Here is a 144179-nt window from a genome sequence, read left to right on the forward strand (position 1 = left end):
CACTTCACCAACTCTCCAGTCATTCTCCTCTGACCATGCATTTATTTGTCTTTGATTGCCATCGGCTCTCGGTATTTCCTCATTCGCCCTGTCACGTCTAAACGGTTCGAAATTATATGGCTGTGGGTCTTTCCACCTCTTCCTCATCCCAGTTAGACGCCATAATCACTGAGTGCTAGAACTAGTTCTAGTAGCTGCTGAGCTGCAAGGCTGGGGCTACCTTCCAGCACGTCTACCTCATGTGACGTCATCGCCGATTTGCGTAAAAAATAACCGTTACTAACCAAAAACTACAAAAACTGGACTTTAACACCATTTTGGAGACATTTCTAACTTTATATACATATCTTGACTGCTTTACGTACCCATTAATCGAAAGTAGTGTTTAACCTGCACCATAGCCTTTAAATGCCAATGAAACAAACCACTGCAACTGGTTCAATCGGTTACGAGGTGCGATCCTCAGAGGGTGATCTGCTCTTTCACTGAGCACTAGTGTGGGAGGAAAGTCAGCCTTTGACCTTCATAATTAACTTCACAGTTGTAAAAATGCAAATATGTCTACTGCAGTGCACAGGGTGTCAGCAAAGACTCAAACCAAATGAACTGTAATGGTTGTACTGAAGTCAATGTGCATCTAGTAAAGTGTGGGGTTTCCCATAGCTTTCCACTAATGAACATCCTTGGTTTTCCATTCACTCGTGATGCCTTTATGGATATTTAAAGCATTTTGTAGAGTTCTCAATATGCAATTTGTAGCCAAAAATGTTAAAATATGAGCTAAAAATGTATATTAACTCCTGACATGTCAAGCCATTGATATTTGGATTCATACATATGAATGCACATGCAAAAATTCATTACAGGTGCAATTACGTTGCAGATATACACACATACAATGTACAGTGTTACTGTACACAATAAGTGCATTATATTAAATTATAAAAGCTACACTTCAACACTTCATGCGTCCACATAAGTAACATTATCTTATATTGTCCTTGTCACACATCACATGTACTTACTATAGCAATAACAGTAAATTATACATAATTACATGCAAGATACAACTAAACCTAACCCTAACCATAAGTAGATATTATCAATTAATATCACTCCGTACTTAAATGTATAATTACACTGCAACCACGACACCTTAAAATAAAGTATAACCAAGTTTTATAATATGTTTGCAGGAAACCACTATGTCAGAATCATATTTCTTGGTTTTGGAAACCTGGCTGAATGTGAATACACACCAGAATAGCCAACTAATGCAAGTGACACTTCACGATGTATTAGTCAAGCCAACTTTATTTCTATAACTCTTTCTAAGATGATACAGATTGTGTCAAAGCAGTGATAATCAGCAGAATCGATTATGGAAACCATTCAGATTCAGCTGTGAAGCAGCTCTGTCATTATTTAGTTCAAGTCAGTTTACGTGCAATTACATAGATATTCTCAAATCAGTTGTTTCGCAGTAGAGCAAAGTGTATACGTTCTTTCTGAAAATCAGTTTGAAGTGTGTATCAGTGTATGAAGATGAAATTAATGTGTAAATAAGAGAGCTCGTGATCAATCTGTCACAGTGCTGGAGTGAGGACGAGCAGTTAACAGACCTGTTTTTATACAGTCATGAAACAGACTCACAACAGCTGATTAGTCCGACTGAAGACCCGCTGAGCGATGACCACAAACAAACAGTGTGTGTGTGTGTGTGTGTGTGTCATAGTAACACGCCCAGCCTTCGACCCATAGTAAAAGCCGCCTGAATGTCTGTTGACTAAACTGACAGAAACAAACGCACCAAGCTTTCAAAACAATCAACTTTCGCTTGTCATATCAGTGGTTCCGTCAAACTTTTTTTCTTTTCTAGAGGTTGTTTGAAATGTAAAAGCCTCTGTCCTGACTTAGGGTCACCGTGTTACCGTTATCGCGCTCGGGTCATCGGCGGCGCGGATGAGTCCGGTTCTCCAGCTCCAGCGCGAGATCCCCGCGAGCTCCAACCGCTCTCCGGCGCTCACGCACAGGCAGCGCTTCCCCACCAGCTCCACCGCCATAGTCCCGCGAAAAGTGCGAGAAATGTCCACGGAGAACGAACAAACTTCCTCCTACTGTGGGCTACGATATTGACACATTATTAAAATATGGTGATTAAAAGAGGGTTCGGGTGAGTTTGAGTACAAGGGGTTAAATTCCCCGCATTAGTCCTCTGGCGAACTGATGCCTCTGTGCGCCGAGAAACTGATTTACACTGCGAGTAGTAACAGTCATTATGACTCTCTCTCTCTCTCTCTCTCTCTCTCTCTCTCACACACACTCACTCACTCACTCACTCACTCACACGTGGTATTCATCCGCTACAGTCAAAGCACACAGGACTATCAGACCGCAGCGGGCAGATTTGTCCGTCCGTCGCCAGAGCTCACTCCACAGACTACAGAAAACTAGTCCCTCGTCTGAGCTTATTTTCTGAACTTACCTCTTCTCAAACACGTTTTAAAATGACAGTATATTAATTACAGGTTATCAATGACTGGTTTTATATGAAACTGTAACTTTATCACGAAATAAAGCCTAACTACACCTGAATTATTGTAACTCAGGGGTGTCAAACTCAATTCCTGGAGGGCCGTACCCCTGCAGAGTGTTATACCAAACCTGCTTCAGCCCACTGCATACCATCTAGTTTTCAAATAAGCCTAAAGGACTTGATTAGTTGGATCAGGTGGGTTTAATTAGGGTTGAATCTAAAGGGTTCTTGCCCTCTAAAAAGTTTCTGAAAGTTTCTTACTTCGTTTATCTTATTTTCTCTTAAAAATACCAGGGTATGTCACATAACCTGTTTTATTGAATACCCCCTGCTTTGCTTGGAGAATGCACACATTCTCAATACAACTACACTTGAATTGTTTTAAATTATTTATTATGTTATTATTATTTGTTCCTGTGGCTCAATGGTAGAGCATTGTGTTAGTAGCACAAAAGGTTGTGGGTTCAATTCCCAGGGAACATGTTGGGTAAAAAATGTTAACCTGGATGCACTGTAAATCGCTTTGGATAAAAGTGTCTGCTAAATGCATAAATTTAAATTACCTGATTATTTTATTAACCTTATAGGTGTCTGCATCGAGATCAAAAGTTTGGTAAATGGTGATAAATAAATGAATAAATAAATAGAGATCACATCGCAGCAATATATGTTCATTTATTTATTGTTTCTTGGAGAATGAACTCATTCTCAATAAAGGTACTGAGGCCAAATGCTTTGTTCTGTTATTTCTAATTTGATCTGTCATCAGCTGGGTAGGGTCCATACCACCAAAAGTGGTGTTAGTGGTTAATTCTGTATCAGATGACTAAATGAGTGGTTGATGTCATGGGGCATGTCTTGTTGTCATGTGAATGGTAAAAATAAACTGACTTATGCAAGCGTAATCATAGTTGTGTTCTAACAATGAGGAACTTTTATTTCTAATGTCTACATTCCGGGAACATCTCAAATCTTATGCCATATAACTTTCTCAGGTGTTTTTTTTTTTATGTTTAGGAATAAAAGTCCATTCACAAAGAGGAAATTACATTATGAATTTAAAATACTATTTGACTGCCCTCATGTGTCGTGTACTGCAAATGCAGCAGGCCACATGGAACTGTGTTTTACAAAAAGGACGAGACCTTTTCTGAATATTTAAATATATGAATATTCTAAACATTTAATAAACGTCAAAAAAAAAAAAGAAAAGTAAGTGCCCTGTCCTCAGTTTGCACCAGACAAGAGCAGTATGACTTGCTGCAAATATTTTAAACCGCTGGGGTTACTCTGCCATCTGCTGGTCATATGTTTTTTGTTTTTTTTTTCACTGCACAACATAAAACATTAAACAAACTGGGATCTTTTACTGTCTATGGATCTGGCATCTGATAAAAATTCACTCAAAACCCTAAACATTTTTGCAGGTCTACAAACAGAGTTAATATCTAAAACTTAAACAATAATAATCGCTACTGTAAATAAAATTAACTTTAATTTAAATAAAATGTTTAAAAAATAAATTCAGGCATGCTGATCGGATAAGAAGCGCGTTTACACTCGTCTTTTCGATGTGAACGTGGACAACATCCGGATTCAGGTCGCATGTGTGACAGACAAAACAGAGCAGGTTACTTTTGATAATAGGAAACAAAGTCTCATCATTCAAATTCTGTTATTTTTATAAAACATTTCAAACGATAATTACCGTTTTGAAGCTCTTTGTTGGGGTGACGGTTCATCTGAGCTCCTGCTTTGCCTCAGTTTATGAGAAGCAAGAGTGCATTATTTATGATACACTACTGTACATCTTACTGAATGATTAGTGTCTGTCTCATGTAATCACTCAATGAGTGTTTTGTGTTTTATTTTTAAATTTGTATACCCTTTTTAAATGTAGTTAATACAATAGATATAACATAAGAATTGCATGAACTTGAATACAAATCAATTACCTTTAACTTTAACAACAGGGTTCCCTGTATTAGTTTAGAAAAAATAACATGTATGTTTAATCACAAGCTTGTTAATTATTCTTGAACAATTCTCACTCCAGTCTTAACTCAAAAGTTGGTAGCTTCGCAGTTAGTTGAGGTTTTAGGTTTCCTGAACAACATTTACAATATTCACTGTATGAATAAATGTTAGATCTTTTGCTCCAACCGCTGGTTAATCAGATGATAAAAAATAAGAGAAATAAATTCCTGTTGACTAACATTTGAACTCTAGGTCCGCCACTGCCTTCTCCTCCTGCACAGACACAACATGCAGTGAAAAAGAGGCAATATGTGATAATGTCCCATAACTCAACCACTTTTATGCACAGTTTGAAATGCAGATGACACACCTGCACAAAAACTGTCCATACCTCCCAAAGACCAGGTGCTCTGTCTGTCTCCAGCCGATGTAAGGAAGACCCTATCAAGGATTAACCCATGCAAGGCTGCGGGTCCTGACGACATACCTGGACGTGTACTGAAAGACTGTGCTGCACAGCTGACAGAAGTCCTAACAGATATCTTCAACACCTCGCTGAGCCAGGAAGTCATCCCTGCATGTTTCAGATCCACAACAATCATAACGGTACCAAAAACCTGTGTCCTGTCTAAACGAGTACCGTCCTATAGCACTGACTCCAATCATGATGAAGTGCTTTGAGAGTTTAGTCATGCACAACATTAAAACAAGCCTCCCCAACACACTCCATCCGCTCCAGTTTGCATATCATCCAAACCGATCTACAGATGCAGTTTCCTCCACCCAACACCTGGCTCTTACCCACCTAGAAAATAAAGACTCCTGTGTTAGAATGATGTTCCTCGACTTCAGCTCAGCATTCAACACAACAATCCCACAACAGCTCATTAAGAATCTAAACCTGCTGGGCCTTAACAATTCCCTCTGTAACTGGATCCTGGACTTTCTAACTGGAAGACCTCAAGTCAGTCCGTGTCGGCCACAACACCTCGTACAACATGAAACGCACTAGAGAGAGGAAGTGGGACAGCTGGCTGAATGGTGTGGCACTAACAATCTGTCCCTCAATGTGGAGAAGACAATGAAGGTTGTGATGGACTTTAGTAGAAACTCCATTGACCACCCCCCACTGACCATCAACAGCTCGACTGTAGAGAGAGTCAGCAGCACTAAATTCCTGGCGGTGTACATCACAGAGGATCTCACCTGGACCACCAACACAATGTCACTCTCCAAGAAGGAACAACAGCACCTACACTTTCTCCCTCCACCCATCCGCACCACTTTCTACAGAGGAACCACTGAGAGCGTGCTGAACAGCTGCATCACTGTCTGGTACAGGAACTGTAGTGCAGCAGACCACAAGACCCTCCAGCAGACAGTGAATACAGCTGCAAAGATCATCGGTGCCCCTCTCCCCTCCATCCTGGACATTTTCCTCACACGATGATTCATCAAAGCCAACAGTATCATGACCATCACCCATCCCTCCCACAGTCTCTTCCAGCTCCTACCATCAGGAAGACAGTACAGGAGCATCAGAGCCCGATCTGTCAGACTGCTCAACAGCTTTTCCCTCAGGCTGTGAGAGCCCTGAATTCACCCACCCTCCTCTGAAACCCCACACAACGCACACACACACTCTACTCTATGTGCACTAGATACTTTTCACACACATGTTTGTGTGTACACAATCCCAAAAAGACTCAGTAATATGTGAATGTTTACATGCTCATGCACTATAAATCATCTTGCACTATTCCCCAGCCAGCTGCTTGACTTTGTTTCTCTTTGCATGTGTACAGTATTATGTGAAGCATTCATATAGTCTATAATTTTTAGTCTCTTTATAGGTAAACATTTGTATATAGTATATACATAGTCAAAATCTGTCAGTGGGTTAGTTGTGTATAGGTACAGTATTTATGTGAAGCATTCGTACAGTTTGTATTCTTTTAGTTTATTTATAGATAAACATATATATATATATATATATAGTATATTTATAGTCCAAATCTGTCAGTAGGTTAGTTGTGTAAAGGTTTATACAGTTTTATTTAATTGTTGTATGTCTGTATTTATGTAGCACCGTGGTCCTGTGAGGTACGACATTTTGTTTCACTTTATGTCCACACATGTAGCTCAATGACAATAAAGCTCAGCTTGACTTGATATCCAGTCAACCTTGCGAAAGTGTTCAGGGATGATCAGACCATTGCAAGAATCAGTGGGTATAGAACAGACCCCCCCCCACACCCCTTTAAGAAATAACACCAATGAGAGAAAAAAAAATCAGTTGGAGTTGGAAAAAGTATAGCCTCTTTGTGTCAGTATTTTGTTGAACAGCCTCTCTGTTGGGATATATCACTTTCACTAACTTTGCTTTTTTTGCCCGTTCATCAAGTTCAGTTAAATTTGATGCTGACCGTCTGTGGACAGATTTTTAGTGGAGTTTAAGTCTGGGCTCTGAATAAGCCATGCAAGGATATTCACCCTTCTCTCCTTCAACCACTGTGTGCTTTGATTTATTGTCATGTTGGAAAGTTAACCTTCTTCCCACTGACAACTTTGACGAGTGAGCGACTACAATGTCCTGAACTCTGCACACGGCTAACCATTGCTTTGAGGCAAGGGGCTCCTGCTGTTGAGTGAATAAGTAAGTGATTGGGACTTCTGTGTTCTGTACATGCTTGGCAACTGCACAAAGGCAAGGGGCTTCTGATATCCTGCGAATTAGTGAGCGATTGAAACCCCTCCATGCTCTTCACAAACGGCTTGCTACCAAAGTCCTTAGTGCCTTGCATACTGGAGGGTAGATAAACTCAGGTAGCACTGCCTCTGTGTGGAGAAAGCCACTGAATATTCATTCTGAAGGAGACACTGGAGGTTTAGGTGAACAAGGGGGACACAGGAATTGAGACGTCGCAAACCCATCACCTAAATTTCTGTCCCAAGCTGCCATGCCTCCCGTCTCCACGTCTTAGTGGCACAGGTGAAGAAGTGAACGGACAGCTTATCAATACAATATGAAAATGTTATACTCACTGGAACTCTTCAGGGGATGGGAATCTAGACACCTTCCACAGAAGAGTGTACCTACGACAGTGAATGATAAGAGGCTTCTTGAAAACAGCATCTCTAAGTGAAGGAGAACGATTCTGAGGTAAACTGGCACCCAACATCACATATAGCGGCTGAGGCCAAAATCAGGCTAATGCTCAAACACTACTGTTGGCTATTGCAGAGCAACAGAGTGATTCAGTCAGGCTTCAGCATCTCGGAGAGAAAGGGTTTCCACCCATACATGATGTTGAGAAACCAACTCTATAAGGGAACCCCTGATACAGAGGCGCTTGATACTTTACTGATGATTTGCATGCATTAGAAGTGAGAATTAAGCATCCAGACTACATTTAAGGTCAGATTCATCAGATCGGCAATTCAGTAATAAAATGAACACGTGGATGAAAAATGGAAGTGGAATGTTTACAAATTTCCCGCCGCACGTGACAGGGGCGTAACCTTTGTGGAGCTCGACCCCACGTTCGCTCCTTCCCCATTCATTTCTCATTCAATACTTCCTGTGAAAAGTAAACAAATGGCGCTCCGCACTCTAAACTGTAAAATGATTAAAAATGTAAGCCGAATACGCTTATATGAGAGTTCAAAATGCCCGGACAGAAGAGAAAATATAATGTTCGCTTTCCACCCGTGAGTATTTCTTCGTTTTCGTAGTTAAATGAGCATTGTGTGAAGCTCCGACCCTGCTGCTCGAATGAGCGCCACTGACACCCTCCTTTTCGCCTTATGGCCAGGGACGCGTCAAGAAAATTATGCAGAAGGATACAGAGGTTGGACGAATCGCTACAGCTGTGCCAGTCATCATATGTATCCTTTCAAAACACTCAGTGGTGAAGGCTGGGGGAGAGTCATGTGTAGTCAAGAGTCATTTACGAGTCGATTCTTATGAAGCGTGTCAACAAGTCCCTCGGGGCTTCATTATAAAATGTCTAGCCTGTTTTTGCACCACCAGGATCATCAACATATATAGATTTTAGCATTAAAACATTATATTTATAATATTTAAATAGAAGAGAGAAGTCGATTTCAAAAGAGTCGTTTCCTCGACTCTTCGATTCTTTTGTTCTAACGATTCCTTAGTTCATATCTACAGAGCGAGGTGATTGGTTGAAATCAGTGAAATAGCATTCCAAGGACCAATCACATTGCTTAGTTTAACCTTAATTCAACCTTATCTATCTATCCATCCATCATATTGAAAAAAGTATTAATTTAGTACTTTACACTGCTGTTATCTTCCTGAACTGCAGTGTTAGCTAAAGCTTTAGAGATATTCCTCAGATCCCTCCTCACCATGACCTGTAAAATAACCCAATCCAGGAACAGCAGGGTGATGTCCATCAATCACATGTGAGCTTCAAAACACTATTCCTGTGCATTGTCCAGCGTGAGTTATGTGAGGTTGTGTCCTGTTCATCTATTTCTGTGGTCTTTGTAGGAAACAGTGCATTCATTCAGAGAAGCTGTTTGACTTCCTGAAGGATTTGGCAGATCAGGCCTCCACTGCGTCAACATCAGAGTGCAAAACTAAGGGGAAATGGCAGTCACACAGGTACAGTATAATTGATCAAAATGCACAGGTGCACTGCAAATAGGGTTTTATTTTTTTTCCATACAAGGAATGATTGTAATGAAATGATCTTCCTTTAGGAAACGGTGGCAAAGTGTGTCTATCAAAGCCAGGTCCCCGGAGAGAGAGGAGCCGCCTCAGAAAGCCACCAATGATGTGGTCATCAACAGCGATTCATCCAGTGTAAGTTACTGAAGATTTCACTGACACAGAGCTATTTGTATTTTCTAATCCTGACAATATTGTTGATGTTGTTTCTTTCTCAGGAGTCTGAGCTGTTCATCTGCTTGGAAACTCATTCACCTTGACCAGGCATTGGAAAAGGTGAGATCTCTGCTGATTTATTCCTGTGTAAAACTAACGTATTATCTACATCAATCGAGTATTCTTTGAATTTAATTGTTTTCCTTTTATTCTTATTGAAGTTTGACAAGATCGAACAATCTCTCGCTGAAAACTGCAGTATTGTTTGTGAAGACCCAACATTTTTTTTGTGTGTGTGTGTTGGGTGTTATTGTTATTCTTAGCATCTGATATATTTGATTTTTAATTTGTGAAATTGCTCTGTTGTGGTATTAAGATTGACCATGAAATTAATTATATCATTTTTGTTTTCTAGTTTTCCAGGGAGTTTTAAAATCCGATAAAGAGGAATATCATTTGTTTATTATATTAGAGATTTTGTGATTTTGAGCAGCTCCACTAATTTTCTTTCAGTTGGATTCATAATTAAAACTGTAGATTGAACTGTCTGTTTGTAATCTAACATGATTTTCTAAGATGTGATTATATATTAGTTATGGTTAAATGTAAATAGTTTTTTTTTTGTGTGTGTCATCTTTAAATGCAGGTCACAGGTTTTGTTATTATTATCATTCACAGTAGATTACAGGGTTCTTTAAGCTGCATATTGTATGACAAGATCATTTGGTATATTTTAAGATGTCAGTATTACATAATATTGTATAAATATGCATTTTCTACTCCTAACCTTACTACCGTGATACAAGATGTAGTAAAAATGTTTAAAATAACCAAGCATCTATTATAGGGTAATGCAAAATAATGGCTGAATAAAACAAACCGAGGATGATGTTTCAAAGGTACTTTTATTTTAAGTAAATGATGCTCTTTGTCTGGTGACAAAGTGTGATGCAAAAAAATATACAACAAAATAAATAAAACTCAAACCTTTTTTGGGATCGTATTTTGGGACAATACAAACAACGGTTTCCTCTGTTACTGAGTGACTTAAAAATGGTCTGTGCTTCCCTTTTCAGGCATTTCAAACATTTCAGCAGCTAATACCAGGCAAACCCCATAACGGCTGAAGTACAGTAAAACAAAGCAAATAGAAAAGCAGTGATCTAAAAATGACCAGCTGTGCATTCAACATGATTTTCTTTTTAATACAGTCTGTCCGAGACAAAAGAAACAGGCTTCCTGCAGCTTGTAATGAGGCAATGAGTAAAAATCACATATGTTCAAAATACTATTAGATGTGATGACAAAAATGTACATGAATGATTATTTCCATCAGAAAGAAACAATTAATTAATTGGTCTGAAATATCTCTTTATTGTTCTTTCTCCAAACCATTTTCAAGAAGATCCGAAGTTTTCTCAACTCTGAGAAAAGGCTCTTAACTTATTAAAAACCACCTGATGCATAAAGGCACCGTTCAACCCTGTGACCCTTTCACAGAACAGGACAGGAGTGCCGTCAGATAGTTACCATGCTGAAATAAGTACACTATATTACACACATAAACATATTTCATATCACCACTCATCTTTCCATCTTACTTTTCTCATTGTTCAATCTTTTTTTATTTACTGTAAACATCAAAATCTTCCAAATAAAGGAACGTGATAATGGAGCAGTGTGATGCCTGCTGTTCAGTAGAGTCGCATTCGGATCCCCTGTCCTGTAGGTGGAGCAAAATGAACAAAAATAAAAACAATAAAACAAACAAAAGAAGAGGCCGCTTCGTCCTGGGCTCAGCAGAGTCGTGCGCCGTAGCCAAAAGTCTGTTTAATGGCGTGGCAGTAGTACCTCTGCCAGCCGTCTCGTGTTCGTTCCTCTTCATTCTCAGGAACCGCCCGACACTCGATCTTTAACTCCGTCTCATTACCCTTGTCTGTGAAAGTCAATGTCACAGCTGCATAGTGCTCTGAAATAAAAAGGAAGGACAGACAGTGAGGGAAACAATGAGCAGAGACAATCGGCTAGATGTCTCTCAAAGTCAGCGGTCACAAAAAGAGAGCTTGTAAATATATATATATATATATATATATATATATAAAATGGGACATGCATAAATTATTATCAGAATTTTTTTTAAACCACAGTGATCTTCGGCCATATATTGAACTAGAATTCAAAGTTTGGGGTCAGTACAATTTTATGTTTTTGTGCTTATGCTCACACTAATTTTGACAGCCTTGTGTATTCTTTCCACAAGGATAGCTTAGTTGTTGTCTTTTAGCATCCAACGCTTACATCATTTCTATAGCAGACAATGTAGATATATAACGGACACTGGCTAAACTTGTCTGAACAAATGTATCTGGTCGTAAAACTTGTCGAATGTCAGTGTGGACTGTCAGCTGTCGGCAGTTTGAGCCAATTTGGTTTTCTCTTACCACAAGGCCATGAGTTGAACCTCCATTTCATGACTATCTTCTGCTCAGGAACCTGTCAAATCAACCCAGTTTAAAAAATCAAATCATAACTCACGTACGTATTTTAGCTGAGCTGTTTATTTAAAGGACAGTGTCTCCTGTCATCATGCTTTATATGATTTGAAACCAAAATCTCACCAGCTCCTGGAACTCTCCGTTCACGTTTCCGTCCAGAAGGCGAAACTTTCCACCCTTTTCAGCCTCAACCACAGCACTGCTGCGTGTGAAAGCCTGCACCATCTGTAACACACAATTTGTCATCCCTCTCAAACAAATGTAATCACTAATGAGAAATGATCTGCTCATTAAATAATAAGAGCCCAGACTATAGTTAACAAATAATGGGTTGTCAGCAGCAAGAAGACTCACATCCTGATTGAGAAAGACCCTGTAAAGGTCTTCTGGTGAGGTGAGGAAGGTGTCTTTTATTGAGAACTTGCAGGTGGGGATTTTTACCCCTGTGTTAGGAGGAGGAGCAGCGCTACATGAGCCAATCTGAAAAAAAAAAAAACACCACAAGCAAATGATAAGTTTGAACTGATGCTGACCTGCAGGACTTTGGTCTCTCTATTGCCATCTGTTGTTAAAAATAAAACTGCTTGTTACTTGCAGAGTAGCTCATTTGTCAGTTGCTGTTAAGGGTGTGTGATAATGTCAAAAAATGATCTCAATATTTTCTATAATTTTGTCGATAACGATAACTAGAGGATATTTTGCAGAGCGTGTTATTGTGCTGGTACTTCGACAGGTTTCGGAAAAATTACATAGGAGTTGCAATATTGATGTTGTAATACTGGTAGCACTATTAAAACAATTTATTAAATATGTTACAATAAAGTAACAATTTTGAAGTACGTTGATGGCTTTATTTAGCATCTTTTATTTCAGTATTCCAATCGCTGTTGTATAAGGGTTTTTATGCTTAATAGTAACCCTAGAATGTGTTGAAACAGAGTTTAAAATAGCTGGTCTGAGATATATAAGAATTTTGATGACTGAAGAAATCCCACCAGTCAAAAATGTTCACACACTTTTCCAACAAATTATTAGTGATTGTTTCAAACGTTACCAATGACAAAAAAAAAAACAGTGGCTCTGAAACATATCTGGACACTTAAGGATGTATAAATTATTTAATACATTTTCACACTGGGTTATACAACAGAATATAACCAAATATCAAAGCAAATGCCATTTATTTTAATGAAAGACGGTACAAAGACAGCATTGGTAATGATGACAATAGATTTAATGTTAAAATTAGAGCAAACTAGAATCATCACTTGTTTGCAGATGCTTTAAGCTTTGATAATGTATTTAAAACAAACTTATCTATGTGGCGCAAGTGTTCAAATATATCTTTGGGATCACGATTGATTCATAGTAACATTTAGAAGTACAATTTGAGGCTCACCTTGGTTACGTTTGACTTTGTTGTTGCCTGGGCCGTCTGCTGTTGCGTCACACCATTGGCTGTTGGCAGGATCATGCCCTGTGTGAACTCTACAACACATAACAACAGATTATAACAATCCACATCCAACAGACAATGCAGTAGCAGCAATGCTTCTTCAACTCTTATGCATGGCGAAGTGAGATTTACCTGTTTTAAGGAAGTCCACGTAGCTGGCTAGCGCCGTACGGATTTTTTTGACTCCCTCACTCCTCATCAGAGAAAGCAGCGCTGTCTCAGGCTCATCTTTACAAAGACTTACACTGATCTGTGAATGTCCCCAAAAAACAGTAGATATTACATAGTAGATATACTCACTCAGCATGGCTCTTGAACTAATCACATCTAACAAACAAATCACTTTTGTTCCAGATGCTGTTTAGATCAATGGTTCTTAACCTTTTTGACCCAAAGGCCCCATGACTTTTCCAGTTGTTTGTGATTTGCCAGAAAAGGATTTAAAGAAAAATATTCATGATTTCTACCCGATAAAACATTCCAAAGCTTGTAATAACTACAAACGTGTATATTCGTTATAACAATGCTCAAGATGTAAAGTTGAAAGATAAAACATTAATTTTCCAGGTCCAGGAATCACACTTTTAAAATGATGCTTCCTCATATTTCCAGGATTCAATATTCAGTAATAGCAGTTAAGAGATCAAATGAATTAAAATAAGAAACACTGCTTTAGGTTCTCCAATACTATAGTGTTTAAATGAAGTGACAATATACACTGCAGAGTAGTAATCTTCTGTAAAGCCTTGAGTCTGCTGATGCCACAGCTTGTAAAAATATATAAATTAGTTGTGTAACTTACATCAAGGTCGTCCATGTCATTTTCATCTGAAAGGTTTGGAACTTCAATATTCCCCTTGTATTGGATTCCTGATTTTGATGTCCCTATACAAACAGACAGACACAATCATGTAAATAGTTAAGTCACACCAAAGCTAAATAACTGATTTAGTTACATAATTAATTGGCCATATTCATTCCCTGATCCAAATCATTTTCCTCACCTCTCCAGTCGGCCTTCAGATCCCACTCATAGAAGAATATAAGCTTCCCTTTGCGGTTATTGATGGATGCTTCTCCCTCCACCTTGCTGACCTCTGTGATCTCACACTTGCCTTCTTCACCCTCCACCCACAACCCCATGAGCAGCTCCTTCAGCTTCTCTGATGACCAGTTTGTGGCGTCCCTCTCGGTCCTAATAAACCAAGGCATATATGCATTGATATTGATTTTGTAATTTGTTGAAATTTGGTGAATTGGTGGGTTTTTGTTAAATGTGAGCCAGAATTAAAAGAACCAATGATTTAAACTACTTCAGTCTGTGTGCACTGAATGTATTTAATACACGAGTTTCACAATTTGAGCTGAATTACTGGAATAAATAAATAAACTTTTCCACGACATTCTAATTTTTTGAGATGCTCCTGTAAATTGTCAAGATTTGAAAAGAAGCGTAAATGTATTTGAACTTTTGTGACAATGCAACAATGTAAACTGTATAAACAATAAAAAAGTTCTATACAGATAGAAGATTTAGATTTCTATTTGTCAGGCATCATTCCTTAGAGAGAACAGACTAAATTATTAGGCAATAATTACGATCCAAATGTCTTCAAGAAAACAAATGTTTAATAGCCCTTAAATGGTTTCAATCATATTTGACAGATATACATTTTTCGGTTCACCTTGGTGAATTTTCGTCATCTGCTGCCCCTCTTTTTTGTGGTGTCCCCCAAGGTTCAGTATTGGGCCCTATGTTGTTTTCTTTGTATATGCTCCCCTTGGGGTATATTTTTAGAAAGCACAATATCACCTTCCACTGTTATGCAGATAATGTACAAATTTATTTGCCTGTCAAAACAAATGACAAAGCATCATTTCTGTCATTACTTAATTGCCTGAGAGATTTAAAAATATGGCTGGATCAGAACTTTGTCTTAATGAAAATAAGACTGAGATGGTTGTGTTTGGTCGTCCTGGGGATTTAAGTGCTTGTGTAGATGCTCTTGGTAATTTAGGTTTATATGTTCGTCCATTTACCAAGAATCTTGGTGTGATTTTTGACAGTGCTTTTAAATTTAAAAAACAGATTAATTCTGTTGTAAAAGCCAGTTTCTTTCAACTGAGACTGCCACGTAAAAAGTTTGAAAGTGTAATTCATGCTTTTATAACATGTAGACTAGACTACTGTAACTCTTTATATGTTGGTTTGGTTCAGTCATCTCTTCAACAATTACAGTTAGTCCAAAATGCAGCAGCTCTGCTTTTAACTGGGATTAAAAAGTATGAGCACATTACCCCTGTCTTAGCTGCACTACACTGGCTTCCTGTCCGCTTCAGGATTGATTTCAAGATTTTAGTTTGTCTCTGAGATTTTAAATGGTTTGTCGCCTGTGTATTTATCAGAGCATTTACATGTCCACGCTCCTGTTAAAACACTGAGGTCGTCCAATCGGGTGCTCATCAATGTACCAAGAACTAGGTTGAAAAATAAAGGTCACCGAGCTTTTTCAGTGGTGGCACCTAATTTGTGGAATAGTTTACCTGTACACATAAGAACTGCTCAGACTGTTGGAATTTTTAAGTCATTACTTAAGACACACCTGTATTCCTTGGCTTTTATTTCGTGCTGAGTTGAGACAATGTGATGTTTTTACTGTATTTTTCTTATTTGTGTGTGACTTTTTGGACATTGTTAAGCACTTTGGTCAACCATGGTTGTTTTTTAATGTGCTATATAAATAAAATTGAACTGAACTGAAATGTCCTGAGATTTCAACGCAGTTCATTTGCAAAACGGTTTAAATGAGGAACACCTTGTTCATGACATTTAGTAAAGAAAAAGCTTTTACATGACGTAAACCCTAAAAACTGACAAACCATAGATTTGTGTGACTGTCTTGCTGGTCATGGTTTAAACTAGATCCTGTAGTATTTGACAACTCTAAAACACATTTAATTTTGGATGGAGATGCTGCCGAGCAAACACATAATAGTTTAAATGCTTCAGCTTCCCCATGAACTGTTGTTCCTTCAGATTCACCTGATACAATTACCTTCAAAATCCTCGACAACACAATAAACCAACATGTGACTTGCTCTAAGAAAGCAGATGAACTCTTTCTCGGCAGTATTCAATGTCCATGCTGCTGAAGCCGAGACAGAACGAGCGGAAATGATGTCAACTGTCCGACGACGACAACTGACAGCCCAAGTGAGTTAATAACATGGTTAATAAACGAACAAAACCCAGACTTCCGTCAAGTGATAGAAACAGTCGCATGAATAAACTTGCGCTGACGCTAACAGACCACTAGCCAGACATCAGCATTTTACTCTATAGATATAAAACAGACCAACCACCAAAACAACATCAACTTTAGCTGTCTCGGTTGCCGCGAGCTGTCTGTAGCGTTAGTCCTAGCTCTTATTTTCTCCGGTCGACAGCTGGTTGAAAGAGGACAGCTCGGGTCAGAGGCGGGTGTGCTGTAGCATGTTAGCATCACGATGTGTCGAGTGAGAGAGTGATGAGCCGGTGAATCTCACCAGTGCCAGTTGTTGACGTTTGTAGCATCCGCTCTCTCCTCCACGATCCAGCGAGGGTCTCCTTCTCCCCACTTCGCCATGATGATTTAATACAGATATTCTGCTGAAAATGAACGAAGCCGTGGGTTCTGCCGCCTCGAGTGAGCTCTCGCTTCTGGAAGCCTCAGTCTCGACTGCTGCCTCTGGTTTCGTTGCCCGTGGAAATTACTGGAAACGGAAGTGAGTCGCGCGCTGAGCTCTCCGTGTGAGACACGAGCCGTTGGAGAAGATTCCGCACGAGCTTGTTACACGTGAGATACCAGGCGATTCTGTGTGGCTCCTTATTAGAGAAATGGGTGGTAAATGTAGTGATGGTCGCTTTTGAAACACTGCTTCGTGAAGCTATGAAACCTTAGCGAATCATTTGTTTTGAAACGGAGCGCGTATCAAAATGCCAAAGTCACGTCATTTCAGTAAACGTCAAACGAGGCTTCGTTACGTCATAACTGCTTCGTAACTACCCAGCGGATCTGATCTCGGATCAGCTTTATCAATTTGTAGACATTTTTAACAAGACATTTGTGTAATAACAGAATTAGTAGTAGTCAATAGTCTCCTTACTGGCCTGTTTTAAACAAGCGCTCCATAAAACAAACAAAATAAGCACTTGTAAATTGATGATAATTAGCCTATTTAAAGAGGCACATCATACAAAATCATATTTTATTATTTTGATTGCTTTTAATATATTATACTTTCAACAAAGCATTTGCATTGGTTTTGTAAGAATCTGTCATGGTTTGGCATGCGTTTGCTGCATTTACAAAGTTTTGACCAGCAGGCGTCACCAGCGCGTGGTGTTTCCAGCTTCGAAATGGTTCGTTTCTCCCATCATCACTAAGTAGGCTAAATGTAATTCTATTTGTTGATATTATACTAACAGTTTTTTTTTTTTACTTTTTATTTCAAAATTGCCATAAAAAATTCATGTATTATGTGGCAGTCAGATTGTCTAAAATCACTTATATTAATGCAGTCGTAGAGACTCGTTCTTATGCAATGAATGGTGACATGAAAATGCGAAAACATTAACTGCATTACCACACGAGCACACTGAAATTAGCTTAATTCATCATGCAGTATTAATAATGATGCGAATACAATTAAAAAATGTTTAAATGCATTTAGGGAAAATTCAATTGAAACTATCATTTTATTATGCTTATTGCATTTAACGCTGCATGCAATAAATAAATAAAAAACCGGTCGATTCCTGTTAATACCTGCTTTAACATTTAATTTAAATATTAACTTTATTGTGGGCAAGGACAAATGGCACTTTGGAATAAAAAAATTGATTTCAAGTGAATTCAGCTTAGACAGAAAGTTTTTTTTATTATTATTGATTTGTTACTACTATCAGTCATATTAACATATAAAACAGCTTTTACAAATCAGACAATTCATTTTAATCTCCAAATTAAATGAATTTGAATTGAAATCCAAATTCATTATAAAATGATTTAATTACAATTACAAATAATTATAATGATGCTTTTTTATAATAATTATAATAATAATAATTAAAAAAAATCATACACAACTTCACTTAATTGTTGCGTTGTAATAAATAACCAGTTCTGGCAGTAAACTGTTATTGGCAGCACACAGTTTTATAGATGACAGTTTGGCACAATTTCAGAAAAGCCAAGGACAAGAACTACTAATATTGCGAAACAAAAATAAACAACAGCTAGTGGAAATCACGTCAGTTTCTGTGTAACAAGATTTCGAATAGAAGAGATTCTTCAGCAATAATTTAATCTTATTTTTGAAGGAAGTACATTTCAAATAAAATTTACATTATTTATCATGTGAAGTTTCTCTCTCTCTCTGTGTGTGTGTGTGTTTGTGTTTTAGAGAAACAAAAGACATTACATGCTCATTTAGTACACATTTGCCTTTACCATTTACAAAAATTAATAATTACCAATGCTTTACAATTTGAACATTGTGAGTCAGTTCAAGATTGCCTGTTGGTTCAAGCACTGCACAAACAACAACACTTTCCATGCAATGTAGTCTCTGTAGATGATCTGTAGATGGCTTTTCAGCATGCAATTGGATGGTGTCTATGACACTGAGATCACTCACCCTAAACTCTTTTCATTTGGACACAGGCACAATGAAGCTCCTGATTGTGGCTGCATTGGTTGGACTGTGTCTTGCCCAGCACAACCCAAACACGAAACATAACAGGACCTCTATTGTTCATCTGTTTGAGTGGCGGTGGGCAGATATAGCAGAAGAATGTGAGAGATACCTGGCACCAAATGGCTACGGAGGAGTTCAGGTATGTTTCCAATGCTTCTCGAATCCAGCACAAAATCGCCTGCACTATTTTTAAGTACGAGGATGATTAATGTAAAGTTTGGAGTTTTCAGATTAGATATGTACAGAAGGTTTTGAATTATGAAGTGTTGTTAAAATGTAAGAAAACAAGAACGACTGTAAAATAACAGTTGTCTGATTTTATAGATCTCTCCTCCCAGTGAGAGTATTGTATTGTCCAGTCCTTGGCATCCTTGGTGGCAGAGGTATCAACCGATCAGCTACAACCTGTGCTCCAGATCAGGAACTGAGGAAGAGCTGAAGGACATGGTCACACGCTGTAATAATGTTGGGGTGATGCAAAACTTAGGCTTATAGTATTGTACCTTAACGAAAGCCAAATGATGACAATAAAAATGAAGTGGCTTAATAATTATGGAGCATCTCCTGTGTGCTATTTTTCCTTCCTGTAGGTGAACATATATGTGGATGCAGTGATTAATCACATGTGTGGAGCCTCTGGTGGAGAGGGCACTCACTCCAGCTGTGGGACATACTTCAACGCCAACAAGAAGGACTTCCCTTCTGTTCCCTACTCATCGTGGGACTTCAATGATGACAAATGCAAAACTGCCAATGAAGAGATTGAAAACTACAATGAGATTTTCCAGGTTCTTGTTTGCAGCCGTGCTTTTAACACTGTTTTGTGTAAACACTTCATGACCCGTTCTTGTTGTTGACACCATCTTGTTGATTTCATGTTGACAGGTCAGGGACTGTCGCTTGGTGAGTCTCCTGGATTTGACTCTGGAGAAAGACTATGTTAGAGGGAAGGTAGCTGAATATCTGAACAAACTGATTGATCTGGGTGTGGCTGGATTCAGGGTCGATGCTTGTAAGCACATGTGGCCCGGTGATCTTTCTAACATCTACGGCAGACTCAAGACCCTCAATACCACTTGGTTTTCTCCTGGCACCAAGCCCTTCATTTATCAAGAGGTCTCACCTTCCTGACAAGACAAGAGTTACCTAAAATGGTTGTTGAAAGCATTAACACGAATGCCCTTTTTTCAGGTGATCGACTTGGGTGGAGAATCCATTAAAGCCAGTGAATATTTTGAACTTGGAAGAGTGACAGAGTTCAAATACAGTACGAAACTGGGCACAGTCGTCCGTAAATGGAACAAAGAAAAGCTAAGCTATCTCAAGTATGCAGCATTGAGCGGTCATATATTTTTGTATAAATGGTCAATAGTACTGCAAAGATTGTTTTTAAGTTAAGCTAATCTACACTTTTGTACTTGGTGTAGTTGATTGGATATTATCAATAACGAAGTGTCACTTGGGCCTAAAATCATGTTCAATAAGGTTACTGAAAGGGTTGTAAAAGGTGTATTGTTTTAGGACTTGGGGAGAGGGCTGGGCTTTCATGCCTTCTGATAGAGCTGTGGTGTTTGTGGACAATCATGATAATCAGAGAGGACACGGCACTGATGGAGCTTCTGTTCTCACATTCTGGGACTCTAGGTAAAATATTTTACTATGACTATTCCTACTGTGAGTGGGGTTTTACATTGTGAACTTTGCAGGCTTTACAAGATCGCTACAGGGCTCATGTTGGCTCATCCATACGGTGTGACCAGAGTCATGTCTAGCTACCTTTGGGATCGACATTTTGTTAATGGAAAGGTAAATGTTTTTCCTTTTTTAATAATTACTTTTAAAAAATTTTAAGCTTTGTTTTGTTCAAGGTAATTAAATCAACAGTTTAATATTAATAATACAAACTTAAGAATATGTAAATGTTTGGTATTTGGGGAAGAATACACCCCTATTGTTGGCGCTAAAGGCACAATAATAGCATCAACAAATGCAACCTGAATCTCTGTTACTCTAGATGAAAGCTATACATCAGCAGTGAGGCCACGGGGTCCTCTCTGCCCGAGCTCATCTCAGATGAAAATCTGAAAAAAAGATGACCTCTTTCATGGAAAGACCATGGATATTGTCAAGACAATGGCAGGTCGCATTCTGCATGTGCTACAACAGCGTGGTTGTGGTGTAGACACATTGTGAATGTGCTCGAACAGTCCAGATCTGTCTGCTATTTAAAATCTATGACCAGCCATGAAAAGGAGAATGAGTCAATGACGATCAGAGACCGCTGAGCATCTGAAGTCTGAAATCTGTTTCGCTCAATTTTGCCAACCAGAAGATAAAGATAAAGCAGTGACTGTTCTTCTCCGAGCAACCCACAGGGATATTACATTTCTTAATTCATGTTTTGAACGAATTTGGTGAACGAATTTGGTGAACCATTTGGTGCGTTGAACCACAGACCGATCGGTATTTGACATCAAAGTACCTCGAGAGCAATTCAGAAGCACAAGGAGTCGTCTGCTCTCTAAGCTCTTGTGATACTCGATGTCACACACCGATCGTTCTGATGGCGATGATGATGTCACATACCGATCGGTCTGATGGCAATGATGATGTCACATACCGATCGGTCTGATGGCAATGATGATGTCACATACCGATCGGTCTGATGGCAATGATGATGTCACACACCGATCGGTCTGATGGTGATGACCTGCTTCAAGTCAAACAAACCTAATGATTCAATGAACCATTCATAAAGAACCATTAACTTCAATCCTGAATGAATCAGCCATTTGAACGAATCAAACGAATGAATAAATTACTTGATGACTTAATCATTAAGACATTACCACCACCTACTAGCAGTTTTAGTTTATTATTTAGAGTATAATTTCATTAAATAAATAATGTAATATTTTCATAGTAATAATAATAAAATTAAGAAAATAAATGATTAAAGTTATAGTTCACCCAACCAAAAATGACAATTCTGTCATCATTTACTCACATGGTCCTAAAGGGTAGGCTATATGTAATAAATTTGATCAAACTAAATATTTCTTGCTGAACCTACTTTTTGAAATGCCTGTTTGATGCTTTACACAACAAGGACTTAATGATTAATTTGATTCATTAACCACATCATGTAATTAATTCGATTAAAAAAATTATTGTTTACCAGCCCTAAATTAAATTTAACATTTATACACGATCCATCTATGAATTTTGAGGATAGTGATTTCATTTTATCGTTTAGAGCCAGCGTGTCTTTTCATTTGATACATTTTTTTTTAACAAAACAAACTATCCAACAAAATGTGTTGCTTTATCAATGTTCAATATTATTTTTTCTGCAGTCATGCACTATTGGAATAAAGACAAGCACATTTTCCTGAAGTTATGCGTGTGCTAAATGTTCAGGAAACCTGAATAAATAATGTTTTGCTCAAATAAACACACAGGATCAGAATGACTGGATGGGCCCCCCAAGCAATGCCAATGGATCCACTAAACCAGTCCCCATCAACCCAGACTCCACTTGTGGGGACAAGTGGATATGTGAGCACAGATGGCGTCAAATCAGGTAGGAGTGAGTTTAAGGTCTGCTGGACACATCTTTCTTTAGTCGGTGTCAAATCCCAGCAATTCTCTTGCTCTATTCCCCACCACAGGAATATGGTGATTTACCGTAATGTTGTCAGTGGCCAGCCTCTCTCCAACTGGTGGGACAACGGTAATAATCAGATCGCCTTCAGCCGCGGCAGCAAAGGATTCATTGTCATCAACAATGATGATTGGTGAGAAACTTACAACTCTAATCCATGAATAATGCACATGTTATAATGCAAATTAGCCATCATTAACTAATTTGACTAATATGCCAGGGCTCTGAATGTGAGGCTGAACACTGGCCTGCCCAAGGGTACATACTGTGACGTGATCTCTGGAGATAAAAGTGCGGGCAGTTGCACAGGGAAAGAGGTGTCAGTGGATGCTGATGGACACGCCACCTTCAGCATCAGCAACACAGATGAGGATCCATTCATCGCCATTCATGCTGACTCCAGACTGTAGATTCAGTGAGAATAATATTATAATAAAGTAGGATCACTTAACTTAACAGTGTGGTTGTCAAGCTTTTGTTTACGATCACATCATGAAAAAAAACCCACAGCCAGTGTTGTACACAGAACCAATCAGTCTCCTGATTCAGTGGACAAGTTTTGCGTCTTTGTCGCCATCTCAGTTTGAAACCTGCAACTGCAGTTATTTGAGGTATTATTTTCTTTATGTGGTTTGTGCATCGGGATTTGGCACAGCGTTTTGAAAGTATGTCCAAAATAAGAAGTTTCACAGAAATGAATGTCTGAACAAGCAAGTTACATGACTTGCAATTTTGATCTGACCACCTGAATTAGTTTTTACAACTCACACTACCAATGGTGAATAGATACCGAATAGATCGCAAAGTTCAGGTCAAACCGTGCTAATCATGATTATTGTTATACTTTGTTCTCAAATTGTTCATGTTAACAACTGCAACATTGCATTACTACGTGCGAGTTATATTTAGTGTGTTTAACATTATCTGCAGATTTCAATTTCTGTACAGTCATATATGCGATCGAAAGAAATATTTTTTTTTTGTTAATGTTGTTGTTGTTCTTCTTTTAACTTCAAACAGTAATTTAATGTAACTTAGAACTTGTTCTCTTAGAAAAACAAATCTACATGCATCTGGTATCATCAAATGCACATTTAAAACTGAAATAGGCTATAATCTAATTTCAGTCACTTACATATATCTTATTAACATCACGCACCGTTTAAGACCTTGTTTTCAAAATGACAAGTTTAATTATTCCAGCTGCTGTAACAAGAGGCTATGATCCTCCAGTTGAGGAACTCCATCTTTAGGTTTACAGACGCAAAGATGAGCCACCAGAGCCACTCAAATTAGAAAACATTACTATAAGATCACGGTTTTGAATCCTGATAAGGTAATGAGATAGTTTTAAAAGATGAACACCGAGCCGAGCAAGATAATGAATGAAACATTGACTCGTTCACGAGTCAAGAACCGGTTGCATTGGTTCTCGGATCACCAGTAGTTCTTTCGGACAGTTCGTTTCAATAAACCGGTTGAAGAAAATGGTATCAGTATCATCAGCTCCTCGGTTCTTGAATCAGACGGGTCTGACAGAAATGGTTCTTGACTCATTATCTGGCTCGGCTCGGTGTTCATCTTCAGTTCTCTCTTCACAGCAGTTCAGTCAGTGTACTGTCTGAGTGCATGCATTACTCCGGGATATTGGTTTGTTTGAACTCAGAGGGAGGGTCAGCCACATTAAAAAAGTTAACAGCTTAAGTCATTTGTGGATTAATGATTATTAGAGATGCGAACCGTTTAAAACGATTCAGTTCGATTTGGTGAACTGGTTCAAGAAGATCCGGTTACATCGAATGATTCATTCACGAACCGGATATCACAAACTGCTTTGTTTTTAACTCTCTCACACAACAGACACGGCAGAGAAGACAATGCTGAATAAAGTCGTCGTTTTTTCTATTTTTGGACCAAAATGATTTTCGATGCTTCAAAAAAATCCTAACTGACCCTCTGATGTCACATGGACTACTTTGATGATGTTTTTCTTACCTTTCTGGACATGGACAGTATACAGTGCACACAGTTTCAATGGAGGGACTGAGAGCTCTCAGACTAAATCTAAAATATCTTAAACTGTGTTCTGAAGATAAACGGAGGTCTTACATGTTTGGAACGACATGAGGGTGAGTCATTAATGACATCATTTTGTTTATTGAGTGAACTAACCATTTAACATACTCAGAGTTTTCACTTAACCTCCTTTGTGAAATGGGCCCCTGGTCTGTGAGCATAAATCCGTTCAGGGGGCGAGGTTTTGGACAGAGATTGCAGGGAGGGTGGGACATTCACTTTCAGTGCTATCAGGCTAATGATAGACTTTTCCAAGATCTCCTATTGCACCTTTAATCTGATTGCACATGAGGGGAGTAGACGTACCAAAATACTTAAATGCGTTAAAAACGGTTGTATAATCAAACACTGAACACATTATAGTTATATTCCAAAAGAAATGCAAAAGTTTATCGAGTAAAAGTGCACGTTTGTGCACGCTACGTTTTATGAACAATCAGCTTGGCTTTGAATAACTTAAACATTATCGGAAAAGCACTATAAATAAACAATTTATGTACCTAATGTTTGTTTAATATTAACTATTAGAGTAAACGAAGTATAATTTGACATAAAGGAGTCGAATTCGCTTCCCAAGTGAATGTTCATTTGCTGCAGTATCTACATATAACCACTAGATGGCACAACAGCAAATGTTGACAGCAAATTAGTAATCTCAACTAAATGATAGACTAATTGTTATTTTAGGATTTTGATAACGATATTTTAGGATAATATATCTTAGATTTATCTGTGAAATAGAAAATCTGTAGCACAGTGAAAAGTGTGAATGTTCAAAAGGTGTTTTAAACTACCGTATAATGTCTTACAATTTGTGTTGTTATAATTTTATACATATCAATTTAGGATTTTGAGTAAATAAATAAATAAACTCAACATGATAACTGAAACAAGATCTGACAACAGTTTTATCAACAGATAATACACATTTCAGTTTTTTTTTTTTTTTTTTTTTTTTTTGAAATAGATAAAATAGTGTTCAGCAAATAGTGGTTAACTTAAAGATAATGTGTTTTTACCCAGAGAAAGTGTCGTGCAGTAGGGGACTACATTCTTTGTAAAACACATTCAAAATGGTGCTGAATTTTAATACAGGTAATTACCAAGCTGCATAACATGATGACAAATCTAATGTGAAAGGACAAGGAGCTGAACTCTACACACTTATCACAGAGACTTTCCCGGTATCATACATGTTTACTGCATCTATCCTGGCTATAAATCAGGGCTGGGTGACTTACAAAGTACAGTCTGTAAGTTAAAACTATTGCTAGAGATTGTGCACACAACTTGATCTGATTTAATTCAGAATAACAGCTGCTTCTTTCCACTGAGCCATGTGCAGTCAGTCACATTGACTGCAGTTCTGAGGAAGTACTTCAACGAGACGAAGGGCCTGGAGCACATACAGCAGCTCTGTGTCCCAGAGTTCAGCGCTGTCCTGATGGAGGTGTTCTTTTTCAAGTTTTAGTTTTAGATTCAGGATTCTGGATGTACGAGAGAAGTCACATTAGAAGTAGTAGTATAGGAACTACACCTAAATGTGCTCATAAAAATACTCAAGAAAGACATTATCTCAGAGGCTATTTTTGTCAGTGTGAATCATTTGCCTTTCTCAGTTCCGTTTCAGATGAGTGATATGAATGTATATTTATAAATACAATAATTACACCTACTATACATGTAAGACGTATATTATAACTGTGACTGAGCAATATCAAATTAAATGTTCTCTGTGTGTAGATACTATTGCCTGGCTTCTGCATCTGCCCTACTAAAGTACTTTCCCAGCTAGACATTTTTCATGTTCTGGGAATGTTTTCAGCGGCAAGTTTTATTTTAGTTCCCAGAATGTTCTTTTAAAAGGCAGGATAACATTCTCCAAAAACATTAAAAAAATGTGTTTTGATAACATTGTTAGAACGTTATCCTCTAACATTCTTATAACGCTTCCCACCATACTAGATGGGGCTCAGAAGTCAAATGTTGGTTGAAAGTGAAAACCCAACCTTTGTTTGATGTCAAACTCCAGCGTAAATAACTTCAAAAACAGTATTACCAATTTCACTTATTATAAACAAGATTGACTATTTCTGTCATAAATATAAAAAAGTTCTTATACAGATTAACAGAGGTGTTGATGGTTAATAGTTTAGTTTGACGTCACCGTTATGGTGATCAGTACATAGACAGTATGACTCTTTTCAATGTTACTTTTTGTTCAACTGCTGTAACTATATTTGTTACGGCGAAAAAGGTGAGAATTTAAAAACATCATCAGGTAATGTGGGTTACTTGCTGATGTTAAATATTTTGTCATGTAACAATCTGTTAAACTGGTTTTATCTGGAGTATAGTCTATGCTATTAATTAACTGCAAGTGACTATAGCAAATGTGTTGCAACACATAGGATCCTGCAGATTTACATCATATATATTTTTGTCTATTCTTTTTAAATTACTTTTTTCATGAACCTCTTTATAACCCAGAATGCTTAGCTACACAAAGACCTCAAGAATTAGTGTATGAATCTCATGCCGCAATGCATTCTGGGTGCCATGGATGAGTTTTGTATGATGTACCCAGAATACATTGCTGCATGAAGCATGTCACCATTGTTGAGAGTCATACACTGAAACTTGATGTTTGTGTGACAAAGACAAAAAAATTGTTCTCGAATTCTTGAAATTATCTGCTTTAAATTTAGCTGGGTCTCAGGCTGTTGACCCATTGAGTCACTTTAATAAACAATACCAACTAACACCATACATTAGACTGGGTGAAACCATGTAACCAGACCACATATGTGGTGATGTCTTATCCATCAGCAAGCAATCAGCGTCATCCACATGTCCTATTGCTGTTTTTGCTACAATAAAAATACAGCAGCTAAAGATCAACACTGCCAAGTCAAGTGTCAAATTACACAACTAAAGCCAACACTTATCACCATTATGGTGACATCAAATCAAACTATTACTTTGAAACAGACATCAACATCTAAACCTCTGCTTAAATCTTAGAATGTTAGGGGATAATGTTCTAATACTGTTATTAATAAACACTTTTAGAATGTTTTTAGAGAACGTTATCCTATCTTTTGAGAGAATGTTCTGGGAACAAAAATAAAACTACCCGCTAAAAACATTGTTAGAACAATGGTAATGTTCTTAGAACATTTTTAGAACAACATAATTCTAGCTGGGTTGAGTTTGTTCAGAACTCAATATATATTCTTAAAGCCTAAGTCACTGAACGTGATCTTCACAAGCAGCGATGATTGATGCAATATCAGCAAGCAACTTGGAGCTAGTGGTAAACCACAGAGATCACAGATTAGAGGACATGACTTTTCTTAAGTTATCCGCCACATATTTATATGATAAGAATTCAACTCAAAGCTCCACAGAGAATTTGAACACCTGCCAGATCTACACATCCCCTTCCCCAAGTTCACCCCTGTTACACCTTATCATATTTAAGTACTTACCAAAGAATGTAAAAAAGCACAGATTTTTATGGTTTTTTGCCCATAAAGCTATGCCTAAATTTTGTAATAAACTATGTTGACTCTATACTCATAATTTGTATGTATCTGAATTTCAGTAACCCTATTCTGTTGTAAACAGAAGTGAGCACAATATGTTTGGGGTCTTTAACTTCACTAAGAGGGAGCGGCGGTTACGCTCTACTTGAACCTCTGCTGGATGTGTTCACTATCAACAAATATCTGGACACCATACAGGTGATTACCTGTTATCTGTCTGACTTCTCTCATTCTGTTGTTCTGTCATAAATTAAATAATCTTCTCTTTGAACTGTTCCCAGGAGCTGCTGCAAAATGAGGGGCTCTTCTTTGGTCTGAAAAATGGCAATATACAGTACAGTATATGAGACATACGACTCAGTTTATATTATACCTCACTTGAAAACAGCAGGTAATAACTTTTAGATGCTCAGCTCTGTGAACTATATTTGCATGTATATGCTAAAATCTTACACTGACCATCTTTGTTAAACATGAAACATGAACCTGTTCTTTTATACCGACTATTTAACCATAGAGGTATTTATGTACACTGCAGGGTGGTGTCCAGGTTACTGAGTGAGATCTATGAACACATCCACCGCCTGCACAGACTGTCTGATGCAGAGAGGGTGTCTACACATGCCAGCTTAGCCAAGGCCACTCAGAGGACTCAGTTTTATAAACTACATTTGTTAAATGTGTGGCATAAGTGAAGATGTTTGGGAAGGTATAAGAGCAGCAGAGATGACCACTTTACCATCAGTTTACCATTACTCCGGAAGCCAAAACTGTCGCAGCTAAAATCAGCCAAAAGCTGTGGGTATGTTTCTTTCTGAATCTTTTTGACTCATGAATAATATTGTAGAGTTGTTGTCACTGTCTCTATTGTCCTGTCCACCAGCCAAGTATTATAGTGACCCCGCCACTGTCAAACAGAGGGCAGTCTATCACCTAGCCACCAGACTGCTGCAGACAGCCTACGTCTGGGGCGAGGAATGGGGTGAGCTGGAATAATGGGGATGGACTTCAATTGTTTAAAGAGGTGGTTGATTGCGATTTCACTTTTTTAAAGTTAGTTAGTGTGTTGTGTTGCTGTTTGAGCATAAACAATATCTGCAAAGTTGCAGCGCTGAAAGTTCAATGCAAACGGAGATATCATCTTTTAAAATCCTGGCAGTTTAATGCCTACAAAAACAGCTGGTAAGAGACTACAACGAGCTTCTTCCTGGGTCAAAGGGGGCGGGGCCATGTTGTGCTGCTTTAGTTTAGAGAAGAGAAAGAGAAAACTAGAGGTGCGCGTAAAAATCTGTTCATATATGAATCAGGATTCTGTCTTCGAACGATTGTAATGGATTCCAAAGTTTCAAAACCAATGTTCTAAAGCAGCGGTTCTCAATCCTGGTCCTCGCATCGCCCTGCTCTGCATCTCTCTCTCTCTCTCTCTCTCTCTCATTCAGATCGTCAGATCAGCTCCAACAAAATGGTACATTCATACAATTATTCTCACAAAACAATGAGAAGCGTTATACAACAAACAACAAACAAACAAACATACCACTAAGAGCCGTGCTTCATTAATATTCTGTGCGTCTCAATTGTGCTCAAATTGATAAGAAATATAGAGAACGTCCTTGTTTACAAAACAACCGGAGCACATTTTGAGCTTGAGAGGGGCGAGATGTTCAGAGAAGGGACAGATCGGTGTGGAATAAAGGTCAATTATGTACAAAAAATAATGTGTTTTTTAAAAAAAAACTAAGCATGAGCAAACTTTAGACTGCACCCCTTAAACACAATCAAGCCTAGAAAGAACCCATTTCATTCATTGAGCTAATGTTTTTAATGTAAACGTCTTACAATCAGGCGACTACTGTACATGTAATCGTCTATGAGATTTTGACATGTCGTATTTGTGGGTTGTATATTAAAGCAATAGCACATAAGAAAGAGTGCTGATGTTCCAAATATTGGCACACCTCAGGCTTGACAGCTGGTGATCATAGATGTGCTGATATTTGGTACAACAACACCAGAAGGTCTTTTTGAGTGAGTCTTGAACCTTTTCCTCCAACCAACTCATTAAAAACACAGATTCGTTTAAGAACAACACAAGTTATGAGTGAAGCAGTGAATCATTCACTCAACGAGTCTATGAGCCTGAATAGTGTAGCCTGCAGAGGAGTGACCAGTCATACCTCATAACTAATGCACAGACGAGTGGAGGGACACAAACTCAAGGTCTGAAGTAAAGTAAACAACCCAGCTTTACAGTTTGATATTTAGCTTGAGTCAGAACATGTTCAGTCAGTATCAGAAATCATAGTCAGTCTAGCTTGCTAGGCCAGTGAGACTTGAACTGCCAAATTCACCCTTTTATATTTAGAGTATTCATATCTCCACTTAACCCTTTAAAGCCTTCTGTAACACATAATATAATCTACCGCTTGCATTCTGTCATCTGACTTATAGTTCATACTTTGTAGCAACTAGCAGTAAAAGGACTTTTAGTTTCATTTCAAGTGGTGGTACATGTGTCTTTATTCTGTGAAATCTATAGGTTTTTATAAAGTTAACAAAATAATGACATTCAAACTGATATTAATATTTCAATTGGAAGATTTACTGAATTGAAGCCAAGTAGCTTTACTGTATTGTACTTTTTAACTTTTTGAAAATCAGGTAAAAAAAATAATCTTCTTACTGAGACATGTTATTAAATAAGTCTCAGTAATCAGGAATCAGTTCGTTTTTTCTTTCATCAAGGCTGCATTTATTTGATCAAAAATATACTCATACACTTATAGATATACTGATACAAAAATATACTAATATACTTACAGTAACTGAATTTTCAACATTATTACTCCAGACTTCCTTTAGAAATCAATCTAATATGCTGATTTGATTTATAATCATTGTTGCAAACATTTTGCTGCTTCATATTTTTTGGGACCTGTGGTACTTTTTCATTCATTGATGAATAGAAGTTAAAAGGAACAGTGTTTATTCAAAATATACATTTTGATTATACATTACTATTCAGAAGTTTGGGGTCAGTTGTTTCTTTTTTTCATTTTTTTTTTAAAGAAATTAATACTTTTATCCAGCAAGGATGTGTTGAATGGATAAAAAGTGATAGTAAAGACATATTGTTAGAAAATATTTGGGTACAACGGGGCTAAAGGTGCCTTTGATATTACTTTCATCTTAAAACATTAGATTGCACAAAAACGTGACGTAGCTCTTTCCAGAACACTTGCTTTTCAAGATGCATGTGTGTATTTGTCTGATCCTTGACGCGGTCGCACGCAGCAGTGCAAAGATGATTCTGTGCTTACTTGATCTGATAATATGTGTTATTATCATCTGATAATATGTTTTTTTTATGTTGTAAATTCAAGCAGAAAAAGGGAATCGTTCAAATGAATGCATATATTTTGAGACAAAGGTCTTTATGATTTTCTTTTTTTTTTTTTTTTAAGATAATTAAAGCAATGTTTTTTTAAATAATGAAAGAATGTGTATGAGTATGGTATCTGGGGTAAAAAGCTCCCCTGCTGTTGGGGCTAAAGGCGCAGTAATTAACATGATAATTAATAGATGGCAGATTTTTCCATTTGTTGACATTCAGATGGTAAATATCATATATTATGTTGGGTGTCAATATTAGAGATAATCATGTTTAGAATGAAAACTATCATATTTAAAAACATATTAATCATATCATATAATAAAATAAATGTTGTACTGTAAATATATATTAAATTGTCTCCTTCTGTACCATCAGAATCTTTATTTAATAAAATGATTTTGTTTCTCTATTTAAAAAAAATATTTTTATATTAGTATATTTTAATTGACAGTGCATTTACTGAACAAAAATTAGTTCTTTTATTTTTCAAAATAAGCAGAAAATAGAACAAACTTTGCTAAAGTGATTGTTTTGAACAAGTATTAACTTAACATTAAAAAACAACAACAACAACAACAACACTATTTTAGCTGAAGAATTTGTATCACTACTGATGGACTAAAAGGCCACTCTCGCCACCGCATACATTTATACGATTTTTAAACAAAAATAAACTTGAATGATTTATTTTCACACAAAATACGTTGCTCCATTAATGTTCAATACAACGAATATTTTTTTTCTGCAATTATACATTATATACAATATACAAACATACAATTATACGCAGGGAATAGCACATTTAGCCCCGTTGTTTTGGATAAATACAACTTTCATCCTTTTATTCATTAAAGATTTAAATATAAAAAAGTAGTATCACAGGTTAGAAGAAGATTTCTGCAGGATCATGTGACACTGTATGGAGTAATGATGCTGTAAATTCTGCACTGCGTCTCAGAAATTAATTATATTTTAAACTATATTAAAATAAGAAACCAATATATTTTTTTTTTGGATCAAATACAGTCTTGATGAGCATAAGAGACTTTGGTAAAATCATTAAAAATATCATTGAATTTAAACGAAAGCTTTTGGCACTTGACTCATGTGCGCGCGCATACACATATCAGAGCACAGATGCATTAATTTTCGTTTCTAATACCTATATAAAAATATTTGATTAACATTACAAACTATCAGAATTTCGTGTCACATTTTGGTAAATACAATTTGCACAAAATTGCATAATTTTGCTCAGTTTGGGCCACAGAATTTTTCTTTCTTTAGTAGGAGCTCCGTGTTTTCACGAAATCATACTATTTGGGTTTTAAAATGCTGACTTATCAAATATGATACAAAGCATAAAATATTTTATATTTTGTCTAAAGATTCAATAAATTCTTCAATTAAAAAAAATCTATTATTTCATATGTCAGGCTTTACAGGGTTAAAAACATCGTGAGTAAAACCAACTCATGCAGTTCTGTTTTAGTCGTGCTGTTCTTCTGAGCTCGTGAACTCCAGCCCATTCATCGAGACTTAGGTCTCTGCAGAGCAAAAGTGGGCGTTTATCACCATATGGGTGTTTTGAAACTGCTGGGTGTTTCTGAATCATGCAATCTAAATTATCCCCCTTACCCAACCCCACCCCTAAACCTAACGTCACTATTACATCAACTAATCAGGTATCATGGTGTAAAAACACCTTGATCTCGTAACTCCCATTACTTTCCTGCAGAGACCTATACTTGCATTCATCAAGAGCAAGAACTCCAGTGCTCGCGAGATTTCCGGAGCTCGTCATCCCTGGGCTCCCTGGCAGAGTTCCGTCTTCCTCTCTCTCGCTGCGCTTCAGCCCACACTGACCTGACCCTGCCGGAGCGAAACAAGTCGACGTGCCGCCTACAACCGGCCCGGAGCCACAGTCCGCAGCGCGTCCACTTAAGGAACGCCTTCACATCCCGACAATAACAGTAATATCGAGGACACACCACGCAGGTACGTGAAGCAGTGGCTTTATATCCAGACGGTGGAAGTGAAGTGGAGCGTGAGTGGATGGAGCAGATCATACGGGGCCTAGCGCGTTGTGCGCTCCGCTATATGGAAGGCCAAATGGGTCAAAAACACGTGAATTTTAACGCATCAACAGCACCGCTGGGACACAGGACAGGGGTTTAAATGCTGAAACCATGAGATCCAGGCTGTCGGTAGACCGAGAGGACGCGAGCTCACGATGCTAGTTTATTTGTGCTCTGCTTGCGGGTTTTAAGCCTGATGAACAAGCTGATGATGTCCGATCAATCCACGCCTCTTTCTTTAAAAGCTAAAGCTAAGCTAGTGATACTAATAAGTGCGATAGAGCTGAAGACTTTATGATATTTTGATATTTTCACCACCTTCCGCTGACTGTGCTTGTGCTGCTGGTTAACGTTAGTTGGTCAGTCATGAGTTATGGCTAGTGAAGTGTCAGTCAGTTTCTTAGTGAACAGATCGACCTAACGTTACTTTAAATCCCGACTGTCATGCAGTCATTTCAGCGAGGGACAGGCTCTCTGTAAAGACTTTGCTCCTTGTCCTGACCTACTGTTATCTTATCTCGAAGGAGGGAGCTTTATTGTAGACCTGTTAGTGTAAATATCCTCCTCACAAGTGAATTTTTTTTTTTGTTTGGTCTGGAGTTTTCACAGAAACACTGCCACTGGAGCCTGTTTTGACTTTAGTGGTCCTGGTTCTTCGCACGTTCTTCTCGATGCAGGTAACTGTAAGGATTGTCTGTCTTCTGTAGTAGTTGGGTGGCTTTTAATAGTCACTTTAAGTGTGCGCATGCGCACTGACCTACCATTCAAAGAAATGAGAGGAAGCCTTCATGACAGGGACACATGCGTCTCGACCTCATGAAATCAGGATTGTGTTGTGGCTTTTAATCCATGCCTGGTGTAGCACACTTCTAAGGGTTTACTACTTCTAGCAGGTATATTTAAAATATACAGTCATTTCTAATGGGAAGATAAATCTACAATTTAGATGACTCATAGATTGCAGCAATTGGATTTCAGGAAGTAAAAATGCCAGTCATTTTGACCATGAAAAATAGTAAAAAAATAAATAAAATGTGTGTCTGTGTGTGTGTATACTATGTATTTATTGCTCTCCCTCTCACTTATATATATATATATATATATATATATATATATATATAATGCGTAATCAATTAGTTTGATATTTATGCATAATTTTTTTTATCAGATTTTGCCATACACAGTCCTTTTCCCTGTGTCTTTTTGTCTTCTGCACATTTTTTTTTCAAAATTTGTAATGTTGTGATTCACCTTGTGACATCAAGTAGCTTATCATGGTCATCCCTTGTGATGTTAATTCAAACATTGGCTTTTTATTAAAACACAAAGCATATGTCCAGTCCCTAAAACATCTTTCAACAGAAAATGTTATTACAGAGAATTGTATTATTGAAGCATTTTGTGAAGTCTGTAAGTTTGTTTATATTGGTGAAGAGCTGCTCTTTTAACACAGTGCTGTCAATACGGACCCTGATTTTCACCTCTTTGTCTGAACCATTTATCTGAGAAGTCTGTATTTAAATAAACACAGAGAGGTTTACGTGATTAAGACAAGTAGATGACTTCATTTTCACTTCCTGTGCCTCCTGATCTGAAACTCACAATACAACAAAGAAAGGCTTTCCTATCCTTATCCTCCATGTTTCTGAGGGTCCTGAGGGTTTCTGAATGTTTTAAACAGTCCTGTACAAATAATAGAATATTTCAGTTCAGGGACTCAAAAGTCATGTGAGTAGTATTCGATCATGGGAATAGCTTTGTTTCCATCACCTGTTTTTATGCACGTTGCATCAGAAACGAGTGATGGTAATACATTTAAAAAAAAAAAAAATCCCTTAAACCCTAAACCCCCCCCACCCCCCCCCAAATAAAATAAAATATTATTCCAATTTTGCACACAAGAAATGGAGCCCAGCTATTGATTGGCTGTGTTTGAATTGGAATATGTACTGCCTCCAATTTGGTAAAAATAGAAATTGAAACTGTTTGCAATATGTAGCGAAAAACATTTAGTTAAAATATTTTAATACATTTAAATTCTACAAATAAAATTTTTTAGAAAGTATTTATATTGTTAAATTTAAATTCATAAAAGTAAATGATTAATAAATTCTGCCAAATTTTGGTTGCCTGATCAATGAGATATTTAAAATAAGGGTTGGTATTACATCTGGTTTATGACATTGAAAATGGTAGACCACATTTCATTGTGGGATACAATACCCATCCTAGTAACCTCTGTGATATACATATTGGAAAATATAAGCCAGATGGGTATTCCATGCATGCAGTTTGCATACTGTGCTCTACGCTACAGAAATAGAAATAGTAGTATAGCAGTATGGTATTCTGAACATAGCCATGCAAAGTGTTTACTAATCCAGATGGCAGTGTGGCATTGTGTTGTTGAGTAGATCGGTCCACTTTGCTTGGCACCAGCTACATAAATCAACAGTCTCTGACAGATTCGCCATCGCTAAACATCTCAGCCCATGGCAGTGTTTACAGACACACTGCTTCTAAGTGATTCACATCTTTGTTTTTCATTTTCATCTTAGCAGGGCACAGAAAAGCACACGTAGTTTAAAGCAAGTGATCGCACCACACCCATCTCCACTTTGTTCTCTGTGCACAGGGCTGTGTGAATCTAACACACGTGAAGCCTAAGAAATGTGTTTCCACTTACTTAACAAGGAATATGCAAGTAAGGGCAATGAGCAGATCTAGCTTACACCTCAACAGCTGCTTGTCCTGTCTTGTATGTTTTCAAAATTCCTTTGCTTGATTTGCAGTAATCTAGTATGCTTTCACATAAGTATTTTCTCACTAGTATTATATTGTAGGCTTTTTTTGTTTAACATTTACGTCAACATTTAACTGACTAATTAGGGCTGTAGTCATTTTAATAAAAAATGACATTTTTTGTTAAACATTTAATTATTTACAAGAACTGTTTTCTATTTTAGTATATTTAAAACAAATATTTTATGTAAGAGGATATGATTGTTTATTGCTAATTATTAATGAAAACTTTAATACTTACGCCCATACCGAATATGCATTATTATTATCTTTGTATGAATGAAACTAATTATTTTTAAGTGTCTGATAATGGATGGATTTAATCTTTAGTTTTAATTCTGCTTTTTTGACACAATTAATGCATGATTATTAGACTACGCCAATAAAACATTCATTATGAATACTTTGCTATTAATAATGAATTTCATTCATTATTAATGTAAACTGTATTGCGTACTTACTATATGGTACCATTTATTGGTAGACCCTATATAATCAATAACCAATAAAAAAATGTATAATAGTGGAAAATATTGCTCAAACATTGTTTAGTCTGTTTAAACAAGGCAGAATCTTTTAAGCAGAGCTAATAGTACTACACTTTTTTTTCTTCTTCTTCTGGTAACTGAAAGCACAATCAGATCAGACAAAATATTTATTAAATGACTCACACAGATTTTTGTAAATGGCATGCCTTCCAGTTCCACCCTGATTCCATCTCTGCCTTTAATGGGACTATTCGCTTGTTAAGAACATCACATACTATAAATGAAGAGTTCATGGAAATGGTTTCTTTTGGCTAAGTAACACTGTGAGATGTGACCGGAAATTGGAGCCTGTTAGACTGATGGCCTCTTTAAGGACTCCTGGGAAATTGCAGTAGAATGGTGATCCTTAATGTATTCTTAATGTAATCGGCTTATCCATATTCCCAACACAGTGAATCTCTCGGACATGCTGAACTGAACAGACCCCAGTCAGGACCTGGTGCTCTTGTCACTGGTTTTCCTCACCTTCCTGAAGGCAGAATTCAGCCAGACATCCAGTACAATAGTGTACGGTTTCTGTTTTGTACGAAACCACTCAACCAAACATCCACTTTTATGGCTTCCATTAAGAGGCCGTCTTTTCCTTTTTGCCTCGTCGTAATTAAACATCAGACAAGATATAGATTTTTTTTCTTTCTTTTTTTTATTGGTAGTAAAACATTTAATTCTGTCCAACTCAGGGTTTTTCATGATCATCAAACTAAAACTGAAAAAAAAACATTATCTGATTTAAAAATAAATCAGCTAATTCCCAAGGCATAATTTCTTATTTTAAATATAAAATTACAAAAAATGAATAACATTTTAAAATTAATAAAACTTTACCTAAAAAAAAAAAAAAGATATCTAAATCAAAATATTAACAAAAACTATAATAGTTATATTGAAACTAAAATAACACTGATCAGACAGTCTTTTTCTTTTCAATGGCTTGAATGTCAACCAAATGCAAAACTGACTTTTCTCCTGATTTTTTTCTTATAAGGTCACTCTGAGGCTTTTTAGTGGCTAAGCTTTGTATAGATTATCATTAGCCCCTTTCACACTGCCATTCCGGCAAATACAGGGGTAAAGTGTTCCTGCAATTGTTCCCTGGTCGCTAGATTTGGCACTTTCACACTGCCAGTGATGACCCGGTATATGTGCATGCTTTCACACACAACCCTTGAAGATCCCGTAACGACACGTGACATCAGCGCGTGACGTGTAATGTACGAGTCGAAAACATTTGGCACGTTATACTTTCACTGAAGCAAGCAAACGATCTCGGCGTCAGCGCGGAAAGTGAGGAACAAACTGATCTTTGCTTCATTACAGTTTGCACATATTTTTTCGTCGCGAACGTTGATCTTCGTTCAAAACAGCCGGTAAAAGAGTAGCGCGATAACCTGGTCATCACTTCGACACGGGATTAGATCTGGCTTTTGTTCACACAGCGCTTGTCCCGGGTTGAACCCGACAATGTTACTATGTCCCCGACCCGGGTTCAATGCGGGAATCAATCCCGGGACGTGGTTGCTTTCACACAGAAGGCGACCCGGCAATGTTCCGGCAATATACCGGGTCCGACGTGCAGTGTGAAAGGGGCTATTGAAGGGGGAGTGGGTGCTGTTTTTAGATCTGCGACCACTCCGCATCAGCGTACTCCAGTGATATTTTTGTTGCTTGCAAAGCCCCTCTGCGCTTGAGTTTAGGATGTCAGTTGAGTTAGTGAAGGGTGTCTTGAATGACCGCTCTGGCTTTGCATATCTCCACAGTGTCATCTGTTCAACAAACAAATGCTGTTTGTTTTATATTATATAGTCTGTTTAAGCTTTTTGTTATTTAGCTCAATGATCATTATGCTCATTTACAGTCTGTGTCCTCACTGAAAAAGTGGACGTGTGAGAGTGAGTGTCGCTCGCTCATGGGTGCTTAGCTTGATGTCAGTAAACCCAGATTGCTGCCCTCAGCACACATACTAATTGGATCATACCACTGTGAAAGGGTGGAGGTGGAACGGACAAGCCAGAAATATAGAGGCCGCGATTAGGTGTGAATTTCTTTTTTTAGAGTAAGAAAAGCAAGTAAAAGTCAACCACAGAGCAGTCTGTGAATGCTGTTGGTTGGCCATATTTGAACATCCTATGCAATTTGCTGAATAAGTGTGCCAAAGTGTGATGACTTTGCTCTGCCTGAGGCATTCTGTAATGCATTGCCTGTTGAAAGTACAAATGGATAGCAACTGACAATACACAACTTTGTCTCAAGATGTTTAAGATGATAATGAGAAAACCGGGTCCTAGAGCGGATATATCTGAGTGGATGATATTTGACCGTTTAGTTTTGCTGGTGTCCCATTAATTTATTTACATTTACATACAGTTAATGAGAGACCATCTGGTGTGGTTAAGTAGTCTTGATATTATGCCTTTTTTCATGTTACTATTTTGGCCAATTTTGATTCTTTGTAGATTGCATTTGTCAAGTGGCTGTTTGGCCCAATTATCATGCATCCTGCTGGACTGAACATTTGTGCTCAATTCTGTCTTTCTGTTCTTTATTGCGTTCTTCAAGAATGGCGCTGGACATGGCTGACTCACAGTACCTTCTCATCCTGGCACCGTCGCTGGTCATTGCTCTCATGTTCCTCTTTTTCTGGCTCTTCATGAAAGAGACTTCCTACGAGGAGGTTCTGGCCCACCAAAAACGAGACCTCAAATTGCCTCCCGCCAAGCCCGATACCCGTAAAAAGAACGAGAAAAAGAAGAACAAGAAGAAGGAGACCGGTGGAAGTGGATTGGGAGGAGGTGGGGGCGGCGAGTCAGAGGAAGACCTGAGGGATTTCGATATATCTGATGCCACTAGCCCTACCTCGAATGATGAGGATTCTGAGGTGGTGCCCGTGAATCCACCTGTTGCTGCTCCGGTCCTGGCAGAACCTCTGTCTGGGATAAGAGAGAGGAAAAAGAAAGAGAAAAAGCCAAAAGCTTCTCCAACTGCTGCTCCAGCTGCTGCCCCAACGGTGGTACCCCTTTCCCGTAAAACCCCAACTACTCCTCCAACTTCAGAAGAACCAGAAGTCAATGGATCCAAACCTTCTGTCCGTAAGGAGCCGCCCCTCCCTCTGACCAAACAGTCCAGCCCACTGCAGCGTCAGGCCACGCCCCCTGGCCCCACTGAGACTACCAACAAAAAGAAAGCCAAGAAGCAGAAGAGTGAGTCTGGTGAGTGCACTATCTACAAATAAGAATATGTATTATGCAATTGCTCCTTAAAAATATGCAATGTTCTCATTCACAAGTGCAATCCAGTTTCTGAACCGTAAAGCCCAAAAGTACACTTCAGTTATGAACCAAGCACTTTGCATGCATGTACAGCTGGTTTTTCTGTTCTGCCAAATATTTCCAGATGCTGAAAGTCCAGTGCATCACTACTAAAAATCTTTCAGAACCATTCAAAGCATCCTGACAACCACCCAGAACACTTCTTCTCATGTTCCTCTCTGAAGATGCCTGACTCTTTATTTCTCACAGAAGAGCATCCACCTGAGGTCAAGCCTGATCTGTCTCCTCCTGTGGTGAAGAAGGTGGAGCCTCTGATCATCGAGGTGGAGTTAAAGGCAAAGGACGGAGCCGTCCCTGTTGCCACAGCAGCACCACCACCACCCTTGAGCGGCAGTGGGCGTAGGAAGAAGAAGCAGAAGGTGGATCCTGTCATCACAGGTAAGAATAAGCCAAAATCAGACAAACTAGAGAGGTTAAAATTCTCTGAGTCAACGATGAGAGCATAAGGAAATGTCAGTGAATCAATAAAGTGGGCATCTGGTCTGTTAGATATATGGCAAGGTTCCGTAAAGCCCATAAATGTAATGACCTACTAGTTGATTAATCTTTGACAAATTTCCATGACATTTTGCGTTATACAGCAAATTCAGTTTTTATGACTGGATTTAGCGATTCCACTTGTTTTCGGCATCATGGAAATCATAGGGCACTATGTTATGTTGATGCAAATTGTAACAATTTCACTTACATTATAACAGACAGCAAGGGAAAAGTACTTGTTGCAATAATAAGGTATTGGGCGGATCAAATACCTACTGGGGTAATTAAAGCCAGTAGCAGCTTACTTTCATTAAACAACCACTAAAGGAAAAAAATATACAATCGATATGCACATATGTAGACTTGAATTAATTGTATCTTAACGAAAAATCAATAAGACAAGTTCAACAAAATGTATTGAAAGTTATATCACATTAATACCCCGTCGGGCAACATGCAGATATTTCAGCGCTGGAGACACAGCCGCACTCCGATACATCAAATGAGCAGTTGCAAACTTTATCACAATTTCCCCACACACATTTAACCCTCAGAACCCCAATGTCTTGGCCGACAGACCGAATGATCATTCAAACCCCATAAATTGTCCGTCGTAGTGAGAAGGAAAAAAAAAAAACACCAAACAAAAATACCAGGCCAATCGTGGCGAGAAGCCGTAGTCAATATATTCCCCGTAAACGTACGCAGTCTCGCCACAGTCTGTATAGCCGATGAGAAGCTGTAGTAGTCCAGGAAAAAAATCGTCATGTAATCCACCAAAAAATAGTTTTTTTTTTTTTTTTTTTTTTAGTTCCTTTGATGAATTCCTCCAGCAACTATTACACGGAGCCTGCTAAACTCAGGCCGCTTCCCTGATTCAACTCCAGTGTTCCCTCTCCCCGTACGTCACTTCCCATTCTCCTTAAAACATATTGCGTGACAAAAAAATTATCTGAGGACCAAATAAAACCCAAATAAAAGTCCTTCTAACAGTCCGTGATTACGCCACAGATACCTGATATACAGTTCTCTTATTTTACCCCTGAAGACAAAAACCAGTACCACAAATCATGTTTATCATCACCTCAAAAAACTGTACAATGAAGGCAAAATAGATGACTATTACAAAATTACAATCAATGAAGCTTCTAATAGGGAAAGTTGATCTCTAACTTGCATCATATCTGCAGTTTTTGTTTATATAATGAGAGAATTCAGTCAGTGAGCGCATACAAGAATTGATGCTTTTCCTTCAGTGTAACATTTCATTTTAATCGTGACAGCCGTAATATATAAAGTTTAGTTGTGCAGGGGCATTTTTTTCCCGTTATCTTGAATTTGTGGGGCGTTTTTGTTCATTTTTGTAGCATTTTTGCCACACACCCGTTAATTCCCTGCTGCATTTTTAACTTTCATTTGGAAGTTTTCTTCCTCATTCACTGTTATTTATGGAAAAGAGCAGCATGGACATTCTTCTAAACGTCTCCTTTTGTGTTCTAGTGAAGAAACCAAGTTAATCAGATTTGGAACATGATGAGTAATGGTTTTAGTTTTGTATTGCTTTAATAATTGCTGTGGTCATATATGTTTCAGTGGATGAGGCACATGTCCAGTCCTCAGCCCCAGTCACTCAGACGGACTCCACCACCTCGACGAACCACCAGAACAACCAAAACAATGAGGCTCCGCCCCCTGCTCCTGCACCCGCTAAACATGGCAAGAAACAGAAGAGCGAAACTAACAAAGGTACTTTGTTGCTAATTATTTTGAACATTTTTATTGATGCTTTTCCATGTTGAATGAGTTATAAGTATATTCATAATCAGCATTTCTCCCTGTATTCCCCACCATCTTGAAATTAAAAAAGATGTCCTAAAGAAGGCATATTAAGAGACATCAAATCATATGATCCCATAAAACACTGTGTACTGAGGATTTAGGAATTGTGATAATTTCCTGATGGCGTGAGCAGGAGGCTGATGTGTGTCTGTTTTTGTGCAGAGAACTCTGAGGTGAAGCTCAAGGAGCTACTGTCCAGTCTGAGTGGACTTGTGCTGTCAGACTCTGATCTGGTCAGTCTCGTCTCACTGCTCCGAAACAGGAGTCCCAACGCTTTGGACAACTGGTATAAGGTTAGAGGATCAGATTGACTTTTATTATTCGTTTAGTGTTTTTTTTTGCCATCATGCAAGTGATGCAATGTGCTTGATAGTGAAAGCTTGAGTTGAGATTATTCTGGTTTTGCTTTCTCAGTCTGCAGCTAAGTTTGAGCCCTCGGCCCAGCAGCTCGCAGAGAAAGATCGTCTTCTGAGCACACTTCAGGAGGAGGTGTCCATCGCCAAGGGCAAAGTCAAACAGTTAAGCCAGGTTAGTCATTTATTTCACTTATATTTCCTGATGTTAGTACCGGGTTTTGATGTGTGTGGTGCTTTCCATGAATAAGGTTTATTGGTTATTAAATATTTAGGTTTACTTTGTTTGTTACTAGAAAATAATAATCTCAGGGTTGTTAACACTATTAAGACAAGTTAACAAGTTTTGCCAAATTTGCACACCTCATATAAAATAAACTTACTAACGTATATTATTGAAATTAAGTTGAGAAAAAAATTCTGAATAATTAGACTGTTTAAGACAATATGGAAAATAATGTATTGAATGGGACTTCAGGAACTGCAAGCGGAGAGGCAGAAGACTGGCCGCGTGGAGTCTGTGCTGCATGAACATCGTGTTGCCAGAGAGAAAGACATCATGCAGGTGAAAGCTCAGAGCTTCCAGGAGATGCAGATTAAGGTAATCAATCTTGATGGAAGACAAATTATTGGGTCTGATACTGATATAAGGGAGTAAAAAGTTTGATATTGAGATATTGGCCGATATTCTTTGTGCATATTATCGTAAAGTATCAATCAAAAATTTGGACACTTTCCCATTTGTGTGTCCAAACATTTGACTGGTATTTTATATATATATATATATATATATATATATATATATATATAATATATATATATATATATATATATATATATATATATATATATATATAATACAACAGAATATATAGATGTACATATACATAATATGATCGCTCAAATGTGGTGATCAAACACTTGTAATGCCGTGACAAAGATATGTAATGGAGGCAGGGCATTTAACAATTTAACAGTAAACTTTATTATCCGAAATGAGTCTGACATTATTGCACTGAACAGTAACGTTGAAGTGTATTCAACTTTAATTCAATTCCATTCAACTTTATTCTGTTGAAGTTTATTACACTTCAGAACATTCATTCACAGATTTGTCTTCATACACATACGAAACTTACTTGAGACGTGTGACATAATATACCTCTGTAAATAAATACAATTTAAATTTACGTCTCGTGCACTTTAATGCCCTTTGAATGTAATGTGTACGTTCCCTTGGAGCTGGAATCATGGCTGAATATCATGTGAAGTCCACTTCGCATGAGGCTTGAATGCTGCCTGAAGGAGATCTCCTTACTGAAGTGAAAGTGTTGACTGGTGTCTCTTTCTCGTGAACGCGTTGGCAGATCTCCAGCAAATTCGGGGGATCCCTCCACCCTCCGTGCATCGGTAGCCCTCTGGGACCATGAATTTAACCACCAATAACTCCCGAACCCTGGGGGATATCAATATGGGGTGTTCCCATTCGTAGACATACACTCATTTTGTGTTTGACAGGGTTCGTTGAGTTGAAATTTGGTGTGGATTTGCTGCGCCATTACGGAGATATGGCCGTTCAAAGTTTCTGTGGTTTTCGATAGACTAAAGCTTTAAAGCGTTTCGTTTAGGTCGCTAGTAGCAAACAATGGAGTGTGCTCTGCTGGACAGACTACGTAATGACACCATTTGCATTTTATCTGCATTATTCTGTAAAAAAAAGTTCAAATCAGCTGCATATCGGCCATTAAAATTGGCAAAACGATATATCGGTTGAGGTCTAGTCATAACATGCTCTGTGGTATTTTTATGAGTAAGACCATCCAATGACAAGTGAACGTTGTCTCTGCAGTTCCAACAGTTAAGAGAACAGCTGGACGGTCAGATCGCTCGGCTGCAGCAGGAAAACAGCATCCTGAGAGACGCTGTGGAGAGATGCTCCACCACCAACCAGATGGAGACCAAGTGAGTCCTACCAACTCCCAGATTCCCCTCCTTTGCTCCACTTATAGTCTCAAGATTCCTAATGTAATATTTTATGATCATCTTCAAGCCTTTTTCTAGTTTTTTGGAATTTAAATAGGGTTTTCACAAATTAATTAATGTTCAGAAGTGGCAAATACACTGTTAAAGGGATAGAAATTGGAATAGTAATAAACTATCTCAAAAGACCAAAGAAATTGTAATTCCTCATACTATGACCAATTTAGAGCACTTCCCTGTTGACACTTAGACTTTTCACAAGCTTTTGTGTACTTGGATGGTTTACATGTAATGTGTGTTTTCAGGCAGTCATCCGAGCTGAATAAACTGCGTTCAGAATACAGCGGTCTGGTGAAAGAGCTCACAGAGACCAAAAACAAGCTGCAGCAGGAAGAGTTGCAACGGAAGAGTCTCGAAGTCAACTACAAGCAGAATGTGTCCCAACTGGAGGTGCCTGTCATATCATTGTCACAAAGCCTTGCACAATACACATCTTTTAACAACTTAACAACTTTCTAACATCCCATGAGTCCCATTTTTATTTAAACGCCAAACAAGGCATTTACAAAACGTATAAAAGAAACATTTTTAAGAGTTTTACGATGTGTATAAAATATGTTGCACTAGATTAGAAGTGGGATGTTAGTTTAAACAGTCATGCTCAGATGCTGTGCTATTTGACCTTCAATTGAAGAGTTGATTTAAAAGAGTTTTTGCAAAATGGGACATGCTTGATTTTATAAAAGCACTAAACAGAACTTGTGCTGAGGATTTCTGTGCATGCGCTCTGAGACGAAACAAAACACCGACAACTAAAGTCAACTTTTACCTTAAGGTGCTTGCCTAAACGGCCAAATACACGGATACAAAAATAAAATTTTCCTTACAACACTGTTTGTTGGCAGAATTATCTTGTTACAGGAACTCTTGAAAACAGCTGAGCTTGTTTTATGTCTCTCAAATGTAGCATCTGTTTGTAGCGCCACTACATTTAGCTTCTTAATCCCCGTTTAGTTGAAACTGTTTTCTATCTTTTGTCACAGGATGTGAAATGTCGTTGGGAAGAGCTGCAGGCCTATTTGCACAACGTGAATGCAGAGAGAGAAAAGCTTCAGGCTGCTAAACAAGGTAGAAACAAACACTCGCACCCTCTTACAAACATCAGGTGTTCAGCACACATCACTTAACCAGCGTCTTCTGTGTCATCTCAGATCTGCAGAATCAAATGATGGCTGTGGAGAGCGAGATAACCAGTAAAAACAAGGAGATCCAGACTCTCCACAGCAGCCTGAAGGACACACTCGTCTTTAAAGAGCAGGAGCAGCAGAAGGTCAAGCATCTGGAGCAGAAGGTCATGCAGCTGTTGGAGGTGTCTCAGCACACCATGCAGCCTGACAACCAACTACAGGAACAAGTCCAGGTACCTGAGGAATCACTGTACGCCTTGAACTCTAAAGAAGCAGTTGTGCATGTCATATGGCTGCAGATTGTCACACAACATTGTCGTTTATAGGATCTTCTCAAAGAAAACAAAATGCTGAAAGTTCAGATTGATAATCTTCAGGCCCAGCTCAGCACTCAGGTATGTGTGTGTGTGGCTTCCTGGATGAAGGGGAATCTGTCTCTACTTGTTGGTGGACAGTCATCTTTAAGAGTCTTTTTTTTGTTCCTCTTAGGTTACAGCAGTATCACATTTCGATGAGCTTCAAAAACTGTAAGTGATCACAGCAAAGCTTCCTTGTTTTACACACACACACGCATATATATATAATATTATAATTATTATTTATTTTTTCTTTCTTTGTAAAAATATTAAGCAGCACAATTGATAATATAAAATTTCTGGATTTTTTTCTTTTTTGTGATTTTAATAAAAAATATATATATTTTCTAACTATATTACTGTAACTTTTGTAACTTTTTAATTAAAACTATTAATTAATTTAATATTATTTCAATTTATTATTATTCTTATTAAAATGCGTACTGCCCCCAAGCTTTGAATGGTAGCATATTAATTGATTTAATTTTACAAAAACAAATGGCTGCAGCTATAAAAACACTGTAATATTCATTTATATTTACCCAGCTTTTTTCAACCCAGATATATCACTTGGTGAAAGCATGAAATGCATTACCCTGCTGCTTCACTTGTACAGTGCTGATGCTTGTGGTGTCAAACAGACCTGACTCTGCATCCTGAGAAGTCAGTTTCCAGCGTCAAGTAAAATGCTATGAGAAGCAATAAAATTACAGTCTCTGTGGTCTGATCAACAGAGATGTAGAATGAGATTTGGACCTTCTCCTTTCAGCCAAAAGTCCTAACATGGAACAGATATGTCTCTTGACGCTTTATCATGCCTCACATTGTTGGGACACAGCTTAAGGCAGTCAGCGGTCTTAAACCTCATTATGTGTTATCTTGCATGTGTCTCTCATTAGGCTGGCTGAAAAAGAGCTACAGAGGAAGAGTCTAGAAGATTCTCTTAATGCTGAGAGGAGCAGCAGCGCCGGCAGGGAGACAAAGATGCAGGCAAGTGTCCCCACCGTCGCTCCTGCTCACGCCAGTTAAACTGAAGTGTGATTTCTGCTGTGTAATGATCACACGGTCCTCCCTCTGCCCTCTGCAGGCCATACACAATGAGAACCTGACAGTGAAGACGGACCTCCAGAATCTGCAGGCACAGATATCTGAGCAGGTTTGACTTCAGTTGCTTTTCTATCCACTAATCCATTACGCACTTAAACACTAACGCACACAACTGACGTGTCTTCTCTTTCTTCAGGCTCTATCTATGGATCAACTAAAGCAAAGGTGAGTGCATTGAAATTGGTTAGAATTATAAACAAAATACTGACCGCACTAGTGCTACACTGATCTAAAAGATCTGGCCAATACCGATAAACTATTTTCATGTTCGATAGATTTAAAAAATCAAATGTCAGTATGTCTATATATAAATAAAAAATGTTCCTACTATTTTCAAGGGATGACCAGTATTATAAATAATTAACAAGAAGCATTATTGCAACAAAAAAAAATTAACCCCAAACAAGTTAATCAAAATTAGACTATAGATTTATAAATTACCAGTTATATTTTATGGCCAATATTAAAAATCTTTATTAAAAATATTATCATAAAAGTTAGCTAAACGTAAACAACAATTTTAAATATTTTCAGATTTACAGCATCATAAACATGTATTTAAAACTGAAACGATACAATTTGATCTCAAATATATATATTTTTTTAATAAATGTAGTTTTAAAAAATGGAAAAGATTATAATAAAAACAAGTTTGTGTGTGTGTTTTATTAGAAGTGTATCTAAACTAAAATTTTAGTTTATACTGGATTTTAGTTTTGACACGCTTGTGAAATTAACCAGATTCCTAATTAAAGTATAATTTAGAGCTATAATTTTGCATTTCTTAGTAACATTTGTCAAGTTTGAATGAATTATACGTTTTTTTTTTTTTTTTTTTTATTAATGATCAATCACAACTCTAATTGTAGTGTGAAAGGACTCAAATTTAAGTTCCTCCAACCAGAAGAAAATGTCATTATAAACGCAGTGCCGTGTATTGTTTATTAATGATCAGTAATGAATGGGTGTTGTTTTGTGATCTTAGCCTCCAGCAACGCGATGAGAAGGTGAGAATGGTGGAGAATTTGCTGGAGTCCAGCCTCATTCAGGTGGCCAATAAAGAAGACGAACTCAAGGTGAACAAGCAAGTCTTTGACAAGTGTTAAAAATTGGTTAATTCCTAATTAATTTACTCTGTGTGTGTGTGTGTGTGTGTGTGTATATATGTGTATATATATATATATATATATATATATATATATATATATATATATATATATATATATATATATATATATATATATATAACTAGCTAAAGCACCATGAATGCTTTTACAACAGCTGTTAATTTTTTATTTTTTTTTTACAGGCAATGAAAAATGAATTTGAAGATTTGAAACAGCAGCTGGAGGCAGTACAGAAACATGCCACAGAGCAGGTAGTGAGTACCATTACCACACACAGTTAATGTTTGTGGAGGATGGAGAGATATTGTGATTAATGCCTGCCAAAGCTGCTCGCTCACATTCATCCTGTTTCTTTCCAACACATTTTTCCAACACCAGACAATGTCACAAAAGACGCTAGAAGAGCTACAGCAGAAGTAAGTTGCTTTGTGTGTGTGAAATATGGAGAGAATGTGGGGAAGAAGCGTAATATTTAAAAACCGCCACAAAGAGATGTGCACATGCAAGCGGTGGTATGTATGCTTCTACACATAAAATCCTGCTGTTTGCATGTGCACACATTTTCTCGGCAGCTATGGATTATATTAATAATATAGCACACCATCTTTGCCACTATGATGACTTCCTGCGTTATGCCACTATGAAGTTTTGTTATCGTTTGAAAACGCGGACTTCGAAATCGCATTACATGTGAGTTTATAAAGGCGGAAACTACTTCTTGAGTGCTGAAGTATTTCAACTTTCTGATTTGTGCAGGATTCAGGAGAAGGATGAAAACATTCGATCGGTCGAGGAACGTTTGCAGTCAGCGATGAACAAAGAATCGGAGAGAAAGAAGGCAGTGGAGGTAAGTGTGGTCTGTTCATTTGGACGATTCCCTGCTCTAGAACCGTCTCATCTATTTGCACGATGTATTAAAGACTTGTGTGTGTGTTCACAGGATCTACAACAGCAGGTCGAGACTCTGAACACTGAACTTTTCCAGCTGAGGAGCAGAGAAACCCAAGAGTCAAACTCTAAAATCCAGGAGCTTCATGTTCAGTATGTATCACTCCTGTCACATGACCTTTTGCTCGTCGATTAACCCCAATGGATCTTTTTAGAAATTCATCACATTACAGAAGTGAAAAACTGGCAGTGTTTTGTTGTAAATTTATGTCTCATGTTTTTTTTTTGATTTACTTTTTAAAAGAATAAATAAACTAAGTGTCTGGTGATTTCTATTAAAACACAGAATGTTAATGGATTTTATGGAGCCCAAATTGGAGTTTAATTGTAAACAAACAATGTCATGTTTACATTCGTTTTCAAGGTCTAACAAACATGTGGAATGCTCTTTATTAATGGTATGAAACAAATATCTGGATTATATTACAAAATATAACACATTACTGTGATTTAATATGAAATGATGAATATCTGGAGGATATTGAATGCTGTAGAAAAAAAATGACTATGTGTGATTTAATATTTTTAGACATATCACCCAGCACTTACCAAAGATCTCAAATTTGGTTCGATAAACCAATTCCTGAAACATAATTTATGTGATTATTTAAGAATACTACGTTTATAAAACCTGAAATTGTGCCGCCAATTGTAGCCTTTACCGAATGGTATATTTTACTCTAATCTTTTGGCCACAATTTGACACCATACAGTAGGGGTGTAACGGTACGCAAAAATCACAGTTCGGTACGTACCCGGTTTTAAAGTCACGGTTCGGTTCATTTTCGGTACAGTAAGGGAAAGAAACGGAAACATTAAACTGCAGGTTGTTTATTACTATAAACTTTTTTTTAACAATTTGTTTACACTTTAAAAAAAAATACTTTTTAATAAAATATATATACAATTAAAAAAAGAATAAGAAATAAAATACTGCTGCAAAGTTCTCCACTAAATAAAATACTCTGTCTCAAACCAATATTATATAATAAAATATAATGAAAAATATAAATAAATAACTATGATTACAGTGCAGCATTACCAATCCCAGCTTGTAGAACTGCTCATATTTAACACATATATATATAAAACTTTTCCAAAGTGTAAAGTGCAGCATCAACAGTTTCAGTTTTTAGACTAGCTCAGATTTCGTTATTGCGTTGGACCGATCAGAATTAAGAGCAAAGGTCTGTTTAAATGCCGACGGATGCTGCGTTTGAATTACACTCGTTTTTTTCCTAGTTGTAGTGATGTTCACAGTCGCGTGATGCCTTTTGAAAACCTTAGGCCGGAGACACACTGGCATATTGCACCTGTCAAACATAGTCTATTTTGCCGTCAATACTGTTGACGGTGTCCTTTATCAGTAGGCTTTATATTTATGCTCAACATGAAATATAGATGTTGTTGTCGTGAAGACGCCACGCAGCCAGTGTGTCACTGGCCTTAGAATCAGCTGCAGGGCGGGATTTGCGCTGAACGCGGAGACTTCCGCCACTTAATATGATCGTTTGGAAACACGAAAATGTACCTATGTTGCGCACACAAAATATTGCATTCGGTCATTCGGTACACAAGTGCACCGTACCGAAAGCTCTGTACCGAAACGGTCCGGTACAAATTCACGTACCGTTATAATGTACAAGATTCTTTAGGAGCTTCCCAGACAAAATGACTGTTGAGTTGCACAGATTAATAATGCATGTGTGTGTATCTTAGGTTAATGGCCAAGGATCAGGATGTTGAGAGGCTGCGGGGAGAACTGGAGAAGGTAAGAGAGTTGAGAAATTCATATCAGATGCAGCGAGCAACCACAACAAACTATGAATGTAACACTTCAAATCTACTTTAGGTGAATGTGTTGACATTGTGACATTCAGTTTGTATCTTGCATTGATGTAATCAGAAGTGTCTCTTTTTTCCCTCAAAGCAAACCGTTTTAGCAGTTTCCAGCCAGGAATTAACAGCGTAAGATTCATGTTGTTTTATATATGATATATGATTACGTGTTCTAGTGTAATAAAGGCTCATCACTCATTCTGCTCCGTGTCTGTCTTCAGGCTGGCAGAGAAGGACAAGCAGATATCTGACCTCCAGGAAGAGCTGCTCGAGTTGAGGGAGTCGGTGGAGCTTCATCGTAAGAAGAACAATGTAAGTCTTGAGCAGCTCTCTTCCTGTAGACAGAGGAGGACTAGCCAAGCTTTAGCTTTTCTTGCTTTGTGCACATGCTAATGAGCATGTAAAGCGGGTGATTTGAATCCGAATGGCAGATCTAAAGACTTGACCAGATGCTGTGCATCCCAGAACCTTAGAGAAATGCATTTCGTACAAATGTTGTGGGTATACAAGTGTTAGTGAGAATTACCGCATATGTCAAAAATACATATAAGAAAATACATATGATATACTCTTATGAGATAGTAATGTCAGTGACCTAGAAAAAGCTATGTTTACATGGTGGTTGTCAGTGGTGATCAGTATAAAGTCTGAGATCACTGTGGTATCACACAAACAAGAACCGCTGATTTAGATTTAGGTCTAGGAGCACCTGTGTACATCACTTTAGTAAATGTTATTTATTTTTAGGTATGCTATGATGTAATCTGTTTGAATATATCATGCATTTGTTCCACTGCTTTTTAGTTGAACCTCCTTCATGGTACATTTTCTTTTTCTTTTTTTTTTTTTTTGAGTGTGGTCATTGTTAGGGAATTTAAACTCCATGCACATGTATAAACTTTTTATTATTATTATTATTATTATTTTTTTAACCTTCATTATTTTGTGTATATTTAATATCGGTGTAAAACAATGGTGCATGGAAATGCCCAGGTTGTGCTTTGGGCTGTATACATGGTTCAGGGAATGGGACAGTCGTTTGTTTGGCAAGAGTGTAGGCTGAACTGAAAGTGGTGTTTCTCTGAAACTGACTAGGAGCTCCGGGAGAAAAACTGGAGCGCTATGGAGGCACTGTCAGCCACCGAGACCATACTTCAGGGAAAACTCGCCAAGAGCGCCAAGGTTCGCACCACAACTCCCAAACTACTTCACTCTAGAGTCAAATCAGAGCTTCTCCAATAAGCCTCTGCCATTTATTGACCAGTCAAGTTCTCATTCCTCTCTAACCTCCTCTTGAATGGCTGCGTACTCATTTTACAACTCTACATTGCTCAGCTGCATGCTACTAACATGTTGAATGCTGAGAGCTGTAAAAACATGCAATGTGCTTTGAAATTTTGACTGAATCACACATTCTCCTTTGTGTGTTTTTTTTAATTGAAACCAGACGCCTGAAATGAGTGTGCAGCTATTTTTTTATCTTTTTTTTTTATTGTTATTAGATTAAGAATCATTTCATGCCCATCGTGTCATTTGATTTCCTCTTTCCCAGCATGCTGATCACCTGATTTCCACTGTTCTGTCGGCACAAATCTAAATCTTATCAAAATCATTTCAAAACTGCAAATTGGGTTGAAAATGAACAAATCCAAATTTTTTGAAGATGTTTTATTAGTTTGGTTTCATCCCTCCCGTGTTCCCCTTCCCCAACACATTTGAAGGTCTCATCATCTCTCTCCTCCTGCCAGGTGTGTAGACCTGTCAGTAACCAGAAACTCCTGCCCCTTCATGGGCTTCATCTAAATGTAGCGAGGCATAGAGTAACCAGTGACTCTATAAACGGTCCTGAGGCTATAACTAACCCTGCTTACATCAGGAGTAATTCTGCTGTCTGGAGTCGAGTGGACGGCATGTCCTGTCCAGAGTGACATCTGCTCGGTCATCTCCAGCTGTTTCAGTCCCAGCGCTGCAGCTGCTGGACAAACTCAGCATTCGCCAGATTTCTGTTAGCTTCTTTTCCTACTCTTTTGTGGGTCTGTTCAATTCAGTTAAATGCGTACAAAAAAATAAAAATGGCCTTTAAAGCAAAATGAAATTTTATCTATCGCATGTCCAAAACCTTATTGTGAAGAAAAATCAACGGTGCATGTTATTCCAAATACCAAATAAATTGTAATCTTTTTCTAATCAAAAATGAATACCTTGGTTCGTATTTTTGTAGCACATTTTTATTTGATCTGGATCTGTTTTGGTGTGTAACACTGACTAATCACAATCCAGTCAGTTCCCAATGGATATAAACTCCTACTTTTTTCTGATTTAAAGGATTAATACATCCAAAAATTAAATTTGTCATAATTTCCTCAGGTCGACCTTTTATGGCTTTCTTTTGTGGAACATAAAAAGATGTCTTGAGAAATAAACTGGTTAACAAGAATCATCAACATATCTACTTTTTTGTTCTGCAGAAGAGTGTACAACATGAGGGTACATAAATGATGAAAAGTTTAATTTATGTATCAACCTTTCCCTTTAAATATCCTGTTTACTTGACCACTCAAAGCCCACGATTATTTTTCTGGTAAAATACCCCATTTCATTGGAATGCAGCACACTGCTGAACTAAATGCTTCAGTGTATTATAGTGACTTTAAAGGCTATGTTCAGAAATTTATTTTTAAATAGACGGTGTTTTACAATTGTTCTAAAGCAATTTTCTTTTTGAGTTCCTGTGATTCGGTGCTGGGTTTTAGAGGTTTCCTTGTTTGAATGTGTTGATAAGGGAAGAGGTTTAAAAGTGTTCAGTGTTAGAAGTATAAAAAGTTGATGTCTAGGACTAAACAGATGTGTGTCTAATTTGTGTGCATACATGTGATAAATATTACATCAGAGTTTGATGAGAATGAGTGGAATTTCTTATTTTTGGTGGGGAGCACCAGGGGCTTGATAGAGATCTAGGCACAGTTTTTGTGGTGTGGATTATGGAGAGGTGACCGACACATGAAGTGTTATGTGAGCACCTTTAAGCAGTTTGATTGATGGGGTGTGTGATCTGTGTTTTCCACAGGAGCATCAGACGGTGCTGGAGTCAGCGGAGGCCGAATGCCGAGCATTACTACACAGACTCCTGCCACACGTGCCGCTGCCCACCGACCAGGTGCACAACACACACACACACACACACACACACACATACATGCATGCATGCACACACACACATACGCATGCATGCAAAGCAAAAAAATAATGTAACCACAGTTGTGCAAGGAAAGCACAGTTAATTTATATTCTGAAAAAGGATTCACATCGGTGCAGAAATGTGCATTGCTTTTACGGTGTATTTCAGTGCCCTGTGCATGATTGCAGAATCATCTAATGCACATTTAATTTCTGATTGTGCAGAAGCACCAGCTGTGGCTACAGAAGTTTGAGACGTCGGCTGGAGAAGTGCTCTCTGCTCCTGCTTCAGGAGCTGGAGATGCCCAGGTACAATCTTCCAGAGACAATATCCAGTGCTTTTTGAATCAAGCGGGTGCATAAACATTCAGAAGAGTACAAGATTTGTTTTTTTTTGGACAGGTTTTAGCAGAAAAGTTAAAGGAGGCTGAGGAGGCCCAGAAAGTTCTACAGAAAGATTGTGAGACGTACAAGAAAGTGCTAGCAGAGACGGTGAGTTGTTCATGAATGTGTGACAGCTGACAGTGGGCTGAGGGGTGAGTAGTGATGTCATTGAGGGGTACTGATGGTGCTGGGTGCACAGGAAGGGATCCTGCAGCGGCTACAGAGCAGTGTGGAGCAGGAGGAGACGCGCTGGAGGGAGAAGCTGGAGCAGTCACAGGCTGAGCTCAGAGAGGTTGGCTTTCCTCAGACCTACACTACTCCTTTCACATTTTAATGAGGTTTAATGCAAAAAAGGGATGATTATGATTCTTTAATGAATCCTGCAGCGCATCATTAGAAGTAGTATTTCAGTAAATCAGTTATTGGATTCATTGTATCATGTCAATGCATTTTGACACTATTATATGTTATTATATTATGTTTTAGTTATAGTTTTTTTTTTTTGTAATTGGTATAAGAGACTACACTTATGCTCATCAAAAAAAATAAAATAATATATATATATATATATATATATATATATATATATATATATATATACACACACACACACACACACACACACACATGAAATGATTACAATATATTAAAAAAAAGTTTTCGAATATATTTTATAATTTATTCCGATGACAGCAAAGCTAAATTTTTTCACATTACTGCAGTCTTCCGTGTCACAACAGTTGTCCTGCTTAATATTTTTGCAGAAATGGTGAGAATTTTTTTCTCGGATTCTTTGTATTATATAGGTTATATTTTATTCTATAATATTAGTTATGCAATATCTAATAGTAGTAAATGTAATACCTAATTATAAAAAAAGTAAATCAATTATTTGAATGTGATATACCAAAAAAGACAATTTGGGTTAAAATGTGCATAATTTTTATTTATATAATAGTCTTAATGCATAATAATTATTTTTTTTTTTTTTACTGTGACCTAGCAGTTTTAAAAGATTCGTCAGGTTAGACTGCAAAGTAAAAATGTGCTGCTCTTGGTGTTTAGATGACTCAGAGGGTGACTGCGCTGGAACAGGAAGTGGACAGATTGAGCTCAGATGGAGATGTGGAGAGTGTGAGTTTGCTTTCGGTTTCAACCTGCTCTTTATCAGCTCTCAAACGCTGGACAACTTGCACCTTGAATTTGACAAACAAAATAGCTCCAGCTGAAGAATATGCCTTTGAATACTGCTTTGCAATGTATATATTGCAGTTGAGGCGGGACAAACAACACCTGGAGGCTGAACTGGAGCGAGCGGAGCGGGAGAGCGCCACCTATGTGTCAGAGGTCAGAGAGGTTAGCACAAATACTAATGACATTCAGAAGCATTACTGCATGCTTGTGCTTCTCTCGTTCTCTTATATCCTTGTTTTTTTGCATGTGGTTGTCGTTTTTTAAATGTCTAACACACTAGATTATAGCAGCTAAACTAAATGCCAGTTTCCACTGCTCTCATTAACCTGCAGATCTTTGCAGTAAGCTTTTATTTTCTGGACGGAGGATAGAACCGTCTTAAAGGAATGTTCCGGCTTCAATGCAAGTTAAGCTCAATGCTTTAACAGCACGCTGTCGATTACCAGAGAAAGACATTTTTTCGACTTGTTTCTTCCAAGTAGAGGATTGAAAAATGCCACAATTACTTCCATTGTAAGCGAGTCCGAACTCTTTTCTGTGGTAATCAGTAAATGCTCATCTTTCCTGGATGTTTCTCAGGGAACACAACATTTCTTCAGTAGAACATTACAAGTCTTGATCTTCCGTGGACGTGTTGGAAATAGGAAGCCCATTATTTATTGTATCAAATTCAGTGGCTTCCTCCAAAGCCAGCACCTAGTTTCTCAGCGCCACTCGTTCCTTAAACATCTCAAACTTCATTTCAGCTCAGAGATCTCTTGACTGAGCTGCAAAGCAAACTTGACGGCTCGTTCACCGAGGCCGTCAGGCAGAATGAGGAGTTGAATTTGGTAAGACGTCCCCCTGGTTAAACTGAAGTAGCTTTCCCTTTCTCCTCTTGAGCTCACACGGGTGAGGGCGCTGGCTTCAAAGGCATGGACTTTATGGCAAGGGCTTATCATCTGTTATCTTCAATGAATTCAGTTGTAATGTGAATTAATTTCCCAATAATTACAGTGTCACGCCTGTTTCACATATACTCCATTTGCAGTGCGTCTGCAGTCCGTGTGCGTTACGTATGTGGTGCTGTAGCAGCACGGACTCATTGTGCTTTCACACAGGACGCGTTTGCAGGCCGCGACTGATCCGCGGCTGTTTAAGCCACAAAACTCAACATTTGTCCATTATTTTGATATCAAATAATGTAAAAAAGAAAAAAAAAAAACACCAAATCAAAAAGATTTTTCAGCATTGTGTTACTCTTTCATCACAGTACAGTAACAATCTTTCATAGACACATTTAAATTCAAATATAAACATCGTATTACTCATTGTTTTAAATCTAGCCAAAACCCATGTGTTGCGTGTGAAACACAGTAGGCTTTCATTATTATACATTTATTGTGAAATGACTGCATTTCTGTGTCAATCCATGTAAATTTTTACCGCGAACAATACACTGTCACTTTAATTCAGCGCATGCAGCACATCAAAAATGGACTCGGTACGTAAACGATCGTTGCACTGCTCCTGGAACGCATTGACGGACCGCAACCGCGCGAAGTGTGAACGCTGGAATCGTTAACATGGGTGCGTAAAAAAATATGCAACGCATACGTACCGCAGACGGAGTATGTGTGAAACGGGCGTCATGCTCCAATAATGACAAAACGGCATCATAAATTGCCATTAATTTAACAATAAATGCTGTTCTTGAGAAAAGATCAAGTCCTGATCATATGAAACATTAAAGATGACAGGTACACCTTGCCAAAGTTACGATGTGTTGATCTGTTATCTCTGCGGTCACGGTTTAACTTACTGCCACCTTTGCTTCAAACTTGGAAATGCACACACAAGCACAAGCTCATTCATAAAGGCTCAGCTCTTGTCTGTTACACACACCACTGTTCAAAAGAGTTGGGCTCATTAAGATAAGATATATATATATATATATATATATATATTTTTTATACTTTTGTTTGGCAATTGATGAGAAGTGACAGTTAAAGGGATAGTTCACCCCAAAATAAAAATCCTTAAAATCTCAACTTTAATCTTCTGAACAGTAGTGTGTGTTTTATTTATTTATTCTAGTGTGAAATGTTTGTCTGTTGAATGTTTGGTCACCTTTTATTCTCCGTTTTGACATTAAGACATCACCTGCTTCACCCGTTTTGTAAAGGAAACTTACATTTATTTAATTTAAATGTCAATTTCTCTGTCGGTGTACTTTTGAAGTAGCTTTTATCACAACCAAAACTTTACTACAAACATTTGTGTTAGAGAAAAAAAACATGTCTTGGGACGTACAGGTTTTGATAGAGTTGGGGGTGAGGAAATGATTTTAACTTTAGGTGAACTGTCCATCATTGACTTGTCAGTAAAGTGATATTTGCCTGGGGTTTCCCTTCAGCTTAAGACTCGGCTGACTGAGACGTTGTGTAAGCTTGAGACGGAGGAGAGTGAGCGACAGAAAGTGGCTGGAGATCTTTATAAGGTAAAGCATCCACATTTGAAAACACTGAAGCTTGTTAGCGATCAAGTGATTGAATGCTGTGTCACCTGGTCACAGGCCCAGCAGTCTCTGGAGCTGATTCAGGCAGAGATCGTTAAAGAAGCAGGCCAAGCTGACCTGATAGAGACCAGCGGCCTCACGCAGACGGTGAGAAGTCTGTTCACTTGAAATGATAAAACAATATACGATTTAACATATATGGACAGTTTTTGGTCGTCAGATGTGAGTGTATTGAGATGAACTACACCAGAGGTTACTGTACTAGGACACCTGTGTGAATTTGAGGAGGACTGATTTAATCACTTTATAATGATCATAAGTTTAAATACCACTATTTTATAGAGTTGCATACACGTGTGCGTGTGTGTTATGTATGCATGTATGTATGTATACACACACATATATAAAAATATTTAACTAAATACAATATATAAGAAAACTACGGATACTTTTACAACTGAAAACAGAATGAAAAATACAAGTATTAATAAAAACTCTGTAAGTATCCCAGTGATACTGCAAGTGTGGTCGTTTATTTTAGCCTTTGGAAAATTGTGACATTTAAAAAATGTCTGTCTGACTCATGTTCTTAGGAGGAGATGGACCGTAAAGAGAAGATGACTGCAGGGTTGAATCAGACCGTACAGGAACTACAAGAACTGCTTCGGTCTGTCAACAGACAGCTTACCAAGGGAAACGAAAGGGTACGGGCCTTTTTTTTTATTTTTATTAACTGTAATTACCATTTAGCATTCTGTTGGCTGCTGGTTTTGGCAATGTTTGCTCCCAAACAAGTTATGTTAAACAAGTGCCTCGATGTCTTTTTGTTCCAGGATGATGGGGATAAATTATATTCTAATAATAAACTGTAATGAAACGAGGAAGACTTCTCTCATAAAGCCACATGGCATCACAGCAGAATAACCCACGGTCCGATCCCAGCCCTGTTTACCATGTGATCTCCAGCTCAATCCCTTCACACTCCAGCCCGGGCTCCCATTCTCCCAGAAGGACCCTGACGACGTGCACTCAGTGAGCCGGATCCTCCAATGCTGGGGCATTCCTCATATTCACTAGACGTACAGAGCAAAGGCATCCGAAAGACCAGACGGTTCGACTCGCTGACGTTCACTTGACCTATTTTCACTCAAAATACTTCGAATACTACTTTTTGTTCGCTTTCTTCGACCAGAGAGGTTTTCGTCCTTACGTATAAAGAACATTGAGGATATTTGTGTTGTTTTAAAAAATAAATTAACTGTTCAAATCTACTGACATTCACTATGTTTTCAGCTCTTGTCTCGAAAGCCTTAAATTCAGAGGCACTTGCAAGAGATCGGTTTCTAACCAATAAATGCTTTTCCTGACAAATTCTGCTCGGTTTAGTATTTGTTTTCCTGGGGGCCTGTTGTATTGAGGGACATGTTTATGGTATCGTGGGTGAAAGACGGGTTAAATCTGTGCTAAACACCACTGCAAGCAATTCTTCAAGTGCTGCTCAGACGGAGGCATCCTCCTCTTCTGTTATCATCACACTCTTTACTGTTGCTTATTTCATTAACACTGATCATTCATTTTTTGTAAAACAGGTGAACGGTAATAAAAGGGATGCTTGATTAAAAATGCAGTGTGGCCTCCGTTTATTTTTTATAACGTTATAACTGTCTTTCATATAGTGGTGACAGTGAGTCTGATCTTGGAATTGTAAAGTATAACAATTCAATATAACAATGTGCTTCACTTTTTGCATTGAATTTTCAGAGCTTTTTGAAAATGGTAATGTAATAACATTATCACATGGCCAAGAGAGAGAGAAGATTTTTAAGCATTTAGCTTTGAATGGGATTTTTCTTTTTGAGGTTTGTATAAATGAGTTGCAGTTGTTTAAAAAGCGTCTACTTGATCACCCTCATATAAGACGCAATGAGTAATATTTTTCCCATGAAACATACAAAAGTGAGTTGTTTAGTAGAATGTCCAAGCTGCTGGTAACCAATTGCAACGTGAGAGCGGCGCTTTTTTCTTTTTTCAGGTGAACTGCCCCTTTAAATGATTCACGTGTGCTTTCTGTAGTGTTCCTGTAGCTCAACTGGTAGAACACTGCAAGCAAGCAAGCGCAAGGTTGGGGGTTTGATTCCCTGGGAACACAAGATATGTAAAAATTGATAGCCTGAATGCACTGTAAGTCGCTTTGGATAAAAGCGTCTGCTAAATGCATGAATTTAATTTTTATTTAATTTAAAGCTGCAGTCGGTAACTTTTCTAGCGGTTAATAAACAGAACTGCTTGCATCTTGTGGAAGAACATCGTGGCCGGATCTACTTCTCTCTGTTTATGTCTATGAAGAATCACAAAGGTACTGAGTTACTCCGCTGCGGTACCCCTGAAGCAATCTGAAATAGTCCGAATATAAACATTTATTATAGGTGTACCCTAGTGATTCAGGAAAGGCTAAAAACACGGTTTGGAAAATGGATTCATGGTGTACTCGCTTATTATATACATTTTGTAAATCATGTTTTAAAAAAAAAAGTTACGGACCGCAGCTCTGATTGGTTGTTTCTTACCGGGAGCGGATGACTTTCTGCAAATGGCAACAGGACCACTGGGAGGAGCCAGACGAGCTTGATTTTTTCACAGATTATCTGTCTCATATTCTACTGTCAGGACAGGACATAATGACAGGTTTCACAAATACATTTTTACAAAAGTTACCTACTTCAGCTTTCACACAATGCTTCAAATTCAAAGTAGCCTTCATCACACATTTTCACTAATCTTTGTCTTGCTCCACAAAGCTGCAATGATTTAGATTTCAATGAAAGGTGAAGAACAAGTTAAAGGACAACAACAAGACTCGTCTGTGGCTCTGAGGTCAGCAGACTCGCTAGCACAGTCTCAGCACATTCCAGCCATTCCCTACAGTCGGCTGATCCCAGACCTGCCTCTGTCCATGACACCATCACCATAGACATGTTACCATCATATACTGGCATCATGGAGGTAAAGTAAAACCCCATGTATGTCCAAAAAGTGTGCATTCTCCTTCTAATTAGTGTCTTTCTGCTGTTCCAGTCATTTTTGTGTGGACATATATCAATACTACAGCAATGACATGAAACTCCAGAGCGGTGGTTTACAAAGTGTGGCTCACAGAGTGGAGATAACTGGGCATTGCAAACATAAGAATGGTGCTGCATAAAGCTGTTAAAGTTTGTTGGTGGGTATAATATGTACACGTTTGAACCAACATGTGTCTCACGTACTGAATGAATCATTACTTCAGTTTAGCCATTAGGCTGCTTGCTTTGCCACCATGAAAGTCAAATAATAAAACAATAATAATAAATTAATTCCTTCCTTAATAGAGAATTGAAAGCTTTCTGATGCATTGTTGTCCGTACTCTGAGATACAACACGTTTTCCTCTGTTGCATATATTGCATTTTTTTCAGTTTTAACATACAGTATACAGCATACCCTTGTGGAAAAGAAGTGTGCTTAAATGTGCACTCGTAGTGTGCGTCAAGCCATATGATTATAAAAAAAAACGTTCTTGGAGTTATTTGTACATTATTGTTTTTTTTTTCTTAATAATTATTTTTATTGAATTTTCACTGTAATACAGAAACAACAAGACATCACCCAAAAGAAAAAACAAAAACACACACACATTGCTCAGATTATTAAATAAAACAGGTCTATCCCATATATAACAGATTACAGAAAGAGAGAAAAAATTAATTAATAGGGGCAGAAAAGTTAAATGCCTAAACCGTTACACAATTACAATATTCCTTGTGTATTATAGTGTGAAGATGAGGATCCTTATAATCCAGATATGCCAGAGTCCAGACTTTATAAAACAGGCCTGTTTTTTGATGTAATACATAGATTTATCACTAATCCAATTAAGTCAAATATTTTTTCTGGCAGCAAAGGAGAGAATATTATACACTTTCTTGTTAGCAGACAAAACTATGCATTTATTTGGGATTACCCAATACCAATGAGGTAAAAATCCAACTCCTTATTAAAAATCTTTTCCATTTCTCCCAGCACCAAAAACCAATACCTTTGCAGTCTGTTACATGACCACAAACAATGTGTTAAAGCACCTCAGATAGAGAGGGGTTAAAAAAATTCCTGTGGTTAGGAGAAATATGGATTCTGTGTATGATTTTAAATTGTATTTCTCTTGTACATGCACAAATCTCTACTCTCTTAGCACAAGACCAAATGTCATCCCATGTTTCCTCATCAATATTAGTAGCTAACTCTTCCGCCCATTTAGTTTGAATTCTCTGTGTATCAAGAGGAAGAAATTGAACACACAGCACCATAAGACATCTTTCCGGATGATAAAAATAATAACCTCTCAATAGAAGATATCTCACAATTTCTAACAAGTGTTGTGTTATTAGTAATATAATGTCTCAGTTGGAGGAATCGAAAAAAATTGTGTTTGAACAACTGGTACTTCTGAGTTAATTCCACAAATTATATTAATTTATTGTCTGAGAAACACATCCCCAAACCTAATAAGTCCCAAATTATACCAACGCTTAAAACCATCATCCAAAATTCCTGGGGTGAAATCCCAAAATTCCTGGGAGGAAATGTAAACAACAGGGGTAATATTGGGGTAAAGAAAGAAGTCAATTTAGGTCTACCCTCAAGTCTACAAACAGATCTCCTTTGGATCATCATTTATACATTACTGAAATAAAAGGCTACTATACTTAAGAGAGCACCCTTTCATGACTGTTTGTTAACACATAGGCAGCCGTTTTAAAAAGTAATGATGACAAATTAAACGTTTTACTCATATATTGATGTGTTTTTAAAGAGGTACACTTATGTTTATTAAAGCACATGTTAAGTACTTGATTATAATTGTTTTAAATGCACTAATTTACAACTTCATTTCAAAATTAGATAAGCCCATAGTCTATACTGCAGAGATGGTAGGGATAGTATGGAATTAGATATTTGATTATGAACATATCAATTTAAAATCCGAGGGTTTTCTTGCTTCAAGGTGTTCATTTTGAGAGTGGTGTAAAATATCACATGAGCGCGGAGCGAGACATTACTCCTCTGACCTGAATCTGACCTCTTTTATGAGTCAGCGTCCTCAAAGATATTCTTGAAGCTCTCACAGACTGATAGACTCACACAGGTTAACTAATAACAGCATCATTTACTGACTCTGCTGTCGTAGAAAGAGTCACTGTTAGTCATACCCATTCTTAACTTTCATAACTGTGATCATCAGATTGAGTTCTTCAGCACTAGGGATCCACTAAAAGACAGCATAGCAATGGCATAACAACACCCTGACAGTCACCCACAAAATAAACTAGGTTTGCAATGTTGTCTTCAGATCATCCTGAGTAGTGTTTATGCATCATGATAGAAAAATAAATTATGATTTAGTCCAGATCTTGACTTTAAATTGCGCAAACATTTTGTCATGCGTCATGCTCATAAATTGTATATGCAGTTATATTCTCATAGTTCAAAGTTCTGAACCAGACACATGCCTTTCTTTGCATCTGCTATCCATCAAGATGGAATGAGCGAGCGAGTCTTTGATCCTTCATCCAGGCTCGTGTGTGGAGGGGTGGAGGGTGTTGGGAGAGGGTCGACTGTAACTTCTGTAAAAACTCTGAACACACATGTGCTCATAGGATGCTGTCAGCATGTTGGCAGAGATGAGAAACATTGAAGTCACTGACACGCCATTGTTATTTATCCACTTACTAAGCACGATGTTGTGTTCTTGTGTTTGTTTGGTCAGAAGTGGCATGATGTAAGAGCAATAGAAGCAGATTTTTGGACGCGCCTACCGTGCAACTAACTGATTAAAAAGAGATTAGTGATGCAGTAATTAATCACAAGATCTGGGATGTTCTGAATAGATGATTCACTAAAGTTCTCTCAAAATTAATGTATTTTAAAAGTAACGAGGTAAAAGAGCTTCTGTAAAAACAAAACAAAAGGATATTCTGTACATTAGTTTGTTTATCGGTGAAGATGAGTAGACATTAATTTAAGAGAGACCTTTCAAAAGTTTGGGGTCAGTAAGATTATAAATATATAATATATGTATATATATATATATAAACATATATACAATGATCTCTTTTATTCAGCAAGGATCATTCAATTTATAATTTAAAACTTACTATTCGTCAAAGATATTACATAATAAAATATTAAGCACAACTTTCAAAATGTATATTAATTAGACATGTTTCTTGAGCACCAAATCAAAGAAAGACTGGACTGGAGTAATGGCTGCTGAAAATTCAGTGTTAGCATGATAGGAATAAATAAATAATTTATATTTGACATATATTTAAATAGAAAACAGTTACTTAAAATAATACTTTTTCTCAGTATTGCTGTTTTTACTGTTTCAATCAACTTGAATCAAGTTAATGGAGCCCTGGAGAGCAGAAGATGTTTCTCTCAAAAACATTCAAAAGATCTCAACCACCTCAAACTACTGAACGACTCATTATTGAGACACTTTTAAATTATTATTTTAGTGTTTACACTTTCAACTATTGTAGGCACGTTGGTCAATTGCTCTGTATTACAGGTATGGGGTGAAATTTATGTTCAGTTGAAATGAATGAATGAATTAATTAACTAGTTATTGTAAAATGTAAATGAAGCTTGTTTATAGCCTATCCTCTCTCTCAACCTCGCTTTACTAATATGCATTTGGACTTATATATATATATATATATATATAAAGTCCAGATGCGTAGTAGTAATTGCCATTATTCAGTCAAATTCCCATTAGCATTAATTCAGCACAACAAATACAGTCAGTGTGTTTTTATTTAAATATTGTAAGAAGGCTTCATTGTCTTCAAGCAAAATATAATTCCTTATTTCTTCACATTTTAAATGGATTACTGTGACATTTAACCATATAATGATTACAGAACAAATGGATGAATTGCAGCTGTGACAAAGTCATTTGGAGCCCTGTTGTTTTTCGAGGGAGTGTGAAGGAGGTGAAACACCCGCCAAAAAAACCCCCAGCTGCTCTGGATGGACTGTGGTGAAAGTGTGGGCTGATTACAAGCCTTTACAGAAGTGTGGAGGTGACACATTCAGCAGGAACATGTGGATGACTACACAACCATCAAAGTACACGGAGGAGTGATAGAGTTTAGCGGCTGATCGTGAGGTTTGGCAAAAGCCCACCACCTGTGATCAATAACAACACCATTTGAGCATTCATTCATTTAGAGGAAGCAAACTGACAACATGCACTTGAATGAGAATATAAACTTCAGCAAGAGAGACATTCTCATCCTTTAATGTGTCAGAAATATATATATATATATATATATATATATATATATATATATATATATATATATATATATATATATATATATATATATATATATATATATATATATATATATATATATATACATACATAAATACAAAACCCCACAAACGAATAACTGTCATTAATTGTCAATATATATATCCACTAGGCAAATGTTTATTAATTTATGCATTTATTTATTTATTTTATAATGGAAAAGGTTCTTTAGATCATTCAAATGTTCTTCACTCTAAGAATAAAACAGTTATTATATATAAATGTTAATTGAAAGTGAACCCAAAATGGTTTCTTCTTGTCATTGCTGCAAGTTTGTATCTTTTGCCTGATTTATAAAACATTTTATTCCTAAAACGTGACAAATATTTATTTTACTTACTTACTGCTGTTGACGGTATTTTCTGATTTATGGAGTCATAAACAAAGACGTCCAACACCTCCTCTGACTCTTGAATGAAACAAGAACTTTGGATTTATATTCTGGAAATGTATGCAAATTAGAGATAATGCCACATTTGCATATATAACATGTTATATAACATAACATTTCAGAAAACCTGTAATACAAAACACTTGTCTCACTGTACTGTGATGAATCATCTGGGGAAGTGTGGTGATATCTATTAGTCAAAATGTTTTCTCTTTTCACCCGCGGTGTCTTGCCTTTAACAAACAAACAAACAAACAAACAAACAAACGAACAAAACATTTCTAGTGACTCAAAAAGTTTAAAATACAGGTTCAGTAAATCTATTATCCGACTTCCCAACCCATCACTAAAAACAGAATCTGAATGCTTCTTCTGTGAAGGCATGAATGGATGAAAAGCAAACTTGTAGCAAATGGCTGATTCATGTGGACTGAGCTGTGAGAACAGCATGATGTCTGTGATGGGACTGGCAGCATTTCACGCGGTGATGGTGATGCTTTAATCACATCAGGTCAACAGTTTATATTCTCAGACCCTATTGCATCATTTCCATATGTTATGGCAGCACATGGGCTTTCTGAAAGTCAAAATAATTTATTAGTAAAGGCAAATCACAATCAACATATTACAAAAATGATAACTGCAAACTAATGGGATTTAAAAGATATATTAATACGTTTTATCCCTATGCAATGAGAGCCAAGGGGGTCCAATGTTCTTTGGGCCACAATGTTCTGCAACATATCTTCTTTTGTGTTCTGCCAAAAAAAAAAAAAAAAAAAAAAAACTTTGACATGAGAGTGAATAATGACATACCTTGCATTTTGGGTGAGCGTGCCTGTATTACACAATAAAACGTAGAGGTCTTGTTTTAAATCAGTGGAAAAGCAAACACATTTATTTGATTACTGATATGTGGGCTTTTTCTTTCACAAAAGGAGTTACAGTTACAAATAAATAAAAAACTTTTTTTTTTCCAAATTATTCTTATTATTTCTAATCGATAAGATTTGTTTTTAAAATTCTCGAAACCAAGCATATTACTTTAAATGTGTCGACGTTTTAGCCTTTGTTTACATAATTGAAGGTGCCGCCTAAGACCCGCCGCTGTGTTGGATCGTGCCGTTAGAGGGGGTGCGTTTTTTATTCTTTTTAGCTTAAAAGCTGAAATATCAAAGTATCAAATTTTCCATTTCATATTGTGCAGAGAAAACACCGTTCTCTAACGAATCTAAATATACACCAACCAACAATAAAGCTATGAGAATAGTCACTATAATTTTTGGAAAGTTTCTTCGTATGCCTCCCCTCGTAAAGTCGTTCTAAGTGAATGGTACGGTCCACCCTTCTAGTACTGTTTCTCTTACGGCGGATGGAAGCGTAGAGTTATTCACTACTCCTATAATGAAACGTCTCCGAGACTTGAGGCTTTATTATTATTATTTTTTAAATATCTCTTGGATGTAGGATTTAACTGTTATTGTTTTATTTTCTGAAAAGTAAGATTGGGAGCAAGTAAATGGGAAATCTGTCACTCTGGAGCGTCCTTTGAAGTCTCTCTTCCCGTTTCGTCGTGTAATTGAGAGAGTATTTGTTTGAAAAGCCTCATGTTTTCACCGGGTCAAGAGGAACACTGTACGCCCACCAAAGAGCCCGTAAAGTACGGCGAGCTCGTGGTTTTGGGGTAAGTCCGCACGCGCAGCTATTTTTCCTCGTGTTTGTCCAATATTGACACGACTTTGATTCTATTATGCGCTGTTTCTAAGTTACATTCTTTGACGTGCCTTTAATAATCTCACAAAAGGGCTCTTCAGAAACCCTCAAGCACATTTTTGAGCCTCTGTTTAGTTCATAACTGCGTTTTTGGAGAGTACGGAAATAGTTTGTTTACACACAGCTCCTAAAATCCACGCACTCACGTTACTGCACAAATACAACACGTGCGCTTTCTGTGAGCTTCACGAGCCTCCGAGAAATACATGTATGCACTTATTATTTTTATGCACGAAAAATCTTCTCTAAGGTTGATTATCACTATGATTTAGAAATGTGATGTGCGTTTTACTCCATCATGGGGGGTGGATGGTTTAGCTGTGAACTGGTTTAATCCTGAAGGCTCTTATTTTGGCCTCAGAGATCGGATCTTGATGGGATTTTCTCATTTTTCTGCACGGGAAGTCACAACGAGATGAAGGGCGGTGGAGGAATTCGGAAGCAGCCCACTAAAGTTATTTGTTCCCCCTCCTGTTCTGTGACTGAGCACAGAGACCGTCTCGTTTTCTTGCTCTGCTGGGTTGTAAATCACAGATGTGCCGTGATCTAGAGCAGGGCATTTGTTGGATGTCTTCCTCGTTAGTCAAAAGATGCTCTGTATGTGCTGGTTTGGATGTGTCCGATAAAGGCAATCCAAATGTGCAATAGCTTTACAATCAAAATTATCCCAACTCTGGATCTGAGATATTTCACCTCAAGCATCTCAAATGTGCTATATATACACGATCACAACTTTACAGAAAGTGTTGTGTACAATCTACAGTCATGTGATTTGTGGTTAATACTTATTAGTATAAATGTAAAAATGTCCAGCTTCAGGTTGTTGTTTTTTTGTGTTGTGAAGTCGTACTTTATTAAACGCAAACATGAGATTAACTTTAACATTGCTAGTAGCATTTCAAGATGAACATTTACTGAACTGAAGCAACTTTGATTTACTTGATTATCCATTATATTTTTTGCCTCCACAAAAGCTACACAGCTTTGATTAATAAAACAAAACATTTAAACGCATCTTGGACGTGATATAAATGGACAAATTGCATCTTTCTGCTCAGTTTGGGCCTCTGAATATAATTGGTGTTTTTCTATCCTTAAATGATCCCTCCATATTCACAGACTATTGTATAGGAGTCATAAAAACCTTACAAAAAAATTAATTTATTTCAAAAAAAATTTTTTTTTCATATGTCAGTCTTTTAAGGGTTAAAACCACAATTAGATGAATTTCATGGGCTCTGAGATATGCATGTTTTTGTTGGAGCTGCTTATCGAAGAGCACAGAAAGCTTTGTTTCAGTCTTCAATTTGTAGCCAACCTGGCTGCAGGCGCCCTGGGTTCCCTCCGGAATTTCCTACGGGTTTTTTTTATTTTATTTTTATAATAGCGTAGTGGTTTTGGTGTGAGTAAACTTAAGAAGGTTTGTGGTTAACATTACTCGGAGAGAGTCTCATGTTTTGTTTTGTAACACAAGCGTTTCACATCCTTACTGTGGTTGTCTTCCTTATTTGGCAACTTGCATTTAAAAAGACAACAACCGCAGCTTCTAGATACACACGTAACGTTTTCAAAAAGTTTCTTGAAGTAATCATTTTCATAAATTATTATTGTTAAGGTGCTGCAAGAAGTTTCTTATTTAATACACAATGTCATTTTAAATATGAAAGGGACATGTCAGCTTTAAATGTCAAAAATATTTGCAAGCATATCATCTAGAATTCAGAGATTATAGTTTACAAGTTGTGATGTAATTGGTGTGTCGATTTAAACCCAGGTGATTTCCCCCAGGAAAATGAGCTGAAAAAGACAAATATGACCATAGCTTAGGGGATAAAAATGAATAATAAATCATAATTTCAAACTAAAATCAAGGTTTATCAGTAGAAGTGGTTTGTGTCTCTTATATGTCAAGTGAATAAACATTTATTATACAACTGTGACATGGTTCAAAATTTAGCAGAATGCATGAAATTATGCATGAAATGTTATTGGAATGTTTGATTTATAGAATTTAATAACCTGTATGAGCCAAGCAGACCTATTGTAGCATTCCTTGTGTAAAAACAACTAAAAAACAATTCATGGTACCAACTTTCCGCTGCCCTGGTTGCCTGGCATTGGCTGCTGGCACACAGAGAGCCGAGGCTGAAAGAGGGTATTATTGATCTGGGCACAGGCACATCTGAGCCTCCAGTCCTCCTCTCTCTGTTCATTGTTCTCATTAGACTGACTGAGCTTTTTGATAAGACTTTGTGGGACACTACAACCCTCGAAAATGCACCTTTTGTACTGGTGTCTTTCCTCTGTGACTGATAGCTGTGATAGGGAGATGGATCTCGCTGACTCTAAAGTTTCTGCCAACTCGCTGAGATGGCCTTACAATCAAGTGTCATTCAATCTCTGACCTCTGAAAGGAGGCGATAAACCTAAAGAATCTCGGATGTAGAGAACTCCCTGATCGTTGTAATTTAAATTCAAAATGGGTTTAACATTATTTATGTAGTTATTTCTCGCATCCAACCTGTTATTGTTTTTCAGATAAATGCATCCTTAACATGGCATGTCAAACTGTGTTTCACTTTTCATACTGACATCATTACACATCATGCTGGTCGAACCAGAAAGTTAAAGCAGCTGCCTATGAAGGTGCCTTCTAAGGAAACCTGTTTTAGACAGACTTCCAAGGCACTGTGTCTAATGATCTAGAACAATTCAAATGAGCGTTAGTCACGACCAAGCAAGTATTTAAAGTCTTGTTCCCTCTAAAAATGAAGTCATGCATTACTTTAACATTAAGAGCTGGAGCCAATGGGAAGAAGTCTCTGTAATGACAGCATTTAGTCTGAGTCTTGAACACTGTGGTGTGTTTAACTATGAGTAGCTTGACTAAACAATCTATTGGGTTTAATTAAATGTTGTGTGAGTTTAAAATGAGTGTCATTTTATGATGCACGTTTCTCTTTACTATGTGTAAGTGACAGTTATGTTTCCAGATTATACTAAGTTTGCATTCAACATTAAAAGGAACCTGCACAAGGGAAGATCTGCACATGATATTTTTTTTTTATACACATGAATCCATTACAGTAATTGGCAATCCACAACAATCCAGTCAATTTTTGATGGACAAAAATTTTCATGTTCAAGAAGCAGTTTTACTCCGATATATATCATAATTGGGAACAGAGAGGTCTGAATTTTAAATGAACTTTGCCAATTTGAACATTTCCTAATGGGACCCACAAGGGCCTCTTAAGATTTGGTAAAAAAATAAAAATAAAATCAGCCACTTTGCACTTTGAATTAAAAGACAATGGCATGAAATCACTTTGTGAATCCACACTTGTTCTCTATAAAAGTTTCAGACCTCAGTTGATCCTAAAGTGTAGAAAAGAAACCTTGTACCTGGTCCTTGCATGCAGTGTTCTTGTTAAAACCTCAGATGGTCTTTTTGCGTGCGTGTCTGTGTAAAACTTAAGGACAACTTTTGAGTTATTAGTTGTTAATGTGCTGTTAATTGTTTTTGGTGACATGCTGTTATGATTTTAAATTTGTATATCTTGTGGACAGAAACATTTAGTTATTCAGATTTGAATACAGTGAGTGAACCCGGAGCATTTAGCTCATAATACACATTGAAGCAACGTTGTTTTAAAGTGAAAGTGTTTTGTAATGTTTTATCACGAGTCTCTTGTGTGGTGATGAGTATGTGTTGTAGATGACGCAGAGCCCCTTCCCTAATACTTGAAGCACATGGCGTGTACTGTCTATAGGGATATTTCAGTGTGGTTTAATAATTGTGCAAAAGCATGTTAATTACAAAGCTCATTTTGAAGGATAAGCATTCCAGTTCTGCAGAAACCTGAGTTGCTTTCTGTCTGTGTTGCTCTGCTCATGTGGCAGACTGGGATCTATAGAAAGCTGTGAAGCACTATTTCCACTTGATGGAAAATGATATTCTGAAACAAGACAAAAAATCTTCCTCATCTAATGTCATCTAATTTATGCTTTTCTCTTTTTAAAAAGGTACAATGGTTCACTCCCCAATGGAGACAGAGGGCGAAGGAAAAGCCGGTTCGCACTTTACAAAAGAGCCAAAGCCAACGGTGTCAAACCCAGCACTGTACACATCCTTAACACCCCACAAGCCAGCAAGGTAATCTCATATCAGAAACTATAATTGGGAAACCTAATCGTCTGTGAGAATGCTTTTCACTACGTGTGTTGTGTGCTGACTTTTTATTTTATTTTAGCCAGAATTCCACTTCATATTACCATTAAAAAGTGATTATATGATGTTTCTAAAAAGAACATTTATTTTGTGTATTTGGTGTAATGCAATGTGTTTATGCGGTTTAAGGTAAAAAAAAAAACCCCGTAACATAACGTTTAGAACACAGCAGCACAAGACAACAGAGCCATTTGTTGCATCCAGTAGGGACATAATTACTGATTATAATGACTTGTACTGTGTCTTTACACATTGCGCTGCATACACCTAAAAGCGTGTCTGCATTTTTGACATACGACATACAACAAGCGCTACTCTACACGAGCAGTTCTCGCGACCTCTTGCTCTGCACATTTTGTATGTCTCTCTTTGTTAACCTGATTCAGATAATCAGCTTGTTAGAAGTGAGCTCCATGCATGAAATGTCTTCCCATTGACATGGTCCCTACACAGTGTTCATTGCTCCCTACTCCCTGAGCAGGGAAATCTGTTGACGTTTACCTCACTCTGGAACATTTCATTAATGGATTTGCGCAACGTCTTCACACATGGACAAATGTGACATCATACACCTCTGTAAATAAACACACTTCAGTGCACATTCAATGGAGTGTATACGTTCACTTCGAACTGGAATCATGGCGGAATATCCTGTGATGTCCACTTTGCAGGGCACTTAGGTTTGAATAGAACAAATGACTGAAGCATACGAGAAACATACAAAATGTTCAGAGCAGAGGGGCGAGAGGACTGGAACTGAGAACCGCTGCTCTACACTGCTCAAAACCTGCATTTGAATCATCAGTGCCAAATCCTTTACATATGTAAACATACAGACTGTGTGAGTCACATTGTCATCTTCTCTACCAGGATCAGCAAACGGTCCTCCATAAAATGTGCTGCACACATCTGAATATTTGTGTTAAACTGTTCTGGAACAGTGTTGTAAATACAACTTTACCACTGATTTGTAGTTGTGTCCTCTTTTGGAAGGCTAAACAAAGTAGTTTCGCTTTCACAATGAAACGGTGTCTCCACAACATGGAGTTGTGAATCAAAGGTTTCACCACCTTTCTTTGCATGAACATTTGGGCAGCGTTATGCAATTATTCCCATATTGTGACATAGATGTGGCGGCGTGTTTGAACGAGCTGTTTTAGGAGGGTATGGACGAGTCTTAAATTTTATAAAGAATATCTCTTTGGATTTGAGACTTTAGTCTTTGCAACTTTACTGATCTTCTTTATGCACCAAGAGCTTGTAACACTCCAAAGAGAAAGCAAAACTTTTGGTTTGGAGATCAGAAGATCAGAAATTGGGGTAAACTTGAATGATTTACAGCTCATTGTGGGGATGGGGTTTGGGGGCCCTACCTTCACTCTACATCCCAGTTACCAGCTTTTATGCTGTAATAATATACTATTATAAATAATTTGACATTAATGGCACAACCGAATGCTTTGCCCTTTTGAAGAGATTGCATTTCATTTTATATTTTACAGCTGTGGTGTGTCAACTCATTTTAGATTGTGGGCCGTGGAGAAAGGCTAACTTAAGGGACTGCTCTTTATTTGTTAAACCATGCAGTTCCCATGCAAGCGCATGAGCAACACATGCTGTTCTAATGCTTGTAAAATCCCGAATCAACTATGCAACGGCAATTCATGGAACTTAAAATTCTTTCACCAGACTTAACTCCACATAGCAGAGAAGTTGTGGAGTATTTTGGTTTCATGCCCAGTTGTAAATTGTGCAATGCAGTGTTTGGTTAAGGAAGATTGCAACCTTTATTTAGTTACTCCACCGCACTGGCTACAATAGCATACCTGACCCCACCTTTCAAACGTCAGCTTGCTACTGGGACATTCTTCAGGGATTTACAGGGTGGTACTAAACGTAATGGGTGGGGTTGAGCTGTAAGAAGTTTACTCTCATACTAATCCCTGCTGACACTCTGCTGTCTCCAGATGTTATTGAAATTCACAGAGACTGTCCTTCCTTCTGATACTTCAGAAGTTTAATGTGTCACATTGTGTTGGAGATCTGTTTGAACACTTTTGAGTAGCCAGGCCACAACTTTCAAGTTTAGCCCACATATTATCTACTCATTACTTTTGTTCGAGTGACTTAACTTTTTGAGAACATGATATTTTATCCATTTGGGTCTCTTTTTTTTGTGGTTGGTGGCTGATGAATTATGATGTAATTTTGCTACTCTTCCAGTCAGCTAAAGACAACCTGCCAAGAGCCGTCATTGTCTGAGGAGATCTTTTTTCAATGAGAGCTGCTTCATTACATCGTGTGACTCTCGTTCTGTTCCAAAACCTAGCGAGCTGCCTAACAAGACTGCATTTTGACGTTTATCATAGACATGAGGTTTTTTTTTTTTTAAAGCTTTTTCTTTTGTGCAGACTCTAAGGGGTGTTTCACACAGAACGCGCCTTGGTGTCTAAAAACCCAGCACTCAGGAATGGTTTTTAAAAATGCCTCCTCCACCATTTTTGCCATCAAATAAAACCGTTGCCAAGCCTGGTAAAAATAATTGCCAGTCAGTAGAGGAAAGCCTTGGTCTGCCCTCTATTTCAGCATTTCATGTGCAGTCACATGAATACTAAGTATCATAATTTCCACACCAGTGTTAGGGTTCAAACTGATATTATTATTTTCAGTTACAGACTGAAATGGTCACACTATAGAGCCTTGTTTTGTCATTTTAAAAAGAAATAATGTGATATATTTGTGACATGTTTGTTTTATACAAAGACACAGGCTCCTTAATTAAAGTCCCATGAACGCAAGGAATGTTTTCTTCTCTCCATGAAACTAGCTGGCATGCTGTTTTTTGGGGAGAAGTTTTGTTACTGTTGGCTGCTTATTATCCATCCGCAGTGCCTCGTCAGAGCTGAAAATAGCCTAGCGCATATGTGAATCACGCTGCTCTTTGGGGTCACGGCGCTCAGAGGTGGAAGGCCTTCTGTGGCTCCAGGCGTCAGTCTGAAAGGGTTAACCAAAAAACGACCAGTTCTCCAGCAGTGACACAAGTGCAGCTGCATCATTGTAATGTTAAAGTTGAACAAAGAACAGGCTCTGCGATTACTCACAGCATGCCCGTGAACTCCTTTCAGATAATGGGTCACAAAATGTCACTAAACTATTCCAGGAACAATATGTGATTGTTCATGGATGTCTTGGAGGATTTGGCTGAGGTTGGAGTTGTTCCTCTTGCATTGAGGGCTGTCTAGCACTTATAGAGAGTAGAGCTGAATTGGATCCTGTGGTTGCAGTATCTCATCTCATCATGGTTTACAACACGAGGCCCTGCTTCTCACAGATGGAGCTGCTTCATATACCTTGTTGCCCATCGGGTGCAGCTCCACTAGGCCTATTGTTTGGGGTCTTTTCTGCCAACTGTAAAGTGGGTGGGATATGGGGGGTGGATTTATGGGACCCCCTGTTGTGATCTGGCAGTGAATGTGGAGAGCTGCCCAATGGTTTCACCCTCAAGCCTCTTTGTTACAGTTTGGGCACAAATGCTCTACGAACAATAGCGTCCCAAATTTTAAACTGGACTGGTCATACCCAACTGTCACAACATAATTGATATAGCTTTGGACTATACCTGCGTGCGATTTAGATAAAAATGATAAAAGTTAACTTTTAAAGTTACTTATAGGATTTTGTTTTTAGTTAAGCTAAAAATAAGGGATTCTGTCTTATTTCAGTTGCTCACTTCTTTTGCACATTTAAGGTCTAATAAATTTGATAAAATATTGTGCACTTCATTCCATTCTGTCTTGATACACTCTCGCGCCTGTAGTTTTACACACATTCATTAGAAACTGTTTGCGAAATGGTGTTCATAAATTTATAGAACAAAGAAAATAACCATAAGTTATGCACTGGGGAAAGGATCTCTCGAGCATTAAATGGCGTAAGCACTAGAGGTCGACCGTCGTATAGGCACGATAGTCGATTGCCAGAACTAATCAGCAAAAATCCATGCTTTGTAGTCTTTCTGTGTTGTGTCCATTGCTGGAATGGCTGAGAAGCTGTGCTGCCATTATACAGGTGCTTCTCAATAAATCAGAATGTCGAGGAAAACTTAATTTAGGTAATTCAACTCAAATTGTGAAACTCATGTATTAAATTCAATGCACACAGACTGAAGTAGTTTAAGTCTTTGGTTCTTTTAATTGTGATGATTTTGGTACACATTTAACAAAAGAGCCAACGATCCAACACCAATCCACGATCTCAACAAATTAGAATATGATGACATGCCAATTAGATAATCAACTCAAAACATCTTAAAAGGTTTCTGAGCCTTCAAAATGGTCTCTGACAATCATTGACACCCTTCACAAGGAGTGTAAGTCACAAAAATTAATTGCCAATAAGCTGGCTGTTCACAGAGTGCTGTTTCCAAGCATGTTAACAGAATGTTGATTGGAACGAAAAGAAGCTCATAGCCAAATTTGCTTGAAGTCCAGTGTTAAGCTTCTACAGTCTGTGATGATTTGGGGTGCAATGTCATCTGCTGGTGTTGGTCCATTTGTGTTTTTTGAAAACCAAAGTCACTGCGCCCGTTTGACTTTGAGCACTTCATACTTCTTTCTGCTGACCAGCTTTTTGAAGATGCTGATTTCATTTTCCAGCGGGATTTGGCACCTGTCCACACTGCCAAAAGCACCAAAAGTTGGTTAAATGATGTTGTTTGTGTGCTTGACTGGCCAGCAAACTCACCAGACCTGAACCCCAGAGAGAATCTATGGGCTATCGTCAAGAGGAAGATGAGAAACAAGAGACCAAAAAATGCAGATGAGCTGAAGGCCACTGTCAATGAAACCTTCTTCCAGACCACCTCAGCAGTGTCACAAACTGATCAACTCCATGCCACGCCGAATTGAGGCAGTAAATAAAGCAAAAGGAGCCCCTACCAAGCATTGAGTACATGTACAGTAAATGAACATAAGGCCAACAATTCACAAAATGTTTTTTTAAATTTTTTATTTTCGTTTTATGAAGTATTCTAATTTGTTGAGATAGTGAAAATGCTGAGAGGACGCGAACATTAGCAGCAACTCAAGCTGTTAAAACAATGTGACCAAGACACGCTAATCTGCCCCAAATGCTAAATGTCACTATTGTTAAAATCTATTTGCATTAGTTTATGTCCAGCTGGTCACTTTAATGCATTTGTTAGCAGTGAAGAGAAAGCAAACTGATATGTTGATTTAGCCGAAATAAATCCTGCCGCCATTCGCAGTTTTATATTAAATTACATAAAATTTGTCCCAGATCAATGTTACTGAATATGATGACATCACCCTAATCTTTAAAATTGTGTGTTGAGCATTTTTCAGTGAAACTTTGTCTTTCTGTGCCTCTGATAAAGAATGCTTCATTTATAGAGAGCTGTAGTATACATCATGCTTTTTCTTTCTATATTGCTTTTTTAAACGACGAAACTTCAAACTCATCTACGCCACTTTTTGATCATTCTTGAAGTGAATTTTTGTCCGTTTGCTGGTTAAACTGTTTTCGACTGCCGTCTGAACTGAACGCGACACGTCCGGTGTGTGTCACCCCTGATACCTGCTGTCTCAGACACTGCACATTGTGCCCGGTGTGCGACAAGTGCTCTAGAATAAAGCAATTCAAGTGTGAAAACATGCATACAATATCCATATGTTTTCAATTTCAATGCTATGGCCTTTGTGTAGATGTTTAAAGATGGCCATCTAGTTAGTGTTAATTTCAACATCAACTTGTATATTTTAAAATATTGAAGTTGCTTCTGTTAACATTAGTCAACAAACTAACTTTAATGATCAATATATAATTAATATTAAATATTTAACATCTTTGGTCATAAAGATAAATGCAAGACTGCACTCACACACACAAAAAAGGCACTTTTGTAAAATAATAAAAGCAAACATGACGTGCTTTCTGCGGTCTTGGTCTCTCTGAAGTTGAGTACAAAACTCTGTATGTCTTTGCCTTACAGACATTAAAAATATATCTTTAGAGAGTGAAATCTCTCCTTTCAAATGAACAAATTCAGATGGAAAACAAATATTCTCAGATTATGTAATGACTGAAACATCCACTCAGGAATGGTGAGTTGTGTTGCTGAGATCATCTCTTAAACCGAAAACAAAGAAAGCCCGAGTTTATCAAATAATTAAAATGTTAATGCAGCCTCCTTCCTGTTTCTCCCTGAATCATTCATAATCATTACTTCTGCCTGTGTGCTTTATGTGTGTGTTTGAGCCCTTATTAGGCTATGTAGGCAATTAAAGGCTCATTATAATGATTTAAATGGTTTATTAATAAACGTGTGATTAGTCAACTAATCCTTAAAATGAACGACTACTAGTCAGCCAGAAAAATTCTTAGTCGAGGGCAGCCCTAGTAAAATCCATTCGCTGTCGATCTTTAGTAAGCAATCTGTCAGCACCAGCCCACATTAAATCTGCTGCTTCAAAGAGGCTCAAATAGCGTTCCCGTGCAGGGGACAACTTGGGACATGCAGTTATTTATATATTATTTTGCATGTTTTTATGTGCAACTTTTTGTCGTGGAGGTGATGTTACTGACAAAGGTTCTTTATGCCACAGTGCCATTTGTTTTATTTACACGTTTTAAAGCATGTAAAAGGATACACTGGGACTTCTAAACATTTTTGTATGACTCAAACTGAAACAGAGAGGGCCAGAAAAAACTGAATTTATGGAAATGATTCAAACACTATTCTGATAATTGAGTTTCGAGACGGAGTGAGAACCGAACTGTATGAATGGCATGTTTTTAGAAAAGTTGTGTGTTAAAAATAAAGAACATCTTTAAATGATTCCAATATTCATATTAGTGTTCAAAATGAATTTTGATTTGGAGTTCTTCGTATATATTGGATTGTCCTATAACAGACTCACCCAGCAGCACTATTTAGTCTGGGTTATTACAGGACATTGGTGGGGCGTGAAATTTTGGCTTTCCGTTTGCATATGTGAACTGCTTATGACCTCCGGTGTTATTGAGAATGGTGTTATGTGCATGTGTATTCACACAGTCCTGAGGTGAACACTGAGTGTTTAACCCCATAATGCATTGGGCTGTGGTGGTGGTGGTGGTGGTGTTGTACAGATACAAACCACCTTCCTCTCTTGGCTGTGTTTTTCCATTGTTGCACACTAGTGTAGTTACCATGACCCAGTTTCCACTCCCTCATGAGCACACGTGATAGAGATGTGGGTAATTTGGAAATCACAGATTAGAGGAGAGAAAGGGTGAACTGGGAAGCGAGAAGTAAGCATGATGGGAATTTGGCTGCTTTTAAACAATGCAATGTTGTGGTTTTGTCTCAAGCCACCAGAATAATGTCCACACACAATGCTCTTTGAAATGAGCTCAATTCAGATCATGCATGCCTATCTTTGAATGCTAATTTACTTACTACATTGAGTAGAAATGATATAGAATAGTCTTCAAACCATTCTACAGTTTTTTTTTTTTTAAGTCATATCTCTTCCTCTACTTACACGCTTGACTTAAATCATGACTTATTTATAACAAGCCGCGTATGACAGCTGTCTGAGTAATGAATGTTTGATGGGGTGTGTTTCACATAGACAAATGCACATTTGTTACAGTGGCATTTTAGTTTTGAACAAACTTATACACGCACACAAAGGTCTGAGTTATGAGTAGTGCTGCTTTCTAACCTTTTCACTCTTACAGGTTTAGTAGGGTGAAGGGCAATTGGTGGTTGCTTGTTTTTCCTCATTACCTTTGCAGTCACTTCTTCAGCAGCCCAATGTAAATGGGTCAAGTTCAAAAGTTAAACTGTGCATTTAGTTCTTGTCACGCCTGCTAAACGCTTGTCAAAATGTGCATTTCTTATGCATTAAGCTTAATTGATTATTAATTGAGCAAATTAGCTGTATAACTTATAAGTAAAGGATCCATCAGTTTACTTGGGGCATGAGCCTAAATTATTACTTTTAACTTTTTCTGACCCATTATTATTTATTTTTTAATCAGACACAATGAAAGAGACAAACAAATCTTATAGACATAGCAACAGCATAAAGACCACAGTAAAAGCTGTAGATACTACATGGCAACATCCTGGAATTGTGGCGGCATGTTTTTCACAGTGTTTTTTTCAGAAAGTGTAAAAATCTTGTAATGTCTTTTAAAAAAGCAAAGCCTCTCTGCGTGCCACTGTAGCAGGACATCCTCCCTGACAGATGCTTCTGTTGTGTTGTGACAGGCGGTGAACTGTAAGGGCCAGCACAGCATCTCCTACACGCTGTCCAGAAACCAGACGGTGGTGGTGGAGTACAGCCACGACAAAGACACAGACATGTTCCAGGTACTGTTTCACAAAACAAGAAACTCTTTGAAATCTGTTCTCCACTGTTACTTTGAGCATAACTTCAGTGCAAAGGCACATCTCTTTCTGTCTAACTTTTATGTTTGCAATACTCTGAGGTCTGATCTTTAGCATGGCTAATCAAGATCTGTGATTGTTAGGGTTGGGTACTGAAACCCGGTACCAATATGACACCGGTACTTATGGAATATACTTAATCTAATTATACCTACTTTATACAAAGACTAAGACTTTTGCACAGTAGTGTTATGCAGACTGTTGTCAGACTGCTTGTCCATTCAACAATCTCACTAGATTATTATTACAATGAATGGCAAAATGAATGTTTGGAAATGTTAACTCATATTTCCTACTCACTTAAACAAAATATATAAATAACTGGCTTAAAACCCTTTTTTGGGGTGAAAATACTAATGTGCCTAAGACTGTACTTTACAAATGACATTGCTGCTACTTTATAAAGAACGATCATACAGTAATTCACAGAACTGATTAAAGACAGGGACAGACAGCACTCATCTTAACTAAATATCAGTGAGTGACAGAGATACAGTAGAAACATTATGTGTGGTTTTGTATTAAATAATGACCCAGATCATGAAATACTTTTATTAGCTTTAGAGTAAGGGAAGCTTGGGAAATGAGAGCATCCAAGGAGCGTGTGAAACCATGGATTTATTTTAAATCTTTTTAATGTTCTTTAATGTTATCCTTTTTAGGCTTTATATATTTATTTTTATAGAAGTATCGATTTAGGCACCGGTTCCCTTTTAAAATGTATCAAAATGGCACTGGTATCGAATAAAACCCAATGGATACCCAACCGTATGTGATTGTCTGGTTTGCTCGTGAGAGAGAGTCGTATGGATTGTAGCAAATGGGAAGAAAAGCAAAAACAGGAACCAGCAGCAACCCACAGGGACAAAACAGAAACACTCTATAAAAAGGAAATAAAGTGGAGACTGTTGCATCTTTATTTCAGTACAAGTATTTATAAACAGGATTTAGTGCAATGAGCACCTCTCTATTCTTGGGAACTTCCACCCCTCTTTTAAAACCAAAATAGGCTCTTCAAACAAGTCCCGGCACATGCATGACTGTTTTTCGTCCTGTTTACTACTGAGACAAAACAGTGTAGGGACTGCTCTGCTGAAAACTGTACAAAACATTTGACTCATTTCAGAATTTTTGCACTTTCACACTTTGTTCATCAAAATATTCTGGGGAAAAAAAATAATTACTGTATCCACAAATGTAAGCAAAAAGTATTAATGTGTGTGTGTGTGTGTGTGTTTGTATGTATATGTGTATATATATATAATTTTTTTTTTTTGTGGTGGGCATAGATACCTTTTTTTTTTTCTAGATTAATCTCACTGTAATCTTATTCTTGTCCTTATTTGTAAAACTAATATCAAAATAAACAAGTTTTTTACAGAAAGTTTTCTGAGGGTTAGGATTATCTTATATTACAGCAACTATCAGTATATAAAAACCATCAAAGTCTATGTAATGTCCCCATTTAGATAGCTAAGTAAGTGTGTGTGTGTGTGTAGTTTCAGAGTATTCATTTCAATAATAAGAATAATTTTCTCCTAAAATTATTTCTGTCATGACCTGAAATATAACTCAGATAGTTGCTAGAAATGAGCATTAGTTGTAAGTTATATCTGATATATCTTGTTTTTTTTTTGTACGTCAGATTGGACGATCAACGGAGGGCCCTATTGACTTTGTGGTGACTGACACTGTGTCAGGTGGAGGGGAGGGTGAGGACACACCCATCACTCAAAGCACCATCTCCCGCTTCGCCTGCCGGGTGGTGTGTGAACGTAACCCGCCCTACACCGCGCGCATCTACGCTGCAGGCTTCGATACATCCAAGAATATATTTCTCGGAGTAAGTGTGTTTTCTCGCCTGATCTTGAAATGGAATTGTCTGTGGGATCCATTTCTCATCTTAGTAACTTTATTAATATATATACACACACACATATTTGTGTATGTGCTGTGTTGGGGAGTATCCACTTCTGCTGATGCACTGGAACTGATCTAAACTTACCTGGTAAATATAGGTGTGTCCGGCGAACTGGAATGAGTCACCCATGTGTAACTAAAAAGAGTGCAGTGCATTCATTTTTGTTTATGTATACTAATTAAGTGTCTCTGTAGGAGAAAGCAGCCAAATGGAAGAATCCAGATGGTCACATGGACGGCCTGACGACCAATGGTGTGCTAGTCATGCACCCGAGGGGCGGGTTCACACAGGAGTCCAAGCCTGGCGTGTGGAGGGAGATATCGGTGTGTGGAGATGTTTACACACTGAGAGAAACACGATCCGCTCAAACTCGGGGCAAACTGGTTAGTATGTCTACTGCATCTGCTCACTTTAGTTCACAGAGGAGCCAACCATCAATACACACAATTACTCTGACAATTGTGGTTATAAATTCAAACTCAAATTTACGCAATTGCAGAAATCATCTAGACTTGATTATCTGGTAAGGATGACCCCTAAATCGTGCATTGGACACTCTAGATTACTCATGTGCTCTAGATTAAGTTGTTGATTTTAAGCACCTATGGATATTGTCTTACTCAGATCATGTTTGTTTCAATATGTTCAGTTTGCAAAGTGAAGCAGAAAGGAAGTAAACCAGTTAGAGGCAGTATGTTTGAGTCTTCGAACCTCTAGCTCCTCCTGGAGGACAAATATGGTTTTGCACTCTTGCATTGTTACCACACTGCATCAACTCTTTTGCTAATAATAATAAACACACTGTTAAAAGTAAATACTTGAGGCATAGATTAAACCTCATGGATATGTGTCAGTATACAAAAGTTTACAGTATCGGAAATCGAAAAACAATATCCATCCATCGGTTAATCCATCAAACTCATTGAGAAATGTAACAACGTTCCACTAATTTGCTCTGCATGTTTACGAGTATAAAACTGTCTGTGAGTGTGAACCCTGGGATGGACTGGCCATTTGTCCAAGGTGTTTCCCTGCCTAAGGCCTGAGATCCTGGGATAGGCTCCAGTTTCCCCGCAACCCAACATGGGACATGTTTTGAAAAAGGATGTATTGAATGCATTGCTCAGATGCTTGTTCTATTCTCAGGTGGAGAGTGAGAGTAACGTGCTCCAGGACGGCTCTCTGGTTGATCTGTGCGGAGCCACGTTACTCTGGCGCACAGCCGACGGTCTTTTCCACACCCCCACTCAGAAGCACCTGGAGGCGTTGCGCCAGGAGCTGAACGCAGCCCGGCCTCAGTGCCCCGTGGGACTCAACACCCTGGCCTTTCCCAGCATGCAACGCTGCAGCCGTGCCCTGGCCAGTGGCCCCACCCAAGAGGACAAGCAGCCCTGGGTCTACCTCGCCTGTGGCCACGTTCACGGCTACCACGACTGGGGCCACCGTTCTGAACGAGACCCCAATGCTCAAAGAGAGTGTCCCATGTGCAGAACCGTGGGCCCCTACGTGCCACTCTGGCTCGGATGCGAACCAGCCTTTTACGTCGATACCGGCGCACCAACGTACGCCTTTGTGCCTTGCGGCCACGTGTGCTCAGAAAAGTCAGCCCGCTATTGGGCGGAGATTCCTTTACCGCACGGCACCCACGCTTTCCACGCCGCCTGCCCCTTCTGCGCTACCCAACTCAATCTGACCCAAAAGTGGGCGAAGCTCATTTTTCAGGGGCCTATAGACTGAGATTGTAGAGGAGGTGGATGGTGGGTCATTGCCTAATCGAAGTGAAGTCCACTATGCTGAAGGACAGTTCGTAGAAGGTGTGACTGCAAGCTGTGAAACTGCTCTTGAAACACTTATCCTGGAGAGCAGGTTCGTGCTCATGACTGTGACTGTGATAGTTGGTGAATGACAGGCGTCCGTCATGATTTCCTTACTTTTGTCTAAGTTCACACCAGCATGAGCACATCACTCAGGAGATTTAATATATTTCTACACCTGGCTTTAGACTCGAGATGCTTCTTTCTTGGTGATCAAGCCTTCCTGTGGAGTTTTGTTGCTTTAATAATCCTTCCGGTGATTTCCAAAGAGCTTGACCGTATGGTCCTAGCGTGTTGAGTTGGAACTAAACCGTGCAGGATGGTCCGAGCCCCAGGATCTGGACTTAACCTCCATTATTTTAAGTAGTTCAGTGTGTGCGCAGGATCCTAAACTCCACTGAGGGCTTTCTACGAGGATCCACTTGTTGGAGCACTGATTTGGGAACTGCAATACTAAAATGGTTGTTTCCAAATAATTAAAAAAATGATGATTCTGTTGAATTTTATAACATGTAGAGCTACCCCCATAGCATTGACAGGAATAATAACCAGCCGCAGCAGAAGCTTCGTTTTCAAATGGACGGTGCGTTATGGGATTACAGTGATTTGTGATTTTAGCCTAGTTCTCTGTTCATATAAGTATTCGGAAATTAACACATGCTGTTTTTGTGTCTAAAAGGTTCAAGATTTGAAGTTTTGATGTAAAGGTGTTTTTATTCATACTGGGGTAACCAGTAAGGAGACTAACAACGGATGTTGCCAAATATTTCTGGAACTGGCTTTAGAGTTCGTAACTAAAGTGGTTCTTCTTTGTGTTTTTTTTTTTTTTTTTTATCTTAAAAACTGTGTCCCAAATATTTTGGTACTTAATCAAAGTAGATTCTGCAGTCATCATCTAGACACATGTAGAAAATAACGAGAAGGAAAACGACGATGGTGGAGGTTTATGGCGTAGAGGAGCTGTGAAGCAGTGATCGCTTGGTAACAATTTCTCATTGGTCAAAATTCTTCCTATTTCAACTGTTTTATAAGCTTGTTATGAGATTAAAATGACTTTTATTCCACTATTTTCCTAAATTTTATACAGAGATGGTTTCTAATGTCTAAAGACATTTTTACAGGGAAGTGAAGATGATATTTTAGTCAAAATGAAGGGGTATTTTTTATAAACACTTGCAATCCACAGAGCCTTTTACTCACTGAAAAGTATTTTGCTACACAATAGCCCATGTACAATTAGTTTAAAACAGATACTAATATATTTATTCAAATATGTATTTTCGGTGTCGGTATGAATGTCTCAGCCTGAACAGCCAGAAATGGTCATCTCTCATTTATAAGTTCATGCTGCGTCTGGAGACTTGTGAACAGTCAGTAGTCATGTGTCTTTTATTGACGCTCAAGCCTCTGATGCATCTTCTGATTATGCTTGTGTTTGCAAAATAACCCTGTGTTCCTCTTACACTCCATGCTGAAGTCAGACCCAATATGAAATGTAAAGCTGTCAAATGTCAGATTGGATTTGAATGTTCTGTTTTCTTTTTACTATTTCACAAGTAGTAGCCTACTTGTGGTGTAAACCCCTTGTGTGGTTATACATGCATTAGAGGATATAGTGTTTTCTTGAAACATAACATATCATGGTGACATTTTTACACCAAAAGCAAAATTAAATGGATGGGGAGTATACTTCCTAAAGCAAAGCTACTGTTTTTTAACAATGATGGCACTTCCATGCGGAGTAAACTAAAATAAGGCCAAACTTTTTTTTTTTTTAATGCCAAAAAGTGCTTCTTTGTATGTAGTCATGTTAAATTCCAGGGAGTAGAATACATGTCTAAACCATTGTATGTTTCAGTTGTTCGAAATTAGGCACAATAAACATTACACTACAGAGCTTTAGTGTTTTAATTGCTGCTTTGCAACACCAATACAACAGTGTCAAAAAAAGAGCTTTTCACTGCAAGTTTAGCAGAAAGAAACAACACTGAAGTAATGCAGTACGGACACTGAATCTATTAGCCAGTCATTATTCGTGACGTTTAATCAAGATGCAAAAACATGATGTCTGGCCACAGGGCTGTAATAATGTAAATATATAGTCCATGCTGCAATTACATTGGTCTTTGCATTTCTGTTATCACATTTTGTAAATAAAAGACATTTAATTCTCATTTAATTCAGTCTTAATAAACCAGCGATGTGTCTTCTAGTCATGTACTTCTGAGTTCTCTGTGCAGATATGCTCAGAATGAGGTGAGTGAATATCAATGAATTTTAATTTATGAGTGAACTCTCTAAATCTTTAAGCATGTCTTTTTTTTCTACACCATTTTTCTACAATATTATTAAAATACTTAGACACTGCTATCATGTGGCTATCACTGTCTGTGCATCAAAAGTTTAGAGAAACATTTGCTAATGAAGGTTAAATCCTGCACCTTTCAGGCCTATAAAGAGTCTGTCTTCTGCTCTTACATTGCAACAAAACCTTTATAAAGTTAAATATTTAGATCCCAACAAAGTTAATAACTTTTTTGACGATAGCGCTTGTAAACCAAACAAATCGTCACTAGAGATCTGATGTTGTGAGATATTATAATAAAAAAATACTTGAATTAAATTAAGATCATTAAAATAGATTAGAAATGCTAACAACGTCCACGTCACTCGGTCACGTTTCTTTTATGGAGTGAATTATTAACGGCCACAAGAGGGCGCTGTTATATTTTATAATCTTTACATTTTCCACAATGACACTAACCATCTTTTCATGAGCAAAAGCTAATGTAAAAAACATTATGACTGCATTTAAGAATAATTCAATTAATTCAATTTTTACTGCAAATTATATTTTTAATTTGTTGCCAGTTTTTTTTAATGATACATTTTAGTCAATGTAGGGAGCAGTGCATATTTCATGAAGTGAAGCCATTGTATTTATAATAACCTTCGGAATATAATAATCAATTTTTTTATATGCTAAACTAAAATTAAATAAGCATCAATTAAAAATGCCTAATATTAACACAAGATTAAAAAAACTATTTTAACTCAAATTTTGCTAACACTGTGAATAATATTTGTAGCTATTCATTTTTTAAAGCATTTATGAAATGGCTCGTCTGCAGCTGTGCATGTTTCCGGTTTCAGACTAACTGTATATCAGAAAAATGACTCTTGAATCACAGACTGGAAGGGCTTTGAATAATAGCAACCAAACAGTGATGACATATCTGTCCCTTTCATACGCGCGCTCTCTGCACATAAGGGCATATAAAAGGATTTCGGGTTTTGAGCATGCCATTTAGCTGCTTTGAAAGGAGAGATCAGTGGGATGCCATGACTGCTAATTAACATTTCCTCCTGTAGATGCTGGGGAGATGGGATGTGTCTCGCTCCCGCTCTGTGCTGACAGTCAGCGTAGGAAAGGTGACAGAAAAAGCTCGTTGGGAAATCTCTGCTTGGCTTGCCCCCCATTTAAGAGGGTTTATTCAAAATGACATAACGTCTGCATTTGTGAGGAAGCTTACGGCTCGTCTTTTGTGGTTATTTTGTAACGTGATAAATTCTCAAGTGTGATGTAATATTAAATGCCTGAAAAGGCCACCTCACTATAAAGTCATACAACGAGGATGGCTGTCACAAACGGGGTGAATATGTGCACCTGTACTCTGTTCTGTCTTTATTTGAATGATGGAAATAAGATTTAGCCTTTTAATTACAGCTGGTACCTTCCCAGTCTTTGGAGTGATTCTGAAATACAGTTCAGCAATAGTTTCTCTTATGAGATCTGTGCAACCACCAAAACTGCTCAAGACATGAGAAGGCTTAGCAATGGCATACTGCACGCTCGTCCTCAGAGAGAGAGAGAGAAGGTCTTTTTATTTGCTGCCTGCTGCCGTCTCCTTCAGGATGCCTGCCAGCTCAGACAGTCAACTGTTGAAGGATCAAAGCCGCAGAAAATCAAGACACGTCACCCCCATCAGCAGTGTCAAGACTGGGACATCACACCCAAACATGGAGTGCAGAGTGCTTTAGAAAGGTGATTTTCAGACAATATTAGGCTTCATTAATCTTTCAGAACCAAGAAAACTGATGATAATTTCAGTGTAGTGAAGTGATTTTGTTAAAATGTGTTTGTTTCTGTATGTAACCCAGATGCTGTAATGCTAGACTACCTTTATCATTTTGAGAGATTTTATTTGCTATTTTTGTAATTTTTATAAATGATGATTGAGATGTGAACTTTAAATTGAAACTTAAACTGTATATTTTAATACAGAAATATTTTTTACCTTTTATTTACACTAACTTTTGAAAACCATATAAAAGCTTGTTAAAATCAAAACGATGGATGAAAAGAGTAAAAAGCATGTCTTAAATAATAATAATAATAAAAATGAAAATAAAGGATTTCCCTCCTTTTGTTTATCATGCACACTCATTGATCCTGTTCGTTTGGATGCACTTCATGGTCAGTTCTGACCACGTGAGGACTTTTCTGGAGCATCCAAATACCCCAAGGGAATGCTATAGATATATATATATTCATTTATTTATTTATTTATTATAATTTGGAACAAATCCTAAATGGGATAAAACAAAAATCCTCTCAAAATCTCATATGATCCTGCTGGATGAACTGAAAATCCTAGTTTTCCATTTATTTTGTCACTGTGCAGAAGGAAGCTTGTTTGATCCCATTAGCTTCCAGATGATGACAGATGTCAATCGCATTCCTTCATGTCTAGTGGATGGTATCTCGGTAAGGAAGGTGTTGACTGCTAAACTCTATTACTCCTGCAGAGGGAAACCGGTCTAACCACGGTTTGTGTCCGTTCTCTCGGTGTCCAGACCCGGTGATCTGGAAGCGGTATGTGTCACAGGTGGCTGGACGCATTCGGCGGGGTTGAACTTGATATTTCTCTCTCTCCCCCAGCGTGAGACCCCGTGAGATGATATGCAGATCATCGTCTGTAAATGAGAGATAGTAATGCTACACGTGCGCGCGAACACAGCGTGGCGCGCGTTTGTTTCCCCCGCGCTTCTAATTTTGTAAACTTGGCAGTCGTTTTTAATCTCCCGGCAAATTGAAGCGGTAGGGGATCGTGGCAAGTGTTGGATGCATGTTATTAATTCCTCGCTATTTCTGTCTAGTGCAATTAGTCACTGTTTGCCGCTGAAAATGTCCCATTAATTATCTACGGCCTGTAAGCGGAGCTGCGCTCGTGGCTACTGTCTGAAGGTTTCCTCACCTCTGAGAATGGGTGACGGGTTTGAGATGTCTCTTTAAATCCTTTTTACCGCGTAATCTTTGCCTCGGTGCGAAATAACGTCACAGTCGCCTCGGTTTGTCTTCTGTTGTCATCAGATTGTTCTCGAGCACCGAAGGCGCGCTGCACCGCTGTTTCACTACAAACCCTGTTATTGTAAACGTGACGTCAGATTACAGGTGTGCACACAATAACATTCTTCACCTGTCATATGAGCTGTTCCAGGCTACCTGAAAAAGAGACCATTAAGATGTAAGTGAGTTCAATATACAGTTGCAGAAATGCTTATATGAGAATCAACTACTTTAGATGATTGTAGATTAAACCAAACATATTTTTAGGTCAAGTTATGACGTTTTATGCTGTAATTTTAGATAATGAATTGATTAATTAATAAATAATAATAATAAAAACGGATTTGTTTTGTTTCAATGGATTTGGCTTTTTTTTGACAATGGCTTTTATTTTCCTTCTTTCTTTTAGTTTTTCTTTGCTTTTTAGTTATTCATATGAATAATTATATATACATATCTAAACTTTACAAATCACTGTCAATAAAAAAAAAAAAAAAAAGTTTCCTTCTTGGCAATTTACCCCACAGAGCTTGCCATTAGGCCACAATATAAGATCAGCTTGTGTTAAACTCTATCTTTTAGACAATAACAATAGAAATCTCATGAAATGCATATTTGTTTGTTTGAGTTGGTGATTTCTTATGGATTTGTGTGATGTGATTCGTATGGAAACGTGAAAAACAAAATCATGAAGGTCCAGGCAAAAATGTGATTTTATGAACTGGCCACCAATTCGCCAAAACATAAAACAGTTACAAATTGCATTGAACTTTTTGTGACAAACCCCATTCTCCTTCATTTATTAAACATGATTCAAATAAAACACTTGATTCGTTTTGCAACAGAGCTGTGAAAAGTATTTTGGTCACACTTTAGTTTAGGGACCAAATCTTACTATTAACTATCTATTAACTATGTCTTTTGCCTCCTCAATAAACTCACTGCTTATTAATAGTTAGTAGGGTAGTTAAGTTAAGGTAATGTATTAATATGGACTTAAGTACTAACAAACAGGCAATATGCTGTGCCTGCTAATTAGCAACTAGAGAGAACTGGTCCAGAAACTAAAGTGTTACCAATATTTAAAATACAGGAACAGCTCCTGATATCTTTATTAATATTCTGACCAAGCATGTTTTCTATTTGATCTCAATATCAATTCAAAGTTGAGCAAACTGCTTCTGCGAAACCTATATTATGAAATGTAAATATATTTATACAGTTTCTTTCCTTCTTTTCCACTGTTAAAACAAGCAGTGAGTCAGACTGGCAGTGTATTTATAGGACTAGGGCTAATACACAAATACACCATCGAGCCCCTCATCATCCCCCTCCTCACTGAGCAGTGGCACTCTCAGCTCCTCAAGAGGACAAATGACTTTAATTACAGAGTAATTGCCGAGCGTTGTGTTAATTAAATCTTGATCAGTTTCAGTAACTGGATTGCTCCCACATCGAGCCCATGCGGTGATGTACGTCTCGCTCTCCCTCGTGCACATCTTCAGTCTCTTCACTAACACAGCTCAAAATCTTTCTGGTGTTTCATTCTTTACTTGAAGTCATAACCACTTCATTTAGTTCGGTCAACTCTTCGGTTGGGTTCCATTATGTCAATATTATAATGTATTAGGAATCATGCACTATCAATTTTTTTATACAGCAGTTATAGATCCAGATGAATGTTCATTTATAAATATATACTATTGTTCAATATAAACTACCATTCAAAAGTTTGAGTATAGCGTTTTTCACGAATTTGAAAGAAGTCTCTTCTGCTCACCAAGGCTGCATTTACTTCTTCAAAATAGTCAAAGCAGAAATATAGTGAAATATTGGAATTTAAAATAGGTTTTCTATTTTAATCCATTAAAAAAAAAAGTTTACTCCTGTGATGCAAAGCAGATTTTTTCAGCATCATTAGTCCAGTCTTCATAGTCACATGATCCTTCAGAAATCATTCTAATACACTGATTTGAAACATTTCTGATTATTATCAATGTTGAAAACAGTTGTGCTGCCTACCTTTTGAGGGGAAACTGTGATAGACATTTTTAAAGGATTCTATGATGAATTTCTTTGAAACAGAAATGTTTTAAACATTATACATTTCTTTTGATCTATTTAATGAGTGTTTGCTGAATAAAACTATTAATTTCTTTAAAAGAAAAAAAAAGTTGTTTCGATTCATTCTTGTTTAGAATACATTATTTTTTTTAATGCAACTTATTGTTAAAATGTAGAAGTAGATGTAATAATTAGCATGAACCTAGATTCTGTACAAGCATTAACTAACAATCATTAAAATATATTAATATTCTCAAAAATCTTGTTTAGTCTCTACAATACCCTTTTTTTAAAGGGTTTATTGCAGTTGGCTGCAAGTCATTTGTGAAAATGCTATAACAAACATGATAGAAGCAGAATCAAGAGTGTGGCATCGACTGCAGTTTCAGATACATGCATTATCTTTAGGTTCCTGTTGCTTTGGCCAGATTGAATCCTCTTATTTTAATTAACCGCCATTAGGTGTTCTGCTCAAGGCAATTTCAAGCAGCCCTTGCTTTTTGTTGTGTCTCATACTCCAGGCCCCACCAACGGATATTAAATCACAATTGTCCTAATCTCTGGGATTTTAATTGGAGTGCTTTGTTAACCACAAGGAGGTAAACAGAAGACAAAGGTGGTCCTTAAAATTGTCAGTTGATGTGTGCTAGGATCACCTTTCTGTTTGGTGTAGGTTTTCAAGAAACCAAGATCCCAATATCACTAGACGCTTGTCTCAGATATTGTAAAAAGCTCCTCTTATAGAGCTGTATATTAATAAAACAGCGTGCATTAATACATAGTACACACTACATGAGAGATGCACTGCATTTACCACTGCAATTAATGTGTTTCAGACCGAATCCTTTCAATGCTGTGCATATTTGTGTAGCTAACACAGAGGATCATGGGATTTCTCTCTACAGATTTTAAAGGGCTTTATTGAAAATCCACTTGTTTGCTAGGCTCTTGGGTTTAGATTAAAACAGACTGTCAGTGTACAGTAAGTAAGCAGATAGCAAGCAACAGGCCGGAGCTGAACCATATTGCAATGAGTGGGGGGTTTATCTGTGATTTAGGAAAACCTAATCCAGTTTTCACTGATGCACTGAGTGATTGAATTTATGTACAGATGTCAATATGTGAAGTGTTACCATAATGGCTTTGCTCGTGAAATACTGTGGTTTTCTGCTTTCTTCTCTGCATTGGCTGTAGTCAGCAGACCCCCCTCCCCCCACCACCAAGAAAAAAAGTTGTGTAAATACTTGTATTTTTATATAGCTATAAAATCACATATATCTTATATGATATATCAAAGATAATATATATTACAATATATATATTTTTTTTTACATTTATTATTTTTGGGGTATTCTTTGTATCTTTATCTGTACATAGAATCATACTTCCGAAAAAATGGTTAAACAAACCCCTGAACTTTCAGAACTGCATATTTACCTTGATGCAGAATAAAGATGCACCAAGAATGACCCACATTAATCTGTCAAAGAAGGGGGAAAAAAGTCTTTCTACTTTAACATTTTAACCCATATGAATAATTCTCACATCCTTTGCATTTGAATTGTATGAATACTGCAGTCTAATTGGCTCTTAGTTTTTATCCTTAATATTTAAATTTGAAGCATATGCTTAGCAAATGACTGGTATCTTTTAATGCTTATGTAACTGATATCAACATTCCTCCCTTTTATTTAGAGCCATATTTAAAAAAAAAAAATGTAAATTTAATTATGTGCATGTTATTTTACGCTTTGTGCCTAAGAGAGAAAACTATATACAATACTTAAAGTCTGGTTTAAGATGACCGGGGTATGAATTATTCATAAGAACATTTCTATATTATGATTTTACTTTCATTACAGCTATTGTCCTAGAAGCCATTTAAAATGTTTCTAAAGAGAAGAAACAGGCTTGTGTGTGTGTGTAAGAGCCGGGCAGACAGTGAGTGTTGTGTGTGTGTATGTGTTAGAGCTGGGCAGACAGTGGGTGTTGTGTGTGTGTGTATGTGTGTGTTAGAGCCGGGCAGACAGTGAGTGTTGTGTGTGTGTGTGTTAGAGCTGGGCAGACAGTGAGTGTTGTGTGTGTGTGTGTGTGTGTGTGTGTGTTAGAGCCGGGCAGACAGTGAGTGTTGTGTGTGTGTGTGTGTTAGAGCTGGGCAGACAGTGAGTGTTGTGTGTGTGTGTGTTAGAGCTGGGCAGACAGTGAGTGTTGTGTGTGTGTGTGTTAGAGCCGGGCAGACAGTGAGTGTTGTGTGTGTGTGTGTTAGAGCCGGGCAGACAGTGAGTGTTGTGTGTGTGTGTGTTAGAGCTGGGCAGACAGTGGGTGTTGTGTGTGTGTGTGTGTGTGTTAGAGCCGGGCAGACAGTGAGTGTTGTGTGTGTGTTAGAGCTGGGCAGACAGTGAGTGTTGTGTGTGTGTGTGTTAGAGCTGGGCAGACAGTGGGTGTTGTGTGTGTGTGTGTGTGTGTGTTAGAGCCGGGCAGACAGTGAGTGTTGTGTGTGTGTGTGTTAGAGCTGGGCAGACAGTGGGTGTTGTGTGTGTGTGTGTGTGTGTTAGAGCCGGGCAGACAGTGAGTGTTGTGTGTGTGTGTGTGTTAGAGCTGGGCAGACAGTGGGTGTTGTGTGTGTGTGTGTGTATGTGTTAGAGCCGGGCAGACAGTGAGTGTTGTGTGTGTGTGTGTGTTAGAGCTGGGCAGACAGTGGGTGTTGTGTGTGTGTGTGTGTATGTGTTAGAGCCGGGCAGACAGTGTGTGTGTGTGTGTGTGTGTTAGAGCCGGGCAGACAGTGAGTGTTGTGTGTGTGTGTGTTAGAGCTGGGCAGACAGTGGGTGTTGTGTGTGTGTGTGTGTTAGAGCTGGGCAAACAGTGAGTGTTGTGTGTGTGTGTGTGTGTGTGTGTTAGAGCTGGGCAGACAGTGGGTGTTGTGTGTGTGTGTGTGTGTTAGAGCCGGGCAGATAGTGGGTGTTGTGTGTGTGTTAGAGCCGGGCAGACAGTGGGTGTTGTGTGTGTGTGTGTGTTAGAGCCGGGCAGACAGTGGGTGTTGTGTGTGTGTGTGTGTGTGTGTGTGTTAGAGCCGGGCAGATAGTGGGTGTTGTGTGTGTGTGTGTGTGTGTGTGTTAGAGCTGGGCAGATAGTGAGTGTTGTGAGTGTGTGTGTGTGTGTTAGAGCTGGGCAGACAGTGAGTGTTGTGAGTGTGTGTGTTAGAGCTGGGCAGACAGTGAGTGTTGTGTGTGTGTGTGTGTGTGTGTGTGTGTGTTAGAGCTGGGCAGACAGTGAGTGTTGTGTGTGTGTTAGAGCTGGGCAGACAGTGAGTGTTGTGTGTGTGTGTGTGTTAGAGCCGGGCAGACAGTGAGTGTTGTGTGTGTGTGTGTTAGAGCTGGGCAGACAGTGGGTGTTGTGTGTGTGTTTGTGTGTGTGTGTGTTAGAGCCGGGCAGATAGTGGGTGTTGTGTGTGTGTGTGTGTGTGTGTGTTAGAGCCGGGCAGACAGTGGGTGTTGTGTGTGTGTGTGTTAGAGCCGGGCAGACAGTGGGTGTTGTGTGTGTGTGTGTTAGAGCCGGGCAGATAGTGGGTGTTGTGTGTGTGTGTGTTAGAGCTGGGCAGACAGTGAGTGTTGTGAGTGTGTGTGTGTGTGTTAGAGCTGGGCAGACAGTGAGTGTTGTGAGTGTGTGTGTTAGAGCCGGGCAGACAGTGAGTGTTGTGTGTGTGTGTGTGTTAGAGCCGGGCAGACAGTGGGTGTTGTGTGTGTGTGTGTGTTAGAGCCGGGCAGACAGTGAGTGTTGTGAGTGTGTGTGTGTGTGTTAGAGCTGGGCAGACAGTGAGTGTTGTGTGTGTGTTAGAGCTGGGCAGACAGTGAGTGTTGTGTGTGTGTGTGTGTTAGAGCCGGGCAGATAGTGGGTGTTGTGTGTGTGTGTGTTAGAGCCGGGCAGACAGTGAGTGTTGTCTGTGTGTGGTTGAATCAGTGATAGGGACTGCAGTGGGGAGGGGGGCGTGAGGATTATGAACTCTGAGGTGCTGACACATCTCTCCTTTAGTCAAGGATCAGACTCACTTCAGATGGTGGAGGATTAATGATCAGTCTAGCATGACATTCTTATGAGGGTAACCTTTCCACTCGTCAGGCGCTGAAGGCTCTCGTACTACATCCACATCTCACATCTTCTGCCACCAGGAGGAATATCACTGCTACTCATCATTATGCTAAATGATAAAACAAATCATTTTAGCCTGATTGAAGTGTCACACACACACTTAGGAAAATAAACAAAGTGATGATTAAAGTGCGCGTAAGCAGGGTAGATGACATATTTAATTAGAAATAAATGTAAATAATAGATTAAGTGTATGGTCCTAGTCTAATTTTAAGTTTTGCTTCTAGGCGAAGACACTTTTGACATTGCACATCAAGCAAGCTGCAGTGACCGTTATTAAACTATAACAATTCATTTTTCTTTTATTTTGATGACAGTAACAGTTAAAGTAACACTTTCTGTAAGGCTGTTTATAGTTAAGCAATCTTATTTATTACAATAATATTTATTTATTATGATTTAGCAGGTATTCAAAAGAACTGCTGTAACGATGGTAACTTGCAGGAAACTACGGGCACTATGGTAATTTTTTTACAAGCGCTACAACAAACCCCGCCCAACCAGGAAGTGAACTCCAGCTCCAGCTCGATCCTCGAGTCAAGGTGGAAAAACAGAGCAGATGTAGACTAAATCCAGTCAGTGAGTTGCCGTCTCGATTGTGCTTCTGCGAAAACTCAAACGCGTTGCCTACTGGTGCGATATTTATAACGTTGATATTGGCGCAAACGCCGCTGTTGAGAGCATCGTTTGCAATACAATCCATATAATTGCCCGAACAAGGACAGCGGTAACTCAAACGATAACGTTGTTATTCTAAAACCTTACTTCGATTATACAGCTTCCGTAACTTACCGGTCCGAGAATAAAGATATGACCGGTATATTTTGAGTAACGTTAGCCTACGCGCCATTTGCAGACTAGACCCGAGACACGAATGAGTCTCGCGACACGTCGAACAAACGTGTAACATGCATGAAATGTCAAATAACTGACTAGCTTCAAAGTTTAGGAGACGGCTGAGATGTCGTCGGAGAGCTGGTCGTGGACGCTGACGGGAGCGACAGCCGCGTGTGTTTCAGCGGTGTATGTATGCAGCGGAGACTCCGGTAAAACTGCAGTCAGTCACGTGTTTGTGTTTATATCACACGCAGCCAATCACAGAACTACTGAACAGCGTATCACCGTATCACAGCGTATCACATCACATACACCGCATGACGTAAAACTTCTGCAATCAGGAACTGCATAAAATATTATTATTAATCTTTCTAACACCTGCCTAAATCCAACATCCAGTGAAACCCAAAGATGATTTGGACGTCACATCTAAAATATACGAATATCACAACATTACATAACAAAATATTTGACCAAGTAATGTCTTTTCTAAAGCAGGATAGCATAAGCGAAACTTTTATTATACATAAAACGTTTTCTGGTTGTTAATGTCGAGCAAAAACGGCCCAGAAAAGTTGTTATTGAGAAAAGGCATCATGTTTTTACAGATGGCATTTTTGCTTTAAAAGCTGTCAAAAGAACAGAAAAACTAATCCCTCCGTGTGACGTCAGAGCGTTAATCAGGAGTGAGTGAGAGAGAAATACTGTACATGATGATGATATACTCGCACTGTAGAACTGGTGAAAACATGCCTGTATCCCTGTGAGATTTGTCATATGTAATGAAATAATTTAATTTGATTTGGCAGATTTTTACCATTTAGCCAGTTTGCTAAGATTTATTTATTTTTTATTTGTTTTGTTATTTGTGTGGAATTAAGTAAAAGGAAAACAAAGAGGAGACAACTGCCCTAATATAATAATAAAGAAAATGCTGAATGGGCAATTTTTTATAAGAAGGTTTATATTTTACTATTATTTCTATTATAAATGCTTAACTGCATTAATATGTGAACAGCCTTTTGCTCCAAAGTCATGTGTTATGACCAACAAAATCATGTGCTGCAACCAAAACGTAGAAACATGTAGAACAAAACATAAAACTATAAAGCATAAAATAACTAGTTTGTCTGCAGACCCTTATGTTTGTGTAACACGGTCAAGAAGTCTCTTAAAATATCAGATACAAATGTCATAATGTGATATTTCAATGACAAGGTTCAGGTTGTAAAATGTGCAGTGGCTCCCAAAAAGAAAATAGAATTTCCCTTGTAAATTATAAACACATAATAATAATAAAAAATATAAAATAATGTGTGTATACTTACATCAAATGTAGTCAAGTTCTTATGGAAATATTACTACTTTTTACTTGATAGTTCCACCGCATTAGATTATTGTTTGTTTTAAAGGTATACACATTTTAATAATAACCATGTGAAACCAAGAGAGTACATTTCAAAGACATGGAACATGTGTTTTAAACTACATTTTTATAAGATTTTTGCTTTTCTTTATTGTGTATGCTTATTGACTCATAGAGGCAATCGTGCACAATGGAACACCTTTGCACATAAACAACCATATTCAATAATTGGGAAACAAATGTAAATTTCTTCTAGGAGCATGTGCACGGGCAGGGTGGCTTTTGGAGGCTTTTAGGGGGATAAAGGGCTGCAAGAAGCTGTTTGGGGCTTAGAGAGAGAAAATAAAAAATCAGCCAAGCCCTTAAGCGTGGCGTTTCGGGACATTGCAGGATGCTGGCGTGATAGCTGAATGCTCGGCAGAAATTCTCCAGGTCTCCGTCTCACGGTCCTAATCCCTTTAGGTGTGCTGCGCCCCGGAGAGGTTGAGCGGGCGCCCTGCGGGACCGCTGTTGTCTAGGAATGCGAGTGTGGAAATGGTGGGGATTATGGGGGGAGAAAGGCTGCTGTTGGTGCCCGATGGTGTGCTATCACCGAGACACTTCGCTGTCCTTTACTCAACTGCGTCTGCACCTCTTTCTCCATAGCCCTCCCTCTTTGGGACCAGGCTCTGTATTGGGGTCTAGAGACAGCACTGTAGTGTATGAATGAAATTGTGATGTATAACATGAGAAATTTTGATTACAGGGAGATTCACATGCTTTGAAATGCGGTAGACCTGGCTTCACCGCGTGTGGATCTATTTCTATTCTAAACGAGAGTGTGAAAGCAGAGAAAATTCAACCGCTGAAGTGTAAGGGGTCTGCACCTTCAGATAGAGGACTTCCAACATGACAACGAAAACAGACGACCGCTAGTGATACGCAGGAAATGCCAGCTGACAATTTCAAAATGTTGTGATGCACTGAACATTTCATATTGCATCAGAGAGCACAGATTATAGGATTTTTACAGTATTTAGGCAAGTATTGCATCAGGCAGCATTGCTTAGATTTATACAACAGGGCAAAAACATTTGGGATTAGTAGGCGAAAGGACTTTCTGCCCATTAATCTCTGAACTGCAGTTTAAATACAATTGTTTTTGCTTGTGGATTTCGAGATTTTGTAGATTTTCTACATTTAACTTTAAAGCACTTAAACTCACTTATTTTTATGTATATCCTCTGTATTGATACTGTAATGAGCTGGATTACCACAGTCATGGAAAAAATATTTTTAGGCATGGAAAAGGCATAACATTTTAAATCATGGTGGATATACACTACCATTTAAACTTTAAAGATGGTCTCTTATGCTGACCAAGGTTGAATTTACTTGATCAGAAATGCAGTAATATTGAGAAATATTATTACAATTTAAAATAATTATTTTCTATTTTAATCTATTTTAAAATGCAATTTATTCTTGTGATGGTAAAGCTGTATTATCAGCGACATAATTATAATTAATTATATATATATATATATATATATATATATATATAAACTGGTAGGTAATCTGTGACTTTGTGGAAGCAATGTCCAAATAAGCCAGTTGTCTAATTTGATAATAAATTACCATTAATTAATAAATTAACACATTTCATTGTTTACATTGAAGACACATTTCATTGAGACATTATCTGGCCGTATTTAATCAGCTTACTTGTGTGGAGTAAACTTTACTCAGAAACCAACCATAACATCAGTCTGTCTGTATAGGGTTGTAATGGAGACATAGAATAAGAATAATATGCAAAACTAATAATTCAGTCAATATACTCTGTCCGGTAATCATGAACGCCTGAAAAAGTAATGGAAATCAATTGGTCAGAAAGTGTGGGGACCCTGTATTAATGATTTCTAAAGTAGTTCTGGTTTACAGCCCTAGATCTGTGTGAATACTGTCGTGAGAGGAAACACTAAGGTTCTTAAAAAGATCACAGTCACAGAGGGGGCTTTTTGTATGCGTGTGGCTCGGCCGTGTACAGCATACCGCGACGGATGGGGCTCTGCGCGTGCACCTAGAGTACGGGACGAGTGAATAGATTAGCCTGTGTATGTGTGCGTCTGTCTGCTCGGGGATCAGGGGAGCCGTGTGCGATGGAAGAGAATGAGCGTGTCGCTTAGGAAATGTCACACTGGGAAGATTTTGCAGGTTTTGATCCGAGCAAATTAATGCAAAACCCAGTGCAAGTATTTGATTTGGGAAAACTTTCAGGAGCGGACTTGTCTCTTAATAATAATTATTGGGTTTACATTAATTTCCCTCTGTGTTTTTCTACCACAGGAGAGCTGATCACTGCTGCTTGTGAGCTGGGGGTAAGCATTAGCTGCATTGTTTAATCAATCCACTCATTAACTCTTATAAGCATTAAGGAAGTTTAATTAAGTATGGGGGGAGAAGAAAGATGATTAATTTACTTTTCAGGCCACAGGTTTTTTTTTTAACCTCCCCTCTTTTTTATGCACTTCTTTTTTGACTAAGTTAGGACTAGAGAATGCTATAATTTGCAACCCTGTTCTTCAAATCCAATTAGACTGAATGGTTAGGCGATGGCTTTTGTAAGCTTCGCCTTATGTACGGTATAAGCTTTATTATACTCCTTTTTGTGCATGCGCAAGTGTAAGCCTCAAAGAATGAAGTAAATCGGGTTAACAGTTATAATAAGTTTTATTATTTAATAAAGTTTATTACACTGCCGCGATCCTTTTAGGGAGGCTGTGGCCGTGTCACTATGCCAGTAATCCCTCCCTCTGTCCGTGTGGCCTGTCTGTCTGCGGCTCTCCCCAGGGTCGGAGGGCTCTCTCCGGGCCGCCGGCCCTCCCTTCCTGCTCCCTTGAGCCTTGGATCTTTTCTCGTCGCAGGACTGCCCCCTACCACGCATTCTGCCTTTTTTGCCGTGCCACACGCGCTTCCAGACCCGGCGACGCCTCTGCGTGCCTTTCCACGCTGTCAGCCTCGCGTGGCACCAGAGCAGGCACGTCACACGTCGTTTGCGCAGTCACACGCACCTTGCTGGCACTTCCAAGTGTGCCCTTTGTGCCCCTGCCATCTGCTTGCCATACTGTCTATCTCTTTTTTCTTTTTTTGTGTCTGTTCCCCTCTTCCAAGCCTCCATGTTTTTCTCTGCCTTGACCTCTCTCGCTTGTCTCCAAGCTGTCTGTTTGTTCTGTATTCTAAACATTTAACAGTGTTGGGGAAGAAAAATCAATAATTTTGACCAATACAATATATTTTAAGCTATTGCTACAAATATAACCCAGCGACTTAAGACTGGTTTTGTGGTCCAGGGTCACAAATATACTACAAGCTAGTTGACCAAGTTGGGCAGTTGTGGCCTAACAGTGAGAGAGTTGAACTTGTAACCCGAAGGTCACAGGTTCGAGTCTCCGTGCTGGCAGGAGTTGTGGGTGTGGGTGGGGGGGGGTTAATGAACAGTGCTCTCTTCCACCCTGAATACTCATGACCGAAGTGCCCTTGAGCAAGACACTGAACCCCCAGTTGATCCCCAGGTGCTGGATCTGTAGCTGCCCACTGCTCCGGGTGTGTGTTCACAGTGTGTGTGTTCACTGCTCCGGCTGTGTGTTCACAGTGTGTTCAATTCTCACTGCTGTGTGTGTGCACTTGGATGGGTTAAATGCAGAGCACCAATTCCGAGTATGAGTTACCATACTTGGCAAATGTCACAACTTTTCACTTTTAAGTTCCCAGGGGTTCCATCTTTAACTTTAAGGACCCACAAATATAACAGACCCTTTTAAAATGTACTTTCCTGTAATTTCAAGTTTATATCTTGCAATTTTTCATTAACAACTCGCAATTCTCAACTTTTTTCTCAGGCTGTGATCATTTCGAGTTTATGTCATGCAGTTCTGACTTTTTCTCAGTTTATATCTTGCAATCTGACTTTTTCCCCTCTTAAGTCTCATTTACAAATTTACAAATTACAAAATGCTAAATGTTTTTGTACATTCAATTTCCTATTCATAATAAATGTAGGAAAGAAAATACAGTGGAGATCAACATTAGAGAACAACCCTCAATATCCTAAATTTCAAGGTCACTTCTTAGTCCCATTTCAGGAGAACCCCGGTGGCAAAGCGACAGATTTGGCACACTGCCCTGCTCATTTTGATTGATTGATTTACTCATTTATTATTACCTGATATTATTACACACTAGGCACGTCTTAAAATATATATAAAGTCTAATATTTCAAATTTGTGAAATGTAAACTCAGAGAACAATTGTCAGAATTTCAAGACATAGATTCAGGATTGTGAAAAATAAACTCTGAATTGTGAGAAAAAAATGTCCAATTTGCAAGATATATATATATTTTCCCCTTTATAGAACCCCCTTGAAGCCCCTCAAGGGGGGCCACAGACCCTAATCTGCAAACCCCTGAACTAGACGATAGATCTAGTTCCTCCTGGGTATACTTTTTTATTTGTCAATAATATATATATTTAAGAGAGTTTTAATTTACTTTTAGTTAGTTACTTCCCAACACTGACTTATCAAAGTTCACCAAACCTGACTTCATCTTTATGAAATTGTTTAGAGGGGATCAGTTGACTGGGACCGTCTCTCCTAGTCTCTCCTACTTTGATCTTGAACTCACACTAACTTTTAGACATCTACTTGTCCACCGAGTTTCCAATCCATCCCTTAAACAACCTCTTCTCGGAGACGTTTCCTTGCTCTTCGCTCTAGTGTGCAGCGTTTCTCAGCCTGCTGTGCCTGTGTGTGTTATCAGGACAGTAGGAGTGAGACAGCCTTTAATAGCTCTAGTCCTTATCGCTCCTTAGGGGACTTAGTGCCTAATTGCTGGGAAGGCAAGGAGACAGGGAGGGGGAGGACAGTGTGATGCTTTAACCCGCAAAAGTAAGGTCTGCCTTTGAAAGCTGAACTGTATGCTGATGGGTGGTGGGAGAGGAGGGGGATTACTAGATTTTGTTGCTGTTATCAGAATATTCTGTGAGTGAGTTTACAGCGGTGTTTTCCCCCAGGTTGCCCAACCTCCAGGATACCCGCTCTTCACCATGTTGTCCTCTCGTATGCTCTTGTAAATTGTAAAGCATTCAAAGCTTACTTTATTTTCATATTCATATAATATTTATGTATACACACACACACACACACACACACTGGGACATCCCATAGGCGTAATAGTTTTTATACTGTACAAACTGTATATTCTATGGCCCTACACCAACCCTAGCCCTACACCTAACCCTCACAGGAAACTTTGTGCATTTTGACTTTCTAAAAAAAACTCATTCTGTATGATTTATAAGCGTTTTGAAAAATGGAGTAAGATGTCCTGCTATCTTAGAAAACTGATCTAACAGGAAGTAGCTACTGCATGTATTTTAATATCTACACGTAACTTTTGCAAACGCATGCCCTCACTCAGCTGAGTTTGTGAGGCCAGAGATTTGGCTGCAGTTACATGTTCAATGCAACCTCTGCTCTAAAGCCTCAAAGGATTTAGATCCAATTTTGGATTACAGCTAGCAAAGAAGTCATTTCCTTTGGCCCCCACAACCCATCCTCCTCCTGTGGCTGATGGTAGTGAGGATTATGTTGCATATGCACACACACACAAACCCTCTTAGCTCTTAAGTTTCAGTATATAATCTGTGTTTTCAATTTAAAACATAAGTGCAATAGGTTTTGATGGTTATCTGTCCGAGCTTAGCCTGGGGTTTGGCCTCATGTATGTCTGCTGGGCTCTGAGCAGTAGCTGGCAGGCTTGAGATGCCAGGAGTGGGAGGAGGGAGTGTTTTAGGGGTTTCAGAGCTTCCGGCACAGTCTGGGACTACCTTCTGGGTTGGCATTGGGGTCCTTAGGTACCCAGTGGTAATGCTGAGGTGGCGTGCCACTCCCGGTAGGAACACTACCGGACAGGCCTGCTACCCTGGCACCCAACTCCACTCTGAGACTGACCGTTTTCTGCCCTATACATTCTCTGCCATCTTTGAGGAATTTTGGTGCATTAAGGTTCGAATGCCTTGCTTGTTAGACATATTACATATTGTTAAAAATGTTTGTGTGTGCTATAAGTGGATCAATGACATGACACTTTTGCATATAAGCAATAACTGGAATGCATACATTTATTCTAATAAAATGTGTTTTTTAATGAATTAATTTTTGTGGTGCATAAAAATTAAAAAGTCCAGATATCAAAATGTAGAAAAATGCTTCAGTGAAAGAGATAGTTCACCCAAAAATGAACATTTTGTCATAATTTACCCTCATGTTATATGAATGTTTTTCTTCAACATTTATATTTCCGTTTACGCATTTAGCAGACACTTTTTTTTATCTGACTTACCGTGCATTCAGGTTATACATTGTTTTTACCAGTATGTGTGTTCCCTGGGAATTGAACCCATGACCTTTTGCCCTGAAAACACAATGCTGTACCACTGAGAAGAAAGAAACTCATACAGGTTTGGAGTAAATAAAGGGTGAGTAAATGATGATATAAATTGTATTTTTAGGTAAACTTTCTCTCTAAGTAAAACCTTAAGTAGTTTGACAAATATTGAATTATTATTTTTTATTACAAAAGAAATAGTTTATCCAACAGATTTTTGTTGCAGAAAATAAAATAGGACATATTTATTATTATATAATAATATTATTAGTAGTATTATTATATATTATTTATATATTGTGACTCTTCTCTAAATTATATTTATTCTGTTTATTAAATAGTTATTTATGTTATATATATATATATATAAAACCATTATTTTAGTTATAACCACTGAGAATCATTTAATAACACCATGTATTACAAATGTAAGTAAAATATGCCATTACATTTCACTTGACTGTTGCATGGCATTAAATGTTAATTTTTCAAAACCATATGAACCCAACATGTGAACAAAACTACTGTACATTTTAAAGAACTTGGCACATGTTAAAAGATGTTTTTCTTGCTTCAGTGTTGACACTTTTATATAAAATGTCACTGACTAATAAAAAGATGTTAAATATTCCAAAACTTTTTGTTAAATTGAGATAATTCACTATAAAGCTGTCCATGAGACATTCCTATTGTGAAAACACTTTGATGTTCCAAGTTAAATTAGGCAGACAGATTGTTACAATGTGTCTTGCTTCTCAGACGTAGCGCTTCATTTTCCTTTGATTTTTCAATCACAGATTTTTTTAAACACTATGGTTTGAGTGCCACATCACTTGCCTTTATCTACTCTTTACATCAAGTAAACCTTTGAGGATAGCTGACATTAGTAAAAAATCATAATCGTTGACTGAATTACAAGCTGGGAAACATTGTTTTGAACTTGAGCTTTTGGTTTTCACCATTAAAGGTGTAATGGTGAACAAAAATGATGACCAACAGTTGTTGATTATTTAGTTATAGTTTACGTGCTTACATGTTAGCCTACAAGCATAGACTATCTGAGTTTGACTTAAGACAGTGAATAGCCACCAATAGCAATCATCCTGAATACTATGGCATCCACATAATGAGATCGCTCAGAAACTACAATGATTACCTAGCATTATCTGTCACTTCATGATGCGATTACGTAATAGACGTGGCCGTGGGGTCGACGAAGGTGACTCCACCCATCCTCCTCAGTCCTGGGTCCACTGCACCTGTGAGGGTGCACACCAGCCAAGAGCAGACGGGTCCAGTTCTGCATGCACCAGCTCATATCACAGCTGACCGGGCTCCGGTGCCCACCTGTCCCGGTGCTTTTGTGTCCATATAAGGCACTTTACCATATGGCCATGACTGTGCTTTCGTTACTGGACCCTCACTCGCTCTTAGTCACCCCGTGGCTCTCTACGGTGAGCTGAGTTTATTAACAAGACGGTTGCTTCATGAGAGCAGTACCCATGTTAGAATGTGATAGCCTAAGCAAATGTGAGCATTTAAAGGGACAGTTCAATCAAACATGAATGAATTTACCCATGTCGTTCCAAACCATAATGATTTTATTTGCAGAACACACAAAATGATATTTTGAAGATATTTGGTTTACCAATCCGTTTTGGTGACCGTTGACTTCCATTGTGTGGATAAAAAAAAAAAAAAAACATTTCTCAGAATATCTTCTTTTAAGTTCCACAGAAGAAAGAAAGTCATACAGGTTTGTAAAGACATGAGGGTGAGTAAAGAATAGTAGAATTTTCATTTTTGATTGAACTGCTTTTGACGCTCAGTCTGTTTGTCTGTGTATTTGTTTCTGTTTAAGACCGAAAACGCTGTCGTTTCCCACGTCCCTTGGCTGCCCCCTCCTGCATACCTCTGTTGTCAGGTAAATCACCGACCCAGAAAAAAACAGCTCCTGGCAGCTTAAGCATATGCTTTATTAGCCAGTCTAATCTCTAAAACGCTCTGGTTTGCAGCCATTCGTTTCTTAGTAAATCTATCTTCTCTTTAGATATGACACCCACCCTTTGTTTATCATGCCAAGAACCTTTGTATCTTGAAAAATAAAATAATATTCTACATTAAATGCAACTTAAACCCTATTGGCAGCAGCTCCTGAAATCAAAACGAAGAAAAATGCTTCATATAACTAGCATATTGGCTGTTTATAAGTTCTTATATAGCACATATTAATGCCTTATTCTGCACAATCATATTCTAGATTATTGCACTGTTTGGTCATTATTCTCACAATATTTAAACATTATTTATGTAATCACACCACAGACCTCCATTACATTTGCATTATCACAAACCTGTTTTTTCTACAAACCAAGATGTTTTCGATAGAGCTTGAGATGTATTTAATCTGGAAGATTCCTTTAAACATCTCCATGCATTACAGGCCTCATATTCTTCAGCTCCGCATGACCAATGGCACCGATTAAAGACGTGCAGTAATATTTCCTTAACAGAAGTTTAATGAAGACGTTTCAACCCTCATTACTCCATTCAGAATGGGGGAAATGGGGCCATTTCACTGTGCAATGCCATCACTTTAATTTCCCCTTGCCTGGAGCCCTAAGATTGTGACTGTTGCATCAGAAGTCAATATTGCTATAGTGTTACATTTCCCAAACTGTCTCCACAGGCGGTTTTTAATGGGAGTCATGCATGGAGAGGATCAGCCTTTTCCAGAATGCATGCATTTCATAGGGCCACATAATACTACAGTTGATTAATGACTTGATTGAAATAACACACTAGTACACTTAATACACTTAACTTAAACTTCTTCTATGGAGAATGGGAATGGGAATGTTACTTCTGGAACACTCCTGGATACTTCATTCATCTCTAATAATTCAGAAATTTGGATAATTCCAAATTATTTTCAAATAATTCTAATGCTATCATTCTACAGATGCCACCCCCCCCCCAAAAATAAATAAATAAAATAAAATAAATAAATAAACATAATTTTATTATTGAACATGCTTTACCAAGGTGCCTTCATGCCTACATTCAGTCACACTTTATTTTAAGGTGTTATTACAGTGTGTTTACTCAAAAGTAAGTAATATTGACATCATGTATTTACTGTAGGTCTAGATTTAAGGTTAGTTTCTTATATTTACATAAAATAAAGAAGTTAGTTAAGCATCTTTAATGTTCTATGCAATAATGTAGTCAAGCAGGTTTGCACAGTTGCAGTGTTTATTTTGGAGTCCCCTCTCTGTTCTGAACTGAAGTGCTACGGAGACACTAACACAGCAGCATCGTGCACAGCAGACGCGGGTGTCACACTCTCACCTTATCTCTGAGGAGAGAGAACCGAGGGGACCCAGGTGGTCCTACATGTTCTGGAATGAAGGACGTGTCACATGCCTTCCTCCAAGCAGACAGACACTCCTAAAGTGTCCGTGTCAAGCCCCCTCAGAGGAATAAAGACTGGAGGAGGACAGCGAGTGACTGTCAGATATTTTGCACTGACAACCCTTACCACGGGAGAGCACCCCTACTCTAACCCAGCCGTGGCCCCCCAGCCGCCAGCGTGTGCTGGGAGTTAATTGGCACGCAGTGGGAGCAGTATCATAGGTGCGGGGGGTCCGCACTGTCACCGAGCCTCATTTTCCTCCGCCCCATCCTCGAGTAGTAAAAAGGACTAGAGAGAAGCTGATATCACCGAGACCCCCCCACCGCCTGCTTTTGACAAGCTATTAGTCTGACTGCGTGCCCATGCGCGGCCTCGTCTCAAGACAGGGAAAGAAAAGAGAGGAAAGGCAAGTAGTGTTCAAAAAACCAGAAGAGAGAAGTAGTCAGCAAGCGCGAGTTCCTCACACACCATCCTTCCTCCTTTCTTCCGTCCGTATCCTTCTCTCCGCTCCCCTTTTTCCTGACTTACTTTGCTTTCCCTGCGAAAGCTCCATTGTTCCCCTTCCTCTAAGTCTCATCAGCCTCTTTTGTGGCCGACTATCACAGCGGCAGGCAGAGGCGCGCTGGAAACGTCTAAATGGTATCATGGCTGGTGATTAAGCGCGCGAGCTTCGGCGGTGCCGCCGCTGCTTATGAGTCAGGTCTGATAAGGCGAGGGCCCTGCTCTCTACTCAATTTCAGATACCGTTAATGGAATCTGTCTTGTGCGATTGTAATGTGAGAGCGCCTAATTTGCCATGGAGCTTGAAGCTGTCAGCGGCGAGGGATTGCGGGGTCAGGAGGGAGCTGGCAGCCGCTTGGCCCGCGGCGTGTATCTGTGCCGCTGAATAGAGCAGCTCTCCGCCTGTCACTTAGCTGATAGGCTGATGAGGACTCTAAGCCACTCGGCACAATGAGGAGAGGGCCATACTGCCTCGCTTCCCCCCTCTACCACCCCCCTTTAATTGTCAAGCCCGCTAAAATTTTTCCAAGCAAGTGTGCTGGAGACTGGGCTGAGTTTTTTCTTTTTCTTCTTCTCTGTAGCTCTCTCTCTTTTGTGTCTTCCCAACTTTTTTTTTGTATTCTCCTTGCTTTCCTTCATTTCTGTCTTTTCTGGTCTCCAACAGACAAAGCTGACCTCGTTCGTCTTTTTGTCCAGCGTTTCCTTTTACCTCGCCCCGGCCATGTGTCCTATCTTATTCTTCACAGCTGGAGTCCAAGTCTAAGTCAAGTCTCAAGTCTTTTGTCATAAGTCAAAGTCAAGTCTCAAATAATATATCCATTGCAGGTGAAAATGTGCGTGCAGAGATTTGACCTCAATTATGAATTGCTGAGTTGATGAGTAACCAGGGTTTGTTTTACATCCGGAAAAGATTTGTGAGCCTATGTTTACCATGACCCAGGGCCACAAAACCAGTAATAAGGGTGCATTTTTTGAAACTGAGATTAATATGATTTCCATTGATTTATGGTTTGTTGTTAACTATTTGAAAATCTGGAATCTGAGGGTGCAAAAAAAAGTTGTCCAAATGAAGTTCTTAGCAATGAATATTACTACTCTTTATATATTTACAGTAGGAAATTTACAACATATCTTCATGGAAGATGTTCTTTATTTAATATCTTTATTTAATGATTTTTGGCATAAAAAGTAATAAAAATGTATCAATTTGAGTTATTGTTGGCTATTTGCTACAAATATTTTGGATTGCACTTTTTCTAGCATGCTTTATGTGGGGAAATATCTACATATTAGCAATTCCGGGGCACTGTATTTAATTTGATATTGTTTTTTATAAACAAAACCGATAAAACATTATTTTACAGTGCCCTTGTTACACATTACTTGTAATTACTATACATTACATTACTTGTACTTACTATAATAACAGTATATTATTCATAATTATAGGCAAATAACCCTAAACCTAACCTAAATTTATAGTAAGTAATGTTGATCATTATTACTACTCCGTAATGGTTTGTCAAGTCAAATGTATTTAGCGCTTTTTACTTTCAAACCAGTGTTATAGAAAATCACGGCGTTAATATTTACAATATCATCATGAATTTCAGTCGCTTTTAGCAGATTAGAGCTGAGCAATAATATAGTTTACATTTTGAGGTCAAGCAGGTGATATATGCTATATCTTGTATAATCACTTTACGTGACTGTACTGTATGAACACAGATGAAGTTGGACATACTTGCATATCTAACTTTATATTTATGTTTATCTGGTCCCTAATCATCTGACTCGGACTCTGTACTGACACATATTGGTGTGGATGTATTCGTCATTATTAACTGAACTCGTGATGCCAGATCTCACAACATAACATCATCACTGTTAATTCTTAATGTATTATTTTCAAGCCTTTTTGAATGATTACAATAGCATGTATCTACTGAATAGATTTTCAATCAGAATATTTCAAATGATTTCAATTGCTGCTTCATATGTCGATTTTCTTTTAGAGACCCACCAGACTATGTTGCAGCACACACTAGAGTTTATGTTATGTCAGAAGCTGTTTTTGTAGTCCATCATGTTGTGTCTGTGCTCAGGATGGCTGGTCCCGGTCCAGGGGCCGTATTGTCAGGAGGAGTTTTCGTCGGCAGTGGTCGTCGTGGCTGAAGTCTTTTTTCTTAACAACTTGTTTGTGGGCGTCCTTTTCTCCCTCTCAGCCTGTTTCCACTGTGCGGAGAGTGTTCATCATAAGTAGAAGATAAATTACTCCAAACCATTTTTGGATGCAAAATCATTGTTAGTTTGAAACGGATACCTCTTGGTTTTAAGGTTCCTATTTATGCATATTTTGGTCTTTTCTCAGTTTGCTCTATGGGGGGCCTTCTTCTATGGGCTGTGTGTATGTTGCCATCATAATCATAAACTTTACACTCATAATGTAAGTATTGATAACCACTCAGCTGTCCCTCAGTTTGGTCAACATTTTCTAAAGCATTTAGCAGTCTCGTAAAAAATACTGGAGGTTAAATACCTTTCAAAGAGCATATTCAGTGATTATGAACTAACACCACATCATGTAAACAATATACAGCATTACAGAGATTTGTATTCATATCCTGGTGATTTCTGAGGGGTTTTGTGCACTGGTACTTACAGTTGAAAGCAGTGAAAAGCAGTAGAGGACATTTTTTCCAGGTGATTGGTTATGTGTTATGATTGTGGTTATGTGTCAGTATTTTATTATTATGTTTTGGAATGTAAATTTGAATACTTGGCAATGGAAGGATCTGTAAGATACAGCTGACATGCATCGCCCGCAGGGTTTGTCCTTCTTTGGTCTGGTGTCTTTGGGGACGTGTTTGTGCCCTACATCTACCTGCCCATTTCCTCCTACCTCAACAGAGCTCGCTGGAGCTGGGGAGACCAGACGTCTCTCCACGGCCTCCTCACACACCTGCTGCGAGCTGAATATGGCACCTTCAGCCTGGTACCAACAGATTCAATAGCGTTTAAGAATAAATAAATAAAAAATATTTTCAAAAATGTAATGTGTGTACTAGGATGTGAAGTTATTTCCATGCTATGTTATTTTCTGAAACTAATGCGCTGCTTATGTATACTTCTTTGGCTTTAATGTTACGGTGAGTATAAGAAAATTGCTAAACAAATTAGCAATCTGGATGAATGAATCCAGATTGTAATTTTCAGAAGGAAAAGCAGGAATTATGTAGTGGCCAAAAACTCAGTTAAAAATAATTTAAACCAAGAAAATAAAAGCAGTTACGATTTAGCATCCAAATACTACAGTGATATAATTGCTTTCATTCATGAATCCAGATTTTAATTTCCAGAAGGAAGTATATGTATGAGAATTATGTAGTGACAAAAAAATAAAAAAATAAATACAAATAAAATACACAGATCAGTTTAAAATAAATGCAAAATTAACAACAGTTGCAATTCAGCAAATATTAAAATGATACAGTTGTTACCATTTAGATTTAGAATGACAAATATTCTATCAGGGGTGCACAATAAAAAAATAAAAAAAAAATCATAATTGTTGATTTTGTCCCTTGATATCGTAACTGCAATAAATAGTTGTGATTTAATACTAAAATTATAAAATATGATATAAACATGATCATTTTGTGCAAGACCGCTGCACACAGTTTTCTCTGGCACAGTGTTTTACAGTCATGTTCTGCAGGTCATTGCAATAACTGGGTTATAACTAGATACTAAGCCTGTACATATTACCAGTCCTTTTTTGAGTAAGTACACTGTAAGTGGATGTATTCTTGTAAAAGAAGTTGCAAATGTTTTTCTTTGTCTTGTTTTTCCTCTTATATTAAGTGGCAGCTTTAATGAAGACTAATGGCTCTGTTAATACCCTTTTCATAGTTAGTTCTTGTACTGTAGATCCGCCTTCGCTCCAGAACTACAAACCTGCTAGGAATAACAAATCTGGAGTGTCGCGCTGGCTTAGAAATGATCAGTGACGTTCACAGCGTCTTTGATGACACTGGTGTAACACATCATGCGAGACTCGGGTCGTCTCCTCAGCCCACCCTCATCAAACGTTTGGGTGCCTCCAGAGAGAGAGAGCTTATTTTAGCTCCCGCTAGCACCAATCAGCTGTTTCCCATCACCCCCCACAGCTGCCACATAGCGTGATGGACAGGTGAGGGCTAGAGAAGGGAACACAACAAGCATGTCACAGCATAAACCTGCCATAAGGAGCTCAAACACTCTCTCTCTCTCTCTCACACACACACTCGCTTTCACACAGCACTTAAATAAGCTGTCAGAGAGAGATGGGTATTAAAGCACAGGCGGGGCACTCTCTCTTAAAACAGGGAAATAGGCCATTGATTGGGTTTGGGAGACAGATAGAAGGCTATCACAAGACTGCATTTATAAAAACAAAACATTCAGACACTCACAGCACTTTTAGTTTGAGTCTCTGTCCACCACACATAGTGGATGTATTGATAAGTGTGTCTCTTGTGTCTCAGGGCTCAGGGGAATCACTGTGTGGAGGATCTGTCTATCCCAGTACCAGTACATTTTACTGTCTTTGTAGAACAGGTAAGACATAGCTGGATGAGATCCTCTGTAGTGGAGAAAAACCACACCATCTAAAAGTATGAAGGAGTTTAAAGCGTGGAGGTTTTCTTCCATCCATCACAGTTTTAGAGGCTTCTGTGAATATAAACACTGGTTGTGTAAGGTTTTTTTTTTCTAACTATCAGATATTATATGTCAGCTTCTGGCTCAACTTCTGATTCGTCTGAAACCTGTTTGGAATAAGAATTTTTGCCATTTACATTCATTTCCATTTTGCAGTTTCATTTGGTGCCGCTAGTGGCACAGATGTTGTTGAACTTTTTTGTAATTTTGTAATAATTTTGAACAACATTTAAAAATGTCTTTACTGTCACTTATGATCAATGTAATAATTTAATGCTAATTTTAAAGTTTTCATTCTTAAAACAAGCATGTATGTGACCCCCAGACTGCGCTGTGTTTTTGTCTGGGTGATTGTGATCATGGTGAGCATCTACTCTGTGTTCTTTGCCTGGAGAGCAAACCTGAACATCGAGAATCCTCTTCTGTTGGGAGTGGTGAGAAATACAATTCTAACAATACTGTTTCTTATATGATGAAAGATATTTAAAGTTGCCTTCAGTGAATATATGACACGTGTGTATGTAGTTGGAGTGCTCCTGGCTGCAGGCTGATGCTGGGGTGTGTGTTCTGGCTGGTCTGGGTCTGGGTCTGGGTCTGAGCTGGGCCGTGTGTTAGCTGAATGGGCGTCTGGATACTCACTGCAGGCCTCATCTCACACGTGATCAGCTTAAACCATGGGTAAACCACTTTTCAAACATCTTTAATTCACCTTTCAAAATTTAGAGGTCACAGAAGTCTTGAAATATCTTAAATAGTTTTGTAAAAATATATATATATTTATGCTTACATACAAGAAATGTAGCAGATTTCATTAATGAAAGTGATAAGATGAGGAGGTTTCATCCGCTTTTTATTATTTTTAATGTGTCCCCAGATGGCCTTTTGGAAAGAAATAAAAATTTTTTCTGCAATGATCGTTTAAAGGTATGCTCCACCCCAAAATGAACATTTTGTCATTGATTACTTACCCCCATGTCGTTCCAAACCCGTAAAAGCAGGACACAAAGATATTTTGGATGAAATCCGGGAGGCACATGACTCAAACTACCTATGCTCTTCTGTGTGTATTTATGATTTGATTTGAAAGAAAACAGCGCATCCTTGTGGTGCGGCTGATACAGAAGAGCGTAGGCAGTTTGAGTGATGTGGAGAGACACAGAGGAGACTGTTGACAAAGGAATTGTTGAATAAAGTCGTTATAAATATAAAATGGGCACATCAGTGTGCATTATGTTTTTTGTATATTTGTGGTTGATGATACTCCAGACCAGTCACTCCCTGAATTCTTCATGTCCTCCATGCTTCAGCACACATCAAAGCAAAAGCTCTCTTGCACTCTTCTGCAGCTTTGACTCTATGCTTGATTAGCCGTCCTGGCCACACTAGTCATGCAGATTAAAGCAGATGAGTTCTTTGCTTGATTAGACATCCTAGCCACAGCAGTCATGTAGATTAGAGCGCTGAGGTTTGGCGCATGGCTGCCACAAACGGTGCTGCTTTGATCAGAGGTGAGACTGACACTCTTGTCAGCGCTCATCACACCTCGTCCCTGCTCACAGAGAAACTGCAACTGACTGCAGGATAGCTATAGAACACCAGTAATGTCACACATCCTTACACTTTTGTGCAGACTCTTCAAAGTGATGTGGTTTCACAGCTGATGTGGTGTTCAGGTACATTCACAAACTCAGCTCAAACTTTTGTATCACTTTCAATCACTTTTTACTTGCAAACTTTGATTATTTTATACTCTCTTTGTAAATCTTTTACAACAGACTTATTTCAGTAAAGACTTTTAAAAACAGGCATTTTTTAACTAATTTGGGATTTTGTAGTTGCAAAAATTACTGATATGTGGTGGTAATTATTATATCTTAGGCAAGATATCACACAAAATCAATAAATACATACACAAACTACAGTTACTTATGTTGAAACCTTGTATTTACCATATGCACATATTTGCCGTCAAAATTAACCTCACCTAAGATATTACAGTATGTTTAAGATCATATTTTAAGATAACATTTTCATGATTTAAATTTGCCTTATTGCAATGACAATATAAAAACTAGTTATTATACTAATTCTATTGTCTCAATGTTACATTAATATGGGCAATATTTTGAAGCAATTCATATTTAAATATAATATTACAATTGTTAAAAGGATAGTTCAGCAAAAAAAGAAATTGTTATGTTTATCTGCTTACCCCCAGGGCATCCAAGATGTAGGTGACTTTGTTTCTTCAGCAGAACTGGATTTTCATCTAAAACCGTTGCAGTCTTTCTTATAATGTAAGTGGATGGGAATCACGGCTAAAACATACAATAATAAAAAAACAAACAAAACCAAATTAAACCCTGCAGCTCGTGACGATACATTGATGTGTAAAGACACAAAAAGGTCTCTTTGTGCAAGAAACAGAACAGTATTTAAAAGGTTTTATTTTTATTATTATTTTTAATTTATTTATTTTTTTACCTCTAATTAACACAATGTGCAAACTGTTATAACTCTAGTCTCCTGAGTGAATCCTCCTGAGCCCGTTCTCAGCAGCAGGTGCTTTCAGGGTCTTCTTCTTAACAGCAGATGCAGACTTATAAGTGCATTACTGCCACCTATCTCTCAAGAGGACCATTGATACTCTATCTACAATCTTAATTAGGATTGTCAATGGTCCATTTGAGAGATAGGTGGCAGTAATGCACTTATAAGTCTTTGATCCACCATAAAGCATGAATAAGAAGACTAGCCTGCTGCTGAGAACAGGGGGCAAGGAACTCGACCGGAAGTTGAAGTCGGGTGGGGGCTGCCATCTTTTAGCAGAACTTCACTTGCGTTAGCATTCCCATTGACTCCCATTCATTTTGGCGTCACTTTGACAGTGAATAACTTTACATCTGAGGTGTTTAAAGACTCCGTTTGTCCATTATTTATTTCTAAAGAAACACGACAACGTATAAAGGGCTCCATTACCTTCTATGTTACATTATGGCCCCGTATAAACAGTTTTTGTAAAAAATAGGCTAACGATTGCGTCATAGCCACTCGTCTCTCTGTCGCATTACCGTACAGACAGGAGGAGAAGCTCGCAGGCAATTAACTTAATATGGCGTACTGGCGTTACATTTTAAAATACTATACAAAATAATTAATCAGAATACTTACTCCTGCTCACTCACACCAAAGAACTCCCCGCTCAAGCTCGCCGTCTCTGCAAGATTAACAATGGCAGTTTGCACGCAAAGCTACTAGAAGATTTACATCTGTCAGACAGGTTGCTGACGTCGTCAAGCTTCGTTTGAGTCTGCGCGTCAGAAACGGAAGTGCTAAAAAACGCCAAAAATGGGCTTCACTTGTCTCAGTTGAGTTCCAATGGGGTCGCTGTGTCCATTTCTTTTACTGTCTATGGCTGAGAACAGGCGGCAAGGATGCCGACCGGAAGTTGAAGTCGGCCGCGTGCCGCCATCTTGTAGCAGAACTTCACTTGCGTTAGCATCCCATTGACTCCCATTCATTTTGGCGTCACTTTGACAAGACTCCGTTTGTCCATTATTTATTTCTAAAGATACACGACAATGTATAAAGGGCTCCATTAACTTCTATGTTACATTATGGCCCCGTAGAAACAGTTTTTGTAAAAATAGGCTAACGATTGCGTCATAACCACTGGTCTCTCTGTCGCATTACCGTACAGACAGGAGGAGAAGCTCGCAGGCAATTAACTTAATATGGCGTACTGGCGTTACATTTTAAAATACTATACAAAATAATTAATCAGAATACTTACTCCTGCTCACTTACGCCAAAGAACTCCCCGCTCAAGCTCGCTGTCTCTGCAAGATTAACGATGGCAGTTTGCACGCACAGCTACTAGAAGATTTACATCTGTCTGACAGGTTGCTGACGTCAACAAATTTAGTTTGAGTCTGCGCATCAGAAACGGAAGTGCTAAAAAAAACGCTAAAAATGGGCTTCACTTGTCTCAATTGAGTTCCAATTGCTGTGTCCATTTCTTTTACTGTCTATGGCTGAGAACGTACGCTAAGAGATTTTTAAGGGAAAGAAGTGGAATGTTATGCAATGGGCAAGTCAATCACCTGACCTAAATCCGATTGAGCATGCATTTCACTTGCTGAAGACAAAACTGAAGGGAAAATGCCCCAAGAACAAGCAGGAACTGAAGACAGTTGCAGTAGAGGCCTGGCAAAGCATCACTAGGGATGAAACCCAGCGTACACTGATGTCTAATTGATCTCCAGACTTCAGGCTGTAATTGACTGCAAAGGATTTGCAACCAAGTATTAAAAAATGAAAGTTTGATTTATGATTGTTAATCTGTCCCATTACTTTTGGTCTCTTAAAAAGTGGGATGTACATATACAAACTGTTGTAATTCCTACACCGTTCACCTGATTTAGATGTAAATACCCTCAAATTAAAGCTGAAAGTCTGCAGTTAAAGCACATCTTTTTCGTTTCATTTCAAATCCATTGTGGTGGTGTATAGAGCCAAAAAGATTAGAATTGTGTCGATGTCCCAATATTTATGGACCTGACTGTATATGCTAAAAATTACATTTAAATGTACATTTTTCTATATTAGACAGAGAAGCACTAGAGATAGCAAACCATTACATGTCACCACTAACCCCTTATACAAAAGAAATGAAGCGTCTATACTGCCTCCCTCCACCAGACGGCAGTATTTCCTCGGTAAAGCCCCCGGCCTCTGAGAGGGGGGCAATAAACACTACAGTGATTTCCCTGGGAAGCAGAACAGAGAGAATAAAAAATAAATACTTGAGAAAAAACAATCAGCAACCTGCTTGTTTTGTTAACTTTTTTTTTTGTTAAGACGGTTTCTATATTCCTGCCATGTGTATCCTGTGATTAAAGATCTGTATGGGCTCTAACATAACAGACAGACTCAGAAGCTTTTACACAGTTCTACTCAAAAATACTCTACTCTAATGAGATTGTGCTCCTTCTTGCTGGATTGTGCGGAGAATGAAAGTATGAATCTAAAAATTTAACTTGGTTTCCTTGGGGAGTGTAACATATTAAATATATGTGAATCACAACTTAATTTTCTATTTGAATGTTCATTAACTAAGCATAATGAATGCTATCAGGACGTTTTACCCATTCATTTAAAACTGTAACTGTGTCACTATGACTGATGCTCAGTTTGCTCTGGGTTTGTCTACAGCAGGCCTGTGTTTGTATGAGGGTGACCCCAGCTGGGAGCGGAGCTTCTCTCGTTGGCCCTGGGGCGTCTGTGAGCAGTTGGTACCTGTCAAAACCCCATTTGACCCTGAAAAATGGGCCCACAAAACACTCAAGCTTTACAACTGGAGCCAGCCGCATGATGGGTATCACAATTAGTTATGTTGGTAGTTTACTTTGGGAGTGATATATTGCCTGGTAGGTAATAATATGTTTCGTTACTATATGGACTATCATGTTTTCCAGCTGAAATTAACTCTAGTCTAACAGATTTGACTTATATTCACAGAAAGAGTGATTAGAGGGGCAAATTATTGATAAATAAAGACTTATTTTGGCACGGTTTCTTGCATGTTATGCACTTTAACAATAGTACAAGATTTGCAAACAAATACATTCTGATGTTTGCGTCTCATAATCTCCAAATTCATGGCATATCTGATGTAGTAAACGTACTCCGTAGCTCACCTGGTACATTTTGATGCAATGAATCAGGAGTCAAGTCACTCCACAAAAAAAAACAATAGACAGGGTTAAGTGTGAGCGGTGATTGAGCCTTTTAGCCTTTTAATGCCACTGACCAGACATTTTGAATTTCTTCACATTAAACACTTTGGAAATTTAACAAATTAAACACGCTATTTTGCACTGGATATTAACATTTGAAAGTGCTGCGAAACATGCTTCAAGCAGCACAGCATCATTTTGCAACAACTGACCCACAGTCATGATTTTTTCATGACACGGGTGTTTAATAAACCCACACCCCGGGGAGAAATAATTATATCACTTATGAGGATATGACTCGTGAAAGTGCAGCAAAATGTACCTGGAGCAACATATTCCAGGTTTTGTAGAAATGTAAGAAGATTTGATATGAAATTAATCAAAATTCAGTTTGTAAACTTGAAACCCAAAATGTCAGCTCCTCCTGTTGCCTTTAAAGGACAGTATACTGGTATAGCATGCAACTAGCAACGCTAAGGTAATGGATTCAATTCCAAGTGTCCACACATACTGTTAAAATTAACCATGTGCCAGATTAAATAAATGGATATGTAAATAAATGTTAGAGATGATACTACTCAATGCACCTTTAGATTCATCACTAGTCTGAACATCCTTACCAGGTGCACCCAGCACCATTTAATATCTCGTGCAACCAATTGAAGTGATTTGGTCCTCGTCGATATTAAAGTGCACTTAAACACTGCTCTGACTTCATGCTGTGCAGACAGCCTCCGTTTCCATCTTCAAAGTCGTTATTAGTCCGCTGACCCCACCCTAATGACTTTCTAAACTGCAGCATGTCAATATCTGTGTATAAAGTGAAATTAGTTCTAGTCTCCGGCACTGAGGCTCTCTGCAGCCGGCTGGTATTCAGCAAGTTAATCGGGGTTGAATGGTGTGACATTACTCTCCTCTCACTCACTACAAGCGTGTCCATCCCTGCCTGCCAGCCAAATATTAGCAGGGAAGTCACAAGCTAAAATATTCCTTTGAAGGAGAGGCCGCGCGTTTATGAGCGATGTAGTGGAAAGGAAGAAATGCAGAAATATATGGGTCGTTCATCACAGAGGGAGCTTCTAAAGACAGGCGAGGTTGAAGATCAGCTGTTGTGTGGTTTGAAGATATGCAGAATATGATTCGCTGGATTACTGGCTGGTTTTCAACTTGTATTTCAAGTCCATACTTAAGACTGCTTTGATGCCATCTGAATATACATACAAAAAATAATAATAAAATATCATCAACTTGGTTATTTTAAGAAAGTACATAGTTAGGAAGGTAAGATTAACCACTTTTTTATGCTTATTCCACCCTGGCTCCTGGGAGAGAGTTGCTAATGTGCTAATGCCCAGGTAGACTACACAGCAATTTGGGATAAGAACCTGGCTCTTGCCACAGAACGTCTGCTGCGATTAGGGGGCAGAGGTCATGGTCTGGATTCCCTCCTGAGTCGAGGCATCCTCCACTTCAGTCGTTACCTTCAGAGAGAACCCAGCGATCCCCAGAGCAAAGCCATCCGCTCCATCATCACACATCTCAGGAAAGAGCGGCACAGACTCAGAGACAGACAGAAAGGTTGAGACATGAATTGTCTGAAACAACACAGAGAGCCTTCAGGTGTAAATAGCAAAAGAAGGTAAGAGGGAAGATAGCAAGTATAAAGAGAGCTTTAAATACAGAATTTAAAGACAGTGCAGGTGTATCTGAAGACTGTAACTGACATTTAACATGTATTTTACCAACACATCAATTCTCCTCAAAGTAAAATGTACTAAAAATGGACCAATGTCACAAAATGAGTGTTATACTGGGATATTGTAGGATACAAGCTACTGATCCATAACCTCGTGTTTGTAACATCAGAGTTATATGTTAATTTAGTTGACAGACATTATTTAATTAACAAGATGATATACTGATTGATTATACAAATCAGGGATTAATTAGATTTCCTCAACATGATGAAGTCAACTATCTAAGACACAGTGAAGGCAAAGGGACACAATCTTTTGAACTGAATTTGAAGTGGAGCTCTAATAGAATTTGTGTTTGTGTGCATGTGTGTGTTTTTTGTAATAACATTTTCTCACTTTTAATATGTTAATATCCACTGAGTTGATGATCAAAGTTGTCCAGAACCACTTATTCCACCTCGCCCCATCTCTCTCTTCTTCTCGTTTTTAATTTTTTTATAATTATCCTTTTTGCCCCCCGCTGTCATGCATCTCTCTCTCACTCTCTCTCTTTCACTTTAGGATCACAAAGGTCTCAGATTGAGTTTGGGGGGGTGGGGGGTAAATGTGGGCACAACCACGAGAGATTAAGAATGACCCATTAATCTGGGACAGATTTAAAAATAGTGCATTCTTTTCCCTGTCTCTTTTCTGCTTTGTCTATCTCTCAGAACAGCTTTGAATTCTCTTTAATACATAGAAGACACGAACCATAGGGAGTCTGCCAAGAATTGTTTGATTTTAAACGATTATAAAATAATAAATTCTGATTGGAGTTTTGTTCATATTAACAATTTTGATAATGTGTTTTGTGGTCACTGGATGATCAATGTAAAATGTGTGTCCTAAGAACAGCTACAATCAGCTGGTTTTTGTATTCAAGAAGCTTAGTTTCATCCTGAGTTCAGGATGTCAGCTACACCTTATCACAATATATAACGTCTCCCTTTCTCATGTACATTCATCTCTTCTTCCACTGAGCTGCTTTCTCTCCGTCCCTCCCTTTTTTTGCCTCTCTCTCATCTGAGGGATTGTGTGAACCCATGGAATTGCCGTGACCGTGGATGCAGGCAGGGAGCCACGTCAACACTGGAATGTGTGGTGCCTGAACAGATAAGAGCCGAGAACCCAGCCAGGGAAAGAGAGCAAAGACAAGCAAGCGAGAAGTAATCAGTACATAGTTAGACTGGAAGTGCTAGAAAGAGACGAATGGACACTGACAAGACAGAAATGAAATCACAGCACAGAGACTTGGAAACAAAAGAGGGAAGGTAAGAGAGAGGCCCATAAAATGGTAAACCCTGAGAAAGAGCCAAAGAGAACAGTGCAGTTGCACACACACACTCATAACATGGGAAGCCAGCCTTATTCCTCTTTGCATTTCATTTACATCCCTGGCTGTATCGACCAATCGGATTGGAAGCAAAGCCCGAGGCTTAGGAAGGGAATAGAAAGACAAAAATGCTTTTGCTGGTCTCATCCCTCTCTGATAATACCCCCTCTGTTTCTGATTTCTCCTCCGCACCCGGAGAGAAGTAGATACTGTCCGAAATGGCATAGCAGAAGCGACACCTCCGCTCCGCTTTTCTGAGACTGTGTCCGCAAATGAAGCGCTGCTGTCTTGGTGCTTTACTGCCTCACTGCCCAGTCAGTCAGTGACTTAACTGGCACCTTTTTTTGTAGGAAGGTATGGTAGGAATTAGGGCTGTCCAGTTTTGCTCCTGGAGGGGCAACCTTCGTGCAGGGTCTAGCTTCAACTTGCTCTACCACACCTGCTTGTAAGTTTCTACATATCCTTAAAAATACCTTAAAGGAGAAGTTCCCTTTCAGAATGAAAATTCTGTCTTCCTTTACTCACCCTCCACTTGTTCCAAGCCTGTATTAGTTTGTTTATTCTGTGTGGAACATTGGAAGTGTCACGCTATCAGTCTCTGTTTCCTGGGTGTCCCCTAGTGAGCGCACTTCTCCTTAGGCACTTCACCATAGGCACTTTTATTCCGCTTGTCTGGTCATGTCGTCACAGTAATTGCACTCCAATTAAATCGCACAGGTGTTGACTATCCTTAGTCATTAGTCTCCCTATATAGAGCTGTCTTTCTCTGTCGTCTTTATGGAGTCCTTACCCTATGTGTGAGTTGTGCTTGTCTTGTGAGTCTTCTCGTTACCTTCTTGTTCATCCGCATTCTTATCCGTTTCATCCGGTTCCCTTTTTGTTTGGTTTGTCTCTCTAGACAGTTTTATTTTGTATTTATCCTGTTTGTGCAATAAACCTCACCTGCAATTGGATCCTACCTTCTCCTTGTGTTTTTCCCATAACCCAACCGTCACAGAAGGACTCCATCATGCCTAGATCCAGCGGTGTGAGATTTCGAATCTGTTCCCCAGCCACCATGGAGGAACGGAGGGGGAGATTCCGGAACTTAACCACCCTTCATCAAAAGGGAAGCGAGGTGGGTGGCCTGGCGCAAGTGTTTTGGACTTTGGCAGTCGGGTTAGGTTACAATGATGCAGCACTAAAAGATTTGTTTAATAATTGCCTGGATGATCCTTTACCTCAATGGGAGATGAAGGGGTTAGAGATCCTGGACTTTTGGGGGTTTACCAAATACCTGCACCATCGTGCTCAGTGGAATGCAACAACCACACCAGAGTTTCCAGACAAGACTGCCACCTGCCCAGCGCCACAGCACAAGATGGCCACCAGCCTAGCACCACAGCACAGGAGGGTCGCCAGCCCAGAGCCACAGCTTAAGATGGACGACTCAACGCCTGAGTCTCCAGACAAGGTGCCGCCGACTCGCCATCGTGGAGGACGGAGGAGGAGGAGACAGGCGTCGACCGTCCCTCAAGGCCTGGAGAAAGTCCCAGAGGCCGAGGCTGTTCCCGAGGCGGAGCCCGATGCAGTTCCCGAGGCGGAGCCCGATGCAGTTCCCGAGGCGGAGCCCGATGCAGTTCCCGAGGCGGTGCCCGATGCAGTTCCCGAGGCGGTGCCCGATGCCGAGGCGGTGCCCGATGCCGAGGCGGTGCCCGAGGTGGTGCCCGATGCAGTTCCCGAGGCGGTTCCCGATGCCGAGGCGGTGCCCGATGCCGAGGCGGTGCCCGATGCCGAGGCGGTGCCCGATGCTGTTCCAGAGGCCGACGCGGTGCCCGATGCTGTTCCAGAGGCCGATGCGGTGCCCGATGCCGAGGCGGAGCCCGATGCTGTTCCAGAGGCCGAGGCGGAGGCCGATGCTGTTCCCGAGGCCGATGCTTTTCCCGAGGCCGATGCTGTTCCCGAGGCGGTGCCCGAGGCGGTGCCCGAGGCTGTTCCAGAGGCCGACGCGGTGCCCGATGCTGTTCCAGAGGCCGATGCGGTGCCCGATGCCGAGGCGGAGGCCGATGCTGTTCCAGAGGCCGATGCTGTTCCCGAGGCCGATGCTGTTCCCGAGGCCGATGCTGTTCCCGAGGCCGATGCTGTTCCCGAGGCCGATGCTGTTCCCGAGGCCGATGCTGTTCCCGAGGCCGATGCTGTTCCCGAGGCGGTGCCCGAGGCTGTTCCAGAGGCCGATGCCGAGGCGTTGCCCGATGCTGTTCCAGAGGCCGAGACCGACGTAGTGGCCGAGGCGGTGCCCGATGCTGTTCCAGAGGCCGATGCGGTGCCCGATGCCGAGGCGGAGCCCGATGCTGTTCCAGAGGCCGAGGCGGAGGCCGATGCTGTTCCCGAGGCCGATGCTGTTCCCGAGGCCGATGCTGTTCCCGAGGCGGTGCCCGATGCTGTTCCAGAGGCCGATGCCGATGCTGTTCCCGAGGCGGTGCCCGAGGCTGTTCCCGATGCCGAGGCGGTGCCCGAGGTGGTGCCCGATGCAGTTCCCGAGGCGGTGCCCGATGCAGTTCCCGAGGCGGTGCCCGATGCCGAGGCGGTGCCCGATGCCGAGGCGGTGCCCGATGCCGAGGCGGTGCCCGATGCCGAGGCGGTGCCCGATGCCGAGGCGGTGCCCGATGCTGTTCCAGAGGCCGACGCGGTGCCCGATGCTGTTCCAGAGGCCGATGCGGTGCCCGATGCCGAGGCGGAGCCCGATGCTGTTCCAGAGGCCGATGCCGAGGCGGAGGCCGATGCTGTTCCCGAGGCCGATGCCGAGGCGGTGCCCGATGCTGTTCCAGAGGCCGAGACCGAAGTGGTGGCCGAGGCGGTGCCCGATGCTGTTCCGGAGGCCGAGGCGGTGCCCAAGGCCGAGGCGGTGTCCGATGCTTTTCCGGAGGCCGAGGGGGGGCCCGAAGCCGAGGCGGTGCCCGATGCTGTTCCGGAGGCCGAGGCGGTGCCCAAGGCCGAGGCGGTGTCCGATGCTTTTCCGGAGGCCGAGGCGGGGCCCGAAGCCGAGGCGGTGTCCGTTGCGGTTCCGGAGACCGAGGCGGGGCCCGAAACCGTTCCCGATGCGGTGCCGGAGGCCGTTCCCGATGCAGTGCCCGAGACCGCTTCGCCCTGGGGGACTCCGACGGTGACCATGAGGACGTGGTGGTCATCCGCTCCGCCCTGGGGGACTCCGGCGGTGACCAAGAGGACGTGGTGGTCATCCGCTCCGCCCTGGGGGACTTCGGCCGCGACCACGTGGAGGTGGTGGCCTTCCGCTCCGCCCTGGGGGGTCTTCTGCTTTGACCACATGGGTGTGATGGCCCTCTGTTCCGCCCGGGTGGGCATCACCTAATGTCCTCCATTTACCAATGTTTTTGTTTTCATTTGTTTTTTGTTTTTTCTATTTTCCTCCGTTGGACCTGGCCCTCCGTCCCTCCCCTCTTTCCTTCCGCCGGTCCACCACCCTCCTGGACTCCTTGTTTTGTGTTACACCTTCCTGTCTCTGCCTTTCCATCATGTCTGGTTGTTCCGTCTCTTTTCTTCCATTTTACCTGGTTGTCCTGTCTTTGTCTCTCCTTTTCACCTGGTTGTTTGTCTCTGTTTTCTGACCCTCCGTCCCTCCCCCTAGTCCGCCTCCGCTTCACCTCCCTCCTACCTCTTTTTCGGTTGGGTTTTCCGGGGTTTCAGGTGGAGCATCTGGTAGCTGCTCCGTAGGGGAGGGGGTAATGTCACGCTATCAGTCTCTGTTTCCTGGGTGTCCCCTAGTGAGCGCACTTCTCCTTAGGCACTTCACCATAGGCACTTTTATTCCGCTTGTCTGGTCATGTCGTCACAGTAATTGCACTCCAATTAAATCGCACAGGTGTTGACTATCCTTAGTCATTAGTCTCCCTATATAGAGCTGTCTTTCTCTGTCGTCTTTATGGAGTCCTTACCCTATGTGTGAGTTGTGCTTGTCTTGTGAGTCTTCTCGTTACCTTCTTGTTCATCCGCATTCTTATCCGTTTCATCCGGTTCCCTTTTTGTTTGGTTTGTCTCTCTAGACAGTTTTATTTTGTATTTATCCTGTTTGTGCAATAAACCTCACCTGCAATTGGATCCTACCTTCTCCTTGTGTTTTTCCCATAACCCAACCGTCACAGGAAGTCTATGGAAGTCTATGGTGCCCATCAACTGTTTGGATACCAACATTTTTCAAAATATCATATTTTACTGAATCTGTTTGTGTCAGAAGAAAACCACTGTTAGAGATCCAGCCTGGCCCTCATATTCTCACTGTGCCCAAATGTAACCCTTCTGTTTTTGATCCGCAAACAAACCCTTAAACCCCCAAGACATTTCATGTGCCACACCATCTCACCATCATCCCTCTTCCTAAAACTGCCTTCTCCATCTCCTCATCCCTCTCTTTTATAAACCTCTGAACAATAGAAGGAGATAACAGAGGGATTAGGCAGAGAATAGGGATTGGGTCTGTCTCCATTTCTCTGGATTGATTCTTGAACCATTGTTAAGTCCCTGGCCCTGGACTCACATAGCTGTGGTTGACTGCCTCAGGTGGGTTGTTGGAAGCAGGTTGAGGGGTGAAGAGGTGAAAACTCTGGCTGCTGTACATGGGGTTGTCACTGAGTGTCTCACATCTGTGGTGGTCCTAGTGTCTTTGGGAATAGACACTTAATAAGAATGAAGCCGTGAGAAAAGATGAATGGAATCCTCTGGCTGGAGTGCTTTAGACAGTAGGTTGGGTCCTTTTGATGAATGCTTGTGGCCACCTGAACACTTAATCATATTAAGTTGCTGAAGGTTTAGAGAGGGCCCATAGCTTAAGTTTACAGGTCAAATGTCAATATTTGTATTCTGTACAATTAGGCAGGTCATTTTCCCTGGTGCTCAAAGAATAGACCAGAGTTCTACACCTGGGGCCTCATTTATAAAGCGTACACACAGGATTGATCTTAGCTCCAACCAGCTCCAAACACAGTTGCCTGGAAGTTTCTAGTGAATCTGAATACCTTGATTAGCTGATTTGGGTGTGTATAAGTGGGTTCATAGATAAAGTCTGCAGGACAGTAGAGTTGGGTTGAACAGTACCACAGAGGACCTTCTTTGGACCTCCTAGTTACAAGACTAGCTGCCAAAACATGACTACCATGGATATCTTGGGATTGATGTATTTCATAAATGCCTAGAATGGTTTAAGAACTTGTATTTTTGAACATAAATACTGTTTAAGTACAGCTTATATAACATCTGTCTACACTCAATCATTTGTTCAACTGAACAACAGGTCACAGTGTGATAAAACCATTGTGATCCTTTTGGAATATCAAAAGAGTCTAAATACACTATGACCAACAACATTTTCATAAAAGATCCTTTAGCTTTGCAGCTTAACAATATAGAATGGCCTAATTTTCTGATACTTGTGTAGATCTATTTAAATAATGGTGAGGTAAACTCACAAATTAAACACCTTTATGAATGCCCACAGGCTCTGAAAAGGGATGTCTCATTGTACAGAAGAAACCCTCAGAAAGGGTGAGATGATATCTTACCTTTTATGTGATGAGTTGCTCTAAGTGAGTGTGTTTGTGTATGTGCCCAGAGCAGTGTTTCCAATTAAACGGACCATCTTCCTTCTCCCTCCGGTTCTAATTTTGTGCCACATTAACGGAGTGCGACGCCATTGAGGACACAGAGCCACATTTTCATAATTTGCTGCCTCGATGTGCTTGCATCCCCACGTGTCTGTGGCTGTGAATGAATACCTGAGGAAGAGGCACAGCCACCATCCAGTGAGAGAGAAGCAATATTCACATGTAGCAGTAGTTTTCTTTAATTTTCTGGCCTATAATGTATTTCAATTGTTTAAAAAGACATGTTGGACCTCTTACCAAATTATTGGACCCTGGAGGGTTAGCTCACCCAAAGTTCCCGAAAAAGCAGCACGATACACCATATTCAAAGAGAACCCATTATATTCAGTGTATATCTGCACTATATTTGGTGCTTTCCCTAATTCTTAAAACAGTACAAATGGATTTGGAATGTTCACTTGGAGTTGGGTTTTCTCATGGTGTACAGGAGCGCTGTAAATTTCAAGCCATATGATAACTTTTTGTGAAGGACAGACTGCAATTCCTGTGAATAACAAGTGGTAGTTTGAATATGTGGGAGTATGAGTGACATTTAAAAATTAACCGTGGAATGGGAAAATTAGCAGTTTCAGAAGAATTTACATTTTGGGATGAATTATTCCTTTAAACTCTTAGAATATAAAATCATGTTTGGATCCAAACAGCATGTTTTAATAAAATACCAAGTCCAGCTTGTTCATTACAGCCTTGTTGATGGTCAATCAATGGATTAAATTAGGTTACAGCATGCTGTAGTTTCACTGGTTTACAAATCATATTGCAACAAACATGTAATCAGGGATTGCTTGGTTGACACTTTTTCATGATCTCTTGTGGAAAATATTTGTGAAGGGCTTAAACGGATGAATCACGTTTTAAAAAGTTTACATTTCCACCCTGACAGACAGGAGCTAATCGCAGTATTGGGGGAACATTGGGAAAATGTTTCATAATGGGCAGACACCAGCTAATCTAAAAAGCTCCCCATTTACAAATGGAAATCCCAGGATCCAATTGGGCTAATGAAGAGAGTTGAGCGGGATAATGCGATGTGCTATAATGCTGTGTAAGAGGCCTGTAATGTTGTGTTGGTGGTGGAGCCTGTGTGCTATGAGTTGTGTGACTGACTGGAGAGACTTCCAGAGCCTGAAGGCCTGGCTGCTGCACTCAGCGCCTGCCTCAAGAGAACTCTTCTTGGTAAGATCGGTCTTTCTCGCCCTTCTGGAGGAGGTGGGAATTCGGCATGCTGAAGTGGTGCAGAATGGACTCTCCACTGATCTCTTGCCCCATCCATTCCTACTGTTCTCCATCTGTTTTTCAGTTTCAGGTGTGGGCTTGAACAGAAAATTAGCTGAATGAGTCTGTTCTGTACATTTTTAGTCTTTAGCTCTAGCTATGCCGTGCTCTCGCTTGTTGTCCCGCTTGCACTTGTTTCTATAGTAGTATGCTGTGTTGGTAGTAAATATTCCAGAGTTTCTTGGTTTGTCAACAGTTTCTTCAGCGGCTTTGAATTTTGATTTTGAAAAACATGAAGTAAACAGGACAATCATAGAATTAAGGGTAAAGGTAATCAACCATGGTGGTTTGACTGTAGCATCAGACCATGATGGAAAAAAATGGTAATGCTATAATAGACCTCTTGCATGAGAGGGTTGAATATAACTACTGTGGTACTGAATGATTATTATAATACTGTACCATGGTATTGGTATCTCAAATAATGGTGTTACCTGTTGAAAAACAACAACAACAACATAATATTGCTATGGTATAATAATATGCTACCATGTCCAAATAGTGTGCTCTCTTTTCTAATACCTGTTTTCTTTTCTACCCCTTGTTGTCACTCATTTTCACCAATGATGGCCCCTCCCCCTTCTCTCGTGCAGTCGCTCTCGCAGATGTGCACAAACAAGAAGAGATTAAAGCAAAACGAATCTAAACAGACAAACGGAATTAGACTGACGGGTGTTGGTGGCCTGGGTTGGAGTGATAAACAGTGATGCTGAGTGCGTGTGTGTCTGCGTGCGTGTGTTTGTGTATGTGTGTGTTTTCTAGTGTCTAGAGGATTAACAGTGGTTAGGTGTGTATGCTGGGTTGATTGCTTTTGGGTGCTGCAAAGTGTTTGTATAATCCATTCTGTTTTTGTAATTGTTTCTTTTTAATTTCTATGTGACATCAGCCTGAACCCAATGTTTTTGGCTGGCACAAAAATACAAGCAAATATATAAATGTATAAGCTTATATTAAGTGTATACTAACAAACTGTATACTAAAATACATTTGAAATATTAACTTAATATGAGGTTTATTTGCATGCATAATATATATATTGGTCTGGCAGACACATTTTAGATCAGATGTATGGGTGAACGCCTGATTCCTATGTATCTACACTTACAGAACTGCCAGTTATTTGAAAAGCTTAAACTATTTAAAGCCACTGTGTGTCATTTCTCTAAAAGTTTCTCTTTAGTGGCACTAAAATGATTGTTTCTAAACAGGTTTTTACAATTTTCAGTTGTTCATACAAATGGGCCGTACTATACTAAACTCAATGCCATTGGTTAAGTTGTAAATATCCGCTTCACGTCAGTGTAACTACATCGTCACTGCAGCTGCAGACTCACGAGAGTATTCACACTGGAAGCATTTGTACAGCGTCACAGCAGCGGTTCCAAAGCAACATATTTATGTACAAAGACTGCTATAAACGTGTTTCCAGAATTTGGTCAGTTAAAGTCTTAAAAGTTTGTCAAGATGGGAATTCACATGCAAAAGGTAAACAACAAAAATAGCTTCTATTATGTAGTTTCAGTACTTCGATATAGTGTTATATTTCGATATAGCGCTGTTTATAATGTATTTATAATACACCATACTTTCACCCAAAGTGAAGTCAATCTTCTATAAATATATTAGATTTTTTATTTTATTTTCTGACTCCAGGTCTTGTTAAAATACAATAGACATTCTTATTCTGTGCATTTGTAGCACTTTTTGTGTGAAATCATATTTATTTTGTCCTTCAACGGTGTGCTGTCACTTTAATTGAGCATGAGCGTGACGCTCCTGCTTGACGCTCTCGTGCTGCTCCTGCACCCGATGTGAACACACTCATTTTTGCATGCACACGGGAAACAATATGTACCTCTCAAGTTTGTGCTGTGAAACCAGCCTGAAACGGGTGTAAAACTGAGCAACTTAAGAGCGGAATACACTAAAGTCAAGACAAGTTGACACTAGTCGCTGAAGGTTTTCAGATTTGAGTTGATAGAGTTCATAGTAAATCACATAGTGTTTGATGGTCACAGACTATGATTTTTTATTTTAAAAAAAATTAGCTTTAGACTATGGTTTCATCCTTTTAGAGGTTAACAAACATGTTTGATGTTTTGAGCTGATTTTAGAACACATTGACTTGTTTGCCATGTCTCCTAACAACAAAGCACATGTTTCTGTGTGAGTTTGTTGTGTTCGGAATGACTTGAAAGTCTGGTAGTGTTGGATCCTCAGTCGTTTTTGGTGGACAGTTTATATAATTTGGGCAGTTCATTGTTCTATCCATCAGTTGTTGATTTTATGGAGGCATTGGGGCTTCAATGGAGATTTAGATCAAAAATTAGGAGCTTTTTAATTGAGTCTATATGATTTTAGGTGGAATAGCTCACAAGATTATTAAGATGCATATTGACAATAGATAAGATGAACTGATATTTCATGACAGCTTTAAGGATCATCTTTTCATTGTATAGAATGAGTATCCTATTGTCCAATATGCCTAGATGGTGTGTAAGTGGTTGTCTAATACTATGTGTTTGTTAAGGTATTGTGAATGACCATGGTACTATGTGTATGCTAAAGTGTTTTGGATGGTTGCTAAGGTGTTGCAAGGATGTTCAGGGTGGTCATTAAGTGATGGTTTACTGCCCCAATTAAAAATGAGCCCAACATTGCATCCAAAATCAAATGCTTCCCTACTGTATAGTATGCCAAAAGAATCCAAATTCATGGTATTCAAAAAAGTAGTCTAAAATTTCCCCGGATAACCTTCCACTTCCGCATTGATTCTGAAGTGCACATTCAAATTTTCTATCCAATGAGGCCATGGGAGAGGATTTATGGATGGCAGTGAAGCAATGCAACTGACACTGGTAGGTCACATGGTAGTAACAACATGACAAATGTAGTACGTCCGAATTTCATTCATTCTACCCATATCCATACAATATAGAACATACTTTTTTAACAGTCAAAAAGTAAGTTCAAATTCAAATGTAGTACCTACTCAATATGTGATTTCAGATGCACCGTAAGTCTCTATAATCTCCATCTGAGCTCCATGTATGTCTTAAGTCCTTTCTTCAGTGTTTTTGGCCTGTTTTCATCATCCATCTGTCAAAATTTTTTATTGCATTGTACATACAATGCAGTATATCTCCCCTTACTCATTAATGTCCTTACCACAAATGTGAAAGACTCACACAACAAAGTTCAATATTTAGGGTAGAAGCAGTAGTTAGAGTGATGGTTGTCTTGACAAGCACTATTAATACAGTAACCGAATGCAACAGGCCTCTATCCCACCTGGGACATGCATTCCCGACCCTCCACTCAATCTCCTCCCAAATACCAGAAAGCAGATTACATGGAAGAAGTGTACAGACCAACAAAAGATTACAGATTGTAGACATCCCCAACCCAATGCCCTTTAACCAGGCTGCTGAAGTACAATGCAGTCTTATTCAATCTCGTCCCCACAGCAATACTCTGTCGCGCTGCCTGTTGGTCTGTTGTGGTGAAGAGATAGTTTCTGGTTTTACTCATGCTGGAAAAGGTATCCTCCTAACGACACTGTTTCACACCAATGCCCTATCTGCTCAACCGGTATTAGTTAGGCTTTGGGGTTCAAGGGACTAAGGGGGTTTAGAGATGGATTTAAAAGGAGAAGTGGAGAGAGTGAAGAAAGAGAGAGAGTCTCTCTGTTGTTCTTGAAAAGCTGTATTTATCCAGGATTAGAGACACCAACATGTTAATAATTGTTTCTCAGAGAACTGCGAAGAAGCACTTCCCCTGTAATCCCCTAATCAGACATTACACCTCTGAGCATGCCCGCGACAGAGGCGCGCTCCCGCTCACTCGCTTTCCCAGCATCCCACCCGTCTGTGGTGTCACTGACGCCCACCAGACTGCGCAGACGCCAAGAGTTTATGTGCCACACAACGCAGCGATGCTGTAACCGGCCTCTCAGAAAGAGCTCATGATTAAGGCAACAAAAAAACTATCAATCAACCCAAGGCAAGAATTCAAATTTTCATATTTGTAAATTCAGTCCATGTTATCATATTTACAAAAGTATTCTGGATTATGTATGAAGTCTAATGGGAAAAGAGCCCCTGGAGATTATTTGAACTGTGTTATAGTCGACTAAGACCCTTTCACACTGCACATTGGTCACGAAAAATTGCCGGAACAACGCAAACACATCCCGGGATTGATTCTGAGACAGATCCCAGGTTGAGGACCTAGTAACATTGCCGGAACGAGCTCTTTGTGAACAAAAGCCAGAACTAAAGCCGTAAAGGATGTGTCGTAGTGATGACGCACGTTATTGTGCAACTCTGTTACCGAGTTTTTTAGGCAGATCAACATTTGCGACAGAAAAAATATGTGCAAACTGTAATGGAGCAGAGATCAGCTGAGATTGTTCGCCATAGTTAACGTGAAAGTTAACATGACTACGTACATTATACGTCACATCCTGATGTCACGTGTCTTTATGGGACCTTTATGTGTGAACGCACATATTCTGGGTAATCACTGGCAGTGTGAAAGGGAACAATTTACCGGGACTCATTACCCATGTATACCCAAGGTAGCTAACTAACAAAACTTACAATAAAACTTACTTTTATTCAAATGGCAACAGTTCAACTAATGCTGCATGTGTTTTGCTGTTACCCAAACAAGAAAATTATCCAATTATTTATCACCCTCATGCCACCTCTGATTTATACGACTTTCTTTCTGCTTTTGAACACAAACAGAGATTTTCAGAAAAAAAGCCAATCTCTCTGAGTCCACGTATATTAAATGTTAAATTACTGCGGTTTAGATTCTCAGAGATCCTGAGGATTAAACCAGTGAGGGCTGTAATATGTGGAGAAAGTTATAGCCTATGTTATCATTCAATGCATCTCAGTGGCAGTTGCTCCGCTGACACCTGGAGTCCAGAAGTGTGCGACCTGCATGCTGACCCTGCAGTTTCAGAAACATTTATAAAGCCAATCACCTGAGCCATAAATGTCATGCTACTATTTACTCCAAAGCTGCTGGATAATGATGTCCATACAATGCTGACTGACTGAAGAGACTAGAAGAACACAACCTACACCACCTTGAGGTCTTGTTTATTCTACACTACACACACACATTTTTAAATATCTGTTAATGGAGACAAATGCTTTTTCGATACATAATGGTGCAGTTATAGCATTTACCCACAAGGGCTAACTGCTAAAGCTAACCAGTCAATCTTCGAGGCCCAATATAAAACATAAATAAAAAGTTTAGTTTAGAGACCAATTCTCACTATTAACTAGTAGCTTATTAGCATATTTGCTGTTTATTAGTACTTAAAAATGCTAATTTAGACTTGAGACTTATTGTGCATGACCATATTTTAGATCCCTCAATCCTCCTACCGTATCTAAACTTAACAACTACTTTACTACTACTTTACTACTAACTGTTCATTAGGTGCCAATTAAGAGTTTATTAACTCAAAAGTCATAGTTAATAGTTTGTTAATAGTGAGAATTGATCCCCAAACTAAAGTTTAACCAACGATTTGATGTGCATAATATAGCAGTGCTTTGATTAGTTTCATTGTCTATTAACAGTGTGTTTTGCGTGGTCCACTGACTACAAACAATGTTACTAGCCTGAAAAGTGCATGATAACTTAGACACAACAGTTTTGCACTGCTTAGTGGGGTTTTATTAGATTTGACTCAGATGAATCTGAAGTGGAAAAATAGGTAAATTATATATAAATGAAAATATATATATTTACATTTACGCACAAAATAGTTAGGTTTTTGGTCCCCTAACCAGAAAAAAATATTATTTGTCTTTGGCAGAAACTTTCATTTTATTAAGTGACTCAATCGAGCTATATGTTTTATCAACACGTTCTCTGGTGGTGTTAGCACCAGTTTAGCTACAAACAAACTTCCATCATTTTGACCATTTTAGGCACTGTTAAAATGTCCCACTCCAGTGGGCTGTTGAGTTTTGCTGTAGGCCATGTAATAAATACAGAGGTTCATGTAGATATTGTGTAAACGGTCAAAGAGGTCATCAAAACCCCATTCCTCATGGTCTGGGCGGTCTTGAGGGCATAGAGGGCAATGAACCCCTGTGAGTTCATTAGTAGTGCATGCTGGGAGAATGACAGACTGACGGCCTCGCTCTCTCTGGGCCGGGTGGAGGGTCTCGGACCACCGGCTGTGCTGGAGGTGAAATGTTAGTGTTTTTGATTATGAGGAGGTCTTTCCAGTCCCTTTCATGGTGTGTCAGGACTGCGATGTTCAGAATGTGACATTTAAATCATATTCCAGTCAAAGCATTTCATTAAAAAGAACAATCATAATAATAATTGATATGAACCCCAATACTGAATTCAGGTTATAATGAGGCCGTTCATACTAAAAAGGAAAAACTGCTTTCAGCGTATGTCTCAGCTGTTAACGCTTAAAACAATAGTATTCTTGTTTAGAGCAGCAGGTGTTATGTTATCGTTGTTGTTTTTTTATCATCTGCCTCGATTTGGTTTTTTGTGTTCCATTTTCATAACAATGGTATCTCAACCCAATGGCCCATTGTTTACTTGATTTCACCCACTGTATTTCTCTTTGTTTTTTTCCTTCATGTTTTACTATTTTTTTTTTGTTGCCATTGTTAATGATGAATGTTGATTGTTTGTCCCCCGTCTCTCTCCTCCCCCTGGTTTGGGATGGAGAGTGAGTAGCGGGGACACAGAGGGATTAACCTGGCAGAATTTAATTAGTGGGGCTGTTGTCTCTGCCCTTAACCATCCAATCTCCTCCAGCAACAGCTTGGCCTGTGATGGACAGACCCCGTGTTTGGGGTGAGGGGGGAAGTTTGTGTCTATAAGTGCGTGTGTGTGTGTTAAGGTCCCCATTATTCAACTAAAAAGGACAGTAGATGAGTTTAAAATATGTATGTATTATTTATTTAATGTGATTTGGTGATTTGATGACCAATTGAATGGGAAAAAGATGCCGCAATGCCTGGGACAGTTTGGGACAGTCAGCCCGTTGTATTATACTTGAACAACATTTAGTCTTTAATATTGTGCTTTTTGCTCTTGTCCCCTGACCCCTCCCTCCATCCCCCGGCGGGTCGTATTGAACGTGTGGTCCAGCGCGTGGGCTTGGGGGCAATCATTGGCAGATCTGAAGCTGACACTGTTGCATTGTAATCTTGATGCTAAGCTTCCCATTAACCCATCTGGGGTCCAACGCCCTGCATAAACTCTCCAAACACACATGCACACGCGCTTTTGATGCTGGTCATGTGCGGGAAGTGTGCCTGTACACATGAACACCTGCTGAGCATTACAGAATAATTAATACTCGCATAGTCCATTAAAACAAGATCAAATGCCCTAAAAAAATAGCCTATACTTGGAGATACTGAGGAACCCAAAGACATTATAAAAGCATTGTTTCTTTCTAAATCATCTGACATTTTAGAAGTACATACAGACAACATAGATGGGTGATATACTTAAATATTTATAATTTTCTAATAATTATAATTACAAATAATTTTAATGAATAATTTGAAAGGATGCAATTCATTTATCATAAATTGTCAGACAAGACAAAAGATTTATTTCACAACATTTGTGTGTGTGTGTGTGTGTGTGTGTTTGTTTGTGTGTATATACACACACATATATATATATATATATATATATATATATATATATATATATGCATAATATAATCCCTCTGACAATGTCATGTGGAATTATAAGACAGGGTCAAAGGTAGTCACTCATTGTGCTTTGGTTATATAAAATCACACCATAAATGTATAATAAAAATGGCTTTTATGGTTCTGTCACTACAGTGGACACCATGAGGATTAATGTAGTGTTTCTCTTGTTCCTCCAGAAGAAAATGGACTTGGAACATGTCAAATGAATCCATTCTTTCACCATTTAATTATAATATGGATTCCAAATACAGTTTCTTTTCTTTTTCACCGGAGACTTCGATAAACTAAGCTTCTTTAAACCTTTATAACTGACTCACAACCAAACAAACTCACCCACCCACCCTCTAAACTACTAATTAGAGGCTCAGTAGGACACTATGAAGGTTTTATGTTTCACTGTCCTAACCGGAGACTTACAGCTCGACAGTTCACCCAAGCTGCCTGTGATATATTATGACAAAGAACTATTTAATATTCAACAAACTTTAAAGTTTAGGACTGTTTTAGTCAATGTATTTCTTATTTAACCTGATTTTCTCTCTTTTTGTAACTGATTCAAGTGAAGTTTCTCTTACTATGTGCTATATACTGTACACACACTATTAGCACATATTAAAAGAGGAAACATAGTATATATTTTCTAATGAATAATGAAGTGTTCTGTTTTCCACCAAACTGCAGTCCCAACAACAATAGCCTTATTACCACTGCTCCATATATGCTTCTTTATTAACATGAAAATGACAGCTAGAAAAGAGAATAAATAGATGCGTTGTTTGTTAGAAACTAGGCCAAACGACTGCTGGCAAACAGAAGGGCCTCCGTGGGTCACCGTCTCGACGCAGAAGCACCAAAACCACCACAAAGGAAACCGTAAACAAAAACAACTCTCACTAACGCGGAAAGTTGTGACGTAGTACAGTCTAGACAATGCATCACAATGTGAGCTCAAAATGTCTTTCTGTTCTTGTCATTCAATTAGAAATGAATTAAACCACAGAATTTGGATCAAATGTAGCCTTTGTATTTCTAGAAGCTTGTATAAAATACTGTTAATCTTTTCGAGCAAATCAGATTGTTTTCTTTTTCTTTCGTTATCATTTTTAAATACATTTGTAAAACGTTCTCTCAGGACGATGAGAACAAAAATCAGTATCTGTTCTACAGCTTGATATAGACATCATAGCAAACCCGGCCTACAGCGCGAGGTGCCATAACAAAGTGTTGTAAGGGGTTAAAAGCACTGCCCTCCGTCGGGACCCCAGTTTGACCCCCATGATCTTCTTCTGCTTGCCCCATGGGAGTGAGAAGTCAATAAAAACGCTTTTGTGAGTACAATGGTGTAGGACAGTTAACCCAACTGGTGTATTTATCCTGGACTTTGCCTTTTACATGCTGGTTTTTTCTCATCAGTGTATTTTCTAAGCTTGTAACAAAGAAACTACAGCCTATTTTAACCAATGCTTATGCAGTAATGTCTTAGAGTGGATATGGGCTGAGATAAACTTGATTCAGGCTCTAAAAGTATTCACACAAACAACTAATTTCCTAATCTGAACATATAAATGGAAAATAAGTACTTAAATAAAGGTTTAATTCCAACGTTTGATGTATGATGTAGATTACAAGCAGATAAACCGTAGAAAACAGACTTATAACCCACATATAAACAAGTACAAGCAGCTGCTCCTAATACATGCAGCTCAGCCAGAGGCCTGGCCAGGGACTCTGAGTGTAAACCCCACCAGATTTGCTCCATAATGCCCTTACCCCCACCCCTCAAGTTCCACATTCTGCCCTTGGTTGTGTGACCTAGCCTAAATAGCCCTTTTGTCTGACTGGGACAAAAAAAAAACAGTGGCTGAGTGTCTGGTGTGGCACGTGCTTTGCTTTGTGCCACTCTGCACACTGAACAGGTGGGCACAGACTCGGCAAAGTAGAGGAAAAATAAAAAAATGGACAAAAACAGGGAGAAGTTAAAGCTGTCAATCACTCTGGTAACTTGGCAAATCTTTGATGACATAATTCCTGCATCAGCCCAGGAGACCCAATGCTGCGATCACATGTACTGTATCTTTACTATGCTGTTTCCGTCAGATTAACCCATGGGTAGCTTATTGCTATGGGAGCTGCTGAGTTATCCAAGAGCAGGGTATCCATGATTGGCTAATTTGATCTTTCAAACAATACCTGGTGGTCTCACTGGGATTTGTACCTACACCCCAGAAGTACATTATTACATAACCACTGTGGGGGTTACAATGAGAAATGCATTAAGAGAAACTGAAGCCAGTTATTAGAAATGTTAGTATTTACATTCTTTTCAAGTTTCATTCATGATGAAAACCAGTTCATGGACGGTTATGGATGAAAATAAATGTCTTTGTTTCTATGATTGCCATGTTGCCAGGGGCCTGTTCTGCATTTTTGGGGTGTTAGTTGCTCTTTAGGGGTTGCCCACAGAACTCTAATACATAGTTTGCTTTTTTGGGTGAGGGGGTTTGCTGGATTATTCAATAAATATAATGAATAATTGTGTGTATGATTGGTCCAAATACTATATTGAAGAATGTTTGTAACCAAAGCGTTGCCGGTAGCCATTGACTTCCATAGTAAGGGAAAAAAATACAATGGAGGTCAAAGGCTACCAGCAACTGTTTGCTTACCAGTACTCTTCAAAATATCTTCTTTTGTGCTCAACAGAAGAAAGAAACTCATACAGGTTTGGAACAAATGGAAAACGAGTAAATAATTACAATTTTCATTATTGGGTAATCTTTTCCTTATCTGGGTGAATGATATACAATAACATTTTTTAAGGTCATATAAACTAATGAGTCTGAATTATTGATACACTAATGGAAACAATGGGTAGAAGAACCTGAAGCAAAGTTGAGTGGCACTAAGGTCAATAGTGCAGCCGCTCACAAAGAGCAGTTACTGAGCTCTCACAGGCACAATCAAGTGCTCCGATTTCTCCAGCCTTTGATTAGGATAATGAAGTATTCCCAAGTGCAAATCACCTCTTTATCCTCAAACAATTAGGAGCCCTTGGAGGACTAATTACCCTGCTTAGGAAAGGGACCTGAAAGATGATGGAAGAAGAAGAAGAACTAGCAAACGCCAGCAGGGTTGCCAGGTCTGTGTAAAAAAATATGTCACTCCCATGTCTAAAATGCATATTTACAGTCTCTGTTGTGCTATACAAATTTTCAACATGAAAACCACTATATAGTAGTAATCATAAACAGTGTTTTCACAGGAGTTCAAAGGCTCCCTACCAGTGCCCTTCCCTTATAAAACTCAGTCGCTGTGATTTTGCCAAGCAAGACATGTTTCTAGATCAACATCTTTGATGATCCTGGATCAACATTATTGTCCAAAAATAGAGATTTAACCCAATCACTACCCCTAAACCTAACCCTACCAATTTATTACTAAAATCAGTGCAAAGTGATAGCTGCTTAACAAGGGTGCAGTAAGTCCAATGTCTCTTCTCAGGAGTGTAGATATAAGAATCACTGCTCACACAGCAACCCTCTGTTGCTTAACCATAGGAACCAGAGGAAAACAAAGAGGAAAACAAAGCCAAAACCTGGACAATTTAGGCAATATAGAAATCCTGGCCAGGATGTGTTGGGAAAAATAACTTGTATGGTCACAATGTATATTTCCACTTGAGCTTGACTACAGCATGATTACAAGCCATCTTTGGCTTGGATTTGGCCTGAATGTTATCTCTTGCAGAAGGAGAGTGCTGAACTGACATATTTAATTGTTGTGTTAATGTTGTTAATTTACCTTAACCTTTGATGGCTTTTAAATTTGGCAGCCTTCAATCTTCGGTCTGGAAACTCCGCCTACTGATGTCATAGCTTCCCTTATTCGAGACCAGCAAGATTTCCGGGCCAATTCGAAACCAGGATTTGGCACTGGCCCGCTTTTTTTGGAGCCTGTCCTCCAACAAAAAACGACCATATAGATAGTTTGTGCAAGCACCTTATTACGACCTATATTTATGTTTTAAAGTGAAGTATAACGTCATTACCAATCAAAACGCACGTTTATTTAAATGGAATGTGTGGGCTTTTACACCGATCTCAAATATTTCACGAATATTTCCTACATATTTTACTACGTGGCTTATTCGTTCGAATGACCACACCTAACCCCACCCCTAAACCTTACCCTTACAGAAATCATGCTAAATTATGATTTATGGGCATATACATTTTCGTACACGTCCGTTCCTTGGGATCAAACACATGATAGCATGATTACATATCAAGGTAAAACGCAATAATCTACCAACTGAGCTACACGAAACGCAAATCAGAGTGCCAATAAAAGAGTACAAAACATTAATATGAAAACGACCTTTTGCCGATAGGGGCGCAATTGTAATATACGCTCTGATGGGTCGTATTTCAGGGATTTGGACAAATGACCTATACGAGCATATTGGTTGGAGAACAGGTTGGAGCAACAGTGCAGTTTGTACCCAACTTAAATTGAATTTGAATCATGCTCCGACCACAAAACTCTCAAGAATAGTTCCAGTGGAAGACAAAGTTACTGGATCTCAAGCCTTCAGATAACACACAGCTCATATCTTAATTCTTGTCTCTGTAAATAAATAATAAATACATGTATACATACATACATACTCTCAACATACAGGAGAAGTGAGTACAGCACAAAGTGGTTGCTTGATGTGACGAAAAGCAGAGGTTTGCCAGAACTGGGGTTATAAAGAGCAGTTGATTTGCGCAAATAACCAAACTGTTTGATTGTAACCATATTGAGCACTCAACTGTGTTCTGCTGCGGTGTGAATGTGGCCTGTTTCTAACAGATCCTAAGCAGTTAGGATTCAGTTATCAGTGATTATTAAGGATAAGTATGCTGGAATATAGTTTATGAGCTAGTAACTGCTGAATAAATAAAAAGCAATTTAGGCTGTCTGAATTGACCTGCAGGGGACTGACAGAATAACAAATCCTAACTAGCTTCTCCTGTCTTTTTTCCACTAATATACAGGCTCAGCGTCAAGCACAGTCCATCCAGAAGAGTCTCAAAGCAATAATCTCATGGCTTTCGTCTAATTAATTAGTGGCCTCTGTTACTCTTTCTAACAAGTGCACCTTATTTGTGAGAGATTAAGAGCAAGCGAGAGCTCATTGGAAAGGTGTAAATGATTGGTAAGACCTCCTCTGTGCACCTGCTTAATTGGGCTAATGATGGACCCCAGAGAGTTTGCGGTGGAGAGAGCTACAAGTGTCTCACCAGGATGAATTCTGGCCAAGGTAAAGCACAAAGACTAAATGTAAAGAACAAATGCACAGCAGGTTAGAGGTAGTAAACCACATGCACTACATAAACTAAACTAAAGAGACATCTATGAAGGTCATAAGGGTCAGTTTAGATGAATCATAAATTCCTGTTGACCAACTTCTTGGAATGGCTGTTCGTGTTTGGGATTATCAGTTTGCTCTTACGCTGTGTGTTTATGTAGGACGTTTAAAAACATTGCCATTAGAGTCTAAATAATCCGCTGTGAAAATATTTCCATTAAGGAGATTTTTCATTAATGGGCTACAAGGCCTAACAGAGGAAATAGGCTTGATGCTGGGTAGCTGTGCCATCCAGCATAATCCACAACTTTAGTCTCATGGGGCCCTAAATGGACTCTGAATGCAGATCTTGGGTGTGCATTAGCTAATTAGGTATTAACTTGACCAGTAGATGCTGCAGTGACACAGTTTCAGCACAGCATATGTTGAGACTTCATAATCAGCTTATACATTTTAGTTTTAGTTCTTTCTCCTCTGCCATTCCGAATGGCCAAATATTGCTCTGTTTAATCTTGCTTGTTCACTTACATTGTGGTGGTAGTAGTTAATACCAGGATCAAAGGCCATACAGGAGACCAAGGCTTGGAATGACAATGGTTGAGGCTGTTTCCACCCTCTTCATTTTTTTCACTGAGCAGAAAAATCATAATTGATAGTTCTGAATCAGTGATTCCAATGAGGAAATTAAAGGAAAGAGGAAGGAAGCCAGGAAAATATTCTGTTCTGTGTGTGCACGGGGTCTGCACATTACCAGAGATCCAGACTTGTCAGGCTGTTAGTACTATTATCAGTTTCAGATCTCCACAAATCCACAGATTTATGTGAGAAATTAAAATCACATGCTTTTTGGTGCTCTTAAACCAATCCCTTTAGTCTTCATTTTTAAAACATCTAAATCTGTTATTACTGGCACGAAACCCTTTTAAATTAATCTTTGACAAGATTATCAGATTCACTGATGATGTCACAAACTTAAATAAATAGTGTAAAAAGCACAGAGTGAGCCTAAACTGGATGAGCAGGACAGAATAGATAACCCGCTGCTCTATTGATTAGCCTGCCTGATTATTATATTATCATCATTATTATCAAAGTAAGTGATTAAGTGTAGATATTAGCGAACTAAACAGCCTTTAACTGAAAGTTAAAAAAGGGAGAAGCTTTATTTCTTTCTTTAATTTTATTTATTGCATGGTTAATAATCTACAGTAAATCAATCACTTTAATGCCAATACAAAAACAAGCATTTATGCACATACAATGCATAATTATAATATGTCTGTCATACAGTATGTGTCTACACAGTGCTGTTTGGTGTGGTAACACAGCTAGATATCCGAGGTGCATCAAACTTCTGTGACTGTCTCTTGCCATCCAATTCGCCAAGGCAACCTGTGCGCATAAGAAGCCTCTGGCTCGTGAATGGTTAAAGAGAGCCCATTGTTTAGCCTAACATCGACCAACGCGGGGTGCGGATTAAAACGGCGTCTGCCCGTCCCATATGTTACTCCAGGACTGCGTTGCCCGTAATTAAAAAAGAAAGATGCGCCCTGCGGGAATGGAGGCCCTTGGTTTTGCTCG

At 38.9% G+C, this 144179-nt stretch overlaps 6 protein-coding genes across 16 annotated transcripts in view; 4 read left to right on the forward strand and 2 right to left on the reverse strand.

The window, feature by feature from the left end:
- Positions 1-2671, reverse strand: part of LOC127933192 (probable JmjC domain-containing histone demethylation protein 2C) — a 54295-nt gene extending 51624 nt beyond the window's left edge. Inside the window, exon 1 of the mRNA XM_052529990.1 lies at positions 1932-2671. Coding sequence (XP_052385950.1) covers positions 1932-2063 — 132 coding nt within the window. The 5' untranslated portion in view covers positions 2064-2671. The remainder of the gene's footprint in view (positions 1-1931) is intronic.
- A 4881-nt stretch (positions 2672-7552) lies between these two features.
- LOC127933385 (dr1-associated corepressor) lies at positions 7553-10257 on the forward strand. Of its 2 annotated transcripts, none has more exons than XM_052530366.1 (7): positions 7553-8224; positions 8329-8401; positions 8851-8944; positions 9033-9146; positions 9245-9347; positions 9431-9488; positions 9784-10257. In XM_052530366.1, exons 1-6 carry the CDS (start codon positions 8183-8185, stop codon positions 9470-9472), a joined length of 468 nt encoding a protein of 155 aa, XP_052386326.1. In that variant the 5' UTR covers positions 7553-8182; the 3' UTR covers positions 9473-9488; positions 9784-10257. The 2 variants fall into 2 exon arrangements, with proteins under 2 accessions (XP_052386326.1, XP_052386325.1); XM_052530365.1 differs by having other exon boundaries at positions 7555-8224; positions 9590-10257.
- LOC127933384 (activator of 90 kDa heat shock protein ATPase homolog 1-like) lies at positions 10255-17367 on the reverse strand. Its single transcript, XM_052530364.1, has 9 exons — positions 16866-17367; positions 14324-14514; positions 14122-14204; positions 13452-13569; positions 13263-13351; positions 12218-12343; positions 11987-12088; positions 11810-11861; positions 10255-11337 (listed from the first exon to the last, which is right to left on the reverse strand). Exons 1-9 carry the CDS (start codon positions 16943-16945, stop codon positions 11165-11167), a joined length of 1014 nt encoding a protein of 337 aa, XP_052386324.1. The 5' UTR covers positions 16946-17367; the 3' UTR covers positions 10255-11164.
- Positions 17368-18960: 1593 nt separating this feature from the next.
- Positions 18961-23178, forward strand: LOC127933383 (alpha-amylase). The gene is made up of 10 exons (XM_052530363.1): positions 18961-19197; positions 19383-19529; positions 19649-19846; positions 19944-20174; positions 20250-20383; positions 20580-20702; positions 20765-20864; positions 22520-22641; positions 22730-22855; positions 22943-23178. Exons 1-10 carry the CDS (start codon positions 18970-18972, stop codon positions 23130-23132), a joined length of 1599 nt encoding a protein of 532 aa, XP_052386323.1. The 5' UTR covers positions 18961-18969; the 3' UTR covers positions 23133-23178.
- A 10338-nt stretch (positions 23179-33516) lies between these two features.
- On the forward strand, positions 33517-60585 carry LOC128031733 (kinectin-like). Of its 10 annotated transcripts, XM_052620097.1 has the most exons (37): positions 33518-33738; positions 34419-34495; positions 39725-40374; positions 40684-40872; positions 42568-42720; positions 42976-43106; positions 43228-43341; positions 43645-43767; positions 45016-45128; positions 45452-45596; positions 46190-46274; positions 46358-46566; positions 46660-46728; positions 46823-46860; positions 47589-47679; positions 47777-47845; positions 47933-47961; positions 48782-48872; positions 49106-49177; positions 49302-49339; positions 49680-49770; positions 49864-49964; positions 51591-51642; positions 51802-51839; positions 51932-52022; positions 52806-52892; positions 54778-54867; positions 55113-55196; positions 55290-55379; positions 55471-55563; positions 56337-56405; positions 56544-56627; positions 57212-57295; positions 58861-58944; positions 59020-59109; positions 59556-59666; positions 59796-60585. In XM_052620097.1, the coding sequence occupies exons 3-37, from the start codon at positions 39726-39728 to the stop codon at positions 59832-59834; spliced, it is 3786 nt and encodes a 1261-aa protein (XP_052476057.1). In that variant the 5' UTR covers positions 33518-33738; positions 34419-34495; position 39725; the 3' UTR covers positions 59835-60585. The 10 variants fall into 10 exon arrangements, with proteins under 10 accessions (XP_052476059.1, XP_052476057.1, XP_052476056.1 ...); XM_052620099.1 differs by lacking the exon at positions 34419-34495 and having other exon boundaries at positions 33517-33738; positions 40687-40872; XM_052620096.1 differs by lacking the exon at positions 34419-34495.
- A 7526-nt stretch (positions 60586-68111) lies between these two features.
- Positions 68112-86862, forward strand: LOC127933411 (E3 ubiquitin-protein ligase pellino homolog 2). Its single transcript, XM_052530410.1, has 6 exons — positions 68112-68453; positions 72569-72698; positions 81052-81153; positions 82877-83074; positions 83347-83535; positions 84299-86862. The coding sequence occupies exons 1-6, from the start codon at positions 68377-68379 to the stop codon at positions 84887-84889; spliced, it is 1287 nt and encodes a 428-aa protein (XP_052386370.1). The 5' UTR covers positions 68112-68376; the 3' UTR covers positions 84890-86862.
- The last annotated feature ends 57317 nt before the right edge of the window (positions 86863-144179 follow it).

This window comes from Carassius gibelio, chromosome A17 (assembly GCF_023724105.1).
Source record: "Carassius gibelio isolate Cgi1373 ecotype wild population from Czech Republic chromosome A17, carGib1.2-hapl.c, whole genome shotgun sequence".
In the NCBI taxonomy this organism is placed as follows: Eukaryota; Metazoa; Chordata; class Actinopteri; order Cypriniformes; family Cyprinidae; genus Carassius; species Carassius gibelio.

What these genes read in the sequence shown, in the direction of transcription:
- LOC127933385 (XM_052530366.1), top strand. Translation starts at nt 8,183, where the DNA reads ATGCCCGGACAGAAGAGAAAATATAATGTTCGCTTTCCACCC. An exon ending in AGCTGTGCCAGTCATCATAT is followed by an intron (nt 8,402 to 8,850) that starts GTATCCTTTCAA and finishes CTGCAGTGTTAG; the next exon opens with CTAAAGCTTTAGAGATATTC. An exon ending in GTGATGTCCATCAATCACAT is followed by an intron (nt 8,945 to 9,032) that starts GTGAGCTTCAAA and finishes TGGTCTTTGTAG; the next exon opens with GAAACAGTGCATTCATTCAG.
- LOC127933384 (XM_052530364.1), bottom strand. Translation starts at nt 16,945, where the DNA reads ATGGCGAAGTGGGGAGAAGGAGACCCTCGCTGGATCGTGGAGGAGAGA. An exon ending in CGTGGACTTCCTTAAAACAG is followed by an intron (nt 13,352 to 13,451) that starts GTAAATCTCACT and finishes TATGTGTTGTAG; the next exon opens with AGTTCACACAGGGCATGATC. An exon ending in ACGGAGAGTTCCAGGAGCTG is followed by an intron (nt 11,862 to 11,986) that starts GTGAGATTTTGG and finishes TTGATTTGACAG; the next exon opens with GTTCCTGAGCAGAAGATAGT.
- LOC127933383 (XM_052530363.1), top strand. Translation starts at nt 18,970, where the DNA reads ATGGTGTCTATGACACTGAGATCACTCACCCTAAACTCTTTTCATTTG. An exon ending in CACGCTGTAATAATGTTGGG is followed by an intron (nt 19,530 to 19,648) that starts GTGATGCAAAAC and finishes TCCTTCCTGTAG; the next exon opens with GTGAACATATATGTGGATGC. An exon ending in GACATTTTGTTAATGGAAAG is followed by an intron (nt 20,865 to 22,519) that starts GTAAATGTTTTT and finishes ATAAACACACAG; the next exon opens with GATCAGAATGACTGGATGGG.
- LOC128031733 (XM_052620097.1), top strand. Translation starts at nt 39,726, where the DNA reads ATGGCGCTGGACATGGCTGACTCACAGTACCTTCTCATCCTGGCACCG. An exon ending in CTAGAAGAGCTACAGCAGAA is followed by an intron (nt 49,340 to 49,679) that starts GTAAGTTGCTTT and finishes TGATTTGTGCAG; the next exon opens with GATTCAGGAGAAGGATGAAA. An exon ending in TGCGGGGAGAACTGGAGAAG is followed by an intron (nt 51,643 to 51,801) that starts GTAAGAGAGTTG and finishes TTTCCCTCAAAG; the next exon opens with CAAACCGTTTTAGCAGTTTC.
- LOC127933411 (XM_052530410.1), top strand. Translation starts at nt 68,377, where the DNA reads ATGTTTTCACCGGGTCAAGAGGAACACTGTACGCCCACCAAAGAGCCC. An exon ending in GGCGAGCTCGTGGTTTTGGG is followed by an intron (nt 68,454 to 72,568) that starts GTAAGTCCGCAC and finishes CTTTTTAAAAAG; the next exon opens with GTACAATGGTTCACTCCCCA. An exon ending in ACACCCCACAAGCCAGCAAG is followed by an intron (nt 72,699 to 81,051) that starts GTAATCTCATAT and finishes GTGTTGTGACAG; the next exon opens with GCGGTGAACTGTAAGGGCCA.